This window comes from Chelonia mydas, chromosome 10 (genome assembly GCF_015237465.2).
Source record: "Chelonia mydas isolate rCheMyd1 chromosome 10, rCheMyd1.pri.v2, whole genome shotgun sequence".
NCBI classification, from domain to species: domain Eukaryota; kingdom Metazoa; phylum Chordata; order Testudines; family Cheloniidae; genus Chelonia; species Chelonia mydas.
Window position 1 is genome coordinate 7,738,439 of NC_051250.2, and position 142,653 is coordinate 7,881,091.

General features: G+C 48.0%; 3 protein-coding genes across 10 annotated transcripts; 2 read left to right on the plus strand and 1 right to left on the minus strand.

Moving 5' to 3' along the window:
• Positions 1-3,587: 3,587 nt before the first annotated feature.
• On the plus strand, positions 3,588-96,536 carry PEMT (phosphatidylethanolamine N-methyltransferase). 7 transcript variants are annotated; one of them, XM_043523637.1, is made up of 9 exons: positions 3,595-3,859; positions 6,016-6,176; positions 6,966-7,029; positions 10,577-10,684; positions 45,355-45,470; positions 65,254-65,399; positions 75,843-75,954; positions 90,752-90,826; positions 92,571-96,536. In XM_043523637.1, exons 4-9 carry the CDS (start codon positions 10,592-10,594, stop codon positions 92,623-92,625), a joined length of 597 nt encoding a protein of 198 aa, XP_043379572.1. In that variant the 5' UTR covers positions 3,595-3,859; positions 6,016-6,176; positions 6,966-7,029; positions 10,577-10,591; the 3' UTR covers positions 92,626-96,536. The 7 variants fall into 7 exon arrangements, with proteins under 7 accessions (XP_037766438.1, XP_037766442.1, XP_043379572.1 ...); XM_037910512.2 differs by lacking the exon at positions 6,966-7,029; XM_037910511.2 differs by lacking the exons at positions 6,016-6,176; positions 6,966-7,029 and adding an exon at positions 9,248-9,309.
• Positions 96,537-116,158: 19,622 nt separating this feature from the next.
• RASD1 (ras related dexamethasone induced 1) lies at positions 116,159-118,933 on the plus strand. Of its 2 annotated transcripts, none has more exons than XM_043524021.1 (2): positions 116,159-116,540; positions 117,692-117,947. In XM_043524021.1, the coding sequence occupies exons 1-2, from the start codon at positions 116,255-116,257 to the stop codon at positions 117,811-117,813; spliced, it is 408 nt and encodes a 135-aa protein (XP_043379956.1). In that variant the 5' UTR covers positions 116,159-116,254; the 3' UTR covers positions 117,814-117,947. The 2 variants fall into 2 exon arrangements, with proteins under 2 accessions (XP_043379956.1, XP_007062805.1); XM_007062743.4 differs by having other exon boundaries at positions 116,160-116,540; positions 117,618-118,933.
• Positions 118,934-122,199: 3,266 nt separating this feature from the next.
• MED9 (mediator complex subunit 9) lies at positions 122,200-128,459 on the minus strand. The gene is made up of 2 exons (XM_037911375.2): positions 128,120-128,459; positions 122,200-122,972 (listed from the first exon to the last, which is right to left on the minus strand). The coding sequence occupies exons 1-2, from the start codon at positions 128,326-128,328 to the stop codon at positions 122,756-122,758; spliced, it is 426 nt and encodes a 141-aa protein (XP_037767303.1). The 5' UTR covers positions 128,329-128,459; the 3' UTR covers positions 122,200-122,755.
• Positions 128,460-142,653: the final 14,194 nt, after the last annotated feature.

Below are 142,653 nucleotides of genomic sequence, written 5' to 3' on the forward strand. Positions count from 1 at the left end.
TGAGTGGGCAGAAGGCTTAAGTTTTTGCTGAGTATTGTGTGAGTTCTCTGTGTGTGATAAGGCAGAAGTTAGGAACTGAGAGGGAGGCAGAGGAAAAAGGCCCGAAAGCCAAGCAATACCCTGTGACTATCGTGAGACCCTGGAAAAAGCTAGAGACACCATTTGGGTTGTTGGCTAAAGAGACTTGGGGCTGTAAGCTAGGAAACTGGTCCTTTGGTTCCTGGTTCCTCCTGCGGGCGTAGAAGCAGGACTTTAAACAAGATGGCATTAAAGAAAAAAACAGATGTCATCAATTTCTACACCCAGCTGGAACATTCCAGGGCCCTGAACTTTGACTAGCCGCCCAGGTCCAAAAGGAGCAACTTGGACAAAACGAGATGGGGAAACAGTGAAGTGACTTGCCCAAGGTCACAGAAGAGGTCAGTGGCAGAGCTAGGACTACATCTCAGGTCTCCTGACTTCCAGTATTGTGCCCCACACACTGGATCCCATTTCCTCTCCAGGAATCTGGGCTACTAAAAGGACTACTGCAGGGATCTCCCCCATGGTGTCCTTTCACCTCTCCCTGTACCTAGCACTGAATGCCCATGTGAGCCATGAGGGCTCTGGCTGGTTGGCACAGGGCAGCAAAGTGGTGCTAAGTGGTTCTATCACCTACTAGAACTTGACAACCTCATACCTCTTGGGGCAGAGTCCGACTGGCAGCATACACGTGAGCAGTACTAGATGAGCAGTGAGGTTATTCTGTTCAGGTTCTTATTCTTATGTCGCACCCACATCACCATAGTGTCCAGGCATTGGATCCTCATGTGTATCCTTGGATGAAGCCAATGCCTCATCCCCATCCATGGCATCCTGATATCATGTAGAACTATTGACTTGGACAATGTGTCCCACTGTAGTCAGATGCATCCAAGTGTTTGTGTCTACGTTGCCTGCTAGTGCCCAGAAGTGGTACAAGTCAGAATGTTTCTATAGCTATTGGAGAACCATACTGATCCAAGCAAGAGGGTCTGTGTTTTCAGAGCCGAAGGTCGCGGGTGCTGTCTCTTGTGATGACTGTGGTGGCTGTAACTGTGGGTTCCTGACAGTGTCACTGTTGTATAAAATATTTTTCATCACTCTTGTGTCAGTAGCGGCTAAGGAGTCTGATGTGACAGCACAAGTTGCAGTCAGGCTCCTCATCAGCTAGGGTCGTCTTTACATAATGCCCACTGTTGTATACGCCTTTAGAATGCCAAACACGACTTCCTTTTGGCTGGCTATGGATGGGGCACTGATTCATAAACCTCCATTTTTCCTCCTCGAAGAGGATTCCCAGCCTTCCCTAGACTGTTAAGAGCACTGATGCTGCCAGTTCATGTGGTGGTATGTCCTTCATGGTTTTGGGGGCTTCTTTTCCTACAATCTTTCCTAATGCTTCCCTGCTTGTGTGCGGGGAGAGGCGCTTCCTTTGTAGCAACCAGTGGAGGGGGATATATTGGTGGGTCTCTACTCAAGCTGCGACCACAACCCTAAATTTCACTTATAATTCAGAGTAGCTGAATGTTTCTGTTGAAAGAATTCACAGTGAAACAGCTAACAATGTTGACATTCCAATTATCACCATTAGGCTTCAGAGTGAACACCCAATTTAGAGTATATCTATATACGTGTGTATGGTTTCAGCCTGTCACTCTGCAGACTCAGGCAGACAGCAATGATTGTAGTCAAATTCAGGTTTCTTTTTTAACTATAAGGGCTAAACTTTTTATTAAGTAAAAACTTAAATTCTTTAGAAATTGAAGGGGCAACCAGAGAATTTGAGTGCATGAGTCCCACCCGATCTGATCACTGTTGGCGATGTGACTTCTTCAGAAGCAGAACTGGTGGGCTCAGGGAACTATACCCAGCTGTCTTTAGCCAAAATGCCATAGATAGTAGCGGGAATATACAAAAAATGAATGAATCTTCCTTAAAATAGCTGAGACTTGGTGGATCTGAATTTTATCCGTAATAAAACAGGTTTTTGTCACCAGCTCGCATTGTGCCAGATGGAACGCTGTATGTGTTTGCTGACGCTTCTGATTCCGAAGCGAATGCTAAATATAGGTTGTAGGCATTGCCATAAATTAAAGAAAAGGCATCTCTGACTGGCTTGAGCCTGCCTAATGGACACGCAGACTCTGTCTGGAAGTGCAGGGATTATGCTATGGCTGTATATATTTCAGGTCTGAATAGGGCTATTAGTTTGGGGTGGGTCTCCTTGCTTCTGTGTTCAGTGTCTTTAGGAACAGATTGTCTTTATTTTCAGGGAGGAATGTTACACAGCCCAGAGGGGATGAGCTGTAGGACTCTGAGGTAGTGGGGGGGGCTGGGCGAGGCTGCCCTCTGTCCCTAGGCGCCCTGGATGTATGAGGTTGGAGCATGGAGTCCCCGGGTATAGAAGGCAGCTCCAGGAGCCGAGCCCAGCCCCCCACTGTCTCAGCTGGGCTCTGCACAGTGCAAGGATCCACTTGCAGGTGTCCGGCTCTGTGCTGTGCCATTTAGCTATGTCTGCAAATTTGGAATTTTGGAGGGCTTCCCCCCACTGCTCTACAGCCCTGGATGTTTGTCTGGCTTCCCTTGCACCCGAGCTCCAGCCCTTTTGTGGTGGCTTCCCACTCCTGCAGCCTTGCTTCCTTCAACCCTAGCTTTTCTGCCCTGACTTTCCCCAGCCCATGCAGGAACGTCATGTATAAATACAACTCTTACACAAATCAAAGCTCTTCGGTGTCTTGTTAGGTGCAAGGAAACTGGCATGGCACCACCTATAACAGGTTCCCCCCACCTCAGCCTAAGGATAGTGCGGGGGCTTGGAGGGAGGTTTGTGCTGCTCTGTTGGGAGATGGATAGGACCCTGCTCTTCTCACTGTGCATGGGGTCTTGCAAAACATAACTCTGGCCCTGCCTATAAAACCACCAGATCAGGCCCCGGCCGCACCCTGGGAGGGGCTGAGAACCAACCACAGCAACCCTTGAAATCAATACCAGAGGAGAGGGGTGGTCCCCTCACAGGATCAACCGTCTTGTGTTGCGGAAGGGCACCAATCAGGATCGGCCCCGTGGGACTAGGGGCCACGCAGGCACGTTCGGAGGCACGGTCCCTGTCCTGAGCTGACACTGATAAAGAGGGATGAAAGGCCCGGCTTGGCTGCAGACTTTGGGAAGGACCTATCGATCTGCCCCCTCCTCCCTGGCACTGGTCGTGACCGCCACGCCACTGGACAACTGCCTAACCACAGGGCGAAGTCCAGCGCAGCCTTGCCTTGCCAGAGCCCCACCGAGTCGGCCCCACCAAACCCCTCCGGCCGGCAGAAGGTGGCACCCCACTAAAAAAGGTCAGTGAGTCCCAACTTAATTTCCATCCCGCCCTGGCCTGACTCCCTGGGGCCAGTGGCTGCAACCCAGGGGAGAACTGGCTCGAGCTCAGCTCACTGGAACATGCTGCTCTGAGCCTGGAGGCTTTTGCGAAGCACTCAGCCGCCCTGCGTCCTCTGGGCCTTGTAGTTCTCCGCAGAGAAGCCGCTGGGAAGCCTGGGTGGAGGAAACTACACTTCCCAGAATGCCCTGGCAGGGTTTAAAGTGATAACCAGGAAGCAGGGCTGGGTGCTTGCTGGGGGGAAGGGCTGTCACAGCTGATCAGGGGGTGAGGGCGTCCAGAGGTTCCACTGAATGCCCCTCACCCCCAGCCTGGGGATGGCTTGTGTCCACACAGGTTATAAAAGGCTCAGGGGCTGGTCAGTTTAGGAGATAAGCTGAACTTTGAATGCTGGCAGGTGGTGCTTTGCCATCCCACTTGGACTGCTGTGGAGGACTGAGTAATTTGGATTATAGCAAGGTATTGGTTGCAAATTTTGCTGTTCATTTGTGCAGTGGTTTTGTGTGTGTGGTGGGGGAAGCATGAGGCGTGCTTTCATTCGCTAGGATTTAAAAATAGGGCTTAGAGAGCAGCTAATCGTGTGCATTAACTAGCTTCCCTGGTCTGTAACATTGACACACACACCCAGGGGTGGGGTCAGGCAGTTAGTTTGTCAGTGGATTTCAGTTTGTACTTCCTGATTTAGGGATAAATAGGTAAAATCAGGGGCAGTTCTGTGTGAGGCAGTGGTGTTAACCAGACTGTTTTGCACAACAGAATCTGACCGAGGGAATCATAGTTATGACCTGACACTAACATACAAAAATATTGTCATCCATCAGCATTCTTATGTTCTGTGCAGAGCTGCACTGATAAATATCTTCTCCTCCCCCTCTCCCCGTTATTCCTTTGAAATTGGTGCAGGACTCGGGACCAGCTCGGCTTTAGTGGGAGGCGGTGGAGGGAAAGGGCCTTTATCTGTCATTAGCTGCTGCTTTGGGGTTATGTTGACCTCACATCATTTGCTTTTGCTATCAGTGTACTGGCAGTTACAACTAAGCCATTAATAGCCAAGGTATTTTTTTGTCTCTTTCAGAAGTCCTTCTGCAGAGTTTAATAACAATTTGTATGGAAGCACTGCTCTTAGTCCCTCACCTCACCCCACTCCCGTGTTATTGCAAATGTCAGTGATTTAGGAGGAGTGAACATTCCTAAAATGATCTGACCACATTTTGGCAGAGTATTGTGTCTTGTGTTTACATTGTAATTCTTGCAGCTGCTTTGCTCCGTACTGAGAATCAAAGCAGGGAGGAGGGGGAGGTTGTTTTCTCAGCTGTTATAGGCCATCCTCCTGCTTGTGAGCTGCTGAGCACTCTCCAGTCCTGCTGACTTCGGTGAGTGTTATTTGGGGCTCTTGGTAGTCGGAACCCCGTATTGCTGCAGACGGGCATGCTGTAACGTGGATTGTTGTAAAGATGAGCAAAAATGTGAAAGCAGGAGCGCTGTGTCACACAAACCATATGTTACTTCATCAAACTATGCTGAAAACAAACCAATGTGCGTCTGGTGAATGCTACACTCCGGCTTTAGAAAACTGTGTGTCTGCTTTCATATTTATTTGCGTTGGAAGAAATCTCCAGGGTATATTTAGTTCTTCCCTGTGCATAGATATATCTGTGAGTAGTTGTGGTATTTTCATTGCCTACAAAACTAGTGACATACTATTTCACCCTTTATTTCAGTGACCTTTTAGGGTGCTAGTTTCAATATTTACCTGGATATATTCGGTCAGACGAAGCCCTCGTGTAAAGCAGATGGAACTCCCTTAACTTCAGTGGAGGTACATCCATCTATTCCAGGGCTCAGTGTGGTCCACTGTGTATATTTTAGGTACTATTGTCTTAGACGGTCGAGCCCAATGGGAGTAGAATCAGAGTCTGAGCAAGGCCGCTTTAGATGGGCACTGAGAATCCGCTCCATTTAGCGTACCTGGTTTTTCCAGCACTCCTATAACTGAAGTGTGACTCCCAGCATAATGTTTACAAAAAATTATCCAGTGGCTTGGCTGAGGAGCAACTGGGGAAAGCTGTTACTTATCTGTGTAATTACTAAACGAAATAAAGAATAGCGCGTGTGCAAAAATGTGATCCTCTTCCCCTATCCTCTCTATGATATTTGCCTTTTTAAATTGTAAATTCATCAAGGCAGGGACCATGTCTACCTCTAGGGCCATGATCCTACTATGGATGGACTGCTGAGTCTACGGGCAGCCTCACTGACATCTATGCAGTGACCCATTGCAAGAGTGCCCCCTCTCTTTGTACTGTGCACGGTCTGATGCTGGATCAGGGCCTGTGTCTGTATAGCGCCTAACACAACAGGGCCCTGGTCTTGATCCAGGCCTTTGGGCAGAGCCATAGTATAATCTAGGCCCTGTTTCATCTCTTCTATCCCCCTTTTTTAGAGCGCCCCTTTGCAAATCCCACAGTGACTATGATTTCTGTTGCTATCTTTGGGAGGAAAGTGAACAGCCCTTTTGCTGACATGAGTCTTTCTTGTCTTACCCATACAGTTACTTAGTGACTGATGTGGTGCCGAGTTCAGATTGTGCTGCGTTTGTTTTAATTTCATAACAGTACAACCCCTTGGAGAGACACCGTCCTAATGACTTGAAATTAGACGAAGGTTTCTAACCATCAGAGGAGTGAAGTTCTGGAACAGCCTTCCAAGGGAAGCAGTGGGGGCAAAAGATCTATCTGGCTTCAAGATTAAGCTCGATAAGTTTATGGAGGAGAAGGTATGATGGGGTAACATGATTTTGGCAATTAATTGATCTTTAACTATTCATGGTAAATAGGCCCAGTGGCCTGTGATGGAATGTTAGAATGGGAGGGATCTGAGTTACGACAGAGAATTCTTTCCTGAGTATCTGGCTTGTGAATCTTGCCCACATGCTCAGGGTTCAGCTGATCGCCATATTTGGGGTCGAGAAGGAATTTTCCTCCAGGGCAGATTGGAAGAGGCCCTGGGGTTTTTTTGCCTTCCTCTGCAGCATGGGGCATGGGTCACTTGCTGGAGGATTCTCTGCTCCTTGAAGTCTTTAAACCATGATTTGAGGACTTCAGTAGCTCAGACATAGGTGAGAGGTTTATTGCAGGAGTGGGTGGTGAGATTCTGTGGCCTCCATTGTGCAGGAAGTCAGACTAGATGATCATAATGATCCCTTCTGACCTTAATATCTATGAGTCTATGAATGAGTTCCCCCCTTGGCCTGCGAAAGCACAGCCAAATCTGTTTCATGCTGGCGGCAGTGAATTTGATGGGTTCTGGAGGAGAAAAGAAATTCAGCCTCCTATTAATGATGTTACTGACAATGAGTTAATAGGTCAACAAGCCAGGATGTTGCTTGTCAGGTACTGACGGGGTGCTCAGTGCTGTATGAAATGGGGGGGAGAGGAAGTCCCTGTCCTTGCCCCTCAGGGCTTAGAATTTAAATTAGGTACAGACCATACAGTCCGGACATGTTGTGCACTGGATTATTAGAAGACGGACCATTGGTTAATGCTGAGAATCCTTGTCTTTTAAGGAGACACTTGACTGAAAGGAGGACTGGTCTAGCCTCGTGTCCACAAGTCAAGGACCGCCACAAGGTCAGCCAGCAGGGATCACAGTAATCTAGGGTTGCCAACTTGGTAATATTTAAAAACCGGACACTCCAGCAGGAGTGCTAGAACCTTCCCTGCCCTGCCTTTTCCCCCCGAGGACCCACCCCTGCCCCACCTCAGGGCCCTACCCCTCTCTGCCCCCATCACTCCCTGCTTTTCCCTTTCCACCTGCTCTGCCCGGGTCAGGAGGGACTTGCCTGTGGAACCAGGGCTGGGAGCTGCAGCCACCTGATGAAGGTAGGAGGCGGCCCTGGCTGAGTAGGGGCTGGTGAAGGTGATGACCTGGAGCCTCCCCCCCCTCGCAGTAACCGGGCTTTGGGTGTCCGGTCAGTAGATTTGACTGGACACTGTCAGGTCCCCTTTTCGACTGGACTTTCAGGTGGAAAACTGGGCACCTGGCCACCGTACAGTAATCGGTAGAGCTAGGATTGATAGGAAAGGGTCCGGGTCCGAGTCAGGCTCGGGTTGGAGATCGGAGGTGTGGAATCCTAGCAAGCTAGACCTCTTCGTGGTTACCCAGACAACTTCCTGGGGCTGGCCTCCAGAGTTAAATAGAGAACATGGGCCAATCAAAAGGCCAGAGGGTGCTGTTGCTCTGATCCTTTGGGCAGCACTTCCTGGGGTGCCTAACTTCCACAGTGCTCCTTGGGTGCGGCTCTGCATGGCCTCCGGCAGTGATGCGGGAACGCCAGTTGTCCCAGGCTCTGCAGGTTCTGGTCCTATGGATCCGACCTTTTTGGGGGCAGCAGGGAGGCTTGGAGAGGAGTGGCAGATGGTGGTTGACATGGAGTGCAGCTTGCTGGTAGGAGTTGGCAGTAATGGAGCAGGCCTGGTGCCTGGAATGTGACCATGAGATGTTGGAACATGGCGTGAAAGGCGAGGCCTAGCTGGTATGGGGGAGAGGAATATGGCTGTGCGACCAGGGAGAGGAAGATGGGTTTACTCGCAGCATTTTGTAGAGGCTGGGGGTGTGGAGGGAGAAATTAGAGGCACAGAAGCCTGGCGGATGGTGTGAGTCAAGGCACGATAGAAGGGTTGCAGTGGGAATGGAGAATAGGGGATGGATATTAGGTAGGTCTTGGTATCCAGTATAGGCCTGAGCCTCCATTGGGAGTTCTGTCTGGGCAAGGAAGGGCAGGATCAGGCCTTGTGTGAGCTATTCCTGTAGCTTTGGGTGACCAGATGTCCTGATTTTATAGGGACAGTCCTGATATTCGGGGCTTTGTCTTATATAGGCACTTGTTACCCCCACCCCATGTCGATTTTTCACATTTGATATCTGGTCACCCTACTGTAGCTCCTTCCAAGCACTGTAATTTTCAGAAACACTCTGTAAGTGAACCCTTGCGGCCTCCTTCTGGATTCAGTAATTCCCCCATTTGTCCGTGATTGTAAAGCATCTGAAAGACGCCCTGTGAAATAGCTTGTGTAATTCTAGCTTTATAGCGAAAAGCACGGACAGGTTGCTGCTGAAAGAGCACAATGCGGGAATGGATTCCCGAGGTTTGAGAGAATTCAGTTCTCTGCGGCCCTTTTGCCTTGCAAAAACGGGGTTGAGCTGTAAATAAATTGCATCTGATCTAATGGCCCAGCTCTTCCCGAATCGCACTGCAATTCCAGATAATTCAGAGGACCCACGAGGCGGTCGGGAGTGTAAGTGAGCTCCTTTCTCTGTGTGTGCAAGATGAAGCTATTTCATGCTTAGTGCACTGGGTACCCTTCAGGGAAGAGGCCTCTTGCAGTCAGTCATTGCTCTCTTTTAAATATTGGTATTACTTGCACGGTGGGATCTGAGATGTGGGCTCTGAGAATCAGACTGCAGTTGGAGCTCCCATCTAGTCTTTGTGTGGCCCCTCCTTCACCATAGTATCTGAATGCTTCACCAACAGAGTGGTTCAAAAAGTGAAAACCTTCGACGGCTTGAAGTGGTCTTAGCTTCAGAACTGTTTGAAACTGACCCATTTTGCGGGTTTTTTTTTTTTTTTTTTTTGTTCTGAACTGTTTTTCAAAGTGGTTTGCAGAATGTTTTGGTTTTGCTAACCCCCAAATTGAGCTGTTTTCAATTAAAAAAAAATTGGGAAGGGAGAATAAAGGTAGGAAGAGTTTTTACAGAAAAATTGACAATATTGACAATTTTCTTTTTCAAAAAAGGCCTCCCCCTCCCCTTTTTTTTTTTTTTGATGAAAAATGTCTTGCTCAAAAGATCCTGATCCGCTTCACTCGCAAACATGGATGAATTTATTCTCCAGACACCCGAAGAGGCAGGTAGGTATAATTCCCACTTCACAGAAGGAAAACCTGAGGGCTGGAGTTGGGGTAGTAACTACCAGGTCACACAGGAAGTCTGTGGCAGAACTGGGAACTGAGCCCAAATCTCTGGAGTCTCAGTCCAGCTTTAACCACAAGACCACCTTTCCTCCCTGGTAGTGAGCTGAGGCACTAGGAAATACCATCCCCTTTTATTTAGCTCAGAAACATATATTTGGATTTTTCGCACGACACACCCTTGTGGTGCCTACCCAAATACCACCCCTCCCCCTTAAACACGTTTAGTTGTGTCTGAATCACAGATGAGAAATCTACAGTGGGGAGGGATAGCTCAGTGGTTTGAGTATTGGCCTACTAAACCCAGGGTTGTGAGTTCAATCCTTGAGGGGGCCATTTAGGGATCTGGGGCAAAAATTGGAGATTGGCCCTGCTTTGAGCCTGAGCCTCCTGAGGTCCCTTCCAACCCTGATATTCTATGATGCTATGACAGGATGGAAGTGGTTGACGCCCTTGTCTCTGAGCGCTTGCAACTTCTGCTGGTCTGGCTCTCAGAAGCACTCAGTAATCCAGTCAGGGGCAGGAGGCTCGGTATTAGGGTCACACGCGGTCCATATTTAGTACCTAGCATCCTAACACCACAAAGCACTTTGCATACCTTTCCAACATCCCTTGGGGGCAGCAAAAGGATTCGTCCACCAATGCCACTGAAGCCAGTTCTGGGGTTACACATGGCACAGTAATGCTTCGCCACAGTTTAGGACAGGAAGCGAAGAAGAATATGATATCCAGCTGACGCTCGGGAGGGAATCTAGAATGCGACGTCAGAGTCCCGATTTCAGCAGGACGCTGGCGATAATGGGCCCCTTTTACCTAAATAAATCAAGCTGTGAGCTCTTCATGATTTCAACTTTCTCTCTTTTGTTGGCGCTTCTAGCAACACAGCGTCCTTTAGTGCCCCCAGCCTCCCGGAGGTGCCTTCTACTGATCTGTACATTTCCTTCAATGTCCATTGGAAGTCTCCAGTCCAAGTGCTGACCCACTGCAACCCTGCTTAGCTTGTGGGAGCTCATGGGACCAGAATGCACAGCGATGGGACTACAGACATTTATATGGCAGGAATATACTGCAGTAGACTCAGTTGCTGGAAGAATCTGATTTACCCTTCCCATGGGCCTGTATTCAGCCTTCTAAAAGATGCAATCTAGAGGATAGCTCGTGACCATGCGAGACCGATGCCCCTGCTGACTTTGTTCCTTTCCCGCAGGTTGATTCCTCAGCCATGACACTGCTGCTCGGCTATGTCAAAATGACCGATTCCACCTTCGCTGCTGCTGTCCTTTGCATTGCTTTTAACCCGCTTTTCTGGAACGTGGTAAGTGTGCTATCCAATGTTCCCTCTACCTTTTCCCAGGCACGTGTGGGATGAATTTTGTGATGTGCACCAATATGGAGGTCATGTGTGGAGGGGGTGAAGCCGAGGGGTTCGGAATGTGGGAGGGGGCTCCAGGCTTGGGCAGAGGGTTGGGGTGTGAGTGGGGGGTGAGGACTCCGGCTGGGGGTGTGGGCTCTGGTGGGGGGGGAGGATGAGGAGTTTGGGGTGTAGGGTGCCCTGGGGCTGCAGCGAGGAGAGAGGACTCCCCCCAGCCCTCTCTCACTGCAGCAGCACCTGGGGACAGGTGCCTCTCCCCGCTGCGGCAGCTCCACGCCTGGGGAAGAGGTGCTTCTGACCGCCGTGGCCCTTGATAGGCTGCTGCACAGCTTAGAGGGAACTTAGGTGCTATCCATTCCCAAGCCGATAGATATTAACTTGGTTGTTCATTTTGGATGCCATCTGGGGCAGTGACCGTGTTTGGCCTGGTTTCCCGACTGGTCGTTTAGTCTCTGATTCCACCTGGCATTTGGCATCTTTTTCCCCCTTAGTAGAAGCCTGGAGGATTTTCAGCCCCCGACTTTTTTTTTCTCCCTTAAGGGTATGTTTAGTGCTCTGGGAACGTGGAAGGGCTGCGATGGGATGGGGTGGACTCTGTGATGCAAGTTGAGTGCTTTCTCCCTGAGAGTTTGATTCTGCCCAGTGCAGATGTGGAAAGTTGGGCTTAGAAACACGCAATTAATAAGGGGTGAATAAAGCGGAGACTTGCCTGCCGAGCGCAGCCTTCCAGTTCAGGAGCAGTCTGGGCCTGATTCAGTAAAAAGAGCACTGCTGTGAGATTACTCCTGCCTAGGAGCATCAGCGAGACCCAGGAAAGGGAGCGCTTAGCTTGATGCCTTATTTTAGCACAACGAGGATCACGTTTAAGCTCCTGCTGCCTCCGACTCGCCCACCCCTGGCCCCTAACCTGCTCCCTTGAACCCCGTGAATAAGGGAGAGTGGCTTGAAACTTACTACTTGTCAGACTGGAGGTTGCTATCCTTACGTGGGCCTGTGTGTTGCTTCTGCTTGCACTTGTGCTACAGCCTTACACCCCCTGTAGCAAGTAGCAGGATCTAGGTCTCGCTGTCTGCCCACCTGGCTCTGCTGCAGGTTGCTTAGGCCATGGCGTACACTTCTTCTCCACAGGAGGCCAAACAGAGGAGGAAATGCAGGAAGGATTTATCTTCATTTTGTTCTTGTTACTTCAAAAATGCTTCCTCTCCTAAGCCTGCCGGAGCTAGATTGTGTCTCTGTTACATTGGTGTGCAACTGGAGAATAACTCCCTGACTTTGGCACAGCCACTCCAGATTTATTGTCTGCAAAACAGAGAACAGAATGTGGCGCCTTTGACTAAGTGAAATTAACGTCATTGAATGCCATGGAATTTGGAAGCCCAGGGACCGTGTTCTGTTTGCAGCTGCTATGATCCTTTAGCAATTGCGTTTCCTGCTGAATTACTGCGAAAAGGGCTACTTAGGAAGTTGGCATGATCCCTCTTTAGAAAAAGATTAGCACCACTTCTGATACCTTGAGATGCGGATTTGCCATAATGCCTTACAACTCGAAAGTATCTGGCATCTCCTTTTGTCCCTGTTTATTGTACACTGGCTCTATACAAAGAAGACAGAGGCCCTGTCTTGAGTTCCTTAAATCAAAGGCCCTGTTCCGTTATTCCTTAAAACTCCTGAATTAACTTCAATGGGATGGCTCACATTAGTAAGGGCTGCAGGATTGGGCCCTGGATCAGATGCAGACCGTTCAATAGAGGTAGGTATAAGACACACCGGCCGGAGGATCAGTCGGGAGGTGGTGAAGATCAAGGCTTTTGCAGCAGAGCATTTTCCGAGGGAAATGAAGGGAAGGAAGGCTGCTCACTGCTGAGGAGTGGGAGGCAGTGCCAAGTGTAAAGACAACCCAGAAGGTGTGAAGATGAGAAGGATGGAGAGGGGCTTGTGAGGTGCATAGCAGGAGGTGAGCAAGAGGAAATGATAAACATTATTCAGTCCTTTATACAGCACCTATCACCATGGCAGCCAGGCACTAATAGTTACAAATATAAAAACATAAACTGCATTAGCCACCCAGGATGATTTGTTAGATAAGTCACCTGCTGCTGCTGCCAAAAATATGCTGACAATCAAGTCATGGGGCATTAAAGAAACAAAAACAATCAGTGAAAGGCTAAACCAAGTAAACACGCTTTCTGTCATCTCCTGAAGTCCAGCAAATTGGTTTTTGCATAGGCCACAACTCAGTGCTTATGGATCCCGGGCATGGCTGAATGCATGAAACCAACATTGGTAGCTGCTGTCGTGTTATGCCCGGTGGCACCCGCGGTGTGATAAGCACTGTCCATCCCAGGATCACAAAGCTCTTAATAGGCATTAATCAATTTTAATTTCACAACACCCTTATCAGATAGGGAGGTATTATTAATATCCCTCATTTAGAAGGTCACAGGGCAAGTCTGTGCAGAGTAGGGACTAGAACCCAAGTCTGACTATAAGCCATGTGCCTTGACTACTCTTTCTCCCTGGGTACATCTAGGGGCAAATCCTCAGCTAATACGAATTATTGTAGCTCCATCAAAGTCAGTGGAGGATGCTTCTGTCTTGGAAGCAATAATGGAAATTAGACTCAAAGTGGAATTTTGGTCCAAGGTTTTCAAATGTGACCAGTGATTTTTAGGTGCCCTGATGTTTGGATGCCCAACTTGAGCTGCCCTAAAGGAGCCTTATTTTCAGCATGAAGTTCCCTAATTTTTCAGGTCATTCATTAAAGAGTCTAGTTGTGTCTGTACCTCTAAAATGAAGATGCCAGGTGAATTACTTATTGGAATCATTATTTAGCGTAACTCCCCCCCACCCCCCAAATTCAGACGCTGGTCTGTTCGGAAAACATGAACTCTAGGGGAAAACCTCATTTAAAAAGGAGGGAAAAATGCTCCATGCTCTTGTTTTGTTTCTGAGTTTTCGGGCTAGGGTTCCTGAGGGTTTGGATTTCTGACTCTTGGAATGTTTGTGAATGCCTTGAGGGATGGCTAAAGAACTAACCCAGTTTTGTATCACCAGCTTGTCTGCTCTTAAAGAAAAGAGAGAGGAGATGTACCAGCAGAAACTTCAAAGTGCTTTTTCTGGGTCCGTTCTAACAACTGAAGCACTTTGTCTTCACCAGTAGGTGGCACTGCAGGCAAAATGTGGAGAGTCTCTTTCTGGTGGCAGGGGGAGGGCTGAGGATGGAGCCATAAAAAGGAGCCAGACATAGGTTTGTGTTTATCATTTTTAAAGTGGCATTGGGTATTTCTTCGGGTGCAGGGGATCTGATGGGACTGTTACTATCTACCGCGCTGCTGCAGATGGCCAGCTGATTTACACTTCTCTGCTCGCTGCTAATGCTGCTCTGGAATGCATCATGAGGGATTGCAGGTCTCGAATCCAGCTCTGGGGGGTCCCCAAGTGGTACCCAGACTATCACCGCTAACTGACAGCTCTCTGGCACCAGCAGGGAAGGGGGCTAGCAGAACTCTGGCCCATCAGAGGCTCCAGCCCCACCAATTGGCCCAGATGCACTAATTAAGCCAGATAGAGGCACAGGAAGTTGTCTGAGCAGCTGAGTGGACTCTGGATCTGCTGCTTTACTGGCCCCTGACTCCTGGCTCTGGTTTGACCCTGCTACTGTTCCCTGACTCCTGTTTGACCTTTGGCATTGCTGTCTGACCCAGCACTGCCCTCTGGTTCCTGACTCTGGCTTGACCCTTGGCATGGCTGTCTAACTCCAGTCCTGACCCTCAGTGTGACTCCTTCCTGACTCTGATTTTGGCTCAACCTTTGGCATGACTCCCGATCCCGACCGCAGCTCTGACTCTTGGCATCAGCCTGACCCGAGCTCAGCTTCTGACTCTGACTTTGTTTCCTGGGTTCCAACCCTGTTCCGTCCGCTAGGCCTGACTGCCCACGCTCCAGTCTCTACATATATCCATGTACTTTCACCTCGCCAGGCACTACATACTCAGTGTTGCCATGAGATGGGGTTTAAGTATTGTGCTTGCTTATTTCTGGGCAATAATATCCAGTAACTAATGCTCCTGTAAGTTATCACAGTGTATTCTGTCTGGGAACGTGACCTGTCTGAGGGTTTTCTGTAGTAGTTGTTGCTATGATAACTGAATGCTTAGGCTGAGATTTTCAATGGAGGCCTAAGGCACCCAACTCCTACTGACTTCCAGGGGGACTTGGGCCACTAGCTTCCTTAGGCTGCTTTGAAAATCCTAGCCTGGGACGATAGTGCTCAAAAGACTTGCCTGGCAAGTTTAGGAGCACTTTGGACTCAATTCAGGCCTGCTATAAGTGGGCGCAGTGCTATTGGCTTCAATGGAGTTGCAACTAATGGTTCCACTTCTGGATTCGCCTTTGTGTCGTCTTAGATTAGTAAAACCAATAGGCTTAGAAATGGAACCTGATTCCCATTTGTTTGTCTTGCTGTAGTACCCAGGTGCCCTAGTAATGCACCAGGCCCCCATTGTGCTTGGCTCTATAAAAATACAGAATAAGAAGAGGGTCCCTGCCCCAAAGAGCTTCCAATCTAAGTGTTTGACAAGGGCCAACAGCTGGATACTGTCTCTGCCTTTGCCCTTCCCAGCCCCCTTTCTTTGTATCCTCCCCTGCCAGACTTGTCTTTGTCTTCTTCCATGCTGCCAGTCTCCCCTTCATGCACCAAACCACCTGCCTTTCTTCCTCATTCCTTCCCGAAGGCCACTCCTGCAAAGCCTGTCAATAATGATCTCTTTGATTTCTTTACCAGCACCCAATGTACTATGTGTCTGAATTGTTTTGTCTGTGTCTGCACTAGATTGCAAGATCCTTGGTGCAAGGCCTGTTTTTCTGTACAGTGCCAAGTACGCAGTCTGCGCTCCGTAAATGACGGGATGCTGGCCAAAGGGCTGCTTGCGTGTTAAAATACGGACTGTGTGATTAGAAGGTGATTTAGCAATTGGCAATTTATTTTGAGTGACTCACTTTGCCTGTCTCACTGAACTTCTTCCTGTGCAATTTCTTGCAGTGGTTGACCTGGGTTTTCCATCTTTGCTTTGCACTGTGTTAGAATAAAGACTTAGGATGCCATCCTGGCCCCACTGCGATCAATGGCAAAACTCCCACTGACTTTACTGGGCACAGGATTTCATCCTTGGGCTTGATACTCAGTCCTTCTGTATTTGGGCTGCGTGTGCTTTCATGACAGCAACCAGACGGCAGCTGGCCACCTTCTTTCTGTTCTAAAACCAGGTGTGTTTGATATGCATTTGTTCCTATAAGCACAAGTCTGTGTAAATACAAGGGTTATTTCTTCAGATCGAGATCGATGTGCAAATGAAGCAAGAATTTGTGTGTGTGAAAGAGAGAACACACCTCTAACACAGAATCCCATAAAACTCATAGGGACAAATCTGCTCCTGGCGTATCTCCACTGGAAGTCAAAGGAGATACACTTAAGGATGCATTTGGCCCATATTGTCTAGCCTTTCAGCATCCACAGCTGCTTCTCCCTCTTCTGGTAGCCAGATGGATGAAAACTTAAAAAGCCATCCCAATTAAAAGCCAACTCTGCCCAACAGGTGGCCACAGAGTTATGTTGCTCTTGGACATGTTCTTGCAGTGATTCCCCCCCCGCACCCATCCATCACCTCCGGTTTACCCCCTGCTGCTGACCATTATGAAATAAGCTGTTATGTGCTGTGATTCTCTGAGTCAGAATCCAAGAGAAGAATGGGAAGGAAATATGGGACACGCTGAAGCTTCTGCTTCATATAACTGACTTCCTTGTGCATTTTTACTGGGGGGCCAGTGATGGTATCCAATGGTTAGTACGTGGGACTGGGAATTAGTACATGGGAGGTGATACGACCTAGGTTTTGTAAAGTGACTAGTCATTTTGGGTGCCTGACTTGATACGCTTTAAAAGGACCCTACTGTCAGAGGGGTGGTTGCTCAGTGTTTTGTGAAGATCAGGCCCGTTTAATGTGTCTTGAGTTGGGCACCCAGAACCAATAGTCAACTTGGAAAATTGTGGGCCATGGGTTCTAGTCCCACCTTGAGCAAGTCTCTCAAAAGTCACAGACTGGGATTTTCAAAGGGGCCAAAGGAAGTTAGATGCCCAAATCCCATTGAAATGCACTGGAACTTAAGTACCTAACCCCCTTGGGCTATTTTGAAAATCCCCACTTCCTCTGTTTTGTAAAATTAGGGATAATAATGTTCACCCACCTTTAGGAAAGTGCTTTGAGATCCTCTTATGAAAGCTGCTATGCAACTGTGATGATTATGTGCTTGGGCACGTAGAGATTGTCAAATCTAATAAGGGTATGAAAGATACATTTGTGGGCCAATAGAGTGGTGAGGAATTTCTTTATTGGGGGAAATTCGATGATGGAGTCTCAAATGCATGCTGACATCTGCTTTTACGTGACCCTGCGCAAGGTCTGATACATTTTGTCATTCTTTGTGCTGGGAGAGAATTGCATAATCATCGTCCTCAGCCTTTCAAAGCAGGCAGTGATAACTGTCTTCATCTCCTACAACTCATGGCAGGACCAAAGACGTTGAAAGAAAAGTTACTGGTGATTTTTATCTGTGTGGCTAGTCAAACCATAGTGGATTTGTGGTACTTTCTACCTGGTCGGGCAATGTAGGTTCAGACAATGCTGCGTAATGCTTGTTGCAAGTATGTGACAACTATCATCTTGGCTAACTCATAACAAAACTCCCCAGGATCTCGATTGTCAGGACTGTAACATTCTTTGTCTGTGCCAGCGCACCTGTTTAGCAGCTAAATTTAGAGTTTCAGCATCTATGCGCCGGCTCTGATACGTACAACAGGCACTAAAATCTGGGTCAGATATCCTACTATATTCAGTGTCACAGTTGGGAGACTTTGTCCTCTTGAGACAAAGCAGTGCCTGTTGTCTGAATACAATTGGCGGAGGGAGAGAGTGTTTCTCTTTGGTATTATTTTCTTTCCTCTGTACATTAAGTATCTTTGTTTTTGTTTTAATCCTCTAGAAACCATGCAGCGTCCGTTAGGGTGACCAGATGTCCTGATTTTATAGGGACAGTCCCGATTTTTGGGTCTTTTTCTTATATAGGCTCCTATTACCTCCCACCCCGGTCTTGATTTTTCACATTTGCTGTCTGGTCACCTTAGCATCCGTTGTTAAATACATCGAATGGCTCGGATTTTTACAGTTGTGTATGAGAGGAGGGATGGCTGGGTGGTCAAGGTGCTAGCTGGGACTTAGGAGACCAGGGTTCAGTTTTCTGTACTGCCGCAGGTTCTGTCTACACTACAAGTGCTTCGGCTGCAACTAGGCTGCTGTAGTGTGGACATTCACAACAGTGACCGAAGGGGGTTTTCTGTCACCATCCCCTCAAAAACTAGCATCAGTACTGGGCCTTAGCTTGGCTTAACTACTCTCTTTCACACCCCTGAGCAACGTAGCTAGGTCGACCTACGTTTTAGGCGTAGGCAAATGTGACCTTGGGCAAATGTTGCTGTAGCCGTGTTGGTCTTGGGTTATTAAAGAGTCAAGGTGGGCAAGGTACACTAGCATCTTTTACTGGACCAACTTCTGTTGGTGAGAGAGAGAAGCTTTCAAGCTACACGGAATTCATTTACCTCACCCACCTTGTGTCTCTAGTGACCTTGGGCGAGTCAATTAGAGTATGTCTACACTGCAGCTGGGAGCGTGTTTCCTAGCACAGGTAGATAGACCTGCATGCTATTTTTAGCATGCAGGTCTATGTGGCCTGGGCAGCAGCTCATGCTAGCCACCCATGTACATAACCAGGGAGTACGTGTGATTGCACTCAGGCAGCTAGCCCCATCTGCCGCTGCTGCCCTTCTGAGTATGCTGGGGCCTATCTGTCTCCCTGCCCTGGGAAGCACGTTCCCAGCTGCAAAGTAGACGAACCCTAATTAACTCGTCTGCTGTCTGGTAGGGCAGTGAGCTGAATCCTGGTTTTCTAGGTCCCAGATTAGCACCCTAACCACGAGTACCATCCTGTCTATCCTACCATTATAAAAATCGGGGCCATTAGAAGCAGTTAACAAAAGATGCTGCAAGTTTTTCTACAGGATTCTATTATTATTATTATTTATTATTATTATTTTTTAAAGAAAATGCTAAGATAATTAGAAGCATGCCCAGAAGAAAGGAAACCATGAAAGGAAGGAGAAACCCCTTTCATTTTGCAATGGAAACGTGTATCGTTTTATGGTCTAGAATCCTGTGGCACCAGCTGAAAGTCTGATTTTGTCCATTTACGTATTTAAGATTTAGAAGCCTGTGGGGGAACATTTACAAAGCAAGTCTGAGAGGTCCACTTTCATTGGCACCCAGGGAAGAGATGCACACTGTATTTTGGGGGTCTCCGGAGGTGTCTAAGGGTCTGAGACGTCCCTGTCTTTACAACAACTCTACAGTGTATTTAAAGAACAGCATACTGTATCATCCCCCTGACTGTTAATGATGGCGCATATTTTGAATGGACCGGTTGCGTAAGAGCCTCTTTGGTACAGGATAAAAGATGGCTTGAAGTACAATAAGTACTCTTTCCCGTCCAGTCGCCACAAGCTGCTGGTTTTTCAGATTTCATCTTCCGATTCGTAGGCATTTTGTATTCGGCTGTGAGCCTTATGTGCTGCCAGTCACTGGCTCCGTCATTTGCTTAGCAGAAGTTCTAGAATCTCTGATCCCACTTGGTTGGGAAGCGGGCGGTTTCCTCGTTGGGAGAGAAATGCGTGGACCCAAACTCAGGCTATTCTCGCTTAATCTGCTTTTGATTTACAAATGGACGTACACACCACCCATGCTGATTTGCAGAGCCACTGTGCGGCTGCAGCTCCCGTTGGAGTCTGACAATTCTGCTGTGCTTCAGATCTGGCTGGCAGCTCCATTACCGCTTTGAGGGAGGGGGCTAACGCAGCAAAAGTAGCCACCAAGATTACACCATTGTAGCCTCACAGGTAGAACTGGGGCAAAAGCACTCTGTGATTATGTCTCCAGCCAGACTATAGCTTTTCTGTGCCTTAATTCTGAGACTCCTGAATGCTTCGGCTCATTGGTTTGAGATACTGGCCACCCGGCAGCCTTTACTCCTGTCTTTTGCTATTTTAATGCAGACTCCTACTATCGGACCAGATTCAGACTGGGTTTGAGAGGCGGCAGGTCCGCTGAAGTCAATGGAATTGAACCTGCCTACACCAAGAGGCAGAATTTGGCTCAGTGGGCTCTTCTTAATAAATTGGGAGGCAGGGTGGTCTAGTTTGTTAGCGTAGGGGACTGACCCCATTGAAATCAATGCAGGCTAAAGTCAGTGGCAAAATGGTGCCAGCATTTCACCCCAGGAATCTTGATTTCTGTTCCTAGTCTGTGCAAGCGACTTGCTGTGTGACCTTCGGCAACCACTTTGCTGCTCTGTGCTGCTTGTGTAAAATGTGAGTAATGACACTGAATGATACAGTGCTTTGAGAGCTGTGTAAGTGTGGAGTGTGCTGACGATGCATTTACTACTTAAACTTCTGTTGCTAAGGCATGAATTACTTTGACAACACGAGCACTAGACAGTTGCCCAATAGTCTTTTTCTCATGCTTCCCTTTAGCTGGTGGGCCTCCTGCCGTTCCTGAGGCGTCTCCCTGATTTTACCCTTTCCTCGATTAGGTCTTTCATAGCAGGAGGGATGGACTGGCCTTGTTTTGGAGCCAGCCTGTCATTTCTAAAATTGGTCAGCAGGGGGCGCCGAAGCAACAAGATTCCCCCCCCCCCCCCCCCATTTTGATCTCATAACAAGGTCTGGGTAGAAAAAAATCCTATGTACTGAAATTTATCCCCATTGATGACCCCTGAAGGATGTTTATTACCAAGTTCTTGAGCTCAGTGGAAAAGAGATAATAAAATATACTTGTCTCTACCTTTCTCCGTCTCCTTTTTAGTAATCATTGTTTCACTTACGAAATAAGAAAAGGAGTACTTGTGGCACCTTAGAGACTAACCAATTTATTTGAGCATAAGCTTTCGTGAGCTGCTCACGAAAGCTTATGCTCAAATAAATTGGTTAGTCTCTAAGGTGCCACAAGTACTCCTTTTCTTTTTGCAAATACAGACTAACACTGCTGTTACTTTGAAACTTACGAAATAGTTAGTTTTAAGATGACACTCGACAAAAGTATAGTGTATTCATGTTATATTGTGTGTGAAATAACTGTTTAGTGCTTAGATGCCAATATGGCTCCTGGACATCTGCCATTTGGCTCATGGCTACTTATAAGTCACTTTCTGAGAGTGCCATGCAGTCGGATGCTATGGTGATCGGGACCATGTAAGTACTAGAGAGAGGATGGGGAAAAAAACTTTTAAATTGACGTCTCCAGGTTTCTTTAGACTTACGATACAACACTCATTCCTTTCCAGAACAAGTTTGTTTGTTAGGTCGGTTATGTCATATGCCTGCTTCCCAAGGATGAGCTTCTGATCTGACTGGTATTTTGTGGGCATGGGTTTGCCTATGAGCTGAAGGAGGGGAAGGGACTGGCAAGCAGGGCCAGAAATCCCTCTAGAGAGGTTGGACTAGATACTCTTTCCATTCCCTGCAAAGCCAGTGTAGTACTACTTCTCACAACCCGTTACCCTTGCTTTGCGCAAGGGTTGTGAATTTCACTCACACTTCACATGCCACCGGGCTGGCAATGCATTATCAGGAATTCAGATTTATCAGTAAAAATATTAAAGACCCCGTCAGCAAATGTATGATATAAGCTTTCTCACTTTCCAAGTGTGGCGTCCCTTCCCCCAGAATGGGGCACAGCTCCCATATGTGGGTGGGGTCTTTTTTTCCCCTCTAGTCATGAAGCCTAAGATCAGATCCACCATGTAACTGTGCTGACTCTGTGCCATAAAAGTACAGAAGTGTTTTTAGAAACAGGAAAGTTCCTCTGGCCCAAGTGCTGCTCCTCTTCAAATGATCCTTTAGTGCTACCTTCCTGGTCTTTCCCTGCCCTTTTTCCGAAGTAAATGTATGCATCCCTTGAACTAATCCGTGCTCTTTGCTTTGGTCACCTTCTCCAGCAACTGTGAGGTGAATTCTGCCTTTGATGCACAAACATTAAAGGGTTGGAAAAGATGCCTTGTAGTGAAAGACTCAAGGAACTCAATCGATTTAGGTTATCAAAGAGAAGGGGAAGGTCATGGTCTCCTAGCACCTGCGTGGGGAATGGAAATTTGTTAATTGGCTCTTCAGTCTAGCAGAGCTAGGTTTAACAATATCCACGGGCCGGGAGTTGAAGTTAAAGAAATTCAGACAGGAAATCAGGTGCAGCCTTTTAGTGGTGAGAGTAATTCACCATTGGACCAACTTACCAAGGACTGGGTGGTGAATTCTCTCCATCCTGTTCTAACTGGTTTTAATTCAGGGAAGTCCTATGGCCTGTATTATACAGAAGGGCCGAGAAGTTGATCACAATGATCCCTTCTGGCTTTATAATCTATGAATACATGGCTCCTATTCCAAAAAGGATGTGACTGCTGTTTGGAAGGCAAGTTCTTTGCCTTCATAGGTTAAATTAGGAGATATGTGGAGGAACATCAAAGAAAGCTAGAGAAGCAGAAGAGATGGGTAAATGCTTCACCCTACATTTGGGTATAAATACACCTTAGGTTTGTCCTGTTTTTTGCATTGATCACCCTGTGTTCAAGTTGTGCCTGCATTTGCTACTTACTCTTGGCTTCCTATGGCCTGATTCTTATCTATGCTGGGGAAACTATTTAGGGGGCAGGAAACTGAGTTTCTTCCCAGTTATTCTGGTGGGCTGAAGACTCCTTGTCCTTGCAGAAAAGGACCCCATGGAGTCTTGATGCCTGCCAGGGCAACGCCGCATCTAGAAGCCAAATTACCATGTGGTCTTCAGCAGCAGACAATAAATCTACAAAATTCAGAACCGGATTTTGAACAGACAAAGTCTTTGGGAGGATGGGAAGTGGGGGGGGGGGGTTGATTTCAGATCTGCAGTTCCCAATGTATCTGTTAAATTCAGGTCTGGCTTTGGATTTCAAATAGCCCTAGAGTTGGGATCGAGGGTTTGGGTTCAGACCCATCTTTGATAATAAAGATGCTCTATCTTAATGTCCGACTATAATGGGGAGAAAATTGCAACATACTCAGAATATATCCAACATAGGAAGAGTACATTTCTCTCCCATTTCCATTATGAACGTCACACAATAGATGTCCCTGAAAGGGGGCAGAAGTAGGTTAATGCTTGTTCAGATTGCTTTGGGGCTAACACGGCCACTTGTGTTCAAAATGGGCTTACTGCACCTTCCCCAAATTAGATTTCACTCTGAACTGTGAGCTGTTCCTAGTAAGTGACCTTTCTGAGGTGAGTTTTTTGTTGTTTTTTGGTTGCTGTTTTTTGGAATGACTGTATGGCCAGTCATTTAACTCTCAAGGCTGGCAAATTAAATGGAACTAATATTGTTCCAAAACTTTCTCAGGCGTTTCCCAGAGGTGGAATTGCTCAGAAGGTAAAGCGAGCAAATCTCATGCGCCGCAGTAGGCGACAGCATAGACAGGAAGCTTGGACACTGGCATGGATGCTGTGATCTCATTGAAGGATCCAGGAATTCCTAATCATTAGCAAGCAAGGGTTTGTGCCATGAATTGCTGACTTGGTAAATAGTGTGCGCTCCAGAAAAATGTACCAGGTGGCTCTTTAATATTCACTGAACCAATAGCCCATAACAACTCGGGGTGAGCCACTAAAGGTTTTCATGCCAGGAGCTGGTTGGGAATGCTTGGTTTCACAAAAAGTTGACTTCTTCGTGTGTTTATTTCCCCTTAAGTAGCTTGTCTTTTGGAGTTGTTGTGGTCTTGTATGTCAAGGTCTAGCTACGTAGGCAGCCCTTTATGTGAACTTCTGACGTACTGTTTGTTGCTGGTGTGTCTGTAGAAGTGCATTAATACTGCTAAAACTCCAGGTTCTGCTTAATGACACCGGTTTACCGGACCCATTACAGAAATACAGTGGCTTTTCATTTGAAATCCTGGATACAGCCAATGACATTTTAGACCGTACCACATTCTGCGATGAGATAAGTTTGGAGGTACACAGACAATGAAATCAGAGTATTGAGTGAGAGGGTCTGATTCTTCTTTCATTTACATTAACATAAATCTATGGACTTCACTGGGGGCTCTGTGAAATCAGCGGTATTACGCCAGGTTTATACTAGTGTAACCAAAAGCAGAATCCACTTGAATCTTGTCCTCCAAGCTTCTAGCCACAATAGTCTTCTGTGCATAATGAGTCAACTACGTATGTTTGTCAACTCAGCATTTCTTTATAATGTGCCCACCCTGAGTTTGTCCATTGACTGTGCTCTATCGGCGTTGTGTAGGGTAGTAAATTATGGTGTGAATCCTTGCGAAAATCGTTCCACATGTAAAGCTCTCCTATCCATTTGCCAGACATGTTTCTCAGATAAAAATGTGTGAAGACAAAGGCCGTTTCCTGTATAACACTCTTAGACTTCATACAAGGGATTTATGTACACTGCTTCCCTTAGCTTGAAACACCCATGCTGTAAAATGAGAATAAACTCCTATGCAAGAAGATCATTATTTCTATTAAAGACTCTAATAGTTTTTTTATTTTTGGTTATATCTTTTGCATTGAGCATACACATATAAGTGCGTGCAGGCTAAAACTGGTGTCTGCTATAAATATTCCAGTGATCAAAATATCCCTGTTCCTTTATCCCAGTCACTGCTTTTCCAATCTACTTTATATATTTAGCTCTTTGGATTCTTTCTTGCAGTTGTCTAAAAAGCAACTCTACCCCCCAATATCACTCACATTGCACTGTCTCCATTGGAGTACAGTACTGATTCCATTACTATGAACCATTATGAAAAAAGTAAGGCAAGTCCAATTATTTCTGCAGTCTCTTTGAAAAAGAAGCTTTAAAAAAAAAAAAGACCTTTTTCTGAGCTAGTCTCCTGCTTGTTATGTTGTGGAGTTTGAACATCACATCCCCAAGGACAGAAGAACAGAATGCTGCACTCCCTGTATTAGATAAAGATCAAATTGTCCTTATCTATTGTTGGCCTTTCAGATGACAGCAAAATCATAAACATTCTTGTCCTCAAAGATCCATGGGAAATGTTCCAAAGTGTAAGTTACCATGGAACATGGAACATGATATTTTGAACGGTGGTTGTACATAGAGAGAATCAGAAGCCCTCTAGCCGAATTTTGTGCTCAGTCGAGTGAAGCCAATGCAATAAGTACTCTTTTCAAATTAACTCTCACTGCTTTGTGAAGGGGTATTGGATTTCTCTCTGGTTTTGTACTCTGAGGGTTTTTTTCCCCTTTTCCCCTTAACACCCTTTGGGAGAGCTTACGCTAAGTACAAAGTGTCCATAAGGGTGGACTTATAAGCTCTCATTTGCAATGCAGAGTAGTAGTCCGCAGACTGAAACGAACGGTGGCATAAAATAATTCATTGTTTCCCTTTGAATTTGTTTTTAATCTGATTATTTTGCCCTATTGAAATGTATGCACAGGATTCTAAACATTTGTTTTTCCCCTCGTTCTTTCTGCTAGACGTATGCTGCAAATTAAGGCTGTAGTCAGCAAAGGGCTGCACTTCCATAGCTACTGATTGCAGAGGCTCCTGAGGATAGCACCCAAGGAGATGAATGCTGATTTAGCTCCCTGCCTCAAGGAGACTTGATGGCAAGTGTGGTTCTCCCCCCGGCCCTTCTTCAGCAGAACGGTGTGACTTGCCGTACATGGGGCCACACTTTGCATATGCTCACAGGCCGATAAGGTACCCCATTCGTCGCTGGGTATGTCCCTTTTATTGTCCTGACCAGTACTTCGGAACAGTCAAAGAAAAGACTGCTCCCTGATCATCCATACCATGTTTTACACTGAGTCCAGTGCATGCTGGGGCAGGAGTTTAGTGCTGTGTGGATACACTAAGCCCTTCACAGCCCTTGCGCTTTCTCTAACTGTGTCACTGCAGGCACCTCCACTCTACCAGTGATGTCCGTCCGGATGCCCCATTCGTCTGTTTCTCTGACAGCTGCCTGCATGCTGCCTTCAGTTACTGTCCGGAGTGTTAAATTCCTGTCCCTATCCTCGTTCTCCAGGCCACATTCTGATTCCTCCTAAAGACCCAAGTTCCACTCCTTCCCCCCCCACCCCAATGCCCCATAGAAATGAGTCAAAGACTTAATAATATAAGCTTTACAAACACAAAACTCTGAGTTATTCTCTGGGCTTTCCAGTGCATCTAGTCTCCCTTGTGCCTGATTTACTCAGCTTGTGCTTGGGTGCAGGGCAAGTCTGAAATTCATGTCTGCAGCACACTCATCGAGAAGACCATTCTCCTTGTTGCGATCTCATTTCTAGAGACCTGTGCAAAGTGCGCTTTAACACAGTGCAGTTCTTTGTTCCCCCTCTAGCAGTTAGGCCGCGTATAGAGATTAATGAGTGGTGCTCTTGCCTCTAAATCAGTGGTTCCCAAACTGAGGTTTGTGAACCCCTGGGGGTTCGCAGAACGTTACAGGGGGTTTGCCAGAAAAATTTCACTAAGGGCAGCCAGAGGACCCCGGGCATTGGAGGCAGCAGGTGGGACCGGTTGCAGGGCAGACAACCCAAGCCCCAGGGAGAGTGGGGCCGGGCAGTTGGGGCTGGCAGCACAAGCCCTGCCCCCGTCAGCAAGGGAGCCGGCCGCCCGAACCCCAGCGCTCCACACGGGGCTGGCAGCCCGAGCCCCAGGGAGAGTGGGGCCCGGCAGTTGGGGCTGGCAGCCCAAGCCCTGCCCCCGTCAGCAGGGGAGCCGGCCGCCCGAACCCCAGCACTCCGCGTGGGGCTGGCAGCCCAAGCCCCAGGGAGAGCGGGGTCGGGCAGTTGGAGCTGGCAGACTGAGCCCTGCCCCCGTCAGCAAGGGAGCCGGCCGCCCGAACCCCAGTGCTCTGCGCGGGGCTGGCAGCCCGAGCCCCAGGGAGAGTGGGGCGGGGCAGTTGGGGCTGGCAGCCCGAGCCCCAGCAGTCAGCAGGACCTGCAGCCTGAGCTCAGTGGAGCTCAGGTGACTGGGGTGGTCAACGGGGTCCAGCAGCTGGAGCCCCGCGGAGTGCAGAGGAAATTTACATTTAAATTCCTGGAAATACTCATTTTTAGGAGGGGGTTCATGAGATTTCAGTTTAGTGAAAGGGGTTCACGGGCTGTTAAAGTTTGGGAACCACTGCTCTAAATTAAGTCTTTATCCTTTGGCACAAGCAGTAGAAATTAACCCTTTTCAATCCAGAGGTCCCAGCTTCAGTCCCAACAAATGATCAAACCAGGGGTGTCATTACATTTAATGAAGATCTGTGATTTGCATGGCATTGAATATACATTGGTGTGTCCTTTTGAGAATATGACATTTGAAATAAACAGTAAAGAGACTGAAAAAGTAATTACAGGCTAATCGTCAATCATTTCCTTTCCGTTGTAGGTTTTTTGTTGTTGTTTTTGGTTTCTATTATGGGGGTGTATTGTGTTTTTATTTTACATTTCAACATTTGACACCACTAGCTTTCTAACTGCTCCATGTATATAACACCTTTAATTGTTTCCTGTCGAATTAACTGTTGTGCCTAATTACAAACTGCTGCAGGACATTCTCTGCATTGAAAAGAGAGATGCTAATGGAGAACATTAGGTACCATATTAAGGGTGAGCAAGGCTCAGGCTTGTTGAGATGTGTACTTGGCATACTAATCATGCCATCCGGGCTGTTTAGGGATAGCAACACAGTTCCTAATGTAATCAGCCACTGGCTGATTATTGTAATTTTTACTTGCTGAGGAGATGATGGACTTCATTAAAGGCCACATGAAACGCTATCAGGACTACACTAACGCGCGCGAGAGAAGAAAACAACCTCTGTCTGCACGGTAGGTAGCAATAGGAATGATCTCGAGTTAGTGTTGAATTCGACTGTGTGGCTAATGAGGTGGGCAGAGCTGGAATCTAAGCAGAGCAGTGAGGGTAGACAAATTGTAAAGCCCTGTTTAGGTTTGAAAACCAACATGTCACATTTACAAAGGATGAATATAAACAAATAACACAAATATGTAGGGACAAAATTAGAAAGGCCAAGGCACAAAATGAGATCAAACTAGCTAGAGGCATAAAGGGTAACAAGAAAACATTCTACAAATACATTAGAAACAAGAGGAAGACCAAGGACTGGGTAGGACCATTACTTAATGAAGGGGGGAAAACAATAACTGGAAATCTTTGTTTCAGTTTTCACCAAGAATGTTGGCAGGGATTGGATGGCTAACGTAGTGAATACCAGTGAAAATGAGGTAGGATCAGAAGCGGCTAAAATAGGGAAAGAACAAGTTAAAAGTTACTTGAAGACATCTAATTTGTCTAAGTTACCAGGCATGAAATGCATCCTAGAATACTCAAGGAGCTGGCTGAGGAGATATCTGAGCCATTAGCAATTATTTTTGAAAAGTCATGGAAGATGGGAGAGATTCCAGACGACTGGAAAAGGGCAAATATAGGGCCCATCTATAAAAAGGGAAATAAGGACAACCCAGGGAGTTGCAGACCGGTCAGCTTAACTTCTGTACCCGGAAAGATAATGGAGCAAATAATTAAGCAGTTTTCAAACATCTAGAAGATAATAAGGTGATAAGTAACAGCATGGATTTGTCAAGAAAAAATCGTGTCAAACCAACCTGATCACCTTCTTTGACAGGGTAACAAGCCTTGTGGCTAGGGGGGATGCGGTAGATGTGATATATCTTGACTTTAGTAAAGCTTTTGATACTGTCTCGCATGACAGTTTCATAAACAAACTAGGGAAATGCAACCTAGATGGAGCTACTATAAGGTGGCTGCAAAACTGGTTGGAAAACCATTCCCAGAGAGTAGTTATCAGTGGTTCACAGTCGTGCTGGAAGGGCATAAGGAGTGGGGTTCTGGGTCCGGTTCTGTTCAATATCTTCATCAATGATTTAGATAATGGCATAGAGAGTACACTTATAAAGTTTGCGGACGATACCAAGCTGGGAGGGGTTGCAAGTGCTTTGGAGGATAGGATTAAAATTCAAAATGATCTGGACAAATTGGAGAAATGGTCTGAAGTAAACAGGATAAAATTCAATAAGGACAAGTACAAAGTACTCCACTTTGGAAAGATCAGTTGCACACATACAAAATGGGAAATGACTGCCTAGGAAGGAGTACTGCGGAAAGGGATCTGGGGGTCATAGTGGATCATAAGCTAAATATGACTCAACAGTGTAACGCTGTTGCAAAAAAAGCTAACATCATTCTGAGATGTATTAGCAGGAGTGTTGTAAGCAAGACACGAGAAGTAATACTTCCGCTCTACTCTGTGCTGATTAGGCCTCAACTGGAGTATTGTGTCCAGTTCTGGGCGCCACATTTCAGGAAAGATGTAGACAATTGGAGAGAGTCCAGAGAAGAGCAACAAAAATGATTAAAGGTCTAGAAAACATGACCTATGAGGGAAGATTGATTAAGAATTGGGTGTGGTTGGGCTGGAGAAGAGAAGACTGAGAGGGGACATAACAGTTTTCAAGTGCCTAAAAGGTTGTTACAAGGAGGAGGGAGAGAAATTGTTTTTCTTAACCTCTGAGGATAGGACAAAAAGCAATGGGCTTAAATTGCAGCAAGGAAGGTTTAGGTTGGACATTAGGAAAAACTTTCTAACTGTCGGGGTGGTTAAGCACTGGAATAAATTGCCTAGGGAGGTTATGGAGTCTCCATCATTGGAAGTTTTTAAGAGCAGGTTAGACAAACACCTGTCAGGAATGGTCTAGATCAGAGGTTATCAAACTTTTGTGCTGGTGATCCCTTTTACATAGCAAGCGTCTGAGTGTGGACCCCCCCCCCCCCGCCCCCTGCCATTTAATTTAAAAACTCATTTTTTATATTTAACACTATTATAAATGCTGGAGGCAAACTGGGGTTTGGGGTGGAGGCTGGCAGCTCATGACCTCCCATGTAATAATCTTGTGACCCCCTGAGGGGTGCCAACCCCCAGTTTGAAAACCCCTGGTCTAGATAATACTTAGTCCCATCCCCTGCACTCATGGCAGGACTAGATGACCTCTCAAGGTTCCTTCCAGTTCTATGATTCTATGTCCAGCTGAAGATTTGGTGTGGTTTGGTTTGGTTTTTTTTTTGTTTGGTCATAATGGGCTGATTGTATGTTGATGTGTTTGCAGTTTGAGAAGCTTATGTTCTAGTTTCTCCCAAACATCCAGATTGTCCCTCCCCTTCACCCCCAACCCATTAGTGGAGCATGTTGGAAGGGCTGTCATCTTCGTCTGAATCTCTAACGATTGTCCTACTTGACGTCTTGGCTGGTCCATCTCCCCACCCTAAATTTTCAGGTGAATGAAGAGAGAAGTCAGAAATTAACCTGATTCCAAGCTACTTGCACAGTGAGGGTACAACTTAGCATGAGCAAAGGTGGCAAGATTGGACCCTTTTACAACCCCTAATGTCATGAAGCGTTAGAGAAACCACTGGTATGTTGCAATGTCCTATGGGAGAACAAGAAGCAACTCAAGTTAGCTCTTATACCTTACTAGAGCAATGATCAGAAGATTTAATAAATGTCAGATTCCTCAGATTGCTTCGTTTCTATTACATCTGGAACCACTTGACCTTTCAAAACTGGCTAGGAGTGATTTCAGAGCTCTGTCACTAAACACTATGACATCTATTGATAATGCGACTTTTGAAAGATTGGCAGATTGTTAAAATACTTACTAGTTCTGCAGATGCCTCAATGGAGATTTGGCCAGTCAGATAGGTTTGTTAGGTGGATGCATTTTCCAAATGCTGTAGACCATTTTTTGTCTAGCCAAATCCCCTAATTATATTTGACCAATATTAATTGTTACTGCAGTGGTGAGTTTGGCCACAGATTTGCATTTATTATTTGACAGCATCCAAAAGAGTGATAGGTGCCTCACAATATAAAAAGACATGAACAAACCTCCAAAAATCTAGGGCCCCATTCCTGCAATCGATTCCACCTGGGCCACACCATTGCCTTCAGAGGGATTCCATCCTGGTGCTCGATTCTGCCCAAGTGGCCCAGATGTCAGGATTAGGGTCTGATTTCAGAAATGTCATAATGGAGATTGGGGGACAGGATAGGAGGGATGGTCTCTAGAGGAGAGATGTCATAAGTGAATTAACGTGGTTCCTTGGTGACTGCTAATACATAGCATGGTGTAGCAAAGAAACTTGGTTTAGTTTCTATAGAGGATCTGTAAATATCATTGTTAAATAACTTTTGTAGATGTCACAGTAGAAGCGGATCTTCAGAATAGAGATAAGGCCTGTTTCAGCAACGCATGTAGGCATCTCTTTAAATCCCATTGAATTCAATAAGACTTAGGCACTTCCTTCGATGAATCATGGCCTAAACCAGGAGAAGGATGTACTTTGTGCACTGGCTCAGGAAAGATGCTCCGTGCAGAGAAGATGGCATGAAAGCAAACACAGTTAAGCTTAAGAAAGAGGTGGTCAAATAAGCTGCCGAGGGTGATCTCCTTGGTAAAGAGGATGAGGTGGGAGGGCAACGTGATGCAATAAGATCTTTGATAACCTGTGTGAGAGTGATTCTAAACATTGTTCTGCAATGTAAACTCTGTGGGCTAGAATGATAGCGTTCACCAAGGTGGGGAAGGGTGAATTTATATTAAAACAAATAGTTCTGCTGACTTTTGTAATCTAGCCCGAAGCCAGGGGCTTTCAGAGGTTTGGCAAAAGGTGTTCTGCCCTGGTTCCTTGATATTAACGTTTGTCAGCAGCACTCAAATGGAAATAGTGATTTTGATATTTTTTTTCTCCCCAAAATGTATTCTTCGATTCTAAGTCTGGAAGGGACCATTACTATCATCTAGTCTGACCTCTTGTCTAACACAGGCCATAGGACTTACCCGAATTAATTCCTGTTTGAACTAGAGCATCTCTTTTGGAAAACCATCCAATCTTGATTTAAAAATTGCCATCACGACCCTTGGTAAGTCATACCAATTCTTTGGAAGGTAAAATGGCTTGTATGAAAGCAAATGCAGGTTGAGACCTCTAAACCACTTGAAAATCCCCTCCCCTCCTTTGACCTTTTGTTATGAATTTGAGCCTGTTCTGTGAATTTCACAAGTTAAAACGGGCCTATATTTGTGGGTGAAAATAGCTTTTGCATCAAAAATGGGAAAATACAGGGTTGGGGGAGTTAGTATGCAGAAGTAACCATTTAATTAGAGTTGTAAGTAAAGTGAAGTTCATTTGTGCACACAGTCGCTGAAACTGAAAGCCCCCCCCCCCCCCCCCCCCAAAAAAAAAAAAAAAAGTTAGGCAAAATTCCATTAAACAAACATCTGTGACTTTCTGGCCTAGGAATAACTAAAATAAGTAACATCCAGCTAGCCCTAGAGCGACTATTCTTCCAGGTGGCCTCTGGTACAAACCCCAAATATTGATACGTTCCCTGAACCCCTTCCACCTGCTCCATCTGGGCTCATTCTTTTGCTCTCTCATACTTGTTGAGGAAGGTAACAGTTTCTGCAGCTGGCTTTGTTTTTACACCAAGAGACTCTGCTTGTGGTTGTAGAGGGAGTGAAGTGGGTATTCAGTGTATTTTAGCAATGTGGTCTGGTGACTTAAACACAGGACTGGGAGCCCGGAACTCCTCCATTATATCCTGTACTCTGTCTCTGCCGCATAATATGATCTTGGCCAAGGAATTTTGCCTGTCTGTGCCACACCTTAAAGTGGGAGTTCAAATCGCTTTCCACCTCCCCTGGGGTGTTGTGGATAAATTAGTATTTTTGTAGCATTTTTTTGTGTGTAAATTCCAAAGCCAGAAGGGACCATTGCAATCATCTAGTCTGACCTCCTGCCTGGCACAGGCCAGAGACCCTCACCCAGTAATTCTTCCATTGAGTCCAACAACATCTAGCTAGACTATATCTGTGTGTAGAAAGACACACAGTCTGGATTTAAAGACTCCACCACCTCTGTTGGGAAGCTGTTCCAATGGTTAATTACCTGCAATGTTGGTTTTTTAAATTACGCCTTATTTACAATTTGAATTTGTCTATCTTCAGCTTGGATCCTGTTATGCAAACAATGGGCTCTCTGCTCCGAAGAGCCACTGTTCAGATTTTTGTGATGGAAATTGCTAGTGAGTGTGAGATTATATTCTGCGTCATTTGTTTTTGCTAAAGCGGAAGAGGATTCATCTCATGGAACATTTACAAACTTACGCTGCTTTAGAGAACATTGAGCGGGGCTTGTTTTTATTGCAACGGGCTGATGAGATGGGACTTCCATCACCAGAAATCACATAAGCACTATTAGATAAATGAAATTATTATCAGGCTATTTATCATGGATGGATTTAAGGTAAAAGGCGCGTGTGGAAGTAATCTCAAAAGACTACTCCGAGGTAAACTGCACTCTAGTCCTTATGAAACCCTTCTCTGTTTACCTGAGGAACTGTTTTGTTTCCCCAGCTCAAGGCCATTAAACCGAGGTGACCTATGTCGTTTCAGTCCAATTACATTCGCTGGAGATAGTTTCTTTAGGCTACACTCCTGCATTGTTTAATTAACCCAGCTTTCTTTAGTATTGATTTTACCCCTTTTAAATAACGAGAGTAGTCTTACTCTTGTCTCTGTTGTTGAAGATCTGACACCAGCCCCAAATGACCTCTCTAGTATCTAACATGCACCAAGCTCTTTGCAGAAGAGACACCAGAGAAAACCATTTAATTTCTGGTGCTTAAATTGCCGTTTTCAGCATGGGATATTGTATTAACAGTAGCTGGTGCTTATGTTGTCATACTCAACCCTTTCAACACCGAGAGATGTGCTAGTATCTTCAACTGGAAAAATGAGACCCAAAAACCTGCTCAAAGTTCCACCAGAGTTAGGGCCAGAGTTGCTCCGGCTGCTAGGCCAAGCATCTCTCCCAACAAGACACATATACAATCTTGATTTTGCATAAAAAACCCTTGATCAGTATGCTGTTTACTGGTGTTTCTCTTCTTCAGTTTTCTCAGGTGCTAGTGTCTCTCATGTCCTTCCTTGAATTTCTCGCCTTCTGCTCTCACAGGAATTCTGCAGATCCTTATTTTCTCTGTGAAACTGTTTCTTCACCTGCTGGTATAATTCTAGTGGAGACAAGAGTTGGCACATGAACGATCAGTTTACTATTTTACCAGGCTAGGAAATGCTACCTCATGTGTGAACTGTCCACTGCTGTTTCTTTTGGCTGAAAAAAAACAACAAAAACTCAAGGCCTGATCCAAAGACCAATAAAGCCAGTGGAATAACCTCCCTTGACTTCAGTGGCAATTGGACCAGCACCTTCCACCTGAGGATCTCAAAACCGTTTACAAATATTAATGAGTTAAGCCTCTCATCATTCATACAAGGGGAATCTGAAAAACAGAGGGGTTGATTGGGTTAGCCTTCTTGTGTAACCTTGGACATGGCGGAGTCAGGAACAAAGCCCAGATCGTCCATGATCTAGTCTGAAGCTGTAATCAGAAGGCCAACCACCTTCCTGAACAGAATCATATATATGTTTGCATTACTGTTAGGACCTAGAAGTAAAAACTAACAAAAACAGTAGACTAATTCCATAATGAAAGTTGATTACTCCAATTTGTTGCTGGATAATGTCATGAATGGAAAATAAGAAGGGATGGTCCTATGTCCTATCAAGCTACTGGGAATTACACTTTTCACTGTGAAACATGACCTCGTGGATTTTGCTATGGTACATTTTATATCTAATTATTAGTATTATTGGCATAGCACTGTAAACGGACTTGGCTCTTTACAGTATGTGTAGAAAGACAAGCTCTCCAGTCTAGAGGTCCTGACATTCTCTAAATCAGACCATTCATTTAATACCTTGGGAAATGTTTTAATTTGCTTTTTTAAGTTGTATGGATTGGAAGCTGGTGGTCCACTAGCTGAGAGTGGAAGATTCTTGACTAAAATTGCTGCATAGGTTTGTTTGTTCTTTTATTTTTAAAAAGCTCTTTTAGAAATCCATTGCCAGCTCATTGCTGTCTGTAATTGACCACCTTGCTGCTACAGAAACAACTTGCAGTACAGAGCTGCTGTTTCCCTCCGTGCAGGAGGGAAGCAATCAAATAGCTTTTAGCAGCTGAAGACAGGAGCAGAACCTATTAGTCTGAGATCAGCTGGTGGTGGCTTCCTCAAGAGTGCTGGAAAACAGGATGGATCATCCTGTGTTTATCTGATCGATACTGGGAGTGGAGAAGCACTTTGTCTGAGTGGCCTCTGTGAGCTGGCATTTCTGGGAATGGCCTTGGCATGGCAGCACTCAGAGCCAATGCAGCAGTAAAACACCAGCTCTCCAGAGTTAGGTTGTCAAAGGGTGATGCCCGGAGTATTGGGAATGGCCAGTGGAAACAAAACACCTAACCCTTTCCCTGGCCCCCCGTTTATGGAGAGTGCATTTTCTAGATTTGGTTTGGCTCTTCCACTTCCCTGGCCCACCCACACCTGGATTTCGCAGTGTCCTCATTGTGATGACGACTCCCAGGGTTCACTTCGTTTACCATGTGTACATTTCCCCTCAACAAACTCTTGTTTGCTTGGGGCCAGATTCTGATCCCCTTAATTGCGTGGAGTAGTACCTGACTCCTCAGGCCCCTTGATTGCAAGAAGGGTAAGGTTCTACTCAGCGGAGACCTCTGCCCACGCAGTTCAAGGCATGGTCATATTTGGCAGCCAGTGAAACTGAAATTCAGGTTTACTGCTGTACCGCTACCCATTTGCAGCAGGAGCCATTACGGGACTAGGGTCATAAATTGCCCATTTCCCCTGTGCTTTGTGTGGCAAAAATAGTTGAAAACTTTTGTGCCTTTGCAACTACATTTTCTTTATCTGGGGTGGGCAGAACTGAGGGGCCGTTGCGTCACCTGAAAATACTTTTAATTCTTAATTTTTCAATAGCATTATTAGTCATGATTTGCATTAGCAGCCCCAGTCACGGAGGAGAGTCCCATTGAGCTAGGCACGGTACACACACAATGAAATGACCCCAGGATCTTAGAATCTAAGGCTAATACAAGAGACAACAGGTGCGTTCAACGAACCTGTGAGGCCCACAAGGTAACCGTGAGATGACTGTGATCAATGTAATAACCAGCAGTAGAAGAACACCTGCTGCCTAGCTGTCATTCAGTGTTTATGTAGGCACCACACCAGAGGTGAGCTCTAATAAGAGACTCGGAGGGTGATACTGTAGTGGCGTTGCAGATGTTTATGGGGAGCACTGCTGTGGATAAGGGGTAGCATGGGAGAAAGGATGCAGGCGGTCGAGGAAGCATGGGACTGCTGAATGGTAAAGACTAGTATTGTAGGTGGGGAAGGGTGGGGAGTTGATGCTCAGCAGTGCACAAGGGTTGATGGGGGCCAAGGAAGAGGTGAAGACTGGTCATTTGTATCTGATGTGCTGGAAAAGCTGATGTCCCTTTAGAAAGTCAGAGGGACATGAACGCACTCCTTCATTCAAGGCAATCCTGCTCTCTTTTCCTCTTGCGTCTGTTCTTTCAATGGCACCGGGGGAGGCAGACGTGCACCTAAAGGGGAATGGTCTTAATCTGAAAGATTAATTCAGAAAACCAGACCCTCAGATGGATTCTTGATATCTATTCTTCTACTACACTATGGAATACTATCAAGGTGAGATGATGGCTAATTGTAACAGCAAGTCAATTACTGTTTAAGCAGCTAATTAATGTCTCCTAATCAGCACTCGGTCTGTCGAAGACTGCATGGCAATATCTCATCTGCAGAAATACCTTGATAATTCCTGTATGATCTGCACGGAGAACATATTTAAATAAACTCATTAGAGATTTCATACAGATAGCAGCTACAATTACCAGCTTGTACAAATTAATTTGCGGTTTCTGTTCTGTTCTTTTTTTTTTTTTTTTCTTGCCTCTACTGCCCAGAGCTTCTGCTGATCACGTTCTTGCTGACAGTGGAACATGAGTCCTGATGGCCGTGTAGTAAATGCCTTCAGAACTCTTGCTGATGGATGAGAACACCCCCTGTTGTGAGGGTGCAGGTGATGGTCGTAGGTACAAACTGTGATGAATGTAGATAGAGACTTAGAAGAGCTCCTGCTGGTTGAGTCTCCCGCTGCCAAGGATGTCTAGTTGAAGCGTTGCTAATACTTTCATTCCCTCACGGCAGCCGGCTGTCGCTTTGACAACACACAAGGAGTAGTAATGTCCAATCCTGGCTGAGCATCCATTTCATTCTCAAGTCCGTCTTCAGTTATGTGGAAGTGTGCCTGCTGGGCCTTTTCAGTAGCTGAACTGACAAGTCAGAGGGGAGGGAATTGGTGTCAGGTCAGTTAAGTGATACAACTTGGGGTGATTTATTAATGCAGTCCCCAGTGACAGCCACAGCTAAATATAATCCGACCAACTGCGGACATCTACTTACCACTGTTTGTTGCTGGGTGGTTATGGGTTATACACCCCGTCTCCAATCTTAGTCCAGCAGCCATTTGAGAAAAGCGTATGCTGGTTCATTGGATCCTCTAGACTTAGGGGGAAAATGAATGATTCAAGGAAACCATCCAGCAGCAATCAGTGTTTGTTGTCATAGCACACATGCAATTCGGGGGTTCAGAACGGCCAGATGTAGGCATCCTCTAGGCCACAAAAAGCAGAAGCACAGACAGGTGGCTTGAAAGGTGATTCCTTTCCCCAGATTTGCACTGAAGTCTGTTGTTCGACTTATGAGCAAGATAATGCCAGATACTCGAGAGCTTTGTGCAGGTGATGTACAGGCGAGCAAACCGTGCATTGCTAGGGGTCTTCAGGTAGAGTTGCAAGGATTTTATTAATTTACAAGGATCAACTCAGATGCTATACTGCCCTTTACTCCCGCGAGGTGTAGGCAGCAGGGCCCAGCAGATTGAGTCCATAAAGAGATGTTTCTGCCTTCCCCTCTAACCATATGGAAGTCAGTGTGGACTTAGTCTGCCTTGGCTCTTGTGGGCTCCCTTGCCTCAGACTAAATCCATCCATGAATGGCATCTGCCAGCGGACAGCATGATTTCTGGGATTGTGCTCCCCTACAGCTTGGGGACTTGGAGGCAGGGTGGCTCTGATCTTTGGCAGATCCCCTAGGATCCATGAGATCAGCAGGACACTCTGCTCCGCCCCAGACTTCCTCCTTTGCCTCCCTTTGGGGCTAACCCAACTAGGAGCAGCTAGCCCTCAGTAGCTTTCATTATATTTTTAACTCAGTTGCACTGACTACAGCTTAGGAACGTAGGAGTTGCCAAACTGGATCAGAACCAAGGTCCATCTATCCCAATGTCCTGTCTCCAACAATGGCAGCACCAGATGCTTCGAAGGAAGGTGTAAGAACCCTGCAGCTGGCAGATGTGGGGTGATTTGCTCCCCTGCCCCTCTAGGTCTCATCCTGGTGTCTACTAGTTAGAGAATGGCCTGAAACATGAAGTTTAATAACCCTTCACAAGCTTTTGTTATCATGAATTATGTTAATGACACATCACACTAATTATGCTTGTTTTACCTGCCTGTCAGCTGGATGGCCCCTCTGCCACTGTGAAGAGTTCACGGTGTATCGTTTCCTAAACACTGCATAGGTAGCACTCCTTGTGCGGTGAATGAGGCAATATACGCTAGGTCTAGGGACAAATCCTCCCCCCTTCACTCTTCCTCCCTAAACCCAGGGAAAGGGGCAGAATGAATTGGAGACCAGCTCAAGAGCACCCACAGATCCTGGCACCCCTTTCCTTACATGTGCCGTGTGCTGGAGCACACCTCTGCAAGTGGGAGACGGTGCTTGCTAGACACCAAGGGCGAACACGTTAAAACACACAGGCCATCCTGTCTGTCCCTTATGGGCATCAGGGTGGCTTGGTAGTGAAAGCACCAAACTTCGGTCTCAGGAGATCTGGGTTTATTTTCCAGCTCTGGCACGTGCTCCCTGTGCGGCTTTGGACAAGTCACTTGGGCCTCGTCTACAAGGCACTGCAGTCCAGACTATGGGGATGTGAACTGTAGAGCGCTGTACTGTGTTGCATTCTGGTCGCCCCGTGTAAACCCTCCTGGTGTGAACTTAAAGGCAGTTTACATTGATGTAGTCCTGTTTCTACACAATGCTAATCCTTCCTTACCTCATTGCAGGGGTGAAAGTAAGTCGAGTAACTTACTGGTACGCTGGGGCCAGCTCTGGCCCCCAGAAGGGGTGGGGCCTAGGGCAGAAGGGGCAGGGCTGAGGGGGTCAGAGCCATCGCCAGCCCACCCTCTAAGGTAAGTGCCGCCCCTCCTTCTCCCTCCCCCCCCCCACCGGGGTAGCCGCAGCAGCCCGGAGCTCCGGAGGCTATTTAAAGGGCCCAAGGCTCCCCTGCTTCTACTGCCCCGTCCTTTAATTAGCCGCCGGAGCCCTGGGGAAGCGATGGGGCTCCAGTGGCTATTTAAAGGACCAGGGCGGCAGAGGCAGCTGGAGACCCGACCTTTTAAATAGCCCCTGGAGCCCCCGCTACCCCAGGGCTGGGGGACTATTTAAAGGGCCTGTGGCTCCCCTGCTTCTACCACCCAGGTCCTTTAAATAGCCCCCGGAGCCATGGAGTAGCAGGGCTCTGGAAGCAATTTAAAGGGCCTGGGGCTCCAGCCACTGCTGGGAGCTCCAGGCCCTTTAAATTGCCCCTGGGGACAGGGCCAGCTTTAGGATGTTTGTTTGCCACCCCAAGCAAAAAAATTTTTGGCTGCCCCTGTTTTTTTTTGTGCCCCCAGCTCCGCCCCAATTTAGCCCTTCCCCAAATGCCTGGCCCCGCCTCCTCCCCCATTTCTGCCCCCGCCATTGCTTCCTGCGGCTCCCCCCCCCCAACCCTAGCTCACCTCCGCCCCGCTTGCTCCCCTGAACACACTGCCGCTCCACTTCTCCCCCCTCCCTCTCAGGCAAGCAGGGGAGCAGGCAGAGCGGAGGGGAGCAAGGGTGGCGGGAGAGCGCAGGAAGTAATTGGGGGGGGGGGGGGTAGACGAACTGCTCCCTGCCCCAGCTCGCCTCCGCTCCACCACCGCCGCCTCCCCTGAGCGTGCCGCCGCTCGGCTGCTCCCTCCCTCCCTCCCAGGTTTGCCGCGCCAAACAGAAGCGGAGTGGCGGCAGCGCGCTCCGGGGAGCGGGCGGAGGCGGAGCGGAGGCGAGCTGGGGCAGCGGGGGCACATTTCTAGGGGCGGCATGGCCGGCGCTGGAATGCTGCCCCTAGAAATGTACTGCCCCAAGCACCTGCTTGTGTTGCTGGTGCCTAGAGCCGGCTCTGCCTGGGGAAGGCGGGCTGCCCCAGTATGGGCTCTTGCCGGTACGCCGTACCGGGAGTACCGGCTTACTTTCACCTCTGCCTCATTGGTGCATTGTAAGGCTACATTCACTAATGATTGTGAGGGGCTCCGATACTGTGGAAATGGGGGTCAGATAAGGGCCTAGACGGTTGGATTAGCATAGCGATGGCAAAGATATCTCGGGCTCAGAGGCATCTGGTTTCATGCTGTACATCTGTGGTAAACCGAATATAAAAATGGAGTCCCATCAAATAGAACCAAGCCTCTATTTCAAAGCCGGAGCAAATTAAAATGTAACACATTTAAAAGTCACCTCGCTTGCATGACGGAATAAAATCCATTTCCCTGGAACAAACACTACATATTAATGAAAGGCTATTGTCAGTGCCTTAACAGAGCAATAAATAGCATTTCCAGTTGATTAAATGTTTAAGCAAATATGAGAGCCAAAGCTGCTTTTGAAGTGGATGTCACGTTTGTAATCTGATTTTTACAGTCCTGCTCAAATTAAATGATTTAGTTGGGGATTGGTCCTGTTTTGAGCAGGGGGTTGGACTAGATGACCTCCTGAGGTCCCTTCCAACCCTGATATTCTGTGATTCTATGATTCTATGAAAAAAATGCTGTAAGATTTTTGCACCTATAAAAGACCAGGCAATCCAAATCAATTTCTCGTTTGCTTCAGTGGCAGCCATTTGAGGTGTGTTTTGTTTTTTTTTCCTTTACTTGTGTTCTGAGCATTTGTACAAATCGCTGGGAAAGGGCTCAAATCGAGTATGAATCATGGTTTGTGGGGAAACATTGGATCACTTGGAATATTGCCAGGCTGTTCGAGTCAATGTAAAAAAGTTTAACAAGAAATGAGACCGAGTACATTGGACCCTAGAGCATGCTTTCAGGAGGCTCCTACTGCATTACTTCTGAGTGTTGGAAAATGTTACACAGATAACTTTCAGTCATCACTGGACTTATCAAGAGTGGGGGAAGCACGACCAGGTAGTGAAAGTCTTGGGCTATGTCTCCACTAGAAGCTCTGCAGTTGTGTTGCTATAGGTTAGATCAGGAGCAGTGGAAATGCCCTAAAATTGGGGGGTCAGATGCCCGAACCATGCCACTGCCGCGCTGCCCCTGAGGCCCGCCTCCACTGCACCACCCGTTGCCTCCCAGGCCCCGCCCCCACTGCGCTGCCCCCAAGGCCCTGCCCTCACACCACCTCTTCTCCCCAAGCCCCCGCTCTTGCACGGCTCCTCTCCCCAAGGCCCTGCCCTCGTACCACCTATTCCCCCAAAACCCCACACTCCACTCACTCCTCTTCACCCTCTCCCCGCGTCGCTTGCCCTTATGGCTGGTAAAAAGTGGGTTGGCCCTGGCCCCCTGACCTCCCCTGTTCTGGCGCTCCTGGTTTAGACACATCACTGTGATGGAAGAGGTTCTTCCATCGCGGTAATAAATCCACCTCTTTGAGAGGCGGTAACTAAATTCTTCCATTGACCTAGTGCTGTCTACAGTGGGGCTTAGGTTGGCTTAAATATGGCTCTCAGGGGTGTGAATTTTTTCTCACACCCCCATTGTGACGTAGCAAGGTCAACCTAAATTTTAGGAGACCTGGATTTTACTGTTGTCTACACCCAGACTTTTGTTGTGTGACCTTTGGGCAAGTCACAAAACCCCTTATTCAATCTGCAAGACTTAGCTACCTCCCTCACACGGGCACTGTGATACATAGATGTAGGGTCAGATTCTCTGCGGTTGTGACTGCAGCTAAGTAAAAGAGGACATGGCAGCAGAGAATTTGTGTGACTAATGCACTTTTGAGATCCTTCTAGCCACTCCGTACTCATGTATCGCTGAGGTATCTGGACAGCAGGAGGAGGTGCTGTAGAAGTAATAGTCATCTAGTATACCCCAAATCACTTAACGTCCATTTTTGTGGTTTGTATCTTTTATTATTTGGAGTGGGGTAGCACCTAGAGGCCCCCAACACGCTGGGGTGGGGCCCCGTTGTGCTAGGTGCTGTGCAAACACATAGCAAGAGACAATCTCTACTTTGAAGCGTTTGAAATCTACCTGTCAGGTGTTCGTTCTCAGCTGAAATTAATTGAAAATTTATCAGAGATGCAGAGGGTTTTTTGTTTTGTTTTGTAAAGGTCAGAAGGGACCACCATGGTCGTCTAGGTAGACCCACAAAGATTTGTGTTTCAGGAGAGACTAACTGATGCACTCCACTCTGATCCAGCAGGGGCAGCCTTGCCAATCTAGGCGCCGTAGGAAGTGTGTGTGTGTCCTGATTTGCATTTGACCTACTCCCCGAGCGAAGTACTCTCTGGATGTGTTAAAAGCTTCCAGAATAAGCCTCAAGTCACAATCCAACTGAGTGCAGCCGGAATAATTCCCATTGAAAGCATCAGTATTAGGAAGTTTGCATAAATTACCAGCATAGGGCTACGTTCCCCCCCTTGACTCAATCACCTGTTGTGGTCCCTTTTTTAAAAAAAATTCAAAAGGCGATAACTCATCCGACCTGGTTTCTTCCTTTGACTGATTCAAATAGCAGGTCCCTTTTTAGCAGCAGCGTGACGCACTGAGCTTTAAATTCAATTTAAAATACAAACTATTTATACCAGCAAGCAAGAGACTATAAATCTGATTTCTCTGTCCTGAAATTACAGATCCACTAATGACTATCGTTGTATAACTAATTGAATCAACGCTTGGCATGCAAAACCGGTGCCCTGTTTATCTGAGTGTTGCATCTCTTCGCCTGGCGAAGCCTTCCTCACTCGCAAGAGGTCGCACTTTGTGCTTTTGGACCAGCATTGCCTTTCAAATTCCCTCCTCTCTGCTTCTATGAACTGGTCATTTATCAAATACACCTAGAATATATACATAGATGGAGTTGCAAGACGCATGCAAGGCGGGCTATGTTCAGTCCTGGTGTAAATAGGTGAAACTTCGTTGAAATCAAAGGCGCGGCATTCACTTCTTACAGGTGAATTTGGTCCTAAATATGCCACTGACATAGCTGCAGCCGCTTCCCAAACATGTTACATGTTATCTGTATGTTAGTGAACTTGGGCTGGTGCCAGTCCTGTGTGTGGGCCTGATCCAAATTCTGTTGAAGTCACTGGAAAAAATTCCCATTGGTGATCCATTGATGAATTCCCAGATGATTGAGGGGCAATGCTCTTTAGATCATAAGATCTTTGGGGTAGGGGTTCTGCTGTTTGTTTGTCTATACAGCCTCATTGCATCTGTATTGCCTCAGAAATCAATGGAAATTGAAAACAACATTGCTATACTGCGTGTTAATTCATTGTCCAGGGATACACTGTGCATCTGTGGGTGCGCATGAATGAATACAGAACCATTACTAACAAAAAACATATAATAGAATCTTAGACCTGTAGGGCTGCAAGGGTCATCTAGGGTCAAGAGGTCCTTTACTCCATCCCTGTGTGCGGAGTCAAGATTAAGGGCTGATCTATGCTGAAAACTTATATCGGCATAATTACGTCTCTCAGCACTGTGAAAAATTCACACCCCGAGAGATGTAGCTATGCCAACCTAACCCCAGCTGTAGACAGTGCCAGGTCAATGGAAGAATTCTTCTGCCAACCCAGGAGGTGGATTGTGACGGGAGAACCCCTCCCGTCGCTGTAGTGTCTACACTGAAGCACTACAGCGAAGCAGCAGTCCTGCTGTATCGTTTTAAGTGTAGACAGACACTAAATATGTCTAATTTATCCCTGACAAATGTTTGTCTAACCTGTTCTTAAAAGCTTCCAGTGACGGGGATTCCACAACCTCCCACGTAACATGTTCTATTGCTTAACTATCCTTATAGTGAGAGAGTTTTTCCTAATATCCAACCTAAATCTCCCTGGCTGTAAGCTAAGCTGTTTCCTTCTTGTCTTACCCTTGGAGGACATGGAGAACACTTGATCACCATCCTCTTCACAACAATCTTTTACCTATTTGGAGACTGTTATCATGTCCCCCCTCAGCCTTCTCTGGCCTAAACGTGCCCAATTCTTTCAGCCTTTTCCCATAGATCATGTTTTCTAAACCTCTTCTCTTATATGTAATGGTTCTAGATAGCAATGGACAAAGATGACACAGGAGAATAGAGAGGATCCCAGTGATTAAAACTGGGAATCACTAACAAGCAAAGGCACAATGGACATGCAGAGATAAACCAGTGGGTTTATCTGAAGTGTGTATCTGTCATTTAAGGAATATATTGGTTCACGGGAGTTTGAGATAAAACGTACATCTGGCATCAGATCCCTGAACTCCGCCTCAAATTACCCTGCAGAGGATCAGCCTGGGGGAGCGATACCTCGGCGGGGTTGGGGCCCAATCCAAAGCCTTTGAAGTCAGAGGAAAAATTCCCTTAGACTTCAGTGGGCTTTAGAACAGGGTCTTAGTGAGGTGCCAGAACTGGGAGGGGAAACTGTACAACCTGAATTTCCCCCTCTTGGCCACTTGTGTTTGCCTTTGCACAGCCCAAGACCAGACGTACAAGCTCATTTAGTGTGACCTAACTCAGTCACTCAGCACCACTTCTCTCCTCTAGTGACAAGAGTTTTAGCTTGTGAGGCCTGGAGTTTGTATCTTTGAATGGCTTCAAAAGCCAAAATAAAGTGTGGGAGCAGGCAAGGAATTGCCGTAAATTGGTCCATGGCTTATCTGATCCAGGACAATAGAATTGGGAAAGTATGGAAGGATTGGCATGAACAAGGAGAATAAATTGAGCGGCAGAAAAAGAAAATACCACCTTAATATTTTCCCCTCTCTACACAGTAGCAACAGTCCTGGCTAGTGTGTTTTAGACTCTCCAGCCTGTGAACAAGTCATTGAGGTTCTAACCTGATGGAAAAATGTATGCACTACTGGGGTTTAAGGGAGGCTCCCAAGAGGGTTACAGAATTTAGAAAGGGGTGTTCTCTAATGTGTTCTTTTTAAGCCAAGTCAGTTCAATATCTTCTGCTCCTTTCTAATCAAGTATTAAATGATCATTCGGCTCCTGGTACACTTTAGTTCTTATAAAAAGCCTGTGTCTAGTACGGGGATAGCATTGTCAGCACTAAAATAAAAGCAACATGTGTCTCACTGCCTCAAACGCCCTTTGTTTTTTGTCCGTTTAGGTAGCAAGATGGGAACACAAAACCCGAGTTCTCAGTAGAGTCTGTGGCTCTCCATATACTGCATGTTACTGCCTGGGCGCTGTCATCCTGCTGCTTAACTTTATACGGAGCCATTGGTAAGGACCCTATTCTATCACTTCAAGTTAAAGCAGGGATCAGGGATAGTGACTATGGAAACTGGGCTGGCAATATCATGCCCCACTTCTCTTTGAAAAGCCATCTTCCTATTATGCCAAACAAGCCAAATTTTGGAGCCAAACCCAGACCCCCTCCCCCCCCTTTTTTTCCCCCCCGCAACTAAGGAAAAAATAAAATCAAAGAAGGAAACAAAAATATTTCTATTTCCAAGGCGGGAAGGGTGGGGAGTAAACAGGAAAATCAGAAATATTTCAAGGTGGCCTCATTTAACTGTATTAGTCACTGAGGTTCAAACTTTCTTGCTTTGTATCCCTGTTCTACAGAGAAAAAGGGTGGCTCAGTAGTTTGGGTGCAAACCTGGGATCTGGGCCTTTGGATCTCAGTTCCCCACTTGTACACGTGGGCCAATAGTCCTGCTCTGCCTCCCAGAGGGCATGTGAGGGTAAATACGTTGAAGATTGTGTTCAGACTACGATAAGGGGACCCTAACCCTATACAAATGTAAGATCAGTAGATTTCTTATGTCTTTCCACTGACCTGATCATGACTGATAACTAGCAGATTTTTTTAAAAAGAGCATTATACAATTCCTTGTAAGTTTTATTTTCTATATTACTATTTCATGAACTGGATGCTGGCCAAAGGTGCTGGACTGTTGGTGTTTGGAGAGTAAAGTCTTGCAGGGGCAGAACAGGTGTGGCATAGGCATTGCCTGGACAAGGCTTTCCCATGCTGCCCCAGCAAGACCTTCATTCTCCCTGCTCCAAACAAACGTGGGTCTTTCTGTGGAGACTCCCAACAAAGGTGCTTCTGGCTCTGTGATCTGGATGCCTGTCGGCTAGGCGCTGCTGGCTGAGATCGCCAACTTATTTCACATGAGTCACCACATATAGCCCTTAGGTTGTATCAGCTTTGGGGGACCAGCAGCCTGGGCTAGATCTGAAATGGCAGAATTGGGGATATGACACCAGCTGGGTCCTAGTGTCCCCAGAGTGTGCGTGTGTGGGGAGGACTTTCTCCCCTGCACAGTGTTGGGTCCAAGGGGATGTTGCGGGGAGAGGTGGCCCAATTTTATCCCCTCCCCTCCCAGTGGAGCGGCATAAAAAGGCAATGCAACGGAAAATTGAGCCCACAAAGTTTACATCACAGTCCTAGTGGCTCTGTGTGTATTTAAATCTGAAGTTGCTTCTTATTGTACATCTGCTACTGCAGCTGACTGAACAGACCCAGATACATGGAGTATGTGCCGGTGCAATGCTTCCTTTCCTACTAGGATTGTTGAGGCATTTTTAGCTCCCTCTATTTCTCAGCTGCCTCCAATTAAAAGATTTCATGATCTAATCACATGGAGTCTGAATGCTGAAATATTTCAACAAATGTGCCTATGATTGAAATGCTTAACTGGAGAAACATAAGGATTTTGTGAGAGCTTAGATGCCTAATGGGAAACAATAACTCACCCATGCTAGGCCGAAAGGAATAATTTCATACCATGTTAGATGATAATTTGGGAGGTGTGTCCATGGACCAGGCATTTAGCAATATGGAGCTTTTTGCCTTTCGCTCACTGGTTGGAATAGAGCCCAAGTTATGAACAAGTGCTTACGTGAAGTGGTGTTGAGACGGAGCAGTGGATTGGATGGCAGGAGAGCTGTGCGCTTTCCCAAACCCTGCCACTGACACGCTGTTTCATCCTTGACAGGTTGCTTAACTTCTCAATGTATCCATCTGTTTAAAAAAAAAAAAACAATCCCCAAAATAAAACACCAGCTCTCCGGGGCGGGGGCTTCCTTGATGTTCGAAAAACACATGGTGCACTTTGCATGCCTCAGCGGTGTAAAGAATAATTCACCCTTGGGTCCTTGGCAGGTTATGCACAGAGCCGTCCCTGGGGTATGGCGAATCTGGGCGACCGCCCCAGGCCCCACACTTGGGAGGGGGCTGCGCTTTGAAAAAATCATGAGGAAGCGGGTGGGGAGGTGAGGTGGGAGGGGAGTGAAAGGGTGGGCGGGGCAGGTGAGGAAGAGCCCCACCTACCAGAACCTCCCCCTCCCCCCCAGCACCTCCTGCCCGCTGGTGGGCCCTGCCCATCAGCGCCTCCCTCTCAGCGCCTACCACCTGCTGCAGATCAAATATTTTGCGGCATCAGAAGGCAGTGCCGGGGAGGGGAGAGGAACGGGGGCACAGCGTGCTTTGGGGAGGGGAAGGAACTGGGCAGGGGCAGGAAGAGGCGGGAAGAAGCAGGGCAGGGAGGGGCCTTGGGGGAAGGGGTGGAGTAGGGGGGAGCCCCCCGGCAGATTAAAAACTCTGTGCCTATGTCCCGGGCCCCGCCACCGCCTAGGGACACCCCTGGGTATGCAGCACCTTTCATCCAACTGCAGAGCGTTAAGTGAGTTGACGACCTCTCTCTCAGTGGACAAGAGTCCTTGTGGCAAAGATCCCTGGTGCAATGGACATTAAGGCTGGGACGTTTGAAGGAACCTATGGGAGTGAAGTGCCCAAATCCCACTGCCGCTTCAGCCTTTGAAAACCTCCCCTCAGCTATTTTAAGTACTTATGTGGTCTCTGTTACCACAGTATTTGAGCACTTCACAACACCCCTGTGAGGTAGGGTGGTGCTGTTATCCCCCTTGCAGGACTGGAACCTGGGTCTGAGGCGCCTAGGGCAGCTGATATTCCCATGTTGCCACCAGGAGGCCGTGTGGAGCCACATCCAAGGAACACCATGGAGATTGGGCGCTGCAGGAAGTTCCACCCAAAGGGGCCAGAGCAACAGCAGCCTGCGGCCCTCTGAGGGTATGTCTACGCTACAGTTAAACACCCGCGGCTGGCCCGTGTCGGCTGACTCGGGCTCGTGGGGCTCGGGCTATGGGGCGGTGTAGATGGTCAGGCTTGGGCTGAAGTCTGGGCTCTGGGACCTTCGCCCCTTATGGGGTCCCAGAGCCTGGGAACCTGCCTGAGTCGGAATGTCTACCCTGCAGTTAAACAGCCCCTTCGCCTGAGCCCCATGAGCTTGAGTCGGCTGACGTGGGCCAGCTACAGGTGTTTAATTGCAGTGTGACCCAGGGTTACTATTTAACCCTGGAGGGTTCCCCAGGAAGTTGTCTGGGCAACCACGCAGACATTCTGGCTTGCTGCAGCTCTCGACCTTGCTCGTCTTTGCTTTCTGATTTCCTGTCTCTGACCCCGACTTTTGCCTCCTCACTTCAGCCTGATATAGTCCTGATCTCTGGTCTCTGACCCTGGTCTTTTGATCCTGGCGTTAGCGGTTACTATGATCCCTGTTCACCTACTGCCTCATGGCCATTCTTGGTTCAGTGACACCAGCCCAGCAGTGACCGCTAGGCCAGACTGCCTATGCCCCAGTCCTATACACCCATTTTACTGATGGGAAACTGAGGCACAGTGAGACTAAGCAAATTGCCCAAGGGCACAGCAGGGAACTGAACCCATGTCTCCTAAATCTGCAGCTAGCCCTTTAACCATTGGGTCATCCTTCCTCTCTGGTAATGTCACCTGAAAAGTCGAAGAGTGGCATGGGGAATGAGAGACCCTCTCGCTCTGAGAGACGATCCCTCTAAGTTAGGACTGAGGTGCACTGGAAAGGCAGGATGATTAGGGAAGCTCACACTGTTGTGGTCTGTCTTGTCCCTGTTGCATGTCTAGAGGATATCCATCTAGCTCTAGTATCTTTCACCAGTGGGTTGGGGTGCGTATGTGGAGGGTAAGTTTTGAATTCTGTATTGAAACAAACGGGGGGGAAAGCAGAATCGCTTTGTGTTTAGTTACTAGAATCAAATGATCTCTGTTAGCAGCCTTTAAGCATCATGTTTTTTTGTTCTGCTCTCTCTTAAGGTTATTTACCCTAACTGATTTCGTACTGGAATAATTGGAGGGTCTTCATAATAATCTGTTTGCAAAGTACGGTGCATGTACAGCTGCTGCTGTAGGCATTTTTTAATCTTCAGGACCAGAAGAAACAAATCTATGCATACTCATTAAAAGTTAGAGTATTTCCTGTGTAGAAGAGCAGGGATTACCTGTGCATTTAGCAAGCAGGCTGTTTAAACTCTTATCTGAGATCTGCCTTGATAAGACCTATGTTAGCTAATGATATAGAATAGATGAGACACTGTACATTATGGTAATATGTCCTTAAATGTTAGTTCAGTGAAGGTAACACACAGATTCTTACAGACTTCCCCCTTGCCACATTTTGTCTAGGAGTTGATAGGCTAGAGTCACTCTAGCTGCACTGCAGTAATTAAAGATGGGTCTGAACTAAATTCCCAGATCCAATTATGCCAGGGTCAGAGCTAATGGATTGTTAGTACTTCAGATAATTTTCCATGGCATAAAAATATGAGTGGAATTCGTATATGGATTCGACAGATTTTGCTTCTTAGAAATGACACTGCCCGCTGCCCCCCACTCTCCTGTATTCCTCAAGGCCACCGCATGTTGCTGAAACTCATGTAGGGAAGCTCGTAATTAGTTTAGACCATAATTGAATTTAAGGCAATAAAAAGTGTCTTGTGTGTATTCAGCTTATGTATTCCGGAGAGAAGTCTGTTTGGATTTCACAGGGGAACGGTCTCACCAACCAGTTTCACAGCTGAGCTGGTTGCTAGCTTTCTGGGATACAGCACAAAGCCTTCTATCTGGTTTTTGACACATACAACAGCCAGTTCACAGGTGGAGTACTCCACATTTTCAGAGGCTGTGCCAGCTACTACTAAACTTGTTGGCATGGCTTGACCATTGGCATGCACAGCCCTGGTAGAGCTCCCTTTGTGGACACTCCCCAGGCTGTTGTTCGGGTCCCCTATGTTAGAACAGCATGGTCCTAACCTTCCCTTAGACTGCAGCACTGTCTTTCCCCTGGCTTCTCTGGCACAGGCTTTCTGTCTGTACAAGGAAATTGGGTTCCACAGCCCAGCTGCTCTAGGCCCCCAGGCAGGCCCATTGAGAGAAATTTGAGGCCATAGTACCTCATGTTCACACGGCCTCCCTTCCCATTTCGCTGTATTTACACAGACATTACAGACCTGGTTGGGAGCCTGAACTCGGGGGTTTTAACTTCTGGCTTTAGTTGGTACCAGAGTAGGTTCAAAAGGTGCTCTAGTCCAAACATATGTCTCTGCCAGGTAATCTTGAGTGGAGAGAGCTATGGTGTCAGAATGGTGGTGATACGTGCGGATGAGTTTTGTTAAGAGCCATCACCTCTCCAAAATGAGCCTGCTTTCAGTATTGCAAGGCCCCTAGTGTAAATGCTGACCTTTGTTTGTTTGCTCAAGATTTGATAAGTTATGATGGCTTTCAATCCTCATTCCTGGACCCTGCACTTCCATAAAGACATCAGCAGGCTCAAAAGACTACAGAGCACAGATGGCAAAAGAGCAACCAACATGTAACGTGAAAACATAAGCAGTGCCCCGTTGTCTAATGGAGATGCTGTAATCTCAACGGCTGATTATGTCAGGAAAGTGAGTGCAAAACACTGTCTTGCTGTTCCATTCTCTGTTCCTTTCTTTTCTTTTTCTGAGTCATGTCTGCTTCAGTGTGGCAGAGCCAATCTAACTAGTAAAGAGCAAGCTGTGCTTCATGCATTAAATAAGTTACCGGGCAGGTTCCTAGTCCAGAATCTTTGGGGATGCACGGTGGTTAGTGAAGCAAAAAAGAGAACATCTTGTGGTTTGGGTTTTTTTGGTGGTTGTTTCAGATGCCAGCTTGAGATTGTAATGCTGGCCATTTAAAAAACAAATCCATCGAATGTCTTATGTGGGCAAGTGGTGTCTGTGAGCAAGAACGAACTGTGGACTCCACCAGGTGTTAGTTTTTTCAATAGCTGCATTTTTTTATTTTAACTGCAGTTGTAAAAGACTCTCTCAAAGTCATGGGGAGGGAACAGAGCATCCCTGGAGAAAGCACAAGAGGTTAAAATAAAGCTTTGCAGCATGTTAGCTTTTCCTCCAGTCGTGGAAATAAATCTTGCTGCACTGGACAGAGAGGACAGTGAAAAGCAACGACAGCCTTGTGTGTCTTCAGTGTAGTTGGAAATGAATATCTTGGGTCTAACTATATTGTGCACCTTAGACAGTAGGTGCTTCCTATTTGGAACCTTCTTTATCAAACTCAGCTCATTTCTTGGAAATGGCTCCAGGATGGGAACTGTTCAGCAAACTGCGTAAGAGAATTAATTGCTTTTGTGCAATTGTTACTGCCGTTAGATTAAAATTCTCCATGATCAAAGTTCTTTGTTCTCGCAGGGCCTCTCTTATCTGTAAAAACCTTTTCTGATCTTCTGTTGTTTGGCCGCCCCAGAGGTTTGCGACATTTATCCTAAGAGTGCCTGACTTGACGAGCCTTTATTCTCCCCTTAATTTATGTCCAAAATGACTCTCCAATGCATTAGCCTAATTGTTGGTATCTTTCCCCTGTGTGGACTCAATACAGTCTCCCTCCAGTGCTGTCACCTGATCCCTCTAGTTTCTCTTTTTGCAGTGCTTTCTGAATATGTATGCTAAAGTCCCAGTTACTTTCCTCTCTCTCTTGGTTTCTATGTCTTGCCCCTCACCATGGTATCTGAACACCTCCCAAAGTTATGAAGTGAACATTCACACCTAAAGAGAGAGACTTCTTCGGCTATCAGAGGCTGGATTTGGGTTGGTTTTGTTTTGATTTTATTTTTAGATGGAGTGTTATGGTGTGTGGGCTGGGCAAAGTAAGTGGGGTTTACATTTTGCTCTGCTGGCACTAAGGTTCCTGGCCATCCTGGTGTCTTCTGGGAAGGAGTTCCAGATCTGTGAGCCAATCGCTGAGCTCTGTCTCCTGCATGCTCCTGAAGTTTCTCACCTAAACTTGACAATTCCAGGAGAATGAAGCCATCCCAATGGGATCTTGCCAACCCCTGCCATGTCTTTCAGACAGGACAACGGGATTGCATAACTGACCATTTCAAATGCTGCTGAGAGGTCTAGCAATGAGCATTGGATGCCCATGGCCAGAGGAGAAATCCCGTGCCAGCTCAGCTCCATGCCCTGGGCTGGTCAGGAGAAGTCCAGGATATTGGCCGTGTCCAGATAGAGCTGGAGGTGAGCCTTGGTGAGCTGCTCAATTAGCTCGCTCAGGAATGGGAGGTTAGGCACTAGGAGAGGATGGTTGCAGTGGGTGATCGTTTCTTAAGCACGGGTTGGATTGTAAGGGGGATGGTATATCTCCCTCCTCAAAGGGGACACTGACAGTCTCGGTAGGCAGGTGCCCCAGCTGCTCTCTGCTCTCTCATTGCCCAAGAAGGGCATGGAAGGGAGGCCTCTTTTTTCCTGAGCTGCTTTTAGGACTTCCTGTTGTGAGCGGGCTGAATTCAAAGAGATGTGTTATTGGGCCGACGTCTCATACGCGGTTCCTGCTTTCCTGAGATGCCGTCTCCAATGCAGGTGATTTTCTCTGAGAGGTAGGATGATAATTTGTCATCGCTGGAAGTGCTGATGATTCATGATCCACACTGAGTGTGAATGAATAACCTGGGGGTGAATCAGATGATCTAACATAGGGCCCTGTGGTATCATTTAAACGGACACTGTCAACTTGAATTTCTTTTAAATGGGCTACTTTTTGAAAATGCATGTCCCTTTAAAGAGTGTTGGACAGGAGTATTTAAAATTCCTCTTACAAACACATTTGATAAGGCTTTCTCTCCTCCCCTGCTGCCGTTGCTGGTAGAATACAGTCCTGCAGGGTTTGGGGGAACCGTATCCATGAGCACTGCATGTACCTCCTAGAGCAGGACATGAGAGAGTGATGTCTGCCACAGTTCAGGGTATCTGCACCTGTATTCCCTCTTCGTGGTCCCTCAAAGGCACCCACTTAAGATTTCCATCTCCCAGCCATAGGCGCCGACTCCGTGTCGGAGAAAAATTAGCAGGTGCTTAGCACCCACTGGCAACCAAGCTCCCCTCACCAGCGCCTCCCATCCGCTGGCAGCCCGCGCCGATCAACTCCTCCTCCTCCCTCCCCGCGCCTCCTGCATGCTGTGGAACAGCTGTTCAGTGGCGTGCAGGAGGTGCTGGGAGGGAGGGGGAGGAGCAGGGATTAAGTGAGCTCAGGGGAGGGGTGGGAAGAGGCAGGGCGGGGGTGGGGTTTTGGGGGAAGGAGTGGAGTGGAGGTGGGACCTGGGGCTGAGTGGGGGTTGAGTCCCGTCCCATCCCCACCCCAGGGAAAATTTAGAAGTTGGCGCCTCTGCTTCCAGCCATCACCTCTCTTGGGTGGAGACTCTCATCTCTCTCCTTTCTGACTATGGGGGTTTAAGGCTGCCTGCCTCCCTGGATTACACTGGGGGATTCCCAGCAAGCCAGACTACCTAACAACCAGCGTCTGTGCTTTGCTTTCTCTCTGAGCGCTATGAACAGTGTATCGCCAGCAGTTACAAGTTACCTCACAGCCCATTCTAAGCCAGCATCTTTGTTCTTAAGGTAAAAGCATCACAGAGAAAACATTTTTTTTTTTTTTTTAAGTTCCTAGATGCATGGTACATGCTTACCAGAGGTGTCTTATGGAACTCGAGGAAGCCAGAATGTTTCCAATCCTTTGGCATGGGTTGGGACAACTCTTTAACTGGAGGTCCTGTCCGTTGGCTGGATCAGGAAAAAGGCCGTGGGTCGATTTAAATACAGTCCTTTTATGCTGAAAGCCCTCTCTTTGGCCGCTGGTCTCCTGAAACCCCAATTTGAACCAGCCTATGCAAGTCTTCCCAGGGTGAGGTACCTCTCGGGAGGCATTTACAACCTGCGTGATTCACCTTAATCACCCCCCACTGTTTTGAGTTCCTGGAGGAGCTAAACGCAACCCTTTTCCCCGCTGTCGCTGTGTACAATCCCTGGCTCACAGTGATACATAAACCATTCATAACCTTAATACAATATCTTTGGGGAATATATTGTATGCGGGTTGCAATATCTGTCCCAAATTTGTTGTGCTAGGGCATGAGATAGGAAGTGCACCTGACCATCGGCAAAACAGAGAAGCTGTCCATATACACAGTGCTGTCAAACAAACAAGGGGAGCAAACCTAACGAAAAGATTTCCGAGTAGCAGCCGTGTTAGTCTGTATCCGCAAAAAGAACAGGAGTACTTGTGGCACCTTAGAGACTAACAAATTTATTAGAGCATAAGCTTTCGTGGGCTACAGCCCACTTCATCGGATGCATAGAATGGAACATATAGTAAGAAGATCTATATATATATATACACATACATACAGATAAGTTGGAAGTTACCATACAAACTGTGAGAGGCTAATTAGTTAATTGTAGTGATAATCAAGGTGGCCCATTTAGACAGTGGACTCCACTGTCAGTCTCTATTCAAACCCAAGTTAATGGTATCTAGTTTGCATATTAATTCAAGCTCAGCAGTTTCTCGTTGGAGTCTGTTTTTGAAGCTTTTCTGTTGCAGAATTGCTACCCTTAAATCTTTTACTGAGTGGCCCGAGAGGCTGAAGTGTTCTCCTACCGGTTTTTGAATGTTATGATTCCTGATGTCAGATTTGTGTCCATTTATTCTTTTGCGTAGAGACTGTCCGGTTTAGCCAACGTACATGGCAGAGGGGCATTGCTGGCACACGAAGGCACATATCACATTGGTAGATGTGCCGTTGAACGAGCCCCTGATGGCGTGGCTTGATTATCACTAGAAAAGTTTTTTTTCTCCTGCTGATAATAGCTCATCTTAACTAATTAGCCTCTCACAGTTCGTATGGTAACTTCCAACTTATCTGTATGTGTGTGTGTATGTAATATATATATATCTTACTATATGTTCCATTCTATGCATCCGATGAAGTGAGCTGTAGCTCACGAAAGCTTATGCTCAAATAAATTTGTGAGTCTCTAAGGAGCCACAAGTCCTCCTGTTCTTTTTCTAACGAAAAGAGATGCCTTCTTCTTTTTTTTTTTTTTTTTTTTTGAGGGTTCCTTGTAGATATGAATGGGATTGTGGGCTGTGATTGTCAACATACTGACCTAAATGACATGCAGGCAGGTGCAGTTGGAAAGGTTAAGTGGTTATCAGGGAGAAGAAGCTGTGAAGAAAATGATGGGGAAAAGGAGTTGTTGATGGTAAAGGCAGGAAGAAGCCATCTGCTATTGTGAGGCTGCTGGTTGCAGCATTTGCTGCTAGTGAATTATTGGATCTTCTACCACAATCAGCCCCCGTTGACTGAGAGGTGCGCTCGCTGCCAGTCTAATTATTCCTCGGTAGTAGGACTGCTCTGTGAATAGCAGGCTCGCTGCCAGCATCATTACAGCCGCTTCCATATTTGCTGCACCTGAAATCTCTGCCAGGGAAGAGACGCTTGCATAATTCTCACCGTGATCTCCGTAAATAACCTCCCATCTCTGCCTCGACTTTCCAGTTATTAAAAATCTTGCTCGGTCGTGCAGAGACATCCTCTGGCGATGCTCTCTGCCTTCCTATTTCCAGGTCTTTCGTGACCATTATTAGCTCTCTGTTTTGAGAGGGTGGCTAAAATTTGTGGGGCAGATGGCAGGGAGCGCTCATTCTCACAGCAGCAACCCAACCTTCTTGACCAGGCCCTGGAGATCTTCCGAAGGAAGGTGCTTGCCCAGGGCTATTACTGCAGCTCCACGGGGTCAGACCTGAAGCCAGTGTGGGAGATTCAACTAATGCAGATTTCAGTGCCCAGTTAGCTGGTGGAGATTCACACACCGGGAGCATTAGGTTGCAGTTCTGCTCTGGAGACTGTACAGACTTCCAGATTGTTTCTGAGTGCAGTTCAAGGTGCTGGCCTGATCAACCAGGAGTGCTGAGCCCTTTTGAAAATCAGCTCACTGATTTCACTAGCCTAAATATGGATTTAGGAGCGTAGCTTCAGGCTTCTATTCTTGATAATCTTGTTGTTTGTTCCCTCTGTACCTGGTTGGATTCCCTTCTGCAACCTGTAGGAGAGACCTTCCTTTCCCATAAGCCCAAACAAGCTTTATTCTTGCTTTCTGTGTCTTTATACCCCTGTTAGGGCAAAAGTTTGAAAATCATTCCCATCTTTATGGGCTTTATTCTCTGCAATTTCACACCTCATTCGTTAGTTTATTTCTAGACCAAAGTTAGCGTTGCATGCATAGCAACAGAGCTGTAGCTCACGAAAGCTTATGCTCAAATAAATTTTGTTAGTCTCTAAGGTGCCACAAATACTCCTGTTCTTTTTGCGGATACAGACTAACACGGCTGCTGCTCTGAAACCTGTCAATGAGCTTCTCTCTCTTACGGGAACACGTGGGGAGAACAGGGCCTGTTACCTTGGGTTCTTAATTTAAAACCCCCATCCATCACAACCTACAGAAATGTGTTGTGCAACACTATTTCTTTGGACTCTGTGTGGCCTCTCCAGACTGAAGCTTATTGGAGAGTGCCTTAAGGTTTATAGACTCACAGACTTTAAGGTCAGAAGGGACCATCATGACCATCTGGTCTGACCACCTGCACATTGCAGCCACAGAACCTCGCCCGCCCACTCCTGTACTAGACCCCCTAACCTATGGCTGAGTTACTGAAACCCTCAAATCATGGTTTAAGGAGGTAAAGTTACAGAGTATCCACCATTTAAACTAGTTTAAAACTGCAAGTGACCTGTGCCCCATGCTGCAGAGGAAGGGTCTCTGCCAATCTACCCCAGGGGGGAAATTCCTTCCCAACCCCAAATTCTTTTTTCTGTTTATTGAAACAGTCAAATAATCCTTCTCTAGCATATCTGCCTATGTGACAGCCACCAGCTTGGCTGACACATCAGGGATTGAACTAGAACTAAAAGGAGGAGCTGCTGTAGCCTGAGCTGATGAGCCAATGCTCGTTAGCTGTGGCTATAACCGACTCCTATCCTGTGCTGATCAGGCGCGGGGGGGCGGGGCTGTAACACACACTCATCACTTGGTTGCACATGTTGCTTTCATTTGTAAGGACATCTGTGGGCTAGGGAAGGGGTTCCTGAAACCTTTCCCACCACGGTGACCACATCTTCTGCGACTGACTCATGGACACCTCGCCTCCCACTTGCAATTGTGCAACCTGACAACGATCGAGCCGTGGGCAGTCTTGCCTAATGGTTGGAGCAAGCGTCGGGCCTCTGAGTTAGAGCTGAATTCAAGGGTCAGTCCTGAAGTGGAGCCAAGGGTCGGAGCTGGGAATCAGAAGCCAGGACAGAGGTGGGGGCTGATGCTGGGATGGGACTTATAAACCAGGCTGCTAACCTTGCAGCCAGTCAGGTGCTGCGATTAATCAGGCAGTTCCAGATCAGTGCTGCTGTGCCTATTAGTTGCCTAGCAGCAGAGTTAGCAGGGAAGTAGGCCAATAGCTGGTCCTAGTTGGCCAGACCCCTGATACAATCCATCTCCCCTCCCCACCTGCAGCAATTCTTTGTATGGAAAAATTAATATTGGGGAAGTATTTAATGTCTCAGTCTTGGCTTTTGGAAATGCAGTCTGACAGGTGTAAACAAGAAGAAGCCGGAACCAGGAGACCTGCCAGCACTTTTTACGCCCCCAGTGAGTGCATCACTGCTCCACGAACTACTAGCTTGCGATCCACTGGGACAGTCCAGACAGTCTCTTGTATTAGGCTGCACCGAGTGTGCTCTGATCTACAAGCAGGCTGCAGCTGGCAGAGCCCAGGATGGATCTTCTTGGGGGCTGAGGCAGGGCATTCTTTATGGAGGCCCCTTAGCTGTGTGCTACCCTTCTGCCAGCGGTCGAGTCACCTGAGACCTCAGCACTTCCACAGTGCAATGCAAAACTCACCTCTGTACACAGACCTTCCCTTGATAAGAGTTGCTGAAAAGTGGCCCAGGGATGCGAATTCCTCTCCCGTGCCATTCAAGCAGTGCCACAGAACATGGTCTTCCGTCAAAAAGCAGTAGTGACTTCTTAATCTTTCTGATCGGTCAGGTGCTTGGATCCCACAGTGATCCGTGCTTTAGAAATGCATACAGTAGATAGGTAGACGGCCGTTAGGTCAGTGGATCTGGGCCTCCATGCATGTGTTTTGGGGTCCCCTTTGGTGGTCCACCCTCCTTCCCTGCCCTGATGGCATGAAACAGAGGGAAGTTCTCTTGTCGTGGGGTTTACAGCAAGAAGGGTCATTAGGTTTGAAATCCATTGCAAATAGGAACCTTATGTGGACACAGCGTGGAATTAATTGTCTCCTCCTCGTAACAGATTACATGGCACTTTGGTAGGACACGGGGCTGGTACAGTACAGATGACCTGTCCAAGACAAATGGTGCAAGGAGCATGACAAGACCTATGTTAAAAGGGTCGTTTTAATGATACACCTACTATGTTTTTCATTCAAATTAAGGGCGGTTGGCTGGTGCCTTACTCACACAACAAGGGTACCGTCCAGTGCGATAAAGATTGTCTTGCAGCTGCCAACGCCATGTTATAAATGCAAAAATGATTAGAGTTGTTGAAGACTTTGTGTCGATTGTCATGGCACAAGTTAATAAATGCTTAAAAGGTTTATTTACCAATTCTGAAAAGTCCTGCAGTCATCATGTATAATGCAAATACAGATTCTGTGCAGGAAGATATAAAACTTTACTACAGGGGAAGACAGTCCATTATCTCAGTGCAAACATGTCCCTCTTAGCTGTAAGCTAAACACCAGGGGACCAAGCAGACATGCTGATTAGAGGAACTGATGTTTGCATGAGTGTCCACGCATGAAAAGAATGGTTGAGATCATTTGGAGATAACGGTAAGGGAGGGGAAGACCCTGCCAAAACAAACCACATCACGTGCTGGCTGTGGCTGGAAAGGCCTGAGATCTGATTCTCAGTTACCTCATCCTTGCGCTTTAAGCCACCTTTGTGCTCCTTGTACTCTGGGGTCATGCAGGGGGTCCCCAGTGTAAGTTAGAGCAGACTTGTGGTTGCTGTAACATAAGGTTTAGGAAGCAGAGAATAGCCTTAGTGCAGTGTGCTCTAGCCATGCTTCTGCTATGCTCCCAATGCACCTTTTATGCTGGGGACTGGGAGTAAGACATGCAGAGCCTTCACACTAGCTCTGCACTGGCCAGAGAGGCCCCCTGCACAGAGAGTATCCTTGTGGGGGTCTTTCCTGCCCACTTTGAGACCTCTTTGCCTGCCAGAGCAGTGTAGACAGGCCCTAACACAGCGAAGGGGAAGGCCCTTAAAGCTGTGCAAAGACATTAGCTACCTAATCTGCAAACATCTGCATGACTGAAGAGTCCTGAAGCATCCCTAGAAGGTTGCTTTAATAGACTGTATATTGCTTTGCTTAAGCAAACGTGATTTTATTTTGAGGCGAGCAGCATCTGAGCCTGAGCCAGCAAAATGACAAGAGGTTGCTCTTTGCTATGGGCAGTGTCCCTTTCTTGCTGTCATCCTCCTTGTTTCACTCTGAGGTTTGTGCAGATCATTTAAAAAAAACTGGCCACACCTGCCTACCCTAACCTGCTTTGACCCAGCTGCCCCTGGGGCCATGATCAGCCTGCTCAGCCATATCCTGGTGCTGTTGAAGTCAGTGGCAGTTTTTGCATTGCCTTTGGTAGGAGCAGTTCTTGGATCTATGCACACAAATATTCCACCAGGGTTGTAAGTGGAAAGAGGTGCTGGATATAATGTTTTCTGTCAGGCCTATTTCCTTTATATGCCATGGGCAAAATATTTGATCTGGCGGATGAAAAACCTGGTTGAGATGTTCTGTTTGATGTAACTTGCTGACGTCCTCCTGCTAATACTGCTCCTTCCGGCTTGTCAGATAATTGCAACCAGAGAGTTTTGGAGTGACCTTGAGCTGGGCGGAACGGCAGGAAGTAGATGAAAGCAGCAGAAGACGGAAGAGATGATAAGATGCAATATGTGACTGTACAAGTGTTCGCCTGTACTGTTAGAAGATGCCCACATGACCACTTTGTGTGTTCCATCTGCAGCAGTATACCTGATTCTTTTGCATAGGAGAGTAGATCTGAATCCTAATTCAGGGCTCTTTAAATCACAGCATGATAGTAAATGGGCACCTTGCCTCCCTCTTTCCCCTTAACACAAATGTATAGTTAGGGGGCCACACACCCTCAGACTCCCCATATAGCAGTACGTCTACACTACGAAATTAGGTCTATTTTATAGAAGTCGATTTTTAGAAACTGATTTTATACAGTCGATTGTGTATGTCCACACTAAACGTATTAAGTCGGTGGAGTGCATCCTCACTACCGTGGCTAGCAGCAACTTACAGAGCGGTGCACTGTGGGTAGCTATCCCACAGTTTCCGCAGTCTCCGCTGCCCATTGGAATTCTGGGTTAAGCTCCCAATACCTGATGGGGCAAAAACATTGTCGCGGGTGGTTTTGGGTACATGTCGTCAGGCCCCCCTCCCTTCCTCCATGAAAGCAACAGCAGACAATTGTTTTGTGCCTTTTTTCCTGGGTTACCTATGCAGATGCCATACCACGGCAAGCATGGAGCCCTCTCAGCCCACCGTACGTCTCCTGGGTGTTGCTGGCAGATGCGGTACTGCACTGCTACACAGCAGCAGCTCCCTGCCTTCGTGGCAGACAGTGCAGTAGGACTGATAGCCATCGTAGATCTCCTGGGTGCTCCTGGCAGACCTCAGTGAGGTCAATCAGGGGCGCCTGGACAAACATGGCTATTCTCCTCTTAGAGCACCAAATGGGAGCCAGAGACTCCAGGTCATTTTCTTCTTTAAGTTTTGTCTCATGGAGATTCAGTCCTGCCCGGAATATCATGCAAACTGGAGGCTTCTGCCTCAGGCTGCTCTCCCAGCTGGCAGCACCGCGCGGTTGCACCTACCCCAGCCTACCCCTTGCTCCCAGGGCTCATGAAGCCTGGACCAGTAGTAAGGAGCAGTTCAACTATAGGCTGAGCAAGTGCAGAATGGCGGTAGAATGTGCCTTCGGATGTTTAAAAGCTCGCTGGCGCTGTTTGCTGATTAGGTCAGACCTCAGCACAGCCAACGTTCCCATTGTTATTGCTGCTTGCTGTGTGGTCCGTAATACCTGTGAGAGTAAGGGGGAGACGTGTATGGCGGGGTGGGAGGTTGAGGCAAATCGCCTGGTGTCCGATTTTGAGCAGCCAGACACCAGGGCGATTAGAAGATCACAGCAAGGTGTGCTGCGCATCAGAGAGGCTTTGAAAACCAGTTTCATGACTGGCCAGGCTTCAGTGTGACAGTTGTGTGCGTTTCTCCTTGATGCAAACCTGCCCCCTTTGTTGATTTTAATTCCCTCTAAGCCAACCACCCTGCCCCCTTCGAAATAAAGTAACTATTGTTTTGAAACCATGCATTCTTTCTTAATTTTTTTTTAAAAAAGAGATAACGGACAAGGTAGCCTGGGTTGGGTGGGGGAGGAGGATAGGACAAGGCCACATTGCTTATTGTAGCCACACTAAAAATCAAACTGAATGACAGCCTTCTGTTGCTTGGGCCATCCCCTGGAGTGGAGTGGCTGGGTGCCAGGAGCCTCCTCCCGCTGCGTTCTTGGGCGTCTGGGTGAGGAGGCTATGGAACATGGGGAGGAGGGTAAGCGGTTGTACAGTGGATGCAGCGGGAGTCTGTGCTCTTGTTGGCTTTCCTACAGCTCCAACAGACGCTTCATCATGTCCGTTTGCTCACCCAACAGACGTTTCATCGTGTCAGTTTGCTCTCCCATTAGCCTCAGCATCGCCTCTTGCCTCCGCTCTTCGCGCTCACTTAATTCTTTCCTGGCCTCTGCCACTGAATGCCTCCATGCATTAAGCTGTGCCCTATCAGTGCGGGAGGACTGCATGAGCTCGGAAAACATGTCATCGCAAGTGCGTTTTTTTTCGCCTTCTAATCTGCGATAACCTCAGGGACAAAGATGATAAGGGGAGCTTAGAAACATTCTGTACTCTATGATTCTGGGGGGACTGCATGGTCACCTGTGCTGCTGAGTTCGCCACACTGACCAAACAGGAAGTTAAATTCAAAAGTTCCCGGGGCTTTTCCTGTGTACCTGGCTAGTGCATCGGAGTTCAAAGTGCTGTCCAGAGCAGTCACAATGGAGCACTCTGGGATAGCTCCTGGAGGCCAATACTGTTGATTTGCATCCGCACTACCCCAAATTCGACTCAGCAAGGTTGATTTTAGCGCTACTCCCCTCGTTGGGGAGGAGTACAGAAGTTGATTTTAAGAGCCCTTTAGGTTGATGGAACGGGGTTGGTTGTGTGGACGCAGTCATTTTTAAATCGACCTAACCCCGTAGTGTAGACTAGGCCTGAGTTGGTTCTGAGCTCAGTTCCTCACTTCTGAACCAGCCACTTCCCAGCAGGGCTGGGAAGTCAGGTTGATCGGTCCCTGTAGGAAGAGTACCTCCGTCTGGCTGGCACAAGGAGCACTGTTAGCAGGAGCCTGACGGAGCCATGCCTAGGAGCCAGTCTAGATGAGAATGTTGCATTGGATTAACTTCAGGTGTGGTGTTGAACTGATGCAAAACGCTGTGTGGATACTATTGTTTCAGTTTAAACCAGTGTTTTTTCAGTTTGGCTTAAACTAGCAATTACGAATCAGTTTAAACTAAACCAAAATAAGCCTGGTTTAAGCCAAAATGACAGTGTCCACACAGCCTTTTGCACGGACTAATTTAAATCAGTTTAAAAAATGATTGGTGTAACATCTGTATGTAGACATGGTCTTGTGCCTCTTTACCAAATGGAGGGAAAAGGGGGAAAGAGGGACAAAAATAGCTTGGAGAAGGGGTCAGAGGGTCAGGACACACTTTCTGAGGCTGGCCTACTTACCTTTCGTGCACGTTTGCAATTGAAGAGAAACCCTGTGTTGTGCAGGCTAGATTATGGCATGTACAGCCCCAGGTGCTTTTGGGGCACCACATGGGCTGAACAGACTCTCACCATGGATATTCAATCTGTAGACAGCTGAAGTGGGCTGAATGCATCTGTGCACACCCAAGAGTGGTAACTATTGACCTTTCAAAATGATGTGGTGAATGCTTTACCTCCTAGCTGTGGGATGGCTCTCATGACCCCTGTGCAGGCTGGTTTATTGGTGTCAAGAAAGAGGTATGTTTAGGAGGGTTAAGAGAGTGGGGAATGTATGTAGGTATGTAAATGATAGGAGATGTTGTTCCGTGCCTTTAACACAGAGAATCCCCCAAGGCCTTCGGTAGTGTCAGCTACCAGTTTGAATAGCAGAATGTTACAGTTAGATATTGTGAGCTTGCTGTCTCATGAAGACTTTACCTTTGTTCTTTCTTTGTGTGGTGGTTTTCCTTCGTCTGAAGTAAAAAATAAATATATAAAGACAGAAGAATGCACAGTTTGCTATTGGTGCAAAGGAAAACAACAGCCATAGTTAATTTAAATGGTACTGCCAAACTCAAGAGTTCAAAAACCATCATTTTGGTCCCCAAAAGTCATATGATCAGTTTAAAAATCATGAGACTTAAAAAATTCCCAATAAATGTTTGGGTTCTTTTTATTTGCCTTCTGGTTTTTCAAGCATTCACATTTTCAAGTATGAAGACTTAGAACCTTTCAGCTTTCATTTGAATAAAAAAAAATGAGTCATGTACTCACCTGGCTCCAGGAGCCGAGGCTTTAAGAAACACGCCACTGTCAGAAGATTCACAATAAAATCGTGGGAGTTGGCAACACTGTTTAAGACCCACGTCAGAATGAATGGGAAGAAGAAAGTTGCACTCAGTCCGCTCACAGAAATTGGGGCCGTAAGGAAATGTAGCTAAGATATGTCAGTGAAGGGGGTTACCCAGAAAAGGTACAGTGTCACATGCACAGCTCATGGGGACCACTTTGTAAAAATCCTTACTTGGGACTCTACAGCAGCCAGGGTGACCACTTAAGAAAACTCAAATTTTGTGCCTTATGTAGCAACAATTTTCATAGAAATAATGTGCATAAACTTGCAAGTCCTCTTACCTTTTCTCCATTTCTTAATAGTAGCACTATCTCACGTTGAAATGTAAATTTATTCTATCAGTACCACTTGGGAGACTGGTCCTGCCAACCCCCACTCCTGGGCATAGTTTTTAAGTCAATAGGGCCATAAGTATTTTACTCGGTAATAAGTCAATAGAGGATTGGGCCCTAAATGTCAAAGTCAACATGTAATTGTAAACTGGGCTTGCTTGAAGTTATTGTAGACTACATGTATCAAGTATATTCTGGGAAGAATTTCCCCACTGTCTTTTCACCAGTCCAGACCCACCCACCCTCCCTCTTGAATTTTCTAATCTCACGTTCCAGCTGCGAACCATTCCTGAGTATGTGTCTAACTCTGCAAAATGTTTTGTTGAGGACATACAGGGAAGGATGGACAAGATAACCCTGCAGGTCTTTCACAGCTCTTAATTCTTGTGTAAGTCCTGCCTTCCCATCAGGCTTTACAGCCCAAAGCAATAAATGTGATTTTTCCCTAGAAGCTCACGGGCGTGGGACAAAATGCTTTTAAGCATGCTACTATTTTTAGCCCTGTATTGGGTTCCAAGTAAAAATGACTGTCAACCATTGCTCATAAAACTCTGGCATTTGGCTTTTCTCAGGAAGTAATCAGCATGTCCGATGAGCTGTATTCAGAGCTTAGCTCCAGATGGGAAAAAAAGAGTTTTTCTACCAAATTTCTTTTCCATGTTCTATTCCCTACAGATACCAGGAAAGCTGTTAAAGAGATGCTGCAACTAAAGGTCTCCCTTTTATTTCCCCCCCCCCCCCCACAGCTTCACGGAAGCCATGAGGAGCCAGCCGAAGCTGGAAGGTCTGGATTGCCTTTCTGTCTACTGCGCAGGCTTGGCTGTTCTGGGAATAGGGTTCTTGTTTGTCATCTCCAGTTTTTTAGCACTGGGATTCATCGGGACATTTTTGGGTAAGGCTGCCATTGGGCACTCCTGGTGCAGTTTTCACAAACCGTGTCTACACTATGAACTAGGGGTGTTGTTCCCAGCGTGCCGACTCCAAAGTATCCTGAACCCTGTAGGTAGGTAGTTGGCAGGGCTAAGCCGGGCTCCCGCTGCCTGTACGACTGCAGCTCTACTGCCTTTTATATTCGTGCTAGCTCTCATTGAGCTACTGCGGGTCTGGGAGTTGAAAACCCCACCCCTAAATCGTGGTATAGATGTAGCCACAGAAAGTGGTCCTAGGGGCATCTAGCCTATCTTTTTCAAAGGTGATTAGATACTTTGGATGGCTCGGTTGTTTGGTTTTGGGGTTTTTTTTGGTTGTCCAGCTTGAGATGCCATGAAGGGACAGGTGATTCTGAAATTCAGGCTCCTTTCAGGTGCCTCAACTGAGAAGCACGCCACCCAAAACTACTTGCTACCTTGGCTATCTGACCCAGGGAGAGCAGACAGGAGACCAGTTTTTAAGATCTTGGGTAAAATTTTCAAATGTGCAGAAAGAAATTAAGTCCCATTGACTTCCAAGGAGGCTTCAGTTCCTAAGTGCCTTGGGCACTTCTGGGGGAAAAAAAGGGACGTAGGTGCCTAAGTGACTTAGTCATTTTGAAAAATGTTACCAACCCATCTACTCCCATCAGAAGGGGGGGAGGTAAAGATCATTCCCACTTTGCAAAGGGGGAAGCCGGGGCACAGAGCGATGTATTGACTCGCCTGAGGTCTTGCAAGTAGGAATAGAACCCAGGGCTCCAGAATGCACAGTCTGGCCACTAGTCAGTGCTTCCTCATTCCTTAATAGATTGTACTCCATGTTTGCTGCTCACCCAGCACTCACTGGCTTCCCACCGGCATTTGTCTGACAGCCACCTTGTGAATAGTTCCTCCATCACAATTTCCTCTTCCAGTTGGTGGGAACCTGATTGGCTCCTGATATCTAGAGCCTTGAAACCAGAGAGCCAGAGTCCTGGGGGCCTTATTTCCCCTCCTCCCTGTATCCTGGCGCTATGTAAATATGGTTATTTGGTCAGGAAATATGAGCCCATTAATAGTTTGCAGTGTTGTTTTAGCCATGTCGGTCCCAGGATATTAGAGAGACATGGTGTGTGAGGGAATATCTTTTATTGGACCAACTTCTGTTGGTGAGAGAGCCAAGCTTTTGAGCTTACACGGAGCTCTTCTTCAGGTCCCTAGATGAACAGGACTCTGAAGAAGAGATATTATTGCCTCCCCCATTGTGTCTCTCTAAAACCCATAGTACTCAGCCAGCAGGTGTCACTCTAGAATGAAAATGGGTTTAACACTCCCCACATTTAGCCACGTCTCAAATTAGTTCCATCAAACCTGAGCCATGGCTGACTCGACGGATCCTCTGGACTTGAATTTCTACTGAAAAATAAACAAATAGGAGTCAGATTCAGCGGAAATGCAAAGAGTGACTCTGTTCTGCTCAGCTCTGGGAAGAGTACTCTCTCTGCATGGCTCCAATTTTCCCCTTAGACCATTTCTTCTGTGTGTAAAAAAGTAGGGAAGAAGGAAGATCTTGGATTTATTAACATTAGTGGCTAGCCTAGATCAAATATTGCATATTCACCTCTACCCTCAGAAGCTCCCTCTGTCGTGAAATTGGATTATAGCTGAGATTCCATGGTTTAGAGGCTATCACGGCTCAGCAGGGGAAAAAAATCCCACTCCCCTAATTGTGCAGAATAAGATTTCTAGGCTTGGTGTAACGCTCTCCTGACCTGGATGAGACCGTAAGCCCTTTGCCTAGCCGTGACTATGGAGGGAACGTCGCTTGTGCTGGTGACCTCAGATGGACAAAGCTGAGAAATCCAAGGAGAAGAATTGACAGTCGTGAAAGGGGAGAATTGGGTAGGGATGAGCAGTGTCACTGAAACAGAGCATCCCAGAAGGGAAATGGACTTGAGTCTGGTTTATGTAGGGCCCTGGACTCACCCCACTGTTCCTCAAACTTTCTTGTCAACTGCTGGAAATGGCCCACCTTGATTATCACTACAAAAGGTTTTTCCCCCCAAGCCCCCCCCCCCCCCCCCCCGCTGGTAATAGCTCACCTTACCTGATCACTCTCATTACAGTGTGTATGGTAACACCTATTGTTTCATGTTCTCTGTGTATATAAATCTCCCCACTGTATTTTCCACTGAATGCATCTGATGAAGTGAGCTGTAGCTTACAAAAGCTTATGCTCACATAAATTGGTTAGCCTCTAAGGTGCCACAAGTCCTCCTTTTCTCTCTGCAGTAGAGTTACTGATATGTGCCACGAACTTGAACTTTACTGCAGACCCAGTTATTGCGAGTGCAGTGCTGGAGCCCTGCTGTTCTCTTTTGAGACTCATAGACTTTAGGGACCATCATGTTCATCTAGTCTGCACATCGCAGGCCACAGAACCTATCCACCCACTCCTGTTATAGACCCCTAGCCTCTGGCTGAGTTACTGAAGTCCTCAAATCATGATTTAAGGACTTCAAGTTACAGAGAATCCACCATTTACACTTGTTTAAACCCACCAGTGACCCTTGCTCCCATACTGCAGAGGAAGGCGAAAACCCCCCAGAGTCTCTGCCAGTCTGACCCAGGGGAAAATTCCTTCCCGACTCAAAATATGGCACTCCAGGACAGCAAGGAAATATTTTTCCTCTCAGTTATGGAGCTCTCTTTTGATTGTGCATTTTTACTTGTTCCTTGAAACTCTAGGCACCTGTATCTTTGAGAGAGAAGCAGGGTGAATTCTCTAGCACTGTTGGGATCTACATTTTGCTTTGGGTAAGGAAGGCTGTGTTTGATCAGCAGGAATGAGGTCATTGCATTACATCCGAGGGAGAGGGAAGCTTTGGTATAACCTGAAACACCAACGGCCTCGAAAACGTATGGGAATAGGATTCAACCCTTCAGCAAAATCAAGGTCCCTTTTGTCTTCTGTTACAATGATGGGGGCCATATAAGTATCTGGCTAGGCAGATAGCTTCTGAACTGGCCTCTTTAAATAATACGTTTTAAATTGCTTAGAAATGGCTAAATTGTGGGAGCCTATGGATGACAATGAGTCACTCTTCCTAAACAAGTTTTTCTGTGCCACTCAATTTTCCACCCAGCAGTGTTGGTTCAAGGCTCCATTTTGCGGCTGTTGAGCTTGTTCATTTCGGTTCATGCAGCTTCATTTTCTTTCTCGCCCGCAAAATAATTCTTCTCAGCGGTCACTGGGGCCAGCTCACCAGCATTTCCTTTCCTCATTGTGCCTTCACAATTGGAACAATTTGCAGAGCTATAAACACTTGCTGGAATTCTAGTTTAATGTTTGCTTCCGGTGCGGCTTGCCCTATTTTCTGACATGCATAGTGGTGGATAGTTGTCTTAAATGAGGTAATGGGGTTTTTTGCATGCGGGAAGGAGTGTATTTTTCAGTCCCTCTGTCTCCCATCTATGCATTATTCCTTCCAGCAAGGAAAGCATTGACCGTGGTTTCAAGTAAACCCAACCTGACCAAACGCTGTCAGTTGGGTTACATTGAAACTTATTAGTCTCTACAGAGAAGCCGTGGTGGTGGGGCTTTATAGCCAGCTAACGCAGAGGTGGTTTCCAGAGGAGGCTGTAGAAAGCCTGACATATATACATTAAACTGCTCTTGAATCACAGAGATACAAAATAACCCCTACAGAGTGGATGGGCACCTTGAATTCTTTCCTACAAACATAGGAGCTGAAAGCCCCAACCAAGACTGCAGATCCCAACCTCCCACTTCCTGAGAAAGGGCTGCTCCCTATTTTGGAGGCTTCCTTGAGTCTCAAGTGGGGCTTGTGCGGACGCTCAGTACAGGGGTAAATTTCACCCTCAGAGAAAGAGACGCTCCAGTGGACAGTCCACCAGAGGTTTCAGGGCTTGGAGAGCCAGAGTTCCCTAGTGGTTAGAGAACTGGACTGGGACTCAGGAGACCGACCTGGGTTCTCGTCCCAGCTTGGCCAGTGGCCAAGCTTGGGTGGTCTTGGAGAAGTCACTTCTGTATCTTAGTTTCCCCACCTGTAACATGGGGATGCCTACCTCCTTTATAATGTGCTTTGATCTCTACTGAAGAAAAGTGCTTTATAAGAGCTAGGGTTATTTATTGTTATGTAAAGCTTCTTCACTCCCCGTTGTCTAGAAATCTTATCAGATCTGTCCCTGAGATGACCAGGCAATATTGGCATTGTTCCAGCTGAAAATGCCACAAGAAGTTCAGTCTGAGATTGGGAAAAGGTTCAGTCAAGTTCTTCGTCAATCCAGATCGGTGCCCCCAGGCCTCGTAATCTCTACCATCCTATTATTGTTCATTAAAGGGAGAAACCTGGAGTGAAACCTGAGATCTGAGCCCCATTGAACATTGGCACAGCCCTAGCAGAAGGCTTCCTATGGACTTGGAGCAATGCAACTGATTTCCAGCTTGGGGAGATATAATTTTATTAGAGATTTTAGAAATGACATTTACCTAGAACCTGGAAAGTATCTGAGCTAGAGATCAGTCGAGCCGCACATTCAGCTCCCAAACACCCCACAGTCTGAGTCTAAATTTCTGGGGTTTAAATATAGCTCATTAGCAAGACCCAGGGCCATTTACAAAATTGAGATCCATGAGAATGGCCATACTGGGTCAGATCAATGGTCCACCTAGCCCAGTATCCTGTTTTCTGACAGTGGCCAATGCCGGTTGTCCCAGAGGGAATGAACAGAACAGGTAATCATCAAATAATTCATCCCCTGTCACCCATTCCCAGCTTCTGACAAACAAGAGGCTAGGGACACCACCCCTACCCATCCTGGCTAATAGCCATCGATGGACCTATCCTCCAGGAACTTATCGAGTTCCTTTTTTAACCCTGTTATAATCTTGGCCTTCACAACATCCTCTGGCAAGCAGGTCCACAAGTTGACTGTGTTGTGTGAAAAAATACTTCCTTTTGTTTGTTTTAAACCTGCTGTCTATTAATGTCATTTGGTTCATTAATTTCATTTGCTATCCAGGTTAATCTTTCCCATATATATTTTTGGGGGGGAAGATGTTTGGGATAGAAGATTTTAGCCTCTGATCCCCCTTTTGTAAAGTGTAGCTGGGCTGAGGGAGGACAGTATTTTGTCAGGAAAGGCTATTTTGGGCTGCAGAGATTGCTACATCGCTGATATTGACTAAAAGCTTCTTAGCTGAAATGGTCCATTCAGTGTTCTTGGGTTTGTTTTTCATTTCTGCACAGTGCACATTCTATCTTTGGTTTGTTACTTGTTTCAATGGTTGGCAGATGCTCTCTCTTCCCATTATCAGCACTGCCATTGATTTAGCCTCCATACTCAGGCATCATCTCCATTGTGATTTGTCCCTGCCAAAGATAAAACATATCCGTGCAGCAAAAGCATTTACCTTCTCCAGAAGCTCCCAGTAAAAGCAGCGTGGCATTGCCAGAAGCTTTCTTTGCCTTTGCCTTCCTCTGTATGAGGTATTCAGCTGTAGATCAGAGGCTTTTCTCCACAAAACTTCAAGCTTCTTGCAGTAAGAATTAGTTTGAAAGCAGGGCAATGGAATTGATTCGCTGTGTCCCGGTGACAAATAACATGCTTTGCTTAGCAGAGTTGTGCAAGGGATGGACATATGTTGTTGCCTCCATTAATAGAAGCCCAAATGTACTTTAATAGTCAACAGTAAACAAATGTATTGCAGGAGCAAATAGATGCGAGTGCCAGTGTTGACTGAGAGAGAGATCCCTGATTCAAGGCACGTTCACAGAGCTAGGATGTCTAGTTCCCCTTATTTGTATGTGTGGGTATTTGCAGGCAATTTATTACTTATCTGTACTATGATAGTGCCTAGAGGTCCCATCTGTGATCACGGCCCCATTGTGCTAGGCGCTGTACGTACACATAGTAAGACAGCCCTTGCTGTCTGACCAGACAAAAGACGGATATAATTTTGCAGGCCCTAAAAGGAGGCAGGTTTAGAAAAGAGATGACTAAGGGGGGAATATGACAGCGGTCTAGACAATCATGAATGGTGTGGAGAAAGTGATTAGGGAAGTGTTATTTACCCCTTCATATAACACAAGAACCAGGGGTCATCTGATGAAATTAATAGGCAGCAGGTTTAAAATAAACAAAAGGAAGTACTTTACACAATGCACAGTCAACCCGTGGAACTCATTGCCAGGCGATGTTGTGAAGGCCAAAAGTATAACCAGGTTCAAAAAAGAATTAGATAAACTCCTGGAGAATAGGTCCATCAATGGCTATTAGCCAACGTAGTCAGGGACACAATCCCGTGTTCTGGGTGTCCCTAAATCTCCAATGTCCAGATGCTGGGACTAGATGACGGGATAGATCACTTGATAATTGCCCTGTTCTGTTCATTCCCTCTGAAGTCTCTAGCACTAGCCACTGTGAGAGACAGGATATTGGGCTACATGGACCATTGGTCTGATCCAGTATGGCCGTTCTTATATTTTAAAAGCCACACCTGTGGTATTTTTTGCTGCAGGATGTCAGCATTCAGGCTGGCCAAAGTGAATGCCAGTTTGTTTTTCCTAGGACTTGGCTTGCTTTTGAAGAAAGGTATTCAAGATGATTTAGTGTAGTGTTCCTTTTGTTTTTTAACTGTGATGATTTAGGTCAGAGATCCCACTGAGTAGTGGTGATGGCCTGAGGAATGTTAATAACAGGCTCCACAAACTCACGGGGCTGCTGCGTGTGTGTTTGTTTGGAACAGGGATTCGCAAATTATGCAGCATTTGCCTCCCTAGAGATCTATGCACTGAAGCCCCAACAAGGCATAACTCCACCGATAAGCCAATGCCAGCAAGATGGGTGCATTTTTTTGCTGTTGAGCCTTGGAGGAGCTAGCATTGTGCAATGAATGGAGGCATTGACAGACACACAAAGACAGGAGGGTAAAAAAGTATTTGGCACATGGATACACCCTGAAGAAGGTGCAGGAATTGGCTGTGAGACGGAGTCCGTGGCATATATGTAGCAGGACATACGGTGTCAGTGGTATTTGTGGTGAAGCCTGGAGCATTTCAACACAGTCTATAGAGGTGACTCAGAAGAAGATTGCCAAGCAACTAAGAGAACAGCTCAAATGTATAACATTTGTACCAGGCAATTATTACACTTAGTCGCATATAGCCAAAGCCAGCAAGCCCGGTCTAATTGGACAGGAGCTATATAATCTTGGAAGCAAATGTTTTGCACTGTGTGAGGCCAAGGAAAATGCAAGATGATCCATGTAATAACAATAATAATAATGATAATGGCTTGCCCTCCTATAGTGCTTTTTATCTGCAGATCTCCAAGCACTTTACAAACGTACATTAAGCCCACTGCACTCTTGGGAGGTATGGAAGCACATATAAAGCACAGAGATTAAGTGGCTTGCCAAAGGTCTCAGAGCAAGTTGATGACAGCACTGGGAATAATGACAGGTTTCAGAGTAGCAGCCGTGTTAGTCTGTATTCGCGAAAAGAAAAGGAGTACTTTTGGCACCTTAGAGACTAATAAATTTATGCATCCGATGAAGTGAGCTGTAGCTCATGAAAGCTTACGCTCAAGTAAATTTGTTATTCTCTAAGGTGCCACAACTACTCCTTTTCTTTTCACTGGGAATAAGACACAGGAGTCCTGACTCCCAGGTCTAATCATGCTCTGGTCTGTTTTATTCTGATTAACAATGTTGCTTTTCTGCCCTGATGACCAGCCTCAGAAGCTTAATTGTGCCTTAATATGCTTATTTTGTTTTGCAAATTAAGCCATGTAGGAGTGACATCTCCTCCTATATCAGGGCCCTGAATGAGGAGAGATGTGTTGGAGGTAGAACCAACAAAGCATTTCAGATACCTGTTCTAAAATCTGACTGATTCCTACATTAAAGCTTCTGGGATATGCCCGAGGTCAGTGTATGATTAGACAGGCTGCCATGTACTGTCCCGCCCTCTCAGGCCTTGTCTACATGGGGAAATTGACCAGAATAGCTATAGTGGAATAGCTTCCCACCTGGAGTCTTGGCAGTGTGCTAATCCAGAAAAAAGTAGTTTTTATTCTGAAATAGGATCCACATGGGAAGCTATTGGCAATAACTATTCCAGTCAATTTCCTGGGGGGAGACAAGCCCCTTACCCTGAAATCATTTTTTCATTTAGTCCTTCATTCACTCCAAGCAGAGATCTTGCTATAACCCATATTGCAGTCTGCACTTGATGCAAGTTGAAACTTTTGATTCTACTTCACTGTTGGTGGAATATCTCTCTGTCCCACTTCTCTGGAGCCAAGTAACAATGGATTTCTTTCTAGGAGATTATGTTCTTCAGAGCTTCCATATATACAACAAATATTCCCCTCCCCCCCTCCCCCCACACTTTAAGGTCCCACGTGAGCGACAACCCTGCATTCCCTTCTGTATCCCAAAATAAAATTTAAAAGCAGTTCAAGCTTTGCTTTGCATGCCATTTTCTTTCCAGTCTGTTTTCAAAGCGATATGAATGAGTCACCATAAGATAGCGGTGTAAGATCAATATATCAGCGCTCACCTGCTGCTGACTGGATCGGGAGGTGCTGCAGTTCGGGTCTGAGGCGCTTTCATGGAGTTACATCCAGCATGATTTGGCCCAATGCATCCGTTGTGCAATGGCATTGAAAAGCGTATGGTAGATGCTTGCAAGGAAAGCCCTAAGAACGCTGTATTACAGCTCTGACCAAGGACAAAATGGAACGTAGAGCGTTGAGTTTGCACTCATGCATAGTCAATACACATCAGGTATTCCAGTGATGAGTGGCAATATAAAACCCTAAGATGGAGCCTGAGCCACAGAATTCTCTCTTGTCCTGCCCCCCACCATGATAGTCACCAATGTACCTAAAAACTGGCCTGCAGTTCCAGTACTGTTCCCGTTCAGGTGACCCTCATGAGCAAATGCAGTCACATTGTGTGATGACATTGTGGGGTGGCTAAATATCCAGACAGGACTCATCTGAGACCATTGTAACCAAGTCTTCAGAGGAGAAAAGTTAGTCCATTAATTTTCTGTCATATAAACAGCAGGAAATAAAATACATCGCTGAGGGTTGTTAATGCACTTTTATAATGATTAATTTCTAGATGTTATGAAGATGTGATGTTTAGTGATATAAAAACCACAGATATTGCCATATTAGAAGAGTTCAGTGGTTCATCTGGACTTGTTCTTTCTGTCTATCTATCCATCACATTTCTAAGGTATTTTACCATCATTCTGTCTAAGCACTGACCATGTCTCTGGCAGTGACTAATACCACATCCTTCATAGGAACTGACAATTCTCGTAAAACATTCTATTCTGCGTTGTTGTGTCAAGGGGATCACGTTCTTCCTGACCTGCAGCTGGTGATCCCTTGAAGCCTAAATATTAGTTGCTCTTGTGGTTTTCATCCCACATAGTGTCACTGCAGATGCTATTCTTAAACCTATAAATGTTGGGAATATATATATAATATAAAAAACAACCTAGAGGGCTTGGACATAAGAACAGCAATACTGGGTCAGACCAAAGATCCATCTAGCTTAGTATCCTGTCTTCCAACAGTGGCCAATGCCAGGTGCCCCAGAGGGAGTGACCAGAACAGGTAATCATCAAGTGATCGATCCCCTGTCGCCCATTCCCAGCTTCTGGCAAACACAGGCTAGGGACACCATTCCTGCCCATCCTGGCTAATAGTCATCGATGGACCTATACTCCAGGAACTTATCTAGTTCTTTTTTTAACCCTGTTATAATCTTGGCCTTCACAACATCCTCTGGCAAGGAGTTCCCACAAGTTGATTATGTGTTGTGTGAAAAAATACTTCCTTTTGTTTGTTTTAAACCTGCTGCCTATTAATTTAATTTGGTGACCCCTAGTATGTGTGTTATGAGAAGGACTAAATAACACTTCCTTATCTACTTTCTCCAAACCAGTCATGATTTTATAGTCATGATTTTATCTCCCCTTAGTCATCTCTTTTCCAAGCTGAAAAGTCCCAGTCTTACTAATCTCTCCTCATACGGAAGCCGTTCCATACCCCTAATTATTTTTGTTGCCCTTTTCTGACCCTTTTCCAATTCCAGCCCTCTTTGGCCTGACAAGGACAAAAAAGGGATTGCAGAGGAAACCCCAGTGCCTCTTTCCCCTATCAAAAAAAATACCAGCTCAGTGCATTGTGATGTTAGAGTGGAGATGAAAAACTGAGCAGCACGCGTGCTGAGTAAGGGCTGTACAGAGAAGGCAGCAGAGTGGAAAGGAGAGATCCCAGGTAGCTTAGACTAGTGAGGTATGTAATGACCCAGCTGTCCTTGAGCCCCTGCTGTGTCCCAGTGACCCCCCGGGGTGCTTGATCAATATTTAACACTAAACTCTTTTTATTGTTCACAGGCGATTACTTCGGCATCCTGAAGGAGGAGAAAGTGACAAGCTTCCCTTTTAATGTAATGGACAATCCCATGTACTGGGGAAGCACTGCCTGCTACCTTGGCTGGTCCATCATGTGAGTACAGCTCTGGGCAGTCGTGGGCCACAGCTTCTTCACCCTGTTCTTTCGTCATTCTCTAGAGTCAGTGGCAGTGTTCACTGGGTCTAATTTAGGGCTGAGCTTGTGACATGCTGGCCAGGTTAGCTGGGGAGGGCATTTGCCGCTTTGCGGGAGCTGGCTCATAAGTGCCACTTGGTTATTACACTCTCCTCGGTGTGTAAGTGAAATCCTGCCTTGTCCTGTTGCTGATACTCAGGGAGGAGTAGGGAAGGATGTGGGGACTCTTTCACTCATGTAAGAAGCAGGGAAGGATCTCTCCGGAGAGGGCTAGGAGGTCCACTGAGACAATGCCCCACACACCACGTCCTTGGAGTTCCTAGCTGTTGAGCATGTATGATGCAAGAGGCAGCAAACATTAGCTAGGCCTGCATTGTGCTCCTCAGAAAAACCATGAGAAGTGTGAGAAGGCCCGCCTGGAGCCATCCTGCCTTGCAATACTGGATTGCTTTTGTGCCAGCTGCAGTCTTGTGGGGCTGGAACTGACAGCAGTATTCCTACCAGGAGCACAATGGACTATCTCTGGAGACAGAGGAGAACTCCTTCAGGGTGGGATTGTCCCAGGACCCCGTAGGCGGCTCTAGGCATTGTGGCCAGCCACTAGGGGGAGACATGAGTGCCCACGCCGGGCAGGTGTATTACACGTGAAAGTGGTGGAACTATTTCCTGAGTCGTTTCTGGGGAGCGACGATGTGGAGGTGGCTCATTAAAGTTACTCAAAACATCCTGGAGAGGTGGCAAAGGTAAAAGTTCGCGACAGGGAAGTTCTCTAAATGTTCTGAACTGTGGGGACAATCTGGTAGTGTAGGGAAAGTGCCATGCATTCTGGCTTTTAATTTGCCGAGTATTATCCCACAATCACATAAATCACTCGTCACCCGCGGATATGTTTAGCACTAATTTGAACAAAATAAATACTCTCCACATTCTAGAAAGACAATACTGATCTTGGCATCTGATCTTCTGCAGCGTGGAGTCCTTGGCCAACTCTGCAGAATGGAAAAATCAACATCCAGGGCCAAATGTATTCCTGGTGTAACTCTACAGAAACTAAGAAATTGACACTGAGAATCAGTATGGTCCAATAATTACCTTTAAAAAGGAAAAAGACTGGAGGACTATGGGAACCTTGCAAGAACACTCCTAGGGTAGCATAACAAAGTTTAATAGACTGATTGGGAGAAAAATGAATAGTATGTGGTCTGGCAACTAATGAACAATATGCTCTGTGCTGTATTCTAAGTTTGAAGTGGTTTTTGTGTAATATTGTGTTTAATTTTAGTTGCCCAGTAGCAAACAACAACCACCACAAGTTATATTGGGAACTCGGATCCATACAACATCACAAGCTATTTATTATTTGTTACTGTACCTGCCACACAGGAGTACGACAAAACAGAAACTAATTTGGTGATTTTATGACTATATAAAGCCCTGTTTCTTCATTTTCTGCCTTTAATGAATATTGTACCGGTGTAACTCAGTTACAAGTCTTCTTTCTTGGGTGCTTCCCTACTGTACATTTTGCACCTGGACTGCCCACTGAGGTCGGGGAGAGCTCTGCCCAGAAGGGGCTATTCCAACTCCTGTTGAAATTGGTGGGACATGGTTTGGGTCTCAAAAGAGTGAAGACTGTCCTGGAGATGGTGTCAGAGAGAGTGCTCTCCACAGGTGAGGCAGTGAGGATGTTGTTGGTGAGAGCTCCGCGTACGGGATCAGTGCACGCAATGCAATGGAAATTAGGTTGGCGGGAGCTTGCAAGGGGGACCAGGTGCAGAAGATACAACGGAGCCAGCGCTGGTAGGAGCTCCAACAGCAAGACGCAACCCAGATGCGCTGGTGGGAGCAGCCCATGCAAAGGATGCAGGGGAGAGCCACGTGACAGAGTCCAGAGGAGAGCTCAGCTGTAAATGGCTGTAAAGAGGCTTTTTAAAATCAACATAAACATTTCCGGGTCTCTTAGGAAATTAATCAGACTTTGCAGAGCTACTGAAGCCCCGGCTCCATCTCTAGGGTCGTCCTCTATCAGAACCAGAGAGCAGTCTCTGATTTTTTTGTATGTTGCCGAGCTTGATTCTCAGCAGTACAGGCCTCGATTCTCCAGGTACGCACATGCTTTACTTACGCAGTGAGAGCAGTCCCATTGCTAAGTGGTCGCAGTAGTTTGCTTGAGGGCTATCTGAAAAGGCTGCCCCTATAAATGATTTACTAGGGGAGGAAGGAATTTAAAACCAGTTGCTTTTAGTGCAAACAAGGCCTTCAAAATCTCTGAGTGTTAAATAGAGGTGTAGGGAGACACCCCACCTTCCCAAAAATATTTTGTAGTGGTTAATTATCCTATCGTCTGTTCTTTAAAAGGTGGCCCACTGGATCCTGAAGAGTAAGGGCTTGATCATACATGCAGTGTTTGTCACATAAAACAGACTGTATTTATGAGTGCCTGAGTTGTAGATGATTTTTCGAGGTGTGTCGTGGATGATTGTCAGCATATCTTCCAGCGAGTTCAGGCCCTTAATTCTGAGAAAGCGACGGTATCCAGTCGTATGACGCATCCCTTTCTCCCCCGCAAACTCACACAAGCCTTCTTTCTCGGTTACAGTTTCTGCTCTTTTAATTAGCTGCTAAATGGGAAATATGATGAGCTGCTGATGCTTCTTAATGACTCCATAAAATAAAGATGGATAAGGCACCAACAGAGCCGTGCAGCGTATCCTGGAGGAGTAAATGGAAGCAGGCACAGGACAGAGCTGTGTGGGTGGAGGCTTTCACGGCTGGTACAAGGAATCTCTCTGAAGGCTGGAGAAATGGCAGGCATTATCTGTGTGGATCCAAAGAGGAGCCTAGAGACATAGCAGCAGTTAACAGGCCTGTTGGCGTGAGGCCTGTTGGCGTGACACCAGTTGGGCACACACTAAATTATGTCTCCCAATCCATCCATTGAAGTGGAAATCATTTCAGAGGGACTTGGAAGCCAAGGCCCTCAGTTAACCCAGTGGCTTCTCAGAGCGTTTGGGAGAGACGGGGAGTGAAAAGTCTAAATAGAATTAACACTCCAAAAAGGCAGCATGACAGGCCCAGAGGCCTTTTCTAGTTTTTTTTAGGTTTTTTGGGATGCCAGCTTTCAAAGCAGCCTCAGAGGGTGCCTGTAGCGATCTGTGTAAGCAAAATGCACATGCCCATCAGGTAGGGTGACCCAGATAGCAAGTGTGAAAAATCGGGAAGGGGGTGGGGTTAATAGGCGCCTATATAAGACAGAGCCCCAAACATCAGGACCATTCCTATAAAATCAGGACATCTGGTCACCCTACCGTCAGGTTTTTTGAAATACAGGTATCTGATTTGCACATGCCCATGAAGATTTGCACACACAAATGGGAACACGTAGATAACCTGTGTGCAGAAGGGGAGGCCCTTGGAAGATTTGGCCCTTTGAGTAGAAGGCTCTGCAGAAAACTGAAGGATGAGGGCAAAAAGCCCTGTACAAATGTCCCCTCCGTTTTGTGCTGATTATGGTGTCTCTGAAGATGTGCAAACCCATTGCATGAAATACAATCATCTTCGCCATGGGAAGGGTCTACGTTACCCTCTGTCCTTGTTACATACACAGACCTGGCCATCTTTGGATTGTTCTCTTCTCCTAGGACCTCCTTTCAAGTTTCTGAGGTATCTGTAGCAAAGGGTTGCTGTGCAAGAGACCTTCATTATTATTCTCATGTCAGGGGTGCTTAGCGGCCAAACTCTGAGCAGGCCTCCATTGTGCTAGGTACTGTAGAGAGGCACAGGAATCAAACCGAGTCCATATCCCAAAAGCTTTCAGTCTAAACCGATGCAACGCACAAAGGAAAGCGGGCAAAGGGAAGACAGGTGACTTCCCCAAGATCCTGCAGCAGAGCTGGAGATAGACCCCCAGCCTCCCGATTCCCAGTTGAGAGCCCAGTCGCTGCCTCTCAGAGCTAGCTCTTCGATTGCGATGCAAACTGACCTTCCCTCGGGAGTTGGCATGGGGCTCTCTGGCTTTGAGCTGGGCAGGAGCTGACTTCCCCTCCTGCAAAATAATTTTGTTATTTCTAAACTTATTCCTGTTCCACACTGGGACAAAACTGAGACCTCCTGATATTTTCCATGGAGAGAGAGAGAGAGAGAGAGACCGCAGAACAGCCCATTGCTCCGGGCACTCACCTGGGTGATCGGAGACTGGGGGATTAATTCCCTGCTCCTGAACCTGAATCGCCTACATACCAGGGGAGTGCCTTAACTCTGGGCAAGTGGCTGTTCTGGGGTTTTGACCAGAAATACTGTCTTGGACCCAAGAAACTCCTACAGTCCTGCATAAAGTTTTGGTTTGGACAAACTGGCCTTTTCCAACTGTTTTGTTGAAAAATTCCCACCAGCTCTATTTCGACTCCTCAGCCTGGCCTGCCTAGATAGGTGGATGCTGGCATTTTGTGCCCACTCTCTCAGGCAGAGGCTTGGGATGAAGATAGATACTGGCCATGTTTTTCTAAGAACATCCTCTTGCCAGCCAGGCTATCTGCAATACATTAAAACACTGGTATTGGCTCTGGTTCTTCTCCCAGCTAGGAGGTTTATGGACACTTAGATTCATAGATATTAAGGTCAGAAGGGACCATTACGATCATCTAGTCCAACCTCCTGCACAACGCAGGCCACAGAATCTCACCCACTTACCCACTCCTGCGAAAACCTCTCACCTATGTCTGAGCTATTGAAGTCCTCAAATCGTGGTTTAAAGACTTCAAGGAGCAGAGAATTCTCCAGCAAGTGACCCGTGCCCCATGCTACAGAGGAAGGCGAAAAACCTCCAGGGCCTCTTCCAATCTGCCCTGAAGGAAAATTCCTTCCTGACCCCAAATATGGCGATCAGCTAAACCCTGACCATATGGGCAAGATTCACCAGCCAGATACCCAGGAAAGAATTTTCTGCAGTAACTCAGATCCCACCCCATCCAACATCCCATCACAGGCCATTGGGCCTATTTACCATGAATATTTAAAGATCAATTAATTGCGAAAATCATGTTATCCCATCATGCTATCTCCTCCATAAACTTATTGAGTCTAATCTTAAAGCCAGATAGGTCTTTTGCCCCACTGCTTCCCTTGGAAGGCTGTTCCAGAACTTCACTCCTCTGATGGTTAGAAACCTTCATCTAATTTGAAGTCTAAACTTCCCAATGACCAGTTTATATCCATTTGTTCTTGTGTCCACATCGGTACTGAGCTTAAATAATTCCTCTCCCTCTCCGGTATTTATCCCTCTGATATATTTATAGAGAGCAATCCTATCTCCCCTCAACCTTCTTTTAGTTAGGTTAAACAAGCCAAGCTCCTTGATTCCTTGATCCTTGATTGCATAGGACAGGTTTTCCATTCCTTGGATCATCCTAGTAGCCCTTCTCTGTACCTGTTCCAGTTTGAATTCATCCTTCTTAAACATGGGAGACCAGAACTGCACACGGTATTCCAGGTGAGGTCTAACCAGTGCCTTGTATAATGGACACTGGCAGCATGTGCGGAAGGACCCAGACAAGATTAGCTGTCTAATGCTGCTGTAGCAGAGTCCTGCAATGCAAGAGGTAGAGGCTGATTTTACCTGCGTCCTGAAGTACACATGACGGGAGTAGGGCTGAAATAGTCTATTTTCACAGGAACGTTGACTCAGACGCCTGGAGGAGTCAGTGGGACTCAGTGAGATTGCCATGAAATTTGAGGCCAGGCAGCAGTTGCTCTCCCCCGTGTGCAAAATCATTTAAAGAAAACTGTTGGCAGCCAGCCACTTCCCCATAAGAAAGGCAGTCGGTGTCTTTGTAGCCTTTCTTTGGGTGCACTTGTTCTTTCGGGGGGGGGGAGTTGTACTCCAAACAAAAAAAGATAATTTTTTCCCTGCAAACTGGAAAAAAAAAATTGTGTGTCAAACAAATCATTTTGTCCAACCAAGTTTCTTTTTTTCTAAAACGAAAGGAAATTTTGAAACAAAAAGGTGAAAAATTGAAACGTTTGGTTTCCAAAAGTCAGAATGAAAAGTCATTTAGATTTTTGGAGGATTTTTGCTTGTTTGGTTCTTTAGTTTTTTTTTGTATTGAAACAATTTGACACAAATTTGCAAAATCTTTCAGTTGACCTGACTCTGCATTTTTCTGGGGGGAAAAAGGTTTAATCTGAAAAGTTTTGCCCAGCTGTACAATACACTGATTAGCAGAGTCTGCTTAGAATCATAGAATATCAGGGTTGGAAGGGACCTCAGGAGGTCATCTAGTCCCACCCCCTGCTCAAAGCAGGACCAATCCCCAGCTAAATCATCCCAGCCAGGGCTTTGTCAAGCCTGACCTTAAAAACTTCTAAGGAAGGAGATTCCACCACCTCCCTAGGTAACCCATTCCAGTGCTTCACCACCCTCCTAGCGAAAAAGTTTTTCCTAATATCCAACCTAAACCTCCCCCACTGCAACTTGAGACCATTACTCCTTGTTCTGTCATCTGCTACCACTGAGAACAGACTAGAGCCATCCTCTTTGGAACCCCCTTTCAGGTAGTTGAAAACAGCTATCAAATCCCCCCTCATTCTTCTCTTCCGCAGACTAAACAATCCCAGTTCCCTCAGCCTCTCCTCATAAGTCATGTGTTCCAGTCCCCTAATCATTTTTGTTGCCCTCCGCTGGACTCTTTCCAATTTTTCCACATCCTTCTTGCAGTGTGGGGCCCAAAACTGGACACAGTACTCCAGATGAGGCCTCACCAATGTCGAATAGAGGGGAACGATCACATCCCTCGATCTGCTGGCAATGCCCCTACTTATACATCCCAAAATGCCATTGGCCTTCTTGGCAACAAGGGCACACTGTTGACTCGTATCCAGCTTCTTGTCCACTGTAACCCCTAGGTCCTTTTCTGCAGAACTGCTGCCTAGCCATTCGGTCCCTAGTCTGTAGCGGTGCATGGGATTCTTCCGTCCTAAGTGCAGGACTCTGCACTTGTCCTTGTTGAACCTCATCAGATTTCTTTTGGCCCAGTCCTCTAATTTGTCTAGGTCCCTCTGTATCCTGTCCCTACCCTCCAGCGTATCTGCCTCTCCTCCCAGTTTAGTGTCATCTGCAAACTTGCTGAGGGTGCAATCCACACCATCCTCCAGATCATTTATGAAGATATTGAACAAAACCGGCCCAAGGACCAACCCTTGGGGCACTCCACTTGATACCGGCTGCCAACTAGACATGGAGCCATTGATCACTACCAGTTGAGCCCGACAATCTAGCCAACTTTCTATCCACCTTATAGTCCATTCATCCAGCCCATACTTCTTTAACTTGCTCACAAGAATACTGTGGGAGACCGTGTCAAAAGCTTTGCTAAAGTCAAGGAACAACACGTCCACTGCTTTTCCCTCATCCACAGAGCCAGTTATCTCGTCATAGAAGGCAATTAGATTAGTCAGGCATGACTTGCCCTTGATGAATCCATGCTGACTGTTCCTGATCACTTTCCTCTCCTCTAAGTGCTTCAGAATTGATTCCTTGAGGACCTGCTCCATGATTTTTCCAGGGACTGAGGTGAGACTGACTGACTTGATTTGATTTTTTCTTTTAAGTATTGTCAATTAGCTTTCTTTCTAAAGTTGCTCAAACCAACAAGTCTTGTTACTGCTGATAATCAGTGGCTCGAAAAGTATCCTAAGTACATTAGCAAAAAGAAAAGGAGTACTTGTGGCACCTTAGAGACTAACACATTTATTTGAGCATAAGCTTTCATGAGCTACACAGCTCACAAGCTGTAGCTCACGAAAGCTTATGCTCAAATAAATGTGTTAGTCTCTAAGGTGCCACAAGTACTCCTTTTCTTTTTGCGAATACAGACTAACATGGCTGCTACTCTAAGTACATTAGGTTGGTACAGTCCAGCGTAGGGACTCAAGTGACAGTCCCTACATTACAGAAGCCATGGTCATGCTAAAGCCAAAACATACTACCTATATTTATAGGTTCTCACCCTTCTGTTACCACATAAATCTGTTAAAGCTTTCAATAGGAAATGTGTAATTTCCACATTGTAGCTTTTCCATGCCTGAGTCAAGCAGCCACCTAAATGAAGTGTTAATTATTTAGGGAATGTTTTGTGTATCCTTTAAAGGGAAATGTTTTAACACATGGTAAGAAGCCTTGTAAATCAGTGCTGGAACTGCAGCCAAATGATACAATTAGAGTTCTCACTGTCAACAAATGATCATGTAAATTTGTTCTCTCTGATATGAATCAATAAGGAGACCTGAACAAGCATGTGTTAATATGGGGTTGAGGGGTGGGGAAGCTGCCACATAATCCTAATGAGGAGGGGGGATTGTAATGATATAAGTATGATAGTGTAATGATATTATAGTATGATATAAAGCTCTTGATCTGTGGAAATCAATCTGTAGCTCTAGCAATCAAGAATGGGCTAGACCTGGTTACAGCCCAGTGCATTAGGAGGGTTTGCAGTCAGAATTGCAAGATCCTCTTCGTTCCCCCAGCGCATTATTAGAGAGGAGGTGATTCTGGGCATGGGGCTAGAGACAGAGAGCTTGTCTACAGGAACAAGTAGGTCGCGGCAAGATGGGGTGTGAATCTACCCCACACTAGCCTGCTGCTCACTAACTATCCACGTGAACCCTGCTAAAGTGCGTTAAGAGTTTAATGTGCTTTGATTTAGTTTTCTTTGAAACAGGACTAGATCAAAGCACATTAACAAACTCTTAATGTGCGTCAGCAGAATGCCCACAGACAGTTAGTGCACGGCTGGCTAGAGCAGGGTCAATTCACGCCCCAGCTTACCACCACCTAAATGTTCCTGTAGACAAGCCCAGAGCCTCCTGTGGCTGCAGCTGACCAATCTGGATGCAGCATTGGGGTGTCTGTCCAACCTGCTGGAGAACTACCCTTCCCGCCACTAGAACTTCGGGCCACTATTGTAAATTCAGTCCTGAATCTGTCTGACTGCTGAGTCTGCAGCTGTGCTTCCAGGCAGGCGGTCAGATGCCATGGTGATGGGCATGGTATGAATGCCCAGATAGACGGTTAGCGAGGTCTTGGGAAGCCCCGTATTTTGGATGTGTGTCTGCTTTCTGCACTTCACTCCCCAACTTTCCTCCTAACCTCACTCTCCCCAATCACCTCTCTAACTGCTGTCTTCATCTCATCTCTTCTCCGGGCCTTACAAGATGGCCCCTGGGGCTGGAGCCACCTTCCTCTTCTCAGATGCCAAAAGCTCTCCTTTCCCTCTTCATACCATACTGTGTTTGGGGTGGTGTCCAGCATGTGTCTCAGTCATAGTTCAATAAATGAACTTGTGGCTTTGCTGGGGCTGAGACTTGAGCCCCGAGACTCGTGATTTTCATAGATTTTTAAGGCCAGAAGGGACCGTTGTGATCATGGGGGCCCTGTCTACACTAGGACACTTGACCAGTAGAGGAGTACCACCATACTAGCCTGGCAAAGCACTCCTAGGATGGATGCAGGTATCCTGGCAGTCCCGCCCCCACCCCCTCCAAACGAAACAAGCTACACCGGCAAAGTTTGCTAGTATAACTACATCAGCCCATGGGACTTCTGCCAGCACAGTGATATCGGTCAGAGCTCACAGCTCTTCATGCCCCTGAGCGACCCAGCAGGACTCAGCAGTGTAGACATGGCCTACGTCTGACCTCCTCCATAAGACAGGCCTTTCTGGAAAGGCAGGCGTGTTTCTAGGCATGACACGGAAAGCGTGCACACCTCGCCCATTGGTGAGTGTGTGTTACCGGCCCCCCGTTGTGCCCGATCTGCAGAGGATACAAGTCTGTGAAGCCTGGCCTCTTAAACTCTAGCTGCAGCAGCTCGTGCTTTTAGCTCTGGAAGTCCCCGGTTCAGTCCCTGGTTTGTTAGCCAAGAAGGCAGCTGTCACGCTGACATCCTGTGCGATCCTGGTTTGCCCGCCGTCCCTGTCAGTCTCTCTGAGAACAGTCGTTCTGCAGATTCTATGCACGAACGCTTGCCAGGCAAATTGCTTTCGTGACCCCCTTTTTTTTTTTCTTCTTTAATTAACAAGAAGGGAGCAACTGCCACTTGTCTGCACAGTCAACAAGGAGGAAAATATATTCAAGGCTGGAGATGAGTAAATTACACTTGTAGTGCCTTATCTCTTCAGCCCTGAACAGCAAGTGGGGTGCAGAGGCTGTTTGACTATTCATAACTCTGGTTTTATAGACTGCCCCGGGCAGCCATTGGACAGACTCTAACGTGAGATGGAGAAGCGGTGGGAGCTCTTCCCCACCTTGCTTTTGATTCTTCTTCTCCCTGACGTCTGCCGTGTTCTCAGATACAAAAATAGCGCCTCGTACACGCAGTCGAGTGTGGCGTCTTTCCCGACGGAGAAGAGACGGGACCTCGCTCTGACAACCATGAAGAATAGTTTTGATGGACGCAGCAGCTGTCTTACTCCCAAACTGATTGACACCGAGGCTGTGATTTTTCAAAAGTGGGGGGCCAGAAGTTAGCCCCCTAAATCCCTATTTCAGCACTAAATCTGTGGCTTGATCATTAATAGGGCCACGCACCTAGCAGCTGCCACTTGTTAACTGATTTAGGTGCCTAAATATGGACTTGGGAGCCTAACGTTAGCCACCCTATTTTGAACACCTCAGCCAGCCTACAGTGTTGAGTGTTACCACACTGAGGGCATGTCGACACTGCAGTCAGAACTGTGACCGCATCTATAGGCGCTAACTTCTCATGGCGCCAGTGGGTGCTCGTGCCCCGCCCCCATGCCAACCCCTTCCCCCAAAGTCCCCGCCCCAACTCCCCTCCCTGCCCCTATTGGACCCCCTCCCCAAATCCCCGGCCCCGCCTCCTCTCCTGAGCAGGCCGCGTTCCCCCTCCTGCCCCCTCCCGCCCAGCACTTGCGCTGTTTCGCGGCAGCAAGCATTGGGAGGGAGGGGGGAAAAGCAGGCACGCGGTGCCCTTGCGGAGAAGGTGGAGGCACTGGGGAGCACCCACCAATTTTTCCCCGGGGTGCTCCAGCCCCGGAGCACCCATGGAGTCGGCGCCTATGACCACAGCACATGTAGGCAGCCCCAAGCTAGTTTCAATCTAGCTCGCTCAAATGACAATAGCAGTGAAAACGTGGCAGCACGGGTTGTACAAGCCCCCCCAGGGCCCTGGGTTTGTACTTGAGTGGCTAGCCCATTGTAGCACCTGTGTTCCCAAGGCTTCCCATCGATGGTTATTCAAGCTTGATCGCTCACAGTTAGCTTGGATATATCTACACATGCTGCAGTCACGCCTTGATTGTAGTGTAGACATACCTATAGGGTGAAATCCTGCCCACCCTGGAAGTCAGCAGCAAAACTCCCATTGATTCAAAGGGCCTGGCCTTTCATCCGTTGTCTCATTTAAGTCCTGGGTTCAAGTAAACAGTCACAGATTGGACTGCTGCCGTTCACTACGTGCAGTGAAATCTTTTTTGGATCAGGAGGTGACTGGAATACTTCAGTTCCAACTCTCTTGCCTCACTGTCTATGATCCCAATATTTAAAAAAAAAAAAAATCCCGCACCTCCTTTCATGGGCTGGGTGTCTGCTGTACCCAGCTTTGCTTGTTTGAATTGAATGTGCATCTCTACAATCTAATATTACAATAACTGGATACTATCAGGTGCTGCTATGAACGTCATTCATTCATTTATCTCTGCATGGTGACCCATTTCTGAAGGACAAAGCTCAGCTCAAGCCGGAAGGGGGAAATTGGCCATGTTCACCTTTAACTAAAACATTTCTAAATGGATTTAAACACAAACACAATCATTTCTTGGTCCCCGTTCACTAAATGTACCTCACTATAAGAAACCAAAGCTCACAACACCCTTGAACGGGAGAATCCGCAGCATGCCGGCAGGAGCTGAGCTGTCTAGAAGAACAGGCTCCCCACTGGTAAACTGAGAGTAAACAAAAAGTTCCGAACACCCGTGTTTAAATTCAAGCAGTGTTGGAAGAGAACCAGACGGATGAGCCATTCTCCTTTAACTAAAACATTTCTAAATGGATTTAAACACAAACACAATCATTTCATGGTCCCCGTTCACTAAATGTACCTCACTACAAGAAACCAAAGCTCACAACACCCTTGAACGGTAGAATGCACAGCATGCCGGCAGGAGCTGAGCTGTCTAGAAGAACAGGCTCCCCACTGGTAAACTGAGGGTAAACAAAAAGTTCTGAATACCCGTGTTTAAATTCAAGCGGTGTTGGAGGAGAACCAGACAGATGAGCCATTTACTTTGGGAAGCATTGTTGGAAGACTGAGGTTGAGCTTTGGGGCAGATCCCCAGGGTCTATACAGCACCAGAGTGGTCAGTGATGCTATGCTGATGTACACCAGCTGATGATCTGGCCTTTTTCATGCCCACCACTGGACTTTCCCAGCAGTTAGTCACAGCTTTCCGGTCCCTGATGGAACTGCAGAATATTGCATGTGAAACGTTACATCGTCGTTACGGTAGTACCAAAAACAGCTAGGAGCTTTACAGACAAGTTAGAAGCTAAGCTCCCAAGCCCAAAGAGCTCACCATCTATTCAGATCAGGTCTCACATCCTTTAAGAATACTCGTGCAATTTATGTGGGTGGTGGCAGTGTGCCTCTAATCTCTACTCAGACACATGTGATTTAGCTGCTAGAAAGAATCCCATGATTCACTGCTGTCTCTTCTGTAATACACATCAGCCTTTATTTGATGGGGGACCAATAGGATTTTTGCTTGTTTGGTTCGTTAGTTTTCAATAGGTTGAAACTTTTGGGTGGGCGGATTTGGAGGTGAGGTTCATCTGGCTGTACAGTACCTACATGATCCATTTTGATGGGCATAAGAAAGAAGTAAGTGGCAGTAGGGGGATCTATCAAAGCCATCTGGTCCCCTTGTGAAGCCTACTTTAACCTGAAGGAGCAATGGAACAAAGTTGGTTGACTGATCTGTCTCCACTTAAATGGATTTTGAAATAGCCTGTGTACAACTCCCTGGCCTGTGATCACCTCTGTCAGTTATCCTAATAAGATTGCTAGTTGCCAGGAGACGTGAAGTTTCATGATGCAGCAATTGTAATGAAAGAAGAGATGAATCCCAAACAGTAATGTTGGAACCCAGCAGAATATGATCATCTATTTTGTTAGGGCAGATAGGAGCAGCTAGAATCTAACCTCGTTGGGCTTTCTTTCATCAGGGGTTTTGTGGCAAGCTGGCTGATTGAAATTCCTCAGAACTACGGCATCTTTAAACACGCTCTCCCCCTCTGCCCCCCCCCCCGCCCCACTCAGACAAGATATGACCGTAGAACCCTTATTTGACTCACTGGGGAGTGAGGCGCTCATCAAATCAAAAAGGTTGTAACATGTAACATCTCAAAATTACAGCTGCCAGCTGTAGCGTGATTGCAATGCTGTACGAGTGGTGAACAACTTTTCAAGAGCGGAGGATAAAATACTTAAAGACAATCTGAGTCCCAGTGGAGAGGGTTTTTTGAATTACTGCACCATGGAATTACAGTATGTACGGTGCATAGCATCAGTTTCTTCTTGTCCTTCATACCACTGCAAAGAGATTTCCAATAAGGCATCAGGACGTGAAAGGATTTTGACTTGTTCTTCATCAGCATCACATTCGTGATGTGATTTCTTTTTTCTTTTTCAGGAAAAATGGCCCAGACAACTAGTCATTTGTAAGACTGGTGTTCGTAAAATCGAGGTTCTGCTTTTATTATTATTTAAGTGTTTTGCTGTAGCATCTAGACTCAGATCAGAACCCCTTTGTGCTGGGGTTGTATGGACACATAATGAGAGACGGTCCCTGCCCTGAAGAGCTTACAATCTAAACGGGCAAGGCTGAGGCACAGAGAGATTAGGGATGGGAATTTCAAATGTGCCTAAGTGGTTTAGGAACACAAATGCCTTTGTTCCTTTCAGTGGGACTTGAGCACCTAAGTCACATAGGTGCTTTGGAAAATCCCACTCTAAGTAACTGAAAGGGACCTTCCTAATTCATGACTGTTTATTGTAACTGCTTGAATAGAGCCACACAATGGAGTGTTTAGAAAGGCCCTGGGTGTCCTATGTTACACTTGTGCCATCAGCCTGTGTTCTAACCATTTCAGTTAGGTATTTCAATCCCATCAAAGCAGAAGTCACCATCCTTGGGAGCAAATGTCCTTAGGTTGGTCTGGCCGTCATTGTACTAACGGTATTTCATCTCCCAGGAGCTTCTTCCCTCATGGGTCTGTGTGCGTCAGACATTTCCTTTATGGTGCCGGGGCTCCATGCCACAGTCTTATGTAGCTCTTACGTGGCCTTATAATCTCAGGATTTATCTTCCAAGTAGCAGCGCTGTCAGCACAGACATAGTTAGCTTACCTGAAAGAAGCTGGTCAGGAAATAACCTTTGCCAAGTGACATCCGATGCATCCAATGAAGTGGGTTGTAGCCCACGAAAGCTTATGCTCTAATAAATTTGTTAGTCTCTGAGGTGCCACAAGGACTCCTGTTCTTTTTGCGGATACAGACTGACACGGCTGCTACTCGGAAATCTGTCGAAGTTTGCGTTCAATACAAAACAATAACGCTTCCCCTTTGTTTATGTAAGACAGGCATGCTCTCATGGAGTACATCATCCCATTTCACTTACTAACCCATGGTACGTAAGGCCATTGACTTACCTGATCTTTCTCTTCTCTCTTTTGAAAACAGGCATGCGAGCCCAGCTGGCCTTTTACTGACAGCTGTAGTGGCGGTTTCTTATATGATTGCAATGCTGTATGAGGGGTGAGTAGCTTTTCAAGAGCACACGATAAAATAATTAGAGACAAAGCCAGAGTCCCAGTGGAGCAGTTATTCCAGTTAGCCCATCATGGAGAAAAAGAATGTTTGTTTATTTTTTTCCCAATCCCCTTGGTAATGGACCGATTTAGGTTTTAAGACGGCTCCTAAGGAAAAAGGAGACTAGGTATTTTTAATGGCCGTCTCTGTCTTGAATTTACATGGCAACGACAATAAAGAAGTCCACAGGCGTAGAGTGGGTATCCTGACGGTGCACTGCAAACACTAGTTTGCATTCTGTAATTCCTTTTATGGGTTCTTCTGATCTTTTGCACTGCAGTCTCCAGGCACATGCTGAATGTGGCTGCCTGGAATATCCACCAGAGGCATCAATTGTACTTTAACAGTGACACGTATTTCAAATGCCCTTAAAGGTGATCTGCAAAGGATGAAAGTGGGAGGTTGGGCGTTTGCTTCTGAGGAATAAAAGAGAGCCTGAAAAGTGAGGGGCTTAGTGCCCTGAAGTTTTGTTTCTCACCTGATGGTTCATTTTTCTTTACTTTCATGTTTGTCTTGAAGGGGAGCAAGGATAGATTTAAAGGGCTGGATCCTCCTTTGGCCATACTTCCCACAGCTTGAGCCAGAGCACGTGCACACAAAGGAGGCTTAGAGCTCACCTCTCTGTGGCCCTCATCCTGCTGCGCTCTGGGCAGAGCCAGTCCGACTGCACCAGGTTAGAGCAGCCTTGAGGACTGCTCTCATTTATGTCAGCAGCTAGTGTTCCAAAGAGGCTGAAAAGCCCAGGGTTTGCATAGCCCATGATCGTATTTTGGCCACACCCTGCTTCCCAAGCTACGCTAGCAGTCAGGAGAGGGTTGCGCAGGAGCCCTTGTGCCCACTCTGTGCTGCCAGAGGATCACCATTCCCCTGGGGTGATCCTTCTGGGACTGGACAGCAGGCTTTAGGGCAGGAATATGCCTGCAGTGCAATGCAGTGCCCCTGAGAACTTAGCCCAGGCTCTGCACTTGGAACCAGTCTCATTTGTCTCCCTACGGGGTGAGCCTCTTGCCTCCCCGCAGTCAGGGATTCTGGGTATTTCCCAGGGTGGGTGGTCCTAGGAGCTGTCATTAAAGCTGGATGGATTTTGAAGACCTCCAAGTCTCGTCTCTAGCTGTCATTGTCCATTCCCCCTTTGCACACATCAGCGGTAGCTGTAGCGGGACGTTATTGAGCCTGCTGCAGAGGGAGCTGGCAGCCTCCCCTAAGGCAGCGAGGGGCACCTTTGCAAAGCACCGGCGGGGGGTGCCGGGGGCGTAAAGCTACATTCACACCCTGGGCTTTGTTTTGTCACAGACTTGCACGCTGCAGGCAACAGTCACCATCACTAGATGAATCACACACTCACACGTGGGGAGAAGGGGCTGGAACCTTGCTCCTAAAACAAAGGCTAAAGGAGAACTTTGTTAGCTGATGCTAGTAACAGGTCCCATACTCTCTCTGTAGGCCCGGCCCCTAAGGGTTAATAGTACATATACCTACAAAGCCAGTGCATTAGAGAGAGCCGCACACTGTGCTGCCTTCCAGCCGACAGGAATGGGAATTACCAGGACTGCTGTATTGTTTCTTGCTCCAAAGCAGAATCTCCCTGATCTCTAGGTGTTAGGAGGGGACAGGAGCAGAGATCGTGGTATCAGTTTAATGGCACACAGTTGTCTTTCATTTTTTTTCTACCTTTCCCCACCCCCAACAGACCCTTCACAGAAGAAATCTATCAGCAGAAACAGAAGGCGGCAAAGAACAAATAGCAGCAGCAGGTGTGTTTGCAGAGAACTGAGGAGAGAACAGGAGCTGGGAGATTTCAATGAAGGGAGTCGGTCTGCTGGGCCATTCACCTGTGCAAGATAATTTGACGGGAAAAGAGAACTCAGCCTGCTGTCTAATTATGCCCTTCCCCAAGCTTTGCATTCGCTGACTCTTTCTAATCCCTCACTCTAGTTCTCAAGAGATTTTCAACTTCAAACCCCCACAAAATCCAGCTAGGAGGGTTTCTTCACAATGAGTTTTGTTCCCACTTCCTAGTTGGTTCCAAAACAGCCAAGGCTAAAGTGTTTTGATTATAGGCTTGAACGTGAAAGAAAGGCAAAACCGGCAGGGAACCTTGAAGTTAAACGTTTAACCTCTATAAATCCGCAAGAAAAACCCAGCTACTGCATGAGGCCGAGCTTCAAATGTAACAGGTAAAGCCATGCCTGACTGCTCCTTTGCAAGTGGAGATCAGGTCATTCCAGACACACATTTGCACATGCTTGTGTTACGAAAATTTAGCCCAAGCAGCCTGATTTTTAGACTTGCATGTGTAACGGCCTGTTCCAAAAGGCTTGTGCAAGTACCTGGCTGGTCTGCATGTGCAGTTACTGCCATTGCACCTTTTGCTAGTCTTAAATTCACCAAAATTTGCTCGAGATTTTCAAAAGTGACTAGTGATTTTGGAGGCCACCATTTTTGGATGCCCAGAGTGAGACATCTTAAAGGGCCTGCTGGTCAGGAAGTGCTGAGTGGCCATCTGGCCCCCTCAACATGCCTCAAGTTGGGCACTCAAAATCACTAGTCATTTTTGCTAGTCTTGGCCAAAGTTCGCTTAAGCTTCCAGCCTACTCTCTAGCATCAATGCGTATCAGATTAGACCTGCCGCTGGTCCCCCAAAGCATGCCTCATCGCAGCCAAAGGGAGCCATGCGAAAAACGGTTCTCCAAAGAATTGTCCCTTTTTCACTTGCAAACACCGGAAGTTGGAGAATCCCAGGATCTTGGTGTGGATCTGAGAGGTGCTCAGATGGTGGTGATGTAACAGTCTTTTTTATTTTTCTCTCTTTCTCCTTTGTGAGACAAGTTTCTCGGGTTGCTCCACACACAGCTTGGTTTGCTGGTCCTCTGGGTGTGTGATTTGCCTGTTTTCCCTTTGAAATGTATCTTGCTAATTAGCCAAACAAACCCCGTCCTTCCAATGAATTATACCACGACAGTTGTAACAATCAGAGAAACAGCCAGAATAAGAGAGCTAAAAGCACTCATGGGGACCCACAGTGTAGCTCAGTCTGCCCCTTATGTCTCCTCCTTTTGTCCTGGCTCACAAAATCTGCAGCAGATACACAAAGAAAGTAGCCAAGAAGAAAGAGATTATCTTGGAGGACTATCATGCAGCAGCTTTCAACCTTTCTCCCCCGCATCTTGGGAGGTAGCAAAACCAGATTTTAGAGACCAGCAAAACAAAACAAAAAACTCCCAGCAAAACACAAGCCAGCTGTATTTTCTAACTAAAGGGCCCATGAAATAGTAAACAGGGCCTTGGGGGGACATTTGTAAATAGTTTCTCAGGACAGCAGTCGCCTATTCCAGCTAATCTTTCATGCAGATGTCCCTGGAATGAGACTGTTAAGTAGAGTGACTTTCAAAAGGCTGTACAGTATTGATGTCCGAAGTATTCAGCTGACACTGTGCACTTTTAATACGGTGCATTTAATCTAGGCATGAGCTGTAATTGCATTGCTTGAAAAGTCGACACCTCTGAATTTGGCAGGCATCCCCGTTTCTCTAAATCCTGTGGTGACTTTGCAAATAGCCTCTATTGTGAAGGAGCGTGAAACACATCGTGACTCCGCCAGTCAGTTGGGGCAGAAGTTCCACCCTCACGGATCAGCTGGTGTCCCACAGAAGGTGGCGCTCTGCTGTGTTTGAACAAACTCGCCCAACAACGGAGGAGGAAGGGGAGGGGTCTGCAAAGCACTGGGATCATGTGACACATCCCAGGGGAGAAGGGTGAGAGAGAGAGCACCGTGCGATGAGCGTATTTCACCAGGGGGAAATAATGCAGGCACCTCCGAAAAGGGAAGATGGCAGTGTTGGCGGGGGAGTAGTGCAAGGGGCTGGCAATCGGGGCTCCTGAGTGCCTGAACTCTGCCACTCGCTCAGTGGAAGTTAGGCATCTAAATACCTTTGAAGATCTGGGCCTTAGGGCTCAGTTAGAACTGTTGAGCCCCGGTAACTCCAGTTGCAATCTAGGGGAGCTGCAGGTGCTCAGCCCCCCGACCAATCGTGGCCTGTGCCTCCCGTCGGTAACGCTGACCCTTCCCTCACAGGGCTTTTGTGAGGCTTAATTTAAATTAATGTTCGGAAAGCGTGTGAGATGTTGGGCTGGAAGGTGTCATGGAAGGGCACTGTGTCAATCTGGAAAAGGGTTCATGCAGAGAATAGAGCCCTGATTCATTGTAGTCTCTGTTGAGCTGCCTTTTGGTTGTCTCATGCCCTGTCTTTTTGTTCCACTCATCGACTTGCTACATCTTTATTGACGGGAATGATTGATGGCAGTGTAGGGACAGTGTCTACTTGTTTGGTGCTTGATCAAAGGGCAGGCAGGGTTCACTGTGCAGAGTGAAAGCTCATCAGACCCCCTCATCTCTCTCTCTCTCACTCACTCACACTCCCACAAACACACACACACACACACATTCTCTTTCTCTGCTACAAAATGTTGTACCCTGGATGAAGCAAATGACCTCAGACAGTGTTGCCGAAGCATGGCGCCCCAAGAGGAATGTTCCACTTTTCCTCCAGTCCTTTCTGCAGAGAGGCTGCATTCCTGACTGCCTTTCCCACTGCACACTGCCGATGCTAATGATCTTTTCATCTCTGTCCCGCTGGGGGTTTTTTAGGTTATCTTTCTTCTTCCCTGTTGTTTTCATTAGCACTGAGCCATTCAGCCATCCCCTCTGCACACCAGGGATTGAAATCTTATCCCTGGTGTCTAGTTATTCAAAAGATACTAGGGTTCAAATTCATTCTGAATGGGAATGGCGAAGGGTTAAAGCTCCCAGCCTGAGTGAATGATGTTTATGGGCTCCTGTGATGGTTAGAGGCACTTTGAGAAGAAAGCCATGTGAAGAGTCAGTTATAGTGAGAGAATCGAACGCAGCGCGAAGGGGAGCTTGCGTTGTTATTGAGGGGAATTGGGGTTAAAACTAGAGATTGGGAGTTAGGGCTTCTGGGTTCCTAGGACACCACTGACCTACTCCATGATCTCAGGAAAGTCACTTAATCTCTCCATACCTTCGCACCCCCATTTGTGCAGTAGAAGTAATAATAAACCCACTGCCCAGCATTGTTGTGAGTGTTAAGTAATGTTTGTAAAGCACTGAGATCGTTGGCTGGAAAGAACTTCAACACTTGGTATAACTGAGCATGATAATATCCTTAGTAAATTACAGTCATCCTCTTACTCCCTGTATTGTCTGTCATCGTGAGTCTGCTGCCACCCTGGGTTCCTCCTGGATTTCTTCTCTCAGTTGCATCCAAACAGTCTAACATTCACCTGATTTATTTCCTCTGCACATTTCACTTCAAGTCTCTGAAACGCCTCACCTCTCTTCGCTTTTCCTTTCTGAACTTGCTCCAGCCTCCAGGAACCTTTGCGCGGGTGCCAGGAAGGAGGGGGGAAATTGCCATGGCACAAATGCTGTTTTTTCTGCAAATAAAATGAAACCCCCAAACTGTGCCAGACAATGTGTCGCCTACTGGTGGTCCTGTTTCCTCCTCTTGAGTTCACCCCTGTAAACCAGTGGAACGTGCTGTAGCTTTCGCATGGTTGTGATTTGCTCCATTCCCTTTATAAGTCACTGCCCTGATAGTACCAAAAGAGAATTAAATCCGTTTTTGAATCAAAACGTCGTTTGCATCCAATCTGTCCTGCAGATACTGCTTTTCTGTTTCAGAACCATTAAGTCGGGGGGGAGGGGGGGGGGATTCTGCTTTGTCAGCAACCTTCTTTATAAAGACTTTTGCATAGTCTTTTATTTTTAGCAAAGTTTCCACATCCCCTTCACAGCTAATGTTTACAGTCAGATGTTAAAGTGGCCCTGTACCCATAGCAACCAGTGAGGAGAAGATACATTATATTCTGCAGACAATTTATGTCAGAGCTGCTTATTGTGGCTTCAAGTAATTGATATAAACAATCCCACGTATGCGGATGGATAGTTAGGAAAGAATCTTTTCATTTGAAAATGCTAAGAAGTACACATCTAACTAGAATAAAGATAGGGCCTGGTTATTATTTATTTGTATCACCATGGGCCTAGATCCTCAAAGGTTATTTAGCCACCTATTGAAACCAATGGAGCGAGGAGCCTAAATACCTTTGAGGATCTAGGCCATTGTGCCTGGGAGCCTTAGTCATGAACCAGGACCCCAGAGTGTTCAGTGCTGTATTGTCCTCTTGTCACTTCGTCCCTGTTAAGGGTTAGATCAGGGGTCCCCAACGCGGTGCCCGCAGGACACCGCGCTGCCGAAATGCCACCGCCGAGTGCGGCCACCTGAGAACCCCCAGCCGAAGCGCCGCTGAGAAGCGTTGCCGTTTCTTGGCGGCATTTTCGTGGCGAGGCTTCTTTCCACTGCCGCTTCTCGGCGGCATTTCGGCGACGGGGCGTTTGGTGCCCGCCACAGTCTGTTGGGAATAGGAATGTGCTATTCCCACAGAAAGGTTGGGGACCACTGGGTGAGATCATGTAACCCTTATTCTTGCCGATCGGCACTCAGCAACTAGACGTCTGTGGCTGGGCTGGGCCAGCCGCCTCGGGCTGTGGGGCTGGTTTTATTCCTGGGTAGACTTTGGGCCTCCAGCTAGAGTCCAAGCTCTGGGACCCTCCCACTTCCCAGGGTGCCCGGAAGTCTACAGGGCAATGAAACAGCCCCACAGCCCAAACCCCGTGAGCCCCAGTCAGCTGCCACGGGCCAGCCACAGGTGTCTAGTTGCTGTGTAGAAATACCCTGATCGCCCTGGTCACATCAGTGAGGCCAGTCGTGTCAGTGCTCACCTTTGGGAGACAGGGTTGCACAATCTCCTCCTGAGCTGGTACAATCACTGGGGCAGGAGCAGCCCTTGCTTGTGTATTTGTGCAGCATGCCACACAGTGGGACCCCTGAGCCTGATTTGGGCCTCAGGGCAGCATCTCAATACAGAAAAATCCCTTCCACAGCCCCCTGCAGCAGGCAGGGGAGAGACTCTGGGGAGAACAGGGGTAAGCTCAGGATGAAACCACTGGAGCTTAGTCTTAAGCAATCATAATTCAGAGTTTTCTTTAGATGAAAACAAAGAGCGGGGCGGGGGGGGGGGGGGCAAGCAGAGGCTAAGGACGCTTCAGAGCATGGGTTTGCATCCCTGCCCATCCTGGCTAATAGCAGAGTCCTGCACTTAGGACGGAAGAATCGCATGCACCGCTACAGACTATGCCGACCAAATGGTTCGGCAGCAGTTCTGCAGAAAAGGACCTAGGGGTGACAGTGGACAAGAAGCTGGATATGAGTCAGCAGTGTGCCCTTATTGCCAAGAAGGCCAATGGCATTTTGGGATGTATAAGTAGGGGCATTGCCAGCAGATCGAGAGACGAGATCGTTCTCCTCTATTCGACATTGGTGAGGCCTCATCTGGAGTACTGTGTCCAGTTTTGGGCCCCACACTACGAGAAGGATGTGGAAAAATTGGAAAGAGTCCAGCGGAGGGCAACAAAAATGATTAGGGGACTGGAACACATGACTTATGAGGAGAGGCTGAGGGAACTGGGATTGTTTAGTCTGCGGAAGAGAAGAATGAGGGGGGATTTGATAGCTGTTTTCAACTACCTGAAAGGGGGTTCCAAAAAGGATGGCTCTAGTCTGTTCTCAGTGGTAGCAGATGACAGAACAAGGAGTAATGGTCCCAAGTTGCAGTGGGGGAGGTTTAGGTTGGATATTAGGAAAAACTTTTTCGCTAGGAGGGTGGTGAAGCACTGGAATGGGTTACCTAGGGAGGTGGTGGAATCTCCTTCCTTAGAAGTTTTTCAGGTCAGGCTTGACAAAGCCCTGGCTGGGATGATTTAGTTGGGGATTTGTCCTGCTTTGAGCAGGGGGTGGGACTAGATGACCTCCTGAGGTCCCTTCCAACCCTGATATTCTATGATTCTATTACGTATCCTCCAGGAACTTATCTGGTTACTTTTTGAACCCTGTTATAGTCTTGGTCTTCACAACATCCTCTGGCAAGGAGTTCCACAGGTTGACTGTGTGTTGTGTGGAAAAAAAAACCTTCCTTTTGTTTTAAACCTGCTGCCTATTAATTTAATTGAGTGACTCCTAGTTCTTGTGTTATGAGAAGGAGTAAATAACACTTCCTTATTTACTTTCTCCAGTCATGATTTTATAGACCTCTATCATATCCCACCACTTAGTCATCTCTTTTCCAAGCTGAAAAGTCACAGTCTTATTAATCTCTCCTCATACAGAAGCCGGTCCACACCCCTAATAATTTTTGTTGCCCTTTTCCAATGCCAATATCTCTTTTTTTGAGAAGGAGTGACCAGATCTGCACGCAGCATTCAAGATGTGGGAGTACCATGGATTTATAGAGAGGCGGAAGAGGAATGCTAGGGAGTGGCCCTCGAGGAAAGCCAAAGAGCAGTGCGCTGGGCTCATTGCTGTTTTGGGGGGAGGAGGTGGAACTGGGCCATTGCACCAAGCTGCATTTTAGCCTTGCTAACTCTTGTGAGGCAGCTGGCAGTGTGATAGGCACAAGAGCGATCAGCAGCGGGGCTGGCCTTGATTAACTCTCCACCTGTCACTGTGGGGCTGAGCTGATAGACCCCACCGGTGCTGCAGGCAGGTGCGGTCCATTGCTCTGAGGAGAGGCTATCCCTCTCACTGAGCCAATCCCTCCAGCCTTCCCTTAATTAACTGCCCTGCCCCTTGACTGTGCTGCACACCTGCCGGCTATAAAGAGAGGAGGCTTGGCCCTGCTCTGTGTTTAACTCCATCGAGCTGTGCAAGCCAGGGAGGCACTAGGTGGGAAAATGAGGCTTAGTTTGTTACATATAAGAACAGGGAACTCCGTGAAGAGGGACAGTTTGGGGGTGGGTGAGAGGAAAAGAAAGAGCCGTGCTGGTCAGCTTAGAGCCCAAGGAGCAGAGCAGGGGCCCTGTGTCCGCACACTGTGGAGGGCTTTGCCTGACACTCGGCAGAGCAAAGGGATTGCCCCGCCTGGGTGCATAATGGCAAATGGGGGAAGGGAGCAGCCAGTGCCTGAGAGGTGGAGACGGAGCCCTGTGGATTGTGGACCCCTTCCCATGATCTGGGGCTTATGCCGGAGGGGCGGGGGGTGGCTGAGCAACCCCCATCAGGATAAAGAGCCTAGAGCTTCCCCAGAGCAGCCGAGGGGACGGTTGCTCCTGTCTTGCTGGGAATACTTGTAGGGCTGGCTCAGGGACATAGCTGGGATGCTGGGTCTGGGTGGGAAAAGGTCCTGAAGGAGAAGGGCCCCTGGACTGTGTGCATAATTAGTCAGCTTCTGGTTACTCATTTACAGGGATGCTAATGATACCTGACAGCTCTGATCTTCTGGCCTATTCAAGACCCAGAGCCAAATCTTACAGCTTGAGACCAGTGCTACCGTTGGGTCAGTTAAAATTGGAGTCTTTGCACTAATTTGTGAAACTTCTTTCCCAGTTGGACAGCCCAAGGGCTAAGTCTGATCTCGTAGGAGCCGTGTAACTCCATTGGCTTCAGTGGCATGACTCTGAGCTCACACCAGAGTCAGTGTGGGGAGAATCAGGGCCCTAGTTGCTCAGATTGCTTTGCACAACTAAGATCTTCAAGCCCTCATCTCATCCCACCACTAAAAAAAAAAACAAACAACCCAACCCCATACCCCATCCAACGTGTAAATGCACTGCTCCTGCCACTCTCCACCACGGCCGTTATTACATTTAATGTTCAGCTTCTTGCCATGATCTTTCCCATCCCTGGCTATACCTGATGTCTTACACCAATTTATCCAGTACTTCCCTTCTTGACCTTTAAATATATGGTAGACATTTTGTTTTTTCACTTACAAATCCTGTCTGGAGTCCTTACCATTCGTTCTCTGTATTTTTTTTTTCTTTCGTTGCTTTAGCCATTTGTGGTGTCACCCCCATGCAGCAGTCAGATGGGGAAAGTACGCTGACGCTAGCTACAAAGGACCCGATTCTCCCATCAGTTTCAGCAGAATCTAAGCTTACTTCTCTCCTTTTCCACCCTTAAATTAGTTACAAATCCTACTGGTTGCAAAGGCTACTATGCTAATATCACCTATTGCCGTGCTGTCTTCCTGAATCTGCCAATGAACTGTCTGAAACACTAGTTCTGAGAGAGCTGAGCTGCCCTATTTGTCTCTTTGGGGTGTTGACTCTGAAACCTAACAATGTCACCTTACCTTTTCATTTTTTCTTTTTTGCTGACCACTTTAAGAGAAATATTCAGCTACTCGAGGATCATGGGTTTGTGGGCAGAGTGTGACCAGTGTACACCACCCTGCCCTCCCCCGCTCTGACCATTACCCCCTCCCTTTCATGGAAAAGGTTCTTAACTACGGGGCAAAGCCATAGCCATTCTCACTTTAGTTTTGCTTGAAAATACAAACAGATCTGATTATGATTTAAAATCAAAATATTCTAAAAGTTGGGGGGGGGGGTTGGACCTCAGTCAGAACCAGCCCTGTTTGAGGTTTTGCAAAACAACTTCCACCCTTCAGTTAGCCCGTTTTAAATGAAATTCCAGCTACTTTGATGATTCCCCATTTTTACATATCAGTCATGCACCAATTTTGTCCAAAAACAGGGACATAAGATTTGTCTGGTTTATGCTAAACGTGTCCTGTTTTTTACTACCTCTTCTAATGGCAGTTGGCATTTACTAATATACTCTGCTGTATATTTGGAACTAGTTTTGCCTGCTGTGAATCTGGGTTTTGCAAAAGTCCTTGGGTAATTCATAGCCATTGGCTTTACTCCTTTAAAAAAGAAAAGGAGGCTTAAGGTTGTGTTATAACAAAATTCTGATTGGGATCCAAGGTTTGTCTTTTTTTCCAGGCAGGTTATCGCTTAGATTCCACGGGTACCTGCATGGTAAACTCAGGTGTGACTTGGGCGGAATATTCTTTACTACGAAGGCCACAGTGGAAAAACAAAAAACAAAGGCTCCATTTAGAATTTGTGGACAATATTTGACTTTCAGGGAAGGATTATGAGACTACCCTCGCCATTTCGAAGGAAAGATTTAACTCCTCTCTGATGACGTAGCACAGTGTTTCTGAATTGAAAGTACTGGTTTGATGTCATCTCTGTGTCTGGCAGCCTAGTTCTCACCATTAAAACCACCCAGTAGGAGCCAGTAGTTATTTCCTCCATCAGCACGGAAACCTACTTAGAACTAGATTGGATAAAGTGCTAGAAAACAAAACTGGAAGGGAACAATCTTTCAATAACTTGGGGATGGACTAGATGACCTAATAGACTTGGTGCTTTGGGGTAATACAGCATGTCTGAGAGAATGAAATAGTATTGAATTGCTCCTGGGTGACTGAAAGTCCCAGTCTGGCTACTCACACAACAAGACACGTCTTCCCAAGTCTTTAATCCCATGGTGGGAACTTCCACTTTGTTTTGATTTGAGCAACCAAAGCAGCTGATGATACCACTCAAAGGTAAGTGTCATGTGGGCTCCCGTCCCTTCCATGACCACAAAGGCCAGGACTTAGGGGGATGCTGTGTGGTTGACCTTAAACTGCACGGGAGATATTTGTTTAGTAAGTCTTGGAGAACACCCAGGGTTGGGTTGTATCCAGCAGCCTCAACGCAAGCCTCCCCATTAGAGTTAGTGAGGTTGAGTCTCCTGTCTCTCCCCTACAAGAAACAGCAAGAGAGGAGAGATGAGCCACGACGTTTCCTTCCTGGACCGAATGTCCCCAGAGTTCAGGAGGATTGAATGGGCCCAGCTATGTTCCAGAGTGACTGTTCAGGGACTGGAGGCACCTGGCCTCTGCTGAGACACTAACCTACAGTTCTTTCGCATCAGGTGACTGCGGCCCAAGCAGGGCCCTGCATGTTGTCCTGAAAACCAAAGACAAACCAAGCCCTTTCTAACAGCTCTGGGGCACGTGTGACCAGTTGCTAATGTTTGCTTTGGCCCCGCAGGCTGCATTTCGTAGACTGCGATGGCACTGGGAGGAAGGGCTATCAGGCATTCACCACCTTAAACAAACACTGTTAGCCAGTGCAGCCCTTTGAAGAATAAACATGGGCTGCCAGGTAAATAAACCCTGATCTTCTCATCTGAGCTGGCACGAGTGGAAAATGGTTTAAAAAGAACTAGCATTTACTCTGCAGCGCACGGAGTGCTGCTGTACAGTAATAGTATTTGAAAGGCCAGAGGGAAATGAATGCTTCCCGCTGTTTGCCCAGCTCGACTGCATTTCAGCTCCAAGACTCTGCACCAACATTAGCTAATTCATCCTTATAGCTCCCCTAGAAGTCAGGTTGTGGTTCTGAATCTTGGGGAAAGTGAGGCACAACAAAGGGACCGGTCTTGCCAACGGTCAGACAGTGAGTCCGTGGCAGATGAGCAATGAGGAGTCCCTGAGAGTGACCCGTGTTTCAATCCACTAGATCATGCTGCTTCCAAGCTCAGGGGGGTGCAGCCGTAACAGCTTTATTAAGAGAGGAGGAATCCTCCTGTGTAGGCAAAAGCATTGGAGTGTTCTCTGCGCCAGGAGGGATCAGTTCTGAACAGTTCTACCCACAAGCAGGGCAGGGAGTGACAGTGCACTCAACTAAGGAAACACAAGGTAAAGTCCTTATCAGAGATGGGCCCAAACCAAAACCCTGGGTCCTGAGCCGAGCTCGGATCTGAGTTTGCCGCCTGGGAAATCCGGGGAGGTTCAGACTGAGATCCAGTTTTTGAATCTGCGAGTCCCAGAGTGCAGGGATCTGGGATTCTGGTTCTGCTCATTATGGAGAGATCCAGATCCTGGATCTGCAGTTTTGTTTTGGACCCCTCACTGACCATTCCATTGTCAGTGCAACTTCTATTGGCTGACTAATGATCTCCTAACCAGGCCAGTGCCACTTAAGCTCCTTTGTACATAAACCTTTTCCTGGGCCCCAGATCACAACTACAGGGGAAATTTCTTACACAAACACCAATAAAGAAATGTGGATAAAGGAAAGAGGCTCTTGTGAAAACACACCTGGCCACATTATGTGTCTTTCTGCCACCTTTTAAAGTGTTGCACCGGAAGTGCTTTGTGGCCAGGAATCTCAGGCTTGTTTGCTTGTGGGAACTTTCAGAACCTCCTAATTAAAACCCTGGGTTAACCAGCACCTCCTAATCAGTGCCAGAGAACACCATTTTCATAGTCTCCCTGATCTATAGGAAACTATCACTCCCACATCTGATTCCAATCAGGCTTGCCCTGCTATGCCCTGTTCCTTGATTTCCATCCGTTCTTCCCAGTCCATTAAATCTTCTCATAAGAACTAATATACCAGCCTGGGAAAATTATTGAAAAAGAGCAATAACTACAGACCATGGATTCCTGGAGACCATTTTCCTGTTGTTCACAGGTGCTGTGGTTGTTGTAGGCTGATTAGCACAATGGGTTCATATTTGAATCCCTATTAAGAAACTAAACGGACAGCAGCAAATTGCTGGGCAGAGATGGGATTTCACCTAGGGTATAATCCAGTGCTTCTCAATCTGTTTACCATTGTGGGCTGCATATGCAGCTCTCTATGTGTCATATGGGCTGCAGCCACACAATATAAATAAATGTGTTAGTCTCTAAAGTGCCACAAGTACTCCTTTTCTTTTTGGGAATACAGACTAACACGGCTGCTACTCTGAAATCTGACAATATATATATTACCTGTATGGCCCTGAGGATGTTACATGGGCTGCAGCTGTGTGCTGATTGGCAAGTGGCCTGTGGGTAGAGAATCACTGGTATAATCAGTAATGAAACAGTCAAGTGTGCGTGTCTATTCCTTTTCTCTGCTGGCTGGCATAAGAACTGCTCAGTCATGCATCATCAGCCTTATATTGCTCACAGGTTACTGCAGATTCTGCTTTGGCCAGTGCTTCTGGAGCATGAGGATCTGATTCCACCTTGATTGTGGGGTGAAGTTCCAAGCCGCCCGGGTAGCGCTGCTGAACGGTTGTGTTGCAGCCGTGCCACCAGCTGTGAGTTACGGGCGGGTCCCGGGTCACAGGACTACCAGCCCAGGTGGTTCCTGGTGGCAGTTCCATGCGCCGGAGGGACCTGCCACACTCAGCAAGAGACTTTCAGAAAGTCCCTGCTGTTCGAAGTGCCCCAAGCACAGAGGCTGCAGATATGTCAGCTCTACGCACTGTTCTGTGCTAAATATTAGAGGCCACTAAGGATCTCTGCCTGAGACCCTCTTCAGCCATCCCACTCAGCCGAGCGCAGCCAGTACATTATCAGGGAAAGAATCGAAGTGACAGGCTTAGCTCCAGCCATTTCGCTTCCCTTTAATTCCCTGAGTCCCCGGTCAAGAGCAGGCAGTGGTGTAAATCAGGGAGGGAATATCTGGGAGAGGAAGGAAATTCATCTTCAGTGTTGCATTCATTGGCACAACATCAGATGCCTGGATGTTTGCCTCTTGCCGATGAATTTCACGGGGGTCAGAGGGTTGGTAGCAACACCGAGACGCAGTTAACTACATGCAGTGATATTGTTTTGTGACTGTAAGTAAACAGCAAAAGTTGGGAACCTCAACTGCTTTGGAGGGAATTCTCCCCAGGACACGATAATCCCATTACGCCAAGGTGTCTGCAAGGCCACTCCACAGACTGCAAGAATTGTACAGGTGTACTTGAATTACTCCTCACTAGCCAGCACAGGCGTTGGGCTCGTGGAAGTCTAAGGGCCGTCACCCCAACCTACCTTGATGTCATAAGGGACCTACAAGAAGAGGACATTTTCAGGAAGAAAACTGACCCTCCACATTTCCTCCTTGATACAGTTCCATCAGCTTTGCATTGGAGCAAAGGGGCCAGTAGCACCAGCTGTGTTATTACAAGGTGACGCCCCCTTATGGAAAGCTCAGCCGGGTGAAGAAAATGCGGCCATTCACCCAATCCAGTACAGGCCAACCCACGGATGTGGGACGTGCCCTATTATCCTATCACAACTGGATGGTCTCGGTGGGGCACGGCGGACTCGGCAGCCCAAGAGTGGGAAGGACCAGATTGTTCCCCTCATATCCCCTGTTCTTGTTCTCTGTACCCTCCAGAGAATCAGCTGATTGCCTGGAAGGCACCTGATAAATCCCAGAATCACCCCAGCTTGAGCGGAAAGTTCCGTTTGAGTAACCAAATCCACAGCCCCATTTGCTTTGATCTGACCAGCCAAGCTACGTAGGGACAGGCTAGGTCAGTACTTGGATGGGAAGTGCCCTGCTCCACCCCACAACCCTGCCTTGTGTTCTGTCTTGGCTCCAAACATTACCTCCTCAGCTATCTCCAGGCAGTCGGGGCCGAAGCGAAGGACGTGGGGCAGACAAGTGACATGTCTAAGTCTGTAATATAGTCTTCCAAGGGCCTGGCCTGTCTCGTAGTGGTCCGGTTGATGCTCCCTAGTATGCTACATCTGCCCTTCGAAGGGCTTTGTTTCCGAGATGTTCTGTTGGTAGCAGCTGATATTTCCGCAGGAACCTGCTTGGATCCTGCAGTGACTTGGCAGCTGGCTCCCTGCTCTCCATGTCCTATATTCCAGGGAGGGCTGTGCTTTGCTTAGGGTGTCTCTGGTTACAGGTGACATTTTCTCCCTAATCCCAGGTAGGCTGCCATGCTTTCAAAGCAAACAGAAGGTACGTTTCCGGGTACAGCTCTGGTACATGTTAATGCCTCCCACCCCGCTGGCAGACGGACACTGAGCCATTCTTCTAATCACGGCAGCACAATAGCGAATGCTATTTCTAAACAATCAGTCCTTCATAACCACTGTCCCAGCAGTCTAACTAGATGAGGCTCATGTGAACTGGTTTCACTCAGTGCATAGCTTATAACCAGGTAGGTATAAAGCCTCTGGGTATGGGAGACAGAACAAATTAAGGTACATTGCATCTGCTATCCATGTGCCATGCAAACAGCTGTGTTGTTGCTTCTCTGTGACTTTAATACCAGCCTGTGGCCCATGTTGGTGAGCTCTCCTGCACCAGCTGGCCTCTGTACCTTCAATTTCATGGGACAGGGCCGTGAGTGACAATGCCGTGCACGAGCAGATTCCTAGGGCACGGTAACATACTGGGGAAAGTGCTCAGTGCATCTGAGCCTGGTCTCCGCTAGAGCTCCCAGCAGCTGGCCTTGCACCCTTTGGGAGTCCCAGTTCCGAGAAGGCCTGGGGCAGTCAGAGAATTAGATACGGTCATGGCAATGGTCCATCAATAGCTATTGCCAAGATGGTCAAACGATGCACCCCCATGCTCGGGGAGACTCTGAATCTCTGACTGCCGAGAGGGGAAGACAGGAGTGGATCTCTCCAGAACTGCCCTGTTCTGCACACTCCCCCTGAAGTGCTGGGAGTGGCCACTGTCAGAGACAGGATGCTGGGCTAGATGGACCACTAGGCTGACCCAGTGTGGCCGTTCTTATATTTCAGCATCAAAGAGCTTTAATGTTCCGTCTGTTACGGAACCAGCTCCTGCCCCACAATGTACTACCTGGTGTCCCTTCAATATCCCAGCCTCCTCCAAGGGCCACCACTTGCAAACCAACAGTGGTGAGTCACACTGCGTGTGTCTCATTTGCGCCCATCTCGCCCGCACTCCTGAAAAACTCTTCAGTCAACAGAGGCTCTACACCCAGGACACGTGGGCCGCGTGTTTCCTCCCAATACACACGGTAGGGAGGCAGCGCTGATAAACAGGGGCTGGGGAGGAGGATGCCAGATGATTATCAGCTGTCCCTTCCCAGCTAAGAAGATGACTGGGCCAAAGGAAAAATCCACCGCCTTACACGAAGGCCATTACACCCAAGTGCTAAGCACCCAGGAGGGCTCCTCCTACTTGCCAGTGTTTCTGGAGGACTGATGATTAGAGTGAGGAAATAATTGATTTTTCCGTTTGGGGGCCAAACGGGAAAAAGAAAATCGCTTCGTTTCGAGCCAAAACTGACATTTTTTCCTGCCAAAACAAAATGGAAAAAAAAATTTCATTTGGGTCAAACAAAAGGTTTCAAACGTCGATTCGAATCAACATTTGCTAAGTGAAATCCTGAAGCGTTTTGGTTTGAAAATGTCTGAATGAGAGATTTCAATGTTTCCAGGTTCATTTTTCCAGGTTTTTTGTTTTTGTTTTGGAGGGGGGGAGTTATGGCTAAAACTATTGGCTACATTTAACCCAAATTCAAGAATAGTTTCACTGCCCCAAAACAATTATTTGGGGGCAAATTCACCAGAAAAATCCAGCAAACTCTGCTGCTGCTGATAGAGGTCAATTTTTGTTAAGACTCACACAGCAAGAAGGGGTAGATCTCGCCCCATCTCCCTGGCTCCGTCACAACTCCCAGCCTCTGCAGTATCCCGCCCGGCCACGGGGTAGCGTGACCAGATAGCAAGTGTGAAAAATTGGGACACTTTTTTTTCCGGGGGTGGGGCGGGGGTGGGATAATTGCACATATAGGACAAAGCCCCTAATATTGGGACCTCTGGCAACCCTCGGCAACGGGTAGAGCAGAGGTGGGCAAACTACGGCCCATGGGCCCATCCTGCCCGGCCCCTGAGCTCCCGGTCGGGGCCCTCCCCCGCAGCCTCAGTGAGCCGCCAGCGCTCTGGCCCGCCTCTCCTGCCGGGCAGCGCGGGTGGCGTGGCTGGCTCCGGCCAGGCGGCGGGGCTGCAAACTCCTGCTGCTCTGAGCAGCATGGTAAGGGGGCGGGCGATTGGATAAGGGGCAGGGGATCCGGGGGGGCAGAGAGGAGGGGGTAGTTGGATGGGGCGGAGGTTCTAGGGGGGGCAGTCAGGGGACAGGGAACAGGGGGCGTTGGATAGGCGTGGGAGTCCCGGGAGCCCTGTCTGGGGGGGTGGGAGTGTGGATAGGGGTCGGGGCAGTCAGGGGACAGGGAGCGGGGGGGTTGGATAGGGGGTGGGGTCCTGGGGGATGGGGCGGTCAGGGGACAAGGAGCGGGGGGGGGGGGTTGGATGGGTCAGGGGTTTTGAGGGGGGCAGTCAGGGGGTGGGAAGTGGGAGGGGGCAGATAGGGGCGGGGCCAGGCTGTTTGGGGAGGCACAGCCTTCCATACCCGGCCCTCCACACAGTTTCTCAATGCCGATGTGGCCCTCGGGCCAAAAGGTTTGCCCACCCCTGAGCTAGAAGAACAGCCCAAAGGAGGAAATGAGGTGCAACGTCTTGCCTCCGTGTGCAATCAGGCAGGGGATGACCTCCATCGGCTGCCGAACATGCGGACGCTTTGTGCAAGCTGTGGATTGCTGGCAACATGCACGGCTTGCAAGAGGCCTATCCATGAAATTGTGATGGGGAATTCAAAATGTAACAGGAACTTATCGGAGGTGGTGGAAGGGAGTTTTGTGGAAGAAGCTATGAATTGCCTTGGAAGGCTATTGGAAGGGATGCTACATGTCCAATGCTCTCTTCCTAGCCACCTTTCTAGCAGACAACTTATCTTTACAATACTGTGACTGTGCTAGTGTAAAGACAGTGCACTTCTGCTTTTGATATCACGCTGAAGCTTCTTTGCAGAGTGATTGTGCATCCATCTCCATCCATGGTATCTTCCAAAGTACTTCCACTGTGGCTGCTGTAGGCCTTCCTTGCCTAGCCTTGTGTTCTTCAAGGCTCTTTGATTATATCATAATGTAGCTCCTTGCATCAAAGAAGGGACTATCCTTCACTGTGACCCACCAAAGAGCAAAGGGCCCCACAGTCAGTAGAGGAAGGGCCTAGAAAGAAAACAGCATTTCCATGTCTGAGCGGTCTAAGATGGGTTTGAGTTTCTGGAGTGGGCTAATTCTTTGCTGGGAGGAAATACAATGGACCCAGACTGCATGGAACCTGGAGGGGGAGGCATGAATTGCAGTAGGGAAGAGTTTGGAGGAGATGTCAGGAAGTCAGTCTAAGTACACATGGCTGGAATGTTAGGCAGCAGCTGGAACAGCTTTGCAAGTAGTTGCCAATGAAGAGCTGAGCCAATGCTTAACCCCTCAAAATAGAACTTGCCACACATGGGTGAATGGCCTCTACACATCTCCCATCCACCTTGTAAATCCTTTTCCTCACAGCTGGGTTCCACTCAGTCTATCTCAACCCCACCCCTAGCCACTTCTGTATTAGAGGTGCCACCCTTGAACCCACTGTCTCAGTATTACCAACCCCAAGCATTCAAAAATCAAGAGATTGCCTTACAAAAATCATGAGATTTTTTTAAAAAATGTGGGTTGCTTTATTTACTTTCTGGTTTTTGCCCCTTTACGCTGAACTCTGGTCTTGTTAAGATTTTCTCCCTAACCATCAGGACTAGAAACTTTTTTTTTTTTTAATGAAAGCTGAAAGTCTCATAATTTCACATGACTTGAGCGGCTGGAGCTGTAAGAAATAGACCATGTCTCATGAGAATCAGCAGCACTCCTCCCTCAGCCAGTCAGAACCAGTGCCCAATCTGTGACACCTTGTCTTGAATGTGCCAAAGTGGAGAACCAACCTCTTTTCTGTTCTTATTTGCAGTGGCCCTGCCTCCTCCTCCGCAAACAAAAAGCCCAGCAAAATTACAATATCTTGGGAATAAATGCAGTATGTCTGGAGACAATGTCATGCCATGGGTCTGATCCAAAGCCCGTTGAAAGAGTCTCATTGTCTTCAGTTTGCATTGGCTCAAGATCTGTTTTCAAGATGATTAGTGATTTCCCTGCTTTGATGACTCAAGAAATTAGGGAATTTAGAGATGTCTCAGGCTTTCAAGGTGGTTCTGTACCAAATCCCAAGTACTGGAAAAAATGGAGATACACAGACAATCATTGCCAGAGAAACGGGCAAAAACCCCCACAATCCACTAATGAACTACTTAGGGTTCTGTATTGCATCCCAGCTGGGAGAAATTATATGCTGCAAACTACATACAGCTGTGGAAAAGTCTTAGAGGTGATTTAATAAAATGAGGCAGGCGAATAATATATGGAATTAATAGAACCAATGGATGTTGCATCTTGATTTAATCAGATGCTTTCCCCCAATGGATTTATCTGTAGTGCCCCAGCTGGGCCTCCCCTTCCCTAATCAGCGTCTCTCCTCTTCGTTTTAAACCTCTCTCATTCTTCTAGCCATGGGTCAGTCCTGCAGCCCTGACTTTAGGCTAAATCCGGGCCTCACGTATGGGAAGCCAGTAGGAACTGCATGTAGCCGAACGCCAAATTTTGACCTTTAGTCTGCACTCATGGAAACTGATGGGGCTCAGTTAGGGCAGCAAGATCCAACCCTATTAGATTTTCCCCAATTGTATCTTTGGGAAAGAGGAGGCGCATGGGTGGGGACAGGGGAATGAAATATACAGCAACCCCTCCCATGGATTTATAGAGCCCTTCCAGTGTCCAGCTTTTGACAGAGATGACCCGTAACACCCGCCAGTGCAGGGCGGGGCGCAGAGTGAGGGCAGCGGCTTCAGCAGATTTAACTGAGCATGCTCACTCCGTGTTAGCCTGTGCAGTACAAGCCACGCAACGAATCATGCTCCCCACATGCTCCCCTCCCTTCCCGCCCCCCCCCCCCCCCCGATGCATTGCTGCTGGCTTTTGATGACCAGTTACTGCTCCTGGGAAACACCATTGTGTTATTAATGATTATTATTTAGTATTCATATTGCAGTAGCGGGTGGGGCCTCAATCACGGACCCCCATTGTGCTAGGCGCTCCACAAATGCAGACCCAAAAGACAGCCCCTGCCCTGAGCAATTCACCCCCTCCCCGCCAAGGAAACGCACAGCCCTGTCATCGCCCCCCGCCCAGAGAAAGGACAGACGGGCAGAAAGTTGGGAACGTTTCTGGAACGCAAGTGACAGCAGCAGCGGCCTTGGGGAGAAGAGCAGAAGGAAGAAAGAGAGAGCTCTCCCGTTAAGAGGGCTCTGTGGAGCCATAGCTCATCACTGGCTCCACGCTGACGTCAAAAGGTTGGCGAGAAAAAGCCCAGTGTAATATTTACCAATTGCTTTCCAAGCCCCCTCTGTTCCAGCAGGGCGAGATATTATTACAGCGCTTTGGACGGAGCATAACAGAGGGCCCTTAATCAAGAGAGATGAAAAAACCCTATGACACAATGCATGTGGGGCTCTTTATTAAGCTAAGTGAAGAGGGATAATAGAATCAATGCACTCCTGGTAACTGTATGCTCTGATGAAAGGAGCGTCTTTTAGAGAGTCGTGGTGAGTCAGCAGCACAGCCCCAGTGGGGAGACATCAGGAATGAAGTCCCTCCCGTTTGGGGTTGTCTCTAGAGGCTACAGCAAGGGACTGGCAATCCGGACTCCGGGGTTCTGCTCCCAGCTCTGGGAGGAAGTGCCGTGGACTGGTATGGTCAGAGCAAGCAGACTGGGAGCCAGGATTCCGTTCCCAGCTCGAGGGGAGTTTGATCTAGTGGTTAGACCAAAGAGGGACTGGGAGTCAGGACTCCTGGGTTCTGTATGTATCCTGTCATTGACGCTCATGTGTGATCTTAGGCAAATTGCATAAGCCCATTTGTTCCCCCATCCACCCATCTGTAAAATGTGCAAAAGACACAATACTATCCTCCCCGTGCGGCATGAGCCCACGCAGAGCCAAACTGGATAGCTGTGTAATAACAGCCATGTGATGCTGATCAGTGTTACCGTCTGCCAGCAAGGGGCTGTGTGTCTTAGATCCAAAGACAATCACGAACCTTGTTAAACCCAATGGCTGTGTCACATGCTCGCTGTCTGGCCACCCTATGTTCATCTGACATGTGTGTTTGTAGGGACTCAGCAAGCTCACAGCTACCACCCCCAACCCCCATGATCGAATTCTGCTTTGAACACTGTTTAAGCTTCATGAACTCCCACCAAGTTTTGATCCCGCAGGGTAGCAATCTCACAAAATCATCTCTACACCTGCACTTTCTGCTGACTTGGGTCCTGCGAGAATGGCTGCTTCACCATCTTGGGGTGTGTGCAGCCAACCGCGGACGGGAAAACAGGGTTGCCGGAAAACAGATGAGCCTGGCACTGTACCCTGCAAAACAATACAGTTGGGATTTGTCTGACCAGAAAGGTCAGTGGGTCAGATGGCCCTGCATTGAGAGCTCCCTGGCCCTGAATGGTTCCACCTGGGCATGGTTAGCAGACATTACCTAGGTGTCCTCAGTCATTTCAGTCATAAGATAGGGCATCTGACCTAGCTGCAGACTCACGGAGGGCCTCAAGAGGTCATCTAGTCCACCCGCCCTGCACTGAGACGGCTTAAATATAGTGAGACCATCCCTGACAGGTGTTTGTCTAACCTGTTCTTAAAACCGTCCAGTGATGTGGATTCCGCAACTGCCCTGGGTCACCTGTTCCAGAGCTTAACTAGCCTTAGCGTTAGAACATTTTTCCGAATAGCCCACTTAAGTCTCCCTTGCTGCAGACTAAGCCCATTACTTCTTGCTCTACCTTCAGCGAACACAGAGAATAATTGATCACCGTCCTCTTTATAAACAACCTTTTACATCTTGGAAGTCTGTTATCATCAGCCTTCTCGTCTCTAGACTGAACTCGCCCAATTCTTTCCTTGTAGATCATGTTGTCTAAACCTCTTATTGTTTTTGTTGCTCTCCTCTGGACTCTCTCCAGTTTGGTCACATCCTGCTTGCAGCTTGCATCCGAATGAAAAACCCAGGCTCATTCCTGATCCTAGCTGGAATTGTCCAGATTTCTGTGCACCTGGTTTTGCTGTTCAGCATGTGTCGATGGCCTGGAGCTGCCTCTGGATGAAGAACACGCTGCCTTTCCTATCACAGAGGAGCCTCACAAAGGGAGCAAATGGATTTTCCACATACTGAGAAGAGCCAACTTGAGAGGAGGCTTTGAACAAGCTATTTTTACTCCCTCTGGGCATGATTATTAAGTGTGTGGTTAGCAATAAATTCTGATGGAGATGTTCGATTTGCCTATCCCCGAGGAACAGGCACTTCCTAACTCCCTTGCTGTTTTCAGTCAACCACTTCTATTAAGTGATCTTTGTTATTTTGGAGATTGATCAACTTGTGCTTTAGGACTGTCTAATAAACCTCCTGACCTCGCACTCTCATTTATAGAGCAATAACATTCCCATTTTGGGAATCATATGCTCTCTGCCTAAAATCCCCCTTGCGGCTTCAACTGGCTATGATGTTTCCCAACAACTGGGTTTCTGTGGGCTGTTTAAATGACTGCTGCATTGCACCCCAGAGGCAGCTGCATTTTATAGCTGTAGGGATGTTTACATTCGCTTCTAGATTAGGATTCGGCTAGAGTCCAGATTTACGGCCAAAGCGGGTTAGGTTCAATGGCATCAGATTTTCATGAGCTGTTCTTGTGAAATGTCCATCATCTTAAATCTTACAAGGCCAAATATTTGGGGGGGGGGGGGGGGTTTCTCTCCAGCCACATCTGAAAATAAACCCTTCCAATACAGGGTCTGCTCTACAATCAAAGCCACATGGCATTTTAATCCAAGCCATCTCATCTCCGTGCCCCAGCTATGGTGATCCTGGCCTGCACCACAGTGGCAAAACACCCATAAGGCACCAGTTCAACAAGGGTCATACATTCCCATGGGGTACCAATGGGGTACTTAAGCAAGCAAGTAGGTTCTATCTCTTTCTCCTCTGTCTTGTCTGTTTAGATTATAAACTCACCTGGCAATGAATGTGGCTCACTTTCTGAGCGGCTTGTGGTTCCATCCTGGCCCAGGGAAACTTTGTTTCAAGCACTTTTTCATTTCCTGCTAACGCTGTCTTTTGGCAACTGATGCAACGGATTGTCTGCAGTCACCTGCGTGGATGACTGAGTTTGTGGGGATCCATCTGCTCACCTCACAGCTGTTTTCTCAGGTGCGTTTTGACCTGTGCACCCTTAATAAAATCCAACATAGCGCCCAGGAAAAGGGACAAGCAAACCGCACCCTCTGCTGTCCTCTAGCGGAGACACTCCGCATTACAAGGCACTTCAGTTTGGCCACATTCTGATCTCGGAATCTCTTCTTTTAGGGCTTTGTTTTTCGACGCATCATCGTTGTCTTAGCATATTTTAATTTTTTTTTTAATGGTCAGAATAACAGCCCTGCGGCAGCAGGCCATAAATACCAGCGCACGAGGCCTAATGCGCCAGCGGCGTGGCCCCTTCTCGTTTGTTGATGCTTGTGGAAGACAAGGGGGGGGGGCTTTTGGGCTGCGAAAAGCAGCAGGCAGGGAGAAGAGCCTGACTCCAACAGGGCACCGCCAGAGCTTCCACCAGCCAGCACCGGGAGGACTGGAAAGTGTCCTAGGCGCGCACCCGCAAAACCCCTTCCATGAGCCCTCTTACCTGCAAACTGTTTATTCCCGGGGGGGGGATACACAGGAACTGAAGCCACAGCGGGAAACCAAAGGAAACTCGAGCCCCCATCCCCCCACAGCCTGGATAGCAACTTGGGGCTAAACTGAAACGGGGAAATCGCGGTGGGGAAGGGGGGGAATAAATGGCAATCATCATAATAGCTAGGACCCGTCCGGGCGCCCACCGGGCTCTGTGTGTGGGGCGTGGGAGGCTAACTTTGGTACCGAGAGAAAGGGGTGGGGGGTGGGGGGAACAGACGAGGCCAAATCAGTCGCTCTTCAGTGTAGGTGACAAAGGGATGAAACAGACACTAGATCCGCGTGTGCGCAAACAACAAGTCCACGTCTCCCGCTCCATCGACGGCCCCTTTTCAGCCACTGTGAACGGGAAATCTTCCCCCCGTTCCCCCGGCTGCCGTGCTCACAAAGCCTGACCAGGCACCGTTGTATGTAATTGACCGACAATATCCATCGATTCTTCCCGCTTCCCCCCGCCCCAACCAGGGCGCCCCTTCTTCCCGCAGGCAGCCCCCTGCCCTGCCCGGGAGCGCTCTGCGCTGAAACAAACCAGCCCGGAGCTGGATGGCTTCTGGCGTAGCTGGGGCGGGGATCGTGTAGCCAAGAGGAGGGTGGCACCGAATCCAGCTGGGAAGGGTGGGGTGGGGGGGCTAATTGCAAAGTGCCCAGGACCATTGCACGACGCCCCGTCTCCTCCGGGGGCCGGGGGGGCTCTGCAGCCCCGGGGACCGGGCTCCAGCAATGCAGCAGGATGGTGTCCCCCCCCTCCGGGTCCCCAGCGCAGGCAGAGACAGCCGGCCGTGCGCCAAGCCGCGACCCCGCCCAGCCGGCTGCAAGCCGCCTCCCCGGGCTGTGACGCCGCCGAGGGGCGGGCGCGCCCGGCGCTGTATAAAGCCAGCGGCGCCCGGGGCCCGCTCACACCGGACTCGCGGGCTGCTCGAGGAGGCGGGCGCCCCGTGGCCAGCCGTTCCCCAGACCCCCGCCGCCCGCTCCCATGAGACCCGCCGCCATGATCAAGAAGCTGTGCCAGAGCGAGTCCGAGCTGAGCATCCCGCCCAAGAACTGCTACCGCATGGTGGTGCTGGGCTCCTCCAAGGTGGGCAAGACGGCCATCGTCTCCCGCTTCCTGACGGGCCGCTTCGAGGAGCAGTACACGCCCACCATCGAGGACTTCCACCGCAAATTCTACAGCATCCGCGGCGAGGTCTATCAGCTGGACATCCTGGACACGTCGGGCAACCACCCCTTCCCCGCCATGCGGCGCCTCTCCATCCTGACAGGTACGGGGGGCCGGGTCCCACCTCCCAGGGCTGGGGCGGGGGGAGGCTGCAGCGTCCCTCTGGGTAGGGAAGGGAGCTGGGGGGAGGGAAGTCCCAGCTGGGAATGCTCCTTGTGCCAGGGGACACTCCGCTCTCTGCGTGCAACGTCTCCGGCTCCCTCGGGAAGATTTTGTGAGTGCCAAGGCGCTCGTGGTGCCAGGCGGGATCGAACCTGGCGCCGCTGGAGCTTAGTGCAAGAGCCTCCACCCCATGAGCCAAAAGCCAGCGGCCCGTTAGCTACGGCTGTAGAGCAGACTCGTTAATCTCTCGCTCTCAAAGTGGTCTCGGTGTCACTAGTTGGGACACAACACCACGCCTAGAAGGTGTGTGGGTTACACTAGGAAAGTGAACCAAGCAAGGGCCGGGCGGGTGTGTTTACCCAACACCCATGCAGGGGGGCTGGAACAATTTGTCTAGTGGGGGTGCTGAAAGCCATTGAACCAAACTGTAAACCCTGTACAGGATGGAACCACTTCAAGCCAGGAAGTGCGGCAGCCCCCCTACTTCCAGTACCTATGCCCCCAACTGTCCGGGGTGGCTTGGATGGGGTGTGTGAGCCGCTCACACACAGCACACCTTGCAATGTAAATCTGAAAGCGCAGCAAAGCCTGGAGCTCGCTGGCTGCTTCTCTCCACAGCTGCACCCTCACAAGCGAGCTGAGCCCCTCCACAGAGGCTGGCATTTGCATGCAAGCTCGGCAAACTGCCTAGGGAAATAAAGTTTGCTAACTCCCTGCACCAGGCAAAGGTGGGAGCAAATAGGGAAATGCAGAGCACTGCTTCTGGTTCGTGCCAGGGCTAATTAGGGGCTGTCCATAAATTACCAAAGGCATATTTTGGTGGTTTTGTTTTTCAAGAAGACCCCCTCCCCACCCGTAACCCTGAAACAAACACACAATTCCACCCTGCGGTGCGGTAGTTTATGGTCAGCCCTTAGGGCAGCGCTGAGGTTGGGTGAGCTGATTAGGGACAGGGCGCTGCCTCCATCCAGGACCGGGTCCTAACGTGTCCCCTCTCTGTGCCCCCTTTCTCCTGCAGGAGATGTCTTCATCTTGGTGTTCAGCTTGGACAACCGGGACTCCTTTGAGGAGGTGCAGCGGCTGAAGCAGCAGATCCTGGAGACCAAGTCTTGCCTGAAGAACAAGACCAAGGAGAACATGGAGGTGCCCCTGGTCATCTGCGGCAACAAGGGGGACCGAGACTTCTACCGGGAGGTAGCGCCCCGGGAGATTGAGCAGCTGGTCGGGGCAGACCCTCAGAAATGTGCCTACTTCGAGATCTCCGCCAAGAAGAACAGCAGCCTGGACCAGATGTTCCAAGCACTCTTTGCCATGGCCAAGCTGCCCAGCGAGATGAGCCCGGACCTGCACCGCAAGATCTCGGTGCAGTACTGTGACATGCTGCACAAGAAGGCGCTCAAGGGCAAGAAGCTGCTGAAGGAAGGGGCCGAGGGCAGCAGCAGCAGGGAAGCCTATGGCATCGTGGCCCCCTTTGCCCGCCGGCCCAGCGTGCACAGTGACCTCATGTACATCCGGGAGAAGGCCATCGGCGGCGGGCAAGCCAAGGACAAGGAGCGCTGTGTGATCAGCTAGGAGCATCCTGCCGCCCCCCCCCTCCCCTTCCCAAAAAGGGAGGGAGATACAGGGCGGGGAAGCTTGTTTCATAATAAACTCTGGCTGCCCAGGGGTGGTATGTGCCCTGGCCAGGGTGGCATCTGCCCAGGGGGCAGGTTACCTCCCACCCTCTGCCCAAGGGGATGATTTGCATCTGCTGTCCTCTGCACCCACTTTTGGGGTGCAATGGGGGGCTGCTGATGATGCTGGGGACACCCTCCCCCCCCCAGTGATGGGAGACTGAGGACTTTGTGAGCACAGATGAGGAGCCTGGTAGTGGAAAGACATTGACTCTAAGGCACCTCCCCACCTTCGCCAGCATAGGCCAGTGCACTGCCTTACAGAAGAGACTTGGGGTGGGAAGGTATGGTTTGAACTTGAGAAACCAGCCAACATTGAGCTCTGGAAAGGGGCTTTGTGTGTGTACATTTCTCTGAGCCAGGAGAGCTGCAGGAGGACACTTCCCGCTGTTGCAATCATCTGGCAGGCCCCTCCACTGGCCTCTCTTACAGAAGCAGAGATGGGTGTGTGTCAAAACCTGACTTTTGTTTACATTTGTCTTGCCTGATTTGAAGGGAAAAAAAAGCTTTTTTTTTTTGTTTTTGTTTTTTTTAAATAGGCACTTTATGTAGGGTAGTGTGTGTCCTGGACATGAACAAAATCGTATGCAAGTGTTTTCTACGCTCCATGTTTTAAGTTTACTATTTTTTTCTACAAAAATAAAACCCTTTTTTAAATTAATCTGTTCCAGGTTTGTCTTTGATTCATGGTGTTTCTCAGCATTTTCAAAGCCTCCCCCTATGTGGTATGGAACATCTATACTGAAGCTGAGCAACTGTGTTTACTTATGATAGCCCCCTCCAATCAAAACCTTCCCTCTACTTACTTCCCTTCATCCCCAGTGCAAAGGTTCCCGTTACTGAAAGTGCTTGACAAGATTTATTTCAACACAACAAAGTAATTCGGGGGAGAGGTCACATGAACTGTGCTGCCAAAACAGAGCATTGATTGGGCTAAAACTTTTTCTAATTACAAAAAGAAAAGGAGTACTTGTGGCACCTTAGAGACTAACCAATTTATTTGAGCATAAATTGCTCAAATAAATAAATAAAAGCATAAATTGGTTAGTCTCTAAGGTGCCACAAGTACTCCTTTTCTTTTTGCGAATACAGACTAACACGGCTGTTACTCTGAAACCTGTCATTTTTCTAATTACGGTACCTTGCATTGAACCATAGGGTGACATCTAGAGGGCAGATGGAAAAGTGAAATATTTCTGCTCTTAGCCTATAAGTGCCTGTGATCATAAATACTAGTAGGACATCTGTCATAGGAAATGTGGGTAAAATGAGATGTGACACAACTTCATAATCAATTAAAATCGCTCCTAGGACCAGGCACTACGGTAATAGAACTAATAATCTCCTGGCCTGTTTTTTCGCACTTGAAACACACATGCAATTCTATCATAAAAGGCTTTTTACGAATACTAACTTGCACTCAAATCAGAGAGACCTTTTTCCCTTTGCAACACACCTAAAGGAAACACTCCACTTAAAAAGCCCCATACTTGCCTTTGAAAGAACTACTGTTCCAAGTAGCCAAGACTGCCAGAACTGAAAGAAAATGGGGAAGGAATAAATTCTCATTTTTTTTCTAGTTTGCTTACTTGGTGATTTTGAAAACACGTTAGGACTGGTTTCTCAGGGCTGCTGGATACCACCAGCTCCCACTGATCTCAATTGCTCAGATCCTCTGGAAAAATTAGGCCTTTTGTGTTTAGCCAGTCTCCTTGTTTCACTAGTCAGTTCCCCCTGTTATTTCCCTTGCCCCCTACCCCAGCAATCGGGGCCAGAAATATATCTTTAATTTAAAGATAAGGAAAATGTGCTTCTGAAACAGCTTTTAGTACATTTAAAAAAACCCAAACCAACCTGACTGGATTTTAAGTTGAAGGGGTGACTTTCACCTGCAATTGCACATTTCTCTGGGCTTACACTTGATTCTTCCATCTCTAGTACATGCACAGTTCATGGAATGTATATTGAAAACTAAATGGATTATTTCTCCATCTGAAATAGATGCCAAATTTACTGATCTTAGACAATGGCTGGCAGAAATGCACTGCCCACGTTCATTTTCTATTGCGTATTTTAGGGTTCGGTTTCACTGAAACAAGAAAGGTTTATCCCAGGCCACCTTTGCGTCTTCCCAAAGAAACGAGAGCGTAGCGCTATTTTAAATGGGGTGCAGAGTGGCATATAATAAGCAAGCTGCCGGTAATTTGGACTGTCCCAGCATGGGGTCCCTGCCCTTAGCAGAAACACTTTCCTTCTGGCTGGCAAAGGGAAAGCAATTTCAAAACAGAATTTGTTGCTGCTCTTGACAGGAATGAGCTTTCTCTCTCTTCCAGGGACTCTACCGGCTTCTCTGTGTCCTTGTGTTATATGCAAATAACGTGCATTCTAGTGACTGGCACAGTATTTCATCATAATTTATAAGAGCACTTCACAAGAAAGGCTGGGACCCAGCCAACCCTGGGCACACATCCTTGAAACTGTACACATAATACTTTTATTAGCCAGTGAGGTACAGTGAGATCTCCTGTGATAACCGTGTTTACCTCCATTTCCCATGGAAGGGGCAGGCAGGCAGCAGGAAATTCCGAGGTAGGACTCAGCAAGCTGTCCCTTGCTCTATTTGACCATGATCCAACATTCAGCAATTTTCATTGGTTGTAACCGGAGGTGCCCTCAGTTACTGCCCTGGAAACCCACTTTCTCATCTCTGTGCGCCCCTGCACTGCAGACAGGGTGTTTACATCAGGGGTGAATCAGACCCATCCAACTCTGCTATTTCACGGGGGTACAAATAAGGTGCAGAATTGGCTCGCACCACCTCGCTGCATTGATGGACTAGCCGATGGCCCAACCCACCACCGCCCATCTCCTCAATCTGAGCACTTGCTGCTCTCTTCCCCGTCAAGTCATCTTCTCCTCCTGCCTCTAGTTGGGGGGTGAAATATTGGGGGGTGAATTTGCTTCTTGTGAAAGCGAAGCCAACAAAGGCCTGGCTAGCACTGCTGCTAATACCGGCAGGCACTGCACAAACTTCCCCCTGCCCAGCCAATATATCCCAGTCCTGGTCAAGTCCCAGCCTCCCCTTGAGCAGAGACCAGGTGTTGTGCTGTAGTGTGTGGTGGCCGCAGTGTCCGTGGGGCGAGGGAAATGAACCCACCACTGTTTTTACACTGGTGACCAAGGCCCGGATCCTGCAAACCTCACTCCCGTGGCAGGGCGGTGCTCTTAAAGAGGAGTTGCACCCAGGTCTCAAGAAATGAAAGGCTAGAGGCCTTAATCCAGAGTCGCCAGCCTATCTATGGGCCAAATTCTTCCCTGCTGCAACTCCACTGACTTGAATGGCCCAGTTGCTGCTAGCTGGCTATAGGCCAATCTCCCTTCCCATCTCCAAGGGGCTGTTTACTAGATACTTGCCTGGGCCCCTGTGTCCTGCGCTGGAGCTGCACAAAGCACTTCATCTCCACCCGCAGCACGGGGGCAGGGGTTAACACAGCACAGGACAAGTGTCCCAAATGCAGGAAGAGGCCGATGTAGGCAGGCAGTGGATTCTCCCCTTGATTAAAGTATTCTGGGGCATGCAGCTGGCCTCTGAGAGATTCTGCGGTCAGCCCCGCTGGTGGAAAGTGTAATAACCACTACAGTCAACAGGGTTACTCAGACTGACCCCAGGGCAACCGGGAGTGACACTGCCTCTGTGAGTTGGGAATTGAGGTACCTAAATCCCTATGACATTCACTCAAAGCTGAGCACTGACTACTCCTTTAAAAATTCCCAGCCTACATCTACCAGGCTATTTGGCCCCAGCCCTGCTTTTAGAAAAGCAATGGAAGGATAAAGCACCCAGAGCAGCTCTGTGGTCTCCTGTGCTTTCAGAATGATAGCCCTGTGCCGTCCACGCATGCTCGGTACAGATGCAAGAAGTGCCACTCAGGGTTTTCAAATCTTTACTCGGATCATCTCAGATACAAGCATCACTTATGCAAAAAAAAAAAAAAAAATCAAGGTGATAAATACAAAAGCAGTTGTAACCAATCCTTTCTCTCCAGACACACACTCTGCAACCAGCGCAGGGGGGACCGCATCCGCTGCCTCCGGGGGGCAGGGCAGGAAGCTCCATTCTGCCGATTTCCACAAAAGGGAAGAAAATGCCCCCTCTTTCTGGCTGCAGGCAGTAATGTTGCCACCAGATCATTTACTCCTCATAGCAAGGTGGGGAGCGTAATCCCTCCTGCGTGCTTGCATTAAAAAAAAAAAGAAGAGACGCACTCCAGAACAGAGAGATATATAAATACACGCAGTCCCACAGCAGATCAAAGCAAACGAACCGCTGCAATCATCATACGTCAGGTACACAATGTTCTCCCGGGTTAATGTCGCATGGCTGCAATCCACACAGCAGCAACCTTTTAGGAAGAAGACAGAAAAGAAGGGGAGGGGATGTCTTGCTTTCCCCTGGGGCCCGGCTCGTCCTGTCCCTTCCCTCCTACTCCTTGGGGATTTCAAACATGCAAAGGCTCTTGTATTTCTGCAGCAGTTCGTTCTTGGTCCTGACTTGCTCCCTCAGGCTGCGCAGCTGCTCTTGCTGCTGCTCGGGGCTCACGCCGACGCCGGGCATGGCGCTGATCATCTTTCTCATCTCCTGGAATTTGGTCTTGAGTTCGTTCAGCACCTGGTGGACATCCTGGCTGTCCTTGTCCATGCTGCAGGGAGGCAGAGAGCAGATACGACAGCTCACACCTTGCATCAGACGGACTCAGGGGGCTACGTCCCTCCCGACACAGACTCCTCCGCAGCCACCCACCAGAAGCCAGAAGGGATGAGAAGAGGGGCGTGGCCACGGGCGGTTAACTACGTATGCCCAACTCTGACGTGACTGCTGATATTCTGGGCAGCCCCAGTCAAGTGACATTAGCCCTACAGCCACATGACGGCTCTGGATCACTGTGTTTTGTTGAACGCACGCACCCACAGGATAGTCACAAGGGTCAGGAGACGGCTTGAGGCTCTAACGTTGACCACGAATCAGGCTCACTTTCCCCTCTGTTAAGCGCCCATCCCTCTCCGCCCATCCCCCTCCCTATAAAGAAGTCCCATATCACCACCACTTTCCTCTGGCTAGAAAGGCTGCATGGGATCCCTTCTGGAACCTCTCAATGGCATTCGTTGACCAGCCAGGGTGTGTCAACTGTAATTAGCAGGAGAGGGGCTGAGGAGAGAAGGAGGGACCGAGAGAGCTGACAGGAGCCGGACTCGGGGCAGGGAAGCTGCGGGAGCACGTCCCCAAACGCAGCTCTGCTAATGCCCCTCACTCCAGACCCGCAGCCCCCACATGCCTCCGCCTCGACCTGCAACACACCTTGCTGCCTTCAGCCTGCCATCCCCACCCACTCCACAGCTCTGCCAACGCTACTCTGCACCCGCTCCTGCTATTCCAGTCCATGGCTCCCTATGTCCAGCTTTGCCTGCAGCATCCTGTTAGTCCAGCCCTGCGTAGCACAGAATCAAACCTGGTTTGAGGCAGCACTGTCCAGCGGATAAGGACTCAGGAGACGTGGGCTCTATTCTATAACCTGCTAGGGGACCTTGGGCGAGTCACCCCCTTCTATGCCTCAGTTTCTCCTCCCACGTTTTGCCCATCTCCACTACTTAGACTGTGCCCTGTTCAGAGCAGGGACTGGCTCTTACTACATGTACATACAGTGCCTAGCACTTTGGGGATCCGATTTTGGTTTGGGGCCTGTAATACAAATAATTAATAAACAGCAGCATCACTGGTAGCTGATAGGAATCAGATGCATTCTGCCATTCAAGCTACAAACAGGTTCCTTGAACTAAACCATAAGGAACGCCAGAGAAAATAACGCTCCACAACTCAGAAGGACTCTCTCTCTCTCTGAGGGGACATTAACACCCCCAGAAAGGAGAGAGGGTGCCCTGTTTTAAAACCAGCTGCTTCCTCAGCATGCTCCATTTTTAAAAATAGCTTAGCATCTGCGATGCCATTGCTAACACTTAGAAAAGTCTCACCTGGCTCTGAGGATTTGCTTCCCGGCTTTGGAAACCCATTGCTAATGGGTAGAGTGGGATTGTAAAGGCCTTTGAAAACCACAAGCCTGCTCAATAGCCAGCTCTAAAAACAAGACGGGCTTGGCATTGCAGGGGCAGAGAGGGATTCAGTTATAACTTTGGGGAATAATGACACAGCCCAAAGGGAAATGTTTAAGCAGATGGCGCCCATTGGTTTGAATATTCATTCTTTCCAAGCTTACTCAGGTAGGACATTTTACTGCCAAAATATTCATCACTCCCTTCCTACGTAAAACTGCAGCTGGATGCTGGAATGGGCTGTCAGTGAGCAAGCATCTAAATCACAATCAATCATGAACACCCAGGTAGAATTGAATGACTGCGGGTAGGGCCCTTCGGAGAGAATCAAGTTCATCCGATCATTGACTGGCTTCCTCGCTCTCACGCTGGTGTAACTCTAACTTCAGTGGGATCACTCCTGATTTACACCACTACGCGAGTTTAGAAATAAGGCCCTACACTTCTGCGAGGGCCTGCTCCACGAGTGGAAAGACTTCCACTAACTCAATGACATTTGGATCAAGCCCCAAGAGTGGTGGAGCTTTTTAGACCGAGGGCAAAGAGCTGGCAGAAATTCCAGGGACTGAAACAATAGGCAAGGGTGTGTGTCCTTGAATGTCTGTTAGTTTACAACACACATCCCCAGTGACACTGCGGATGAGAGACACGCTATCTTATGTTCAAGTCCTGACTTTGTGATAAGCGATCATTTGAAAGGAAGATTCATTTGCAACCTGCCAGGGTTATGAACGAACACACCCTAGCACAGGAAAGCTCGGCTCCCCGGCTGTCAGCTGGATGAAGCATCACTCTCTAATGCTAGCAGTTAGAGAGAGGCTGGGCAATGGGACACCTGGGGCCTTTCATCTCTTGCTCGCAAGGTCATTGGCTGATGGCTGTTTGGTGACCTCTGTGAAATGAGTTGGGCGAGTCTCAGCCCAGGTGCCAGCAGACAAACCTTCTAATTGAAAAAAAAAACCCACCACCACCGCTGGCACTAAGTAACTCCAATGCTGGTAGTCTCCAGGGGTGGGGGCAAAGGTGACACCTTGTTTCCTTTTCCCACCGCCTTCTCTGTGCCATGATGCCCCATGCATAGAAACATGCACAGCCTCCCCATCCCGCCTTCCACAGCCACCAGCGAGATCCTTCCTGAAACTCCTCTCTCCCATGACACCCACCAGCCTCTGAGTTCAAAATGATCACTTCAGCTATTCCCCCTCCTGTGTTCCCCAGCGTGTCCTGCTTTCCCTGGGCCTGCCTGTCAGGCTGCAAAGTCTCTGGACATGTCTACACTGCAATTAGATACCTGCGGCTGGCCCGTGCCGGCTGACTCGGGCTAAGGGGCTGTTTAATTGCAGTGTAGACATTCATGCTGGGGCCTGCGCTCTGGGACCTTCCCCTCTTTACCAGCCCCTCCAAGTGCTCCCTGCAGAACAGGGTTAAGGCACAAGGGTGGGGCAGCGTGGCAGGAGCTGGCACCAGCGCCCTCTGTGCTGACCCTGTTTTGTGCGTACATGGCAGTCTTCAGCACCCAGGGCTGTTAAGCCAGCCCTGACTTCACACAAACAAAACATGTGAAAGGGGGGTTATCAGAATGTCAGGGCTAGAACTCCTCAGGTGGCCTCAGATCTACTCCGGACCAATATACTTGTCCACACACTGATCCTGAATCAGAAAGACAAAATTCCAATCGCTACCATGAGATGATCCACCACCCTCTTTTTGAGGGGCTAGAGCAGGAAAACGTTCCTGAACTGGCCTGCGCTGACCAGGCCCTTTGCCAGTAGGACTGTGTGTTTGTCTGACACAGTTAGATGCAACTTAAACACTAAACTGGGAGGAGTGGTAGATATGCTGGAGGGTAGGGATAGGATACAGAGGGACCTAGACAAATTGGAGGATTGGGCCAAAAGAAATCTGATGAGGTTCAACAAGGACAAGTGCAGAGTCCTGCACTTAGGACGGAAGAATCCCATGCACCGCTACAGACTAGGGACCTAATGGCTCGGCAGCAGTTCTGCAGAAAAGAACCTAGGGGTGACAGTGGACGAGAAGCTGGATATGAGTCAACAGCGTGCCCTTGTTGCCAAGACGGCCAATGGCATTTTGGGATGTATAAGTAGGGGCATTGCCAGCAGAACGAGGGACGTGATCGTTCCCCTCTATTCGACATTGGTGAGGCCTCACTGGAGTACTGTGTCCAGTTTTGGGCCCCACACTACGAGAAGGATGTGGAAAAATTGGAGAGAGTCCAGCGGAGAGCAACAAAAATGATTAGGGGACTGGAACACATGACTTATGAGGAGAGGCTGAGGGAACTGGGATTGTTTAGTCTGCGGAAGAGAAGAATGAGGGGGGATTTGATAGCTGCTTTCATCTACCTGAAAGGGGGTTCCAAAGAGGATGGATCTAGACTATTCTCAGTGGTAGCGGATGACAGGACAAGGAGTAATGGTCTCAAGTTGCAGTGGGGGAGATTTAGGTTGGATATTAGGAAAAACTTTTTCACTAGGAGGGTGGTGAAACACTGGAATGCGTTACCTAGGGAGGTGGTGGAATCTCCTCCCTTAAGAAGTTTTTCAGGTCAGGCTTGACAAAGCCCTGGCTGGGATGATTTAATTGGGGATCGGTCCTGCTTTGAGCAGGGGGTTGGACTAGATGACCTCCTGAGGTCCCTTCCAACCCTGATATTCTATGATTCTCTGAAATCCAAAAACGGACAATGATTTTTAGATACTAGGTTTACACTGCAGGCACAGTTCGGCTACTGAATCCGACTGACCTATGCTCACGAGGGAAACAATGCCTGGTTTAAAAAAGCATTTCTTGAACGCCAGAGATCAGCCAACTTGAGACAAACTTTCTCAGAAACTCTGGGCCAGATTGCCAGCAGGCGTAAACTCCATGGCACCTGCCCTGATTTACCCCAGCGGAGGCTCTGGCCCACAGGGTCAATGCCAGAAAGGCACAACTAGATCAAGATGCATCGAACTGTAACGAAAATAACTTAAAACTAATCAAGCCTGGAGTTAAGCAGCCTCATGAAATCAAAGCAGCAGGGAGAACTGAAGGCGTTGCAGAAGGAATTCCATCACCCTCAATGCAGGGCCGTTCCTTACGTTTTACCACCCATGCCAGGGGACTCCCATCACCTTCCTGGATCCAAGTGACTTATGGTACCCACCCGATGCGTGGCCCCAGAATGCCATGCTGCTTGGATCCAGGTAGCCGGCCGCATGCTAGAAACACTCATCTCTGCCAGGGATGCCCCTCCCTGCTGAAGAGAAGGGCAGTCCAAGCCTTCGCTCTGAATGGCTCCACAAGCAGAGCTTTGGCCATCCTCTGCAGTGCGGCTGGTGGCCTGGGGCAAGCAGGGCACCTGGGATGGAGGGGATCCCTGGAACCCTAGTGATCTCGGCCCTCTGGAAAGCAAGGTGGATCGTCCACTAGTTCTCTACTTGTGAGATGGGGGGATATGGAGAGGTACCCCACGATCTCTGGGACAGCAGGGGGGAATCCCTAGTGAGCTCTCTGCTCCTTGTGGGGTGAAAAGATTCCCCAGATCTCTGAAGGACAAGGGGAACCCCAGCGACATCTCTGGAGCAGTCCCATGGGATATCCCCAGTGATCTCTGTGCAGAACGGGGCGCTGGAGGGACCCCCGCGATCTCTCCCCGGAGTGGGGCGCTGGGGGGGGAACCCCAAGGCAGCGGCGCCGGGGGTGGAGCGGGGGGGGGGGGGAAGCAAGGGCACGTTACCATTTGATGATATCATGGACCAGGGGCAGGAAGGAGAAATCCTCCTGGCCCTGCTGCTGGGGCGGCGGCGGCTGGGGCGGCGGCTGGAGCTGGGGCTTCTGCTCTCCCTGCTGCTCCGGGGGCTGCGGGGCTTGGAGCGGGGCCGGCGGCTGCGGCTGCTGCTGCTCCTCCGCCGGCCGCACCCCCACACCGGCCCCGCCAGTAGCCATAGTCCCCGGGCTCCCCTCCGGCTGCAGCCCGTCGCGGCTAATGCGCGTCCCCCAGGCCCGGCCCCCTTGCAGCCAGAGATAGGCCGACTGCAGCCGCGGCTCCTCTCTAACACGTCAGCTGCGCTGGGGGTGTGGACGGGGCTGGCTCGCCCTGCCTGCCTGGCGCGCCGGGGCTCTCTGCAGCCTGCCGCCCCGGGAGGCTGCGCGCCAGTCGGGCAGCCGGCGGCTCCAGCCCGGGCGTGCAGGAGCGTGGTTGCGGTGTCTTGCCCCGCTGCATGCATGCGTGAGGCCCGGGGAGTTGGGGGCGGCTGGGGTACGGAGCTGCCGCCTGCCCGGCCCCTTAGCGGAGCTCGCTGCCCAGTGCCCGAAACGTGGGGCCCCCTTGGAGCGTTACACAGCCCTGCGCAGTTCTCTAGGTCAGGGGTTCTCAAACGTTTGGCCTGGTGACCCCTTTCACACAGCAAGCCTCCGAGTGCGAGCCCCCTTATAAAGTACAAACACTTTAAAATATATTTAACGCCATGATAAATGCTGGAAGCAAAGCGAGGAGTGGGGTGGAGGCTGACAGCGCGGGACCCCAGTTTGAGAGCCCCTGCTCTGTGGGCAGACATCCTCTAACTCAGGTTGGGTTAATTTGAAGTCGTTTTCAAAGGCCTTCCCTTGAGGGAGGGTTTTTTGCCCTTCCCAGGGATCAGTTTTAAAGGTCACTCATTGGCGACCCTATTTTTATGGGTAAAAATTAAAGGGCCCAGTTTGGCAACAGCGTTAACCAGCCCCTCTAACTGGGGTAGTATCAGCCTTGGGGTCAAGTGCGTAGTTCCTGATTTGTGTGTTAGAGGTTTGGGTTCGACGCTGCGGAAGACCGCTCTGTGTGTGTGTGTGTGTGTCTGTGTGTCCGCATATCACACCCGCAAACAGTGAACAGAGAGCTGTTTATAAACAGTTCAGTTAGGAACCCGCAAGGAAAAATCAAATACGCCGACACAGAATGTGGAATAGCAGGGGAGGCTCTGGTACTGCAGAAGAGGATCTGGAGGTTATAGTGGATTATGTAATGAATATGAGTCAACAACATGATGGTGTTGTGAACAAGGCAAATATCATGCGGGGGTGTATTAACAGGAGTGTGGTGCGTAAGACATGGGGGGTCATCATTCTGCTCTGCTTGGCTCGGGTGAGGCATCAGCTGGAGTACTGTGTCCAGTTTTGGGTACCACATAAAGTTGTGGGCAAATTGGAGGGAGTCCAGAGGCGAGCAGCAGAAATAATAAAAGGTTTAGAAAATGCGATTTATGATAAAAGGTAGGGGTTTTTTTTAAGAAAAGGGCATGTTTAGTCTAGAGAACAGAATGCTGAGGGGGAACCTGGTAACAGGTTCTAATATGTTCAGGGCTGTTATAAAGAGGTTGATGATTGATTGTTCTCCATGTCCAGTGAAGGTGGGACAAGAAATAATTAGCTTAATCTGCAGCAAGGGAGATTTAGTTTATTTATTAGGGAAAACTTTCTGACTACAAAGGGGGTTAAGCAGTGGAACAGGTACCTACGGAAGTGGAATCCTGGAAGTTAGACGAAGAGGGAAATGCAACCTAGATGGAGCTACTGTAAGGTGGGTGCATAACTGGTTGGAAAATTGTTCCCAGAGAGTAGTTATCAGTGGTTCACAGTCATGCTGGAAGGGCATAAGGAGTGGGGTCCTGCAGGGATTGGTTCTGTTCAATATCTTCATCAATGATTTAGATAATGGCATAGAGAGTACACTTATAAAGTTTGCGGACTATACCAAGCTGGGAGGGGTTGCAAGTGCTTTGGAGGGTGGCATTAAAATTCAAAATGATCTGGACAAACTGGAGAAATGGTCTGAAGTAAATAGGATGAAATTCAATAAGGACAAATGCAAAGTACTCCACTTAGGAAGGAACAATCAGTTGCACACATACAAAATGGGAAATGACTGCCTAGGAAGGAGTACTGCAGAAAGGGATCTGGGGGTCATAGTGGATCACAAGCTAAATATGAGTCAACAGTGTAACGCTGTTGCAAAAAAAGCTAACATCATTCTGGGATGTATTAGCAGGAGTATTGTCAGCAAGACACGAGAAGTAATTCTTCTGCTCTACTCCACGCTGATTAGGCCTCAGCTGGAGTATTGTGTCCAGTTCTGGGCACCACATTTGAGGAAAGATATGGACAAATTGGAGAAAGTCCAGAGAAGACCAACAAAAATGATAAAGGTCTAGAAAACATGACCTATGCACTGCCCACCCCACATTGGGTCAGTTGGGTGGCTCAACATGGGACCTCTGCCCCCATAGTCATCAGTCTGGAACTTTTCCCAAACATTGGATTCATCAACAAAAAAGGATCTATGGTGTGCTACAACAGTGCATAACAAAGCTTTCAGACAAAGACAAGAGTATGTAATAGTGTGGACAAAAGGCGCTTCTTAGTATGACTAGGGGAGGATAATTTCACCTTTGATTTGGTAATACAATTGACCTGCAATCCAGTATGTCTTATTTTTCCTCTATATAGTTTTGATTGTCATTTTTAATATAATTCAGTTGGCCGGCGCTCAATTCCTGGAATTTTCAAATGTCTCAAAACTGCCTGATCCCTTATGTCTTAAAACCATCTCATAAATTCATTTCTTGTTCAAATGGTTACTTAACCTATTTTCCTGGAGACCAGCTGAATAAATGAACCTTATCTATATTACTAATATAACATCCCTTTCTGTCATCCCATTATAAACTGCTTCCCCGCCTCCAAATTCAATCTAGTTTCAAAGGTTGCTTTCTGTCTCTTTGGATTTATTATCAATCATTTCATGCAACATCATCCAGTTCTTTTTGCAGGTCCCCTCTATTAGATTTTATTTGTTAATAGCCTCATATTTCAACTTGATCTTTGTGTTGCCATCATGGTTTTACTCTGGCTATCATTATCAGTACCATTATGATTTTTACACTATGGCCAATACCATTTGCAGCTTTATCTCATCCCACTGCAACAGACTCACACCTTTGACCTTCTGGAAATCTCACTGGGTGTTCTATTTAAAGCTTGCAAGTCTCAAAAATTCTTCAGAGGTTGTGTTCATTTAAGTACCACAAAGTCTTCAAATGTTCACCAGATTCTGGAGCTGATTCTGGTGCCATTGAATTCTATGGCAAAACTCCTACTGGCTTTGACAAGCACAGAATTCAGCTTCTTTAGACTCTAACCATCAGCTTGCAATGCCACAGGAACTGGAATTTGCACGAGATTTGTGCTATCCCCAGCTCCTGATGGGTCCAGAATTACCCTGAGAAGTAATATTTTGACTTCCAGATCCAAGAAACACAACTGTGAAAAAGCAGGGATAATAGGGGAATAAACCCTTTTTGTTTGGTTCCTGAAAGGTTTACCTTAAAATTCAGTGGAAGATGGGGCCCTGTCTTTAGGAGTAGAGCTGCTTGAAAAACATTTGATGGGACAGTATTCCATCAGAACATGCAGCTGAGTTGAAATGGAAACATTTTGCAGAGCATGAATCTTTCAACACAAATGTACCTAGAAGAAAGTTGAAATGAGTCTGTCACAGCGTAGCTGACCTTGGAGGGGGTCAGCCCCCAGCCTACCTATGACAGGCTCCAGTAAGGAGAACAAGCCAGCCCAGATCCACTTGTGAGTTGTTAAATTGCCCAGATGGCTGGGTGGCAATTAGTAAGTGAAGGAACACCTGGGCCTTTTAAAGGGTTATGAGGTCTCAGGCAGGGCACCTAGAGCATACAGAGGAAGCCTCAGGAGTGGGATTTCTCAGGGGAGCTGTGTAGAGAGCTTGACAGAAAAGGGGACCTGGGAACTGCGATCCTAGGTGAAGCCGGTTCCAAAAGGTTAACGAGTGGCAAAGCCCCGAGGGAGACTGAGTCCCACTGAAAGGACCTTCCCCACAGCAGCAAGAGGTCCAGGGTGTTGGGGAACCAGTCCAGAGAAGAGATTCAGTGGTTTGAACTCTGCAGGGCTCTGAGGTTAGAGAAGGAACCCTTCCCCAGGTGAGGGCAGGAGGTCTGACTCCAGAGTCAGGAGTCAGGCCAAGGATCCAGCGAAGTCAGGGGTTGGGTGTAGGAGAAGGGATCTGGAGCGAGGCAGCAAAGCAGGAACCAGGAGCGGAGGAGGAGCCAGGGCAAGGAGGATAGGAACAAAGTGGCCAGTAAGTTTCAAAGGAAAATAGCAAGTGGTCTAAAAAAGCTGCCCAACATGTCCCAGAACAGCGGGGGGGGGGCTGTGCGATATGCATCCCTGTGTCCTCACACTGGGTGGGGTTTGCATCCCTGTGTCATCACACTGAGCCTAGGGTGGGGCGCAGTCCAAGAAAAATAAAAGCCCACAGAAAAAGCAGCCCCAGAGATAAAGCGAAAAGCCCCGCAGGCCACAACCAAGTAAAAAATGCCACCCAACCTTTAAAAGATAAGCCCAAAAGTCACTTGGAACAGGGGGGAGCACAAGGCTCAGGACTCAGGTGACAAAGTAGAGCCCTGAATGGGACTATTTTTTAATGCCACGCCTGCTGTTATAGCACCGGGTCCTGCGGGATCCCAGTCCTGCTGCAGGGCTCTATGCTGGTACCATGCAGGAATCTGTCCATAGTGGCACCAGCCAGCCAGGGGTCCACACTCTCAGACTGGCGCAGGGCACGTTCCCTTGTCACTGAGTATGATAGTCAACGGGGAGAGTTTGATGTTTCCCAGCTCATGCTCGCTTGTTTTGCACGTCTGTGTTTTTTTCCATCCCACTGAGAGAAGGGAGGGGGAAAGTCTGGATTTGCAGGGGGTTTCCCAGGGAGAAGAGGGAGCAGATACAGCCACCAAACCAGGGGACTGTCAGGAGAAATGGGCATGTAGGTCATGTCAGCAAAGGGAAGTGAATATCCATCATCAGAGTCCCCTTGTGAAGGATCGCACAGCTGTACACACATGGCACTTCCCCTTTCACAATGACAAACGAGCCTTGTAACCTGTACAAACCTGACAGCTCAACCCTTCAAAGGGTGGCATTTTGCCAGAGGGTCAGATAGATGAATGCCTGTGCAAATGTCGGTACAGTGTAGTCCTTTTCTCCAGAGTGTTTGGCATCTGGACAATGTAGGCAGCTTGGGGGCTATTTTTTGGGTAGGGCTCTTGTTCCGCAGGTTGGTGCAGTTAAGGCTGTGATGTTTTGTTTGCTTGCATATGTATAACCAGTAGGCAGCAGCTGTACACTTAGGAATGATATTTAGAGAAATTTAGGCAGGGGAGATAGACATGTTCAGCTTCTTCAAAGAACCTGCACCACAGCTGACAAATGACATTCTCCAAGATCTAACTGCTTATTCATTCAGATAAACAGACCTTACAACACTATGTATAATAATGCTGTCTGGTGACTTCCAATATAGTTACATACACTCTGTGATATTCCCTGGGTTCTTTAATAACCAGAGTATGAGAAAAACAACACAACAAATTTAAAGGCCAGCAGGAATTAGAACGGCATGAGCAAGCCAGCTATACTCTTCCAAAACACTATGGGCCACTCTCAGGACTGTCTCCAAATTCACATATTGAAAGTATGAACATGCTAAGGGAGCATTTATAAACTCTAATCCTTTAACACATATCCCTTCAGGCTGCCCATGCTGGGGAGCTGGCGTATGACCACCATACAGACAATTCCTGCATGCCGGTGAGTATGGAGGTGGTAGGCGTGTCAGCTGAGATGCCCATCCTCTGGCAAGGTGGATGAATGCTGTGTTCAGAGATGTTTGCAAAGGATCACGCCAGTTTTTTGCTGCTCTGGTGGGAGCTGACCAGCTATCCATCCTCCCCAGGGAATGCTTTGAGGGAGTGGGGAAGGGATTGCTGGTCCATAGAACGAAGGGGTGGGGTGCTCCAAGATCCCCTATTCAGACATAGAACAACTCTGTCCAATACTTGGCAGAGCAAGTAACGAGCACATGCTCCAGCAGGCATGAGAGTGGGGAGCTGCTGAGCATTCCTTATCTCCTTAGGGTAGCTGGGAGTAGCAAGGGAGGGTAGGGATGAGAGGCAGCTACTGCAGTGAGGACAAGTGAGGGTAGATAGAGGGCACTGGGAGCCAGTACATCTACTATTTTAGGTGGCCCAGGCCTGCAAATCTGGTACTGGTACTGGATGTAAAGTGCCAGCAGAATATATACAGGTGGAGGGTGTGAAGACCCCACCTTGTCCAGTTCCTGGCAGGTGTAGGTGTCCCTTAAGTTGCAAAAACAAACCATCAGCACTCAACATGCCAAATTCCTTCTTGGTGAGACTACACTGAGGTCTGTGGGGCTCCACCAGCGATGGACTTGGCCCATTGTCCGATGCTCACTGCCAGGTATTTACATCTGCCGCTTGTCCTTCCACTCAGCAGACCGGCTTCTTAGTCTCTGCAACAGTCTCCACTGCAGCGCTCCCTGGGCTAAGGTGCCCCACGCTGGTTGCCTTCCCCGCTATGCATGTTTAGCCCCTCTTGAGCATGCTCATTGCCTTGGTTAGGCGTGATCCCGCTGGCTGGAAGGGGGTGACGCTCACAGCTCAGGGGTGAATGGCAGTGCTGGTGACCCAGACCTTTCGCAGCAGCACTGTATCTGGGACAACAGCTGGGAGGCTGGGGCGGGAGTGGAAAGCTTGGCCTGGCTCTGGGGGCACCCTGTGAGCCCCCCCCCAAGCTGGTCACATGATCTTGCAGGCAGGGGTACTGACCATACGGGCTGACAGTGAAGGCCAGCCCACCCATGCTGCCAGTCACTAAATACTGCAGAGGGGATTCGGCCGAGGGCACAGCAGTGTCTAGAGGTCTCAGGCTGGTTGCTGATGCCAGCCTGTAGCTGCACAGACACAGCCAGACCACGTGGCTTCCATCCCTCCCCGTGATGAAATTACTGGGCTGTGCCCGGTGTGTGTTGGAATGTTTGTGACCTGCTGCTCAATGCAAACGGAGGCAGATGGCGGCTGCCAGCAGCTTGGGATCATGGCTCTGGAGACGTGTGTAATAAGAGAGGGAGTTGTGATATAGCCATCTGAGCACTGATCCAGGACCCAGGAACTACTGGCTCTGTCTCCTGTTGCCTTGGTCAAGTCACTTATCTTTTCCACCTCCGTTTCTCCACCTGGAGGAGAGGGTCAGGAATACCTGCCTAGCTCCTGGGCGTGAGGCAGTCATGAGGATCAGTTAGTGTTTGGGAAGCACTTGGAAGGGGAAAAGTGCGACCGGAAGTGTCACTGTTACAGTCATTTCTGATTGTCAACCCCGGGGACCAACACAGGGCGTCCTGGCGATACCACCCATGGACCCTCTTCTGTGATCTGCTAAGCCTCTGGGAGGATCCCTTAGGCAACAGTATCTGTGATCACACTGCCCTGGTATCTTGGAGCAAGTCACTGTCCCTCTCTGTGCCTCAGTTTACTCATTGGTAAAATGGGGTTTATGAAATTTACCATCCGGGCGGGCGTGTTGCAAGGCGTAATTAATTCACGCTTGTGAACTTTGGGAGTCTCAGAAGAAACCTGCTATAGCAGTGCAAAGTAGTGCTACTGTGGGGGCAAATTCACCCCGATGCAACTCCCATTGGCTTACTCCAGGAATGGATTTGACCCGTTATTCTTATTTGGCAAAATCAGTCTTTAATTGAGAACTAATTGATTCAAGCATTTGTAAAACGGGCCACAGTCAAACAGCAGCCATTAGGTGATTGTAATAGAGAACCCTGTATAATCCCTAATACGCAGACAAGGGCCTTCCTTCCTTGTGTGAGGAATGCATACAGTACATGTGGCAGATTCTGTATTATTGTCCCCAACATGTACCTCTGAGAACTGTTCTGATTGCACTTTATGCATATGGAGAGTGTATCGTAATGTGCTGACCGATGTGCGTGTGTGTGCGTGTGCTGCCCACTACTGGATGGGCACATAACAGTGCACCTGTGTTTCATAGGCAACGACACACCTAGCATATATTTCTTTTCAGCTGAGTTGGTGGTAGCCTGGGCTTCTGGATCTGCAAGTGCTGACACATTGCACAGTGCCATCTTGGAGTGGCTTGATGCCTGTGGGTTTGTTCGAATGTTTTCATGATCCACCCATTGGGTTTGGCCTCTCTGCGCTCTGTCAGTCAGGCAGGTGCCAGCCCACGCTTCACTGGCATTTGCACAAGTCTGCTCCTGCTCTGACTTTCCTCCCGTAAGATCCATTGCTGCAAAGGCGTGTGGTGGGCCTAGCCCAGGTGTACTCCTAGAATCGAGTCGAACAGCTCTCTGGGCCTCGCCTGGTGGTCACCTTTTATTCTCACTAGTGGCTGCAGAGTGAGGAGGAATGCTGGAGGCAGTCCCTTCTCTCGCTGAAAGGTAATGGCAGGGCAGGGAGTCCCCAGGCTGGTCAGAACTGGAACTGAGCAAAATCAACACTGGCCTGGACACTATCCTCCTTCTAGTTATTTATGGCCCTTTTGTTTTGCAAACCAAACGGCCTTGCACAAAAGCCTCTGGCTGGCTATGCCCCCGGGCGTGTCTCCCAACACGGAGCGTGGCAGACAAGGTTTCCTGTGGACAGTGAGGGTGGAGCTTTGCTGCCTGGCTCATCCACCGTGTCCCAGCAGAAGCGATATCAGGGTCAAGCCAGGATTTGCAGTGACTTAGATGAGCTTTGCTTATCTTGTCTCTGCTAGAATCTCCATCCTCTCTCCAGAGCCAACCCTGGTGTTCCTCCCAGGGATCAGCGTGGGCTCATTGCAGTTATGATGACACAACCTTGCTGGGTAGTTTTTAAGCGTTGGGGAAGTTCTCCCAAATGGGAGGAGACAGCAGATGCAGCAAATGAATGGGCCAGTGTTGGCTTCACCTTGACGCCTAGCAGAGTGTTTCCAGTCCTGGTGGGGCATGTACAGATGGAGTATTGCTGGCTACTGCTATTTGTGTAAATGAGTCTGGCATGCCTGATTGAATGGGTTCAGCCAGTCAGGACGCAATGAGGCTCAGTTAATGCCTATGCTCTGGAATGGAGATTGCTCTCCTAGGCTGCATGTGCCCAAGTGTGGGGCTTTCAAACCAATGCTGGTTTGACACAGAAGCTGGAAGGTGGAACCAGAGACGTGTGGGGCATGCCTCCCTGTGCAAGATTGGGGCCCGAATCAGTTGCAAAACAAGATTTCAGAGTAACAGCCGTGTTAGTCTGTATTCGCAAAAAGAAAAGGAGTACTTGTGGCACCTTAGAGACTAATCAATTTATCTGAGCATAAGCTTTCGTGAGCTACAGCTCACTTCATCGGATGCATACTGTGGAAAGTACAGAAGATCTTTTTATACACACAAACCATGAAAAAATGGGTGTTTACCACTACAAAAGGTTTTCTCTCCCCGCACCCCACTCAAGCTATTACCAACAGGAGAGTGGGTTTGTGCGGGGGTGGGGAGAAAACCTGGATTTGTGCTGGAAATGGCCCAACTTGATTATCATACACATTGTAAGGAGAGTGATCACTTTAGATAAGCTATTACCAGCAGGAGAGTGGGGTGGGGGGAGAGAAAACCTTTTGTAGTGAAATGGAAATGAAGTTGGATTTATGATACCATAAAATGACTTCTTACCCAGTGTGAATTCCCTCTGCTTTCACACCGTGTTTTTTTCAGGCAACGGCACTGTACAGAGACATGTTTGTCTAGATCTACGCGGCAGGGACTTGATAATGGGGCTCTGTTATTTTCCAGGGTGCTGTTGAAATCCCACATGCTTCTTGCTATTGTCCTTATTTTGCTGATCTGGGTCAGGCTGAGTGGGAGTGTTGGTTTTCTCTCAAGTCCCACAGGCAAAGTAATCTCAAAAATCCATTTTCACAGAGCGAACCCTGGGCATTCCATTTCTCAGTGAGCAGGGCAGGAGACGGGTTTTGTTTAGACTTTTCGTGGCCATTGTTGAAATGGGGGCAGGTGATATTTCATCCGGAGCTAGGCACACAGCCTTTCATTGCGAATATTGTGCTTCAATAATTGGCCTAATTACTGCAAATAGACTAATATTATGTACTCTTTATAGGATGAATCAGGCCTCTTTGGAGAATATGTTTTATGTGCCAGGGCAGGGGGTTTCTAGGACAGCGAGGCGTCTGGTAGCCGACATAGGCAGAGCCACCTCTCCGCACTCTGTTTTATGCAAGGACGTCTCTCATTTTTCATCCACTTTTCTCTCCATTCCACACAAGCCTGGTGCCCTTGTGGTTCTGCCAGTCTGCAGATTATTTACATCAGAGACGCTGAATGGTCGAACTGGAGTTAGGCTGGAGATGGAGCCTAGAAGTTCCCCACTTCCTGTGAGAGAGAGAAAGGGATAGATAATAAGACAGAAAATATCATATTGCATCTATATAAATTGCATCTATATAAATCTTGAATACTGTGGGCAGATGTGGTCGCCCCATCTCAAAAAAGATATATTGGAATTGGAAAAGGATCAGAAAAAGGGCAACAAAAATGATTAGGGGTATGGAACGGCTGCCGTAAGAGGAGAGATTAATAAGACTGGGACTTTTCAGCTTGGAAAAGAGACAACTAAGGCAGGACATGATAGAGGTCTATAAAATCATGACTGGTGTGGAGAAAGTAAATAAGGAAGTGTTATTTACTCCTTCTCATAATATAAGAACTAGGGGCCACCAAATGAAATGAATAGGCAGCAGGTTTAAGACAAACAAAAGGAAGTATTTTTTCACACTGCACACAGTCAACCTGTGGAACTCCTTGTCAGAGGATGTTGTGAAGGCCAAAACTATAACAGCGTTCAAAAAAGAGCTAGATAAGTTCATGGCAGATAGGTCCATCAATGGCTATTAGCCAGGATGGGGAGGGGTGGTGTCCCTAGACTCTGTTTGCCAGAAGCTGGGAATGGGTGACGGGGGATGGATCATTTGATGACTATCTGTTCTGTTCATTCCCCATGGGGCACCTGGCATTGGCCACTGTCAGAAGACAGGATACTGGGCTAGATGGACCTTTGGTCTGACCCAAGTATGGCCGTTCTTATGTTCTTATTTAACCTCTTGTTAAACTCAGATGCTAACTCACCACTGGGCCCTTTGTGACTCCAAACCAGCTCTAATGAACACATGGGGATGGATTCTCTGCTCTGCCAAGGCCACATCTGCTCCCGTCACCCCCACCCCCACCAGTCATGGTGTGAGGGGGACATAAGGGGCATTCCAGGGCAGGGAATGGAGGGGATATGGTGGAGTAGAAGCAGAACCTCGGCAACTCCAACCTGTGCTGGGGTTGAGGCACAATCAGCTCCTTACAGCCCTCCTCTCCCCTCTGTCCAAACCCACGGTGTTTTGAATGGGCTAGCTAGTGGGGTAGCTCTCTTTACAGTGCTGCGTAAGGGACTGCTTCTTGGGATGAGCTACCCAGAATCCGTAACAGGACATTAGGTGCGTCTGCCTTGGGAGCTGTCTTCAGTTGTGTTGCTCAGGTGATCAGAGCCATGTTGGGCTCCCAGAAATGGAGGCACCCAAAACCAGCAGCTGCTTTCGAAAGGCGGAGCCTTCGCCTCTCTGGGCCAGTGTCCCCATCCATCCAACGGGTTTGATAACAGTAGCGTCCAACCTCTGAGCAGTGCTTTGAGATCCTCGGATGAGAACGCTCCGGGCACCATCAGTGCAGAACTCACACGCGGGAGCCAGATGGCACACATCTGCCTGTCCGATTTGCAGGCTAACTGGGCTCTGCAGATGTTCCTTTCTCCAGCGGGCTTCGCCAGGATCCCCAACTGGCAGCCCTGCCCCCTCTTTGCCTCTGACATTCCTTGGGTTACATTTATTAATGTTGCGACGGGTCCCTGCCCTCGGTAAGCGGCTTTCACGTGGCTCTGAACTGAAACCTGACTTTGTGCCGGCTATAATCTCTCTCCACAATGGGGTGTCCATCCACCAATTACAGTTGCTTGCCTTGGAACAGGATTTACTTTTAATTAAGCCTGGATGAGTGCAAGCAGTGCAGAGAGGAAAGGGCAGCTTTGTTAAGGGAACGCTCTTCTGTTTCAGTGGAAATCTGAGTCTCCTAGTGATCCTTGCCCAACACCCAGGGTCTAGCCTATAGCCCCAGCTGGGTCAGCTAGCCTGGGTTGAAAGCACCACTAAACTCAGATAAGTGGGTTTTGTGTGTGGACAGAAGTGGGGCTGGAGCCACACCCAGGAAAGAGCCGGGTTAACACCACAGTGGAGGCATATGCTGTGTGGAATGGGGTACTTCCAGGCTCTCAGGAAGTGACGAAATCAGCTGCTAAAATGAATGATGCAGGGAATGGGTGGGTTCCCATCTTAGGATCCCCAGCCACACTTTGGACTGGCTAAGCTGTGCCCTCCACTCACACAACCCACGCTTCTCCCAAAGTTGTGGTGCTTCTGTGACAATTTTTGCATCTGTCCAGTTTATGAGTTGCGTCCTTCCCCCCGCCACGCACACACAGATACACACTATCCCATGATCTCCACAGACAGTTCAAAGGTGTCTTTGTTCTACCATTCAGTGTAAACGTTCTACATTTCCCTTAGTGTGTGTCACTGGAGCAGAGGTGTTTTGGGATGGCAAAGAATTTGCCTGTAGGAGGCAGGGTCCAGCCCCAATCAATACCTGCCCTCGCTGCTTCTGCAATTTGTGCACTTTTCGAGCTGCATTCGTGACCCCTTGAATTTTTTATTCTTTGCAAGTCTGGCTGGCAGCTGTACTGCATTGCAGACAGGTGCAAAACTCTTTGTCTGTCTGGGGAGCTGCTGCAGACCCAGTCATGGACCACTAGTTCAGCAGTGATGGCAAATAGAGGTCTGGCAGATGCTGCCTCAGGCAAGCTCCATTCCCAGGATCCTCCCAGCAACAGTGTGTGACTTCCTAATCTTGCACTGGCTGCCCTTAGTGAGAGGCCAAGCTGGAACAAGAAGAAGAGTAAGTTGCAAAAGCAGGGGTCCAGGTAATGGCTTCCAATTGGTCTTGGGCGAGCCCCAAAAAGAGCATGGATTGGCTAAGCAGTTTGGATGCAGAACTGTATCCGAACCTGTATAATAGGCAAAACTGCTATTGCCCTAAAGCTTCCTCCCAATCCAGTCACCCTTAGATCTTTTAGGAGGGACTGAAATCCAAGCGTGGATCCAGAGCAGCGTGTTGGGTCCAGCCCCCTGCTTGACTGAACCCCTCCACATCCGATCACACGCCCCTCCCACCGTCCTCAGGCTAGGGAGTGAAGTACCGATCCCGTTGTTGGGTCTCAGGCCCGTCTGTGGGGGAACAGGCTCTCTGGTGAGATTTGAGCCCTGCCAGACCCAAGGAGAGCAGTGGCCATGGAATAGGGAGGGGAGCTGAACTTTTCCAGCCCTCACAGAAGGTCTGGTCCAATTCCTGAGGGACCCTGTGGGTCACTTCCTACTTCAGCCTTTCCCAGTGTGTAACCCTGGGCTGGTGGGGAGGCATTTTCCCATCGTCTGCCAGCCTCACACATTCCCACCCCGCCAACGGGGCTGGCCCAGTGAAGGGGGGGTTCACTCCAGACACTGCCCAGCAGGGGCACTCCATCCTGCTTCTCCTGAGTGCTGAGTTCAGGGTGTTTAGCAAACACAGGGAGCCGCCCTCCTCCAGCGCAGGCTGGAAAGGGCCCATCTCTAATTTGTCGCAGCTTCCAAACCTAAGGCTGAGCCAGGGCACCCTACCAGAGAGTTTGCTGCCAGACCCAGGCCACCGCTTCCTGAAAGCCCTCTGGCCTACCAGGCATGGGGTCTGGCTGTTCGCCAAGGGCACTCTCCCTGAGGAGGGGATTGGCAGGAGAGAGAGATGTTGGGGGAGGAGGAATGATGGAGGGAGAAGAGCGGAATGCAAGAGGGAAGATGGGGAGGGGGTTTGAGGGGAAAGGAAAGGGCCAGATCCACCATTTCTCATTCAGGCAAATTCCCATTGCTGATTGGTTCCAGAAAGGGGGAGGGGAAAGAGAAGAAGAGATGGCGGCACAGAGTGAGAAGGAAAGAAAAAAATAGAGAGGAGAAGGAGAAACAGGAAAAGAGGTCACCTCTACAGCATTCTGCTCTCAGTCCCACTGGTGTAAATCAGGAGTGACTCCACCAACTGCAGCCGAGTGACTCTGGAGTGATGCTGGTGTCTGTGTTGTTGGGTGATGCCCATTGCGACAGTTCACAGCAAACGCTGCATTTGGGAAACGCAAGGCTTGACTGGTGAATATACTTTCCGTTTCGGTATCATCCTCCACTGAGGATCTTTGCAGATATTAGTGACTGAAGCAAAAATCACTCCGGGTA

Bases quoted from the DNA above. Each gene is read 5' to 3' on its own strand.
- RASD1 (XM_007062743.4), top strand. From the start codon at position 116,255: ATGAGACCCGCCGCCATGATCAAGAAGCTGTGCCAGAGCGAGTCCGAG. The intron at 116,541-117,617 runs GTACGGGGGGCC...TTTCTCCTGCAG, and splicing joins GCGCCTCTCCATCCTGACAG to GAGATGTCTTCATCTTGGTG.
- PEMT (XM_043523636.1), top strand. From the start codon at position 9,232: ATGTCTTGCTCAAAAGATCCTGATCCGCTTCACTCGCAAACATGGATG. The intron at 10,685-45,354 runs GTAAGTGTGCTA...TTGTCCGTTTAG, and splicing joins ACCCGCTTTTCTGGAACGTG to GTAGCAAGATGGGAACACAA. The intron at 65,400-75,842 runs GTAAGGCTGCCA...TATTGTTCACAG, and splicing joins ATTCATCGGGACATTTTTGG to GCGATTACTTCGGCATCCTG.
- MED9 (XM_037911375.2), bottom strand. From the start codon at position 128,328: ATGGCTACTGGCGGGGCCGGTGTGGGGGTGCGGCCGGCGGAGGAGCAG. The intron at 122,973-128,119 runs GTAACGTGCCCT...GCCTCCCTGCAG, and splicing joins GTCCATGATATCATCAAATG to CATGGACAAGGACAGCCAGG.